The sequence below is a fragment of the Linepithema humile genome, chromosome 6 (genome assembly GCF_040581485.1).
Source record: "Linepithema humile isolate Giens D197 chromosome 6, Lhum_UNIL_v1.0, whole genome shotgun sequence".
In the NCBI taxonomy this organism is placed as follows: Eukaryota; Metazoa; Arthropoda; class Insecta; order Hymenoptera; family Formicidae; genus Linepithema; species Linepithema humile.
In genome coordinates this window covers 15,080,836-15,225,014 of record NC_090133.1, presented here as the reverse complement: position 1 = coordinate 15,225,014, position 144,179 = coordinate 15,080,836, and the positions used below count along the sequence as shown (strand labels likewise).

The following is a 144,179-nucleotide window of genomic DNA, read 5'->3' as shown; positions in this document are numbered from 1 at the left end:
CATTCAAAATATAGACACTTCCAAGATAGAACGATTGGGGAAGAAGGCTATATATGATTTAATCAATCAGAATATTTTATTATCCGCAAACACCTTATCTAAAGATATCATAGAAACTATTTTAAGAAATTACAGTACTGATATAAATAATTTTGAATATGACGCGTTGGTAAAATATATAGAGGACAACACTCCTTATGTCTTGAAACAACAGATACTAAAAACACATCCATATTTTTCTCTTTCGAATCTTAACAAAATTGTTTTGGATAAACAAATGGAACTCTTGGAAGTGATATATAAATTACATTCGTATCAAACATGTAATTTTAACAGCAGAATAGTCTCAAAACAGTATAAAAATCTATCTAGTTTAGATAGTGGATTTATAAGAGATGTAGTTTCGTTCGGAAATAATAACGATTTTATAGAGCCTGTTATATTTTGTTTATTTGCAAATAAATTAACATTTTTGGACGATTTAATAAACAACGTTGATCCTCTTACTGTACTGACAGACATGATAGTTAACAAGAAAATAACTGAAGAGAATAAATTTATAATGTTTTTGAAAGCGTCTGATCCTACAGATTTTATAACAGGAGATACTAAGATAATTAACGGAGAAGTAAGATTAAAACACGAATTATATAGATTAATATATCACAATATGTTAAAGATGATTGTTTTAAACTTGAGACAAGGTAAGTGGTACAGTCAACTGTCAGAAGAGTTATCAAAGATAACAAACAAAATAGGATTCAGATCTTACAAAACCGAAGAAGAAAAAATATAATCAACAGTCCTATCGTGTGTTCCATTTAAGCCTATACTTGTAACAAAAACAACAGACCCTATATCGTCTGTACCTGAATCCGTTGAATTTGTAGAGTTTGATATCATGAGAAATAGATTAGGTAGTATTAAAGAATCTTTGAAGTTAGATAGTTCTGTATTTAATAATATAAGTTACGACTCTCTTACTAAACGATTGTGTATAGTTAGAAAATCTATTGTAAAGGAGGAAAAAAATTGTGCGTATCTTGGAGAAATTGGTAATTTAGGTCCATTTTTAGGTAATAAACTGTCATTTGATATGTTTAGAAATATAAATAATAATTCTGTTCTATTTGCAAATGGTGTCTTTTTTATTAGTATTCCTAGAATTCACAAGAAATCTTTATCAAGATTTTATAATTCTGGTGCAAAAAACATTGTACTAGACGATCCTATAGATATACCTGATGATCTAACAATCGGAGGCGAAGTATTCTCTCTAATAGGAGCTGTATGTTGTAAAACACTAGAAAATTCAGGAATATACGAAATGTGTTCATCGAAAGAATATATCGGACGATATTCATATAACAAAATTGATGACGATACGTGGATAAAGTATGACCCGTTTGCAATGTCAGTTCCGTATATGAAAAATAAGATCATAGAAGATTCTTTGAGAAAATTGTTTAGAGAACAAAATGTAGAAATAGAAAATTTCGTAATAGATAATGATACTCCTTATGCTATAAAAGAGAAAATTAAAATTATTTCTAATGACAAATTTGCAATAAAAGATTTTCTATATAATGGTGGTCATGTTAAAGACGATATTTCTAGATACGCAACATTATTGGTATACAACAATGCTGGATTTGAGAATATTATTTGTGACGTATATTAGGTTACATATTTAATTTTTGTTTAATTTCATTCATTATCTTCTTTGTAACTTTTGTTTTCCAAAAATTATTTTAAAAACAGAAATAATACATTTAAATTGAAAGATGGATTCGTCAAATAATAAATTAAAAATCTTATACTGCGAACTTTATTTCGACGAAACATACGTGTATAATTTGAAGGAAAAATATGATAAGTTAAGTAAAAATGACAAAGAAATTATACAAAAATGTTTGAAAAAAAATTGAAATATAAAGTAAATGAATTATTAAATTGTAAAAATCTTTATGTTGTAGACTATATATCTAATATAAAATATGAAAGTATAGTAAAAAACATAAACAGTTTTAAAACTATTATAGATTTATATAATAAATACTACAATGATAAAGAATATGTTAAATGTATTATACTATATATGAAATTTAAAAATAATAGATTGTTCTATACATTAAAACTGGAAGAATCATATTACCATTCATTTTGTATTTCATGTAATAGTATATGTGAAAAAATAAAGGTAAATTCAGATTTGAAAGTTGTTATATGTAATATATTTTGTATACATCTCTCAAAATATAAATACTATTGTAAGTGCAACTATTAACACAATGAATTATCACAGATATATATATGATAGAATAAATTTTGATAAGGATTTAATACTTAAAATTAAATTAAATTATGATAATCTAGATACATCAAAGAAAAAAAAATTACAGAAATACATATTTACAAACAATAAATCAAAATTATCAAATATCATTAATTGTAATAATATATATATAATTCAATATATATTATTATATAATTTGGAATATATAAAAAAAAATTTAGATGATTACGAATATAGTATAAATCGCTACAATACACTATTATCTTTTAATAATTACAGAGAGTGTTTTAAATACAAGGAAATTGTTAATAATAGATTATTTTATTTGGCTGATATTTATAAGACTAAAAGGATTAAGATATGCTTATATATAGTGTGTAATGAAAAAATTAATAAAATACAAATAAATACATTATGTGATATTATTATGTTCAAACTTATGTGTATTGGTATAGATAGATATACTTATTCTTGCAAATGTTCTAATTTACATTTTTATATTATATATAACTATATTTTTATAATATATAACTATTATATATGACTATTTTTATAATATATAACTATATTTTTATAATATATGACTATTATTATATGACTATTTTTTATAATATATAACCATTATTTATATACTATTTTTATAACATATAACTATATTTAACTACATTTTTATAATATATAACTTTTTTTTGAAAAAATATAAAGAAAATTATATAAACACTACAATTAGACATGAACAAGATTACGAAAAAAAATTTTGATAAAATTAAGGAAATAAGCATACATGAAATAGAGAAATATGTTGATAAGTTGAACGAGTTATATCATAAAAAGGGAAAAAGTCCAATAGATGATGAGTTATACGATATGATAGTTGAATATTTAAATAATTGTAAAAGTCATAGTTCTGTATTGAAAAATATTGGAGAAAAAAGAGGAAAGGAATTCAAAAAACTTCCAATATATCTTGGGAGTGAAGATAAAACATATGAACACGACAATAAACTAAGTAAATGGCTAAAAAACAATAACATTTCAGAAGAAGATAATGTTGTACTGTCTGCAAAAGCAGTTGGGATATGTATATTAATATACAATTCTAATATATATACAAGAGGAGATGGCAATTATGGCAGATTAAAGAACGAAATAAAAAGATTTTTTGAATTTCGAAGTTACGAAGGAAATAAAAGTTAGAGGAGAACTTATTATCAAAAAATCAGATCTTGATGAAATTAATAAAAAAATACAACTTTAAAAATGTTAGAAATTTGGTTTGTGGACAAATAAATCGGAAGACTATAGACGAAGATATAGGAAAAAATCTATTTTTCTTGGGTTATGATGTAATAGATGATAATATTACACAACTAGAAAAGTTCGATATATTAAAAAATGTATATAAAATTGGTACCGTAAAATATGTGGTTGTGAAGGCTAAACATCTTAATTACGATTATTTAAAAAAAATATTAAGTGATTGGAAATATAATCTTGACTATTATATTGATGGTATAGTTATAAGAGACAATAAAGTACATAATATTTCATCGTCAAACAAATATTCGTGGTCTATTTCATTTAAACATAATTTTAATACGTACAAAGCTAATGTAGATCATATATCGTGGCAAATATCTAAAAGTGGTAGATTGATACCTGTTGCCATATTATATCCTCACGTTGAAATAGATAATACTATTGTGAAAAGAGTAACATGTAACAACGCTAAATATGTGATTGACAACAAAATTGGTAATGGATCTATTATAAAAATAACAAAATCTGGAAATATAATTCCAAATATAAAAAGTATAATCAAAGAAGGAGATTTGAAATTACCTGAATATGATTATTACTCGAAAGGAGTTCACATATACATAAAGGATTCTGACGATACTATAAATGTCAAAAAAATACTATATTTCTTAAAATATTTTAAGTACGAAGATATAGGAATGAAAACTTTGGAAAAAATAAATTCTGAACATAAATTGACAGATGTTTTTAGTTTTTTAAGATTGAAAGAAAAAGATTTATCTTTCTTAGGAAAGAAAACGTCATTGAATATATATAATATTATTGATGACTTGAAAGACAAGAAGTTGTTTATAGTCGACTTACTATCGGCTATCAGTATATTTGATAATATATCGCGCAGAAGGTTATTTGAGATTTATAAAAATTTTCCTGATATACATACATATAACAAACATACTATATACGATAAACTAATATCTTTAAAAGGATTTAAGGGGGGAGCCTCGTATGAATCGCTAAAACAAAGGTGATTTTTAAGAATTTTTTTTTAAGAAACAATGCAACGGATCTTTTTAAAACTTTTTAGTGTTTTATAACATATATTAACAAGTAAAAAAAAATTTTTTTTGTTTAAAAATAATTGATTATAGAGCCACTATAAACAAATGTTGACGCAGCCTCGTCACTGGAGTTGTGAATTGGCGGGAGTTGTAGCGTCTTTTGCACTCGTTTAAAACCAAAAAAAAAAAAAGTTTTTCTTTTCTATGAAATTATCTAGTCGATGAACCCAAAAAATAAGTAAAAAGTTGAAAATTTAAAAAATGGCAACACTTCAAAAAAAAATTGCGATTTTGACCCACAAAATGTCACCTTATTTATGCAATAAAAATTGTTTAAATTAATTATTTTACTAATTTTATAGGTTCATCGACAATTTATATTAAACTACATGTATACACAGGGACAACTCGATTGATCGAATAGTTTTTGAGTAATCTTTCCCGCCAATTGCCAAAAACTGGTTTCGAGAAAAACGCGTTTAAAGTTTTTGGTATTGAAAAGTAAAAAAAAAAGTGTAACAACAAGTTTAAAACTGAGGCTCCGATTTCCTGCTTCTTCGAATTTCACACTTTGCTTGCACTCTCCAAATTGCACTCTCAAATAAGTACTTCCGAAAACGCGCCAAAAACAGTTACAAATTCTATAATCTTATATCTTATGGTACCGTTAACCAAGCGCCCCGCCGCGCGCTTGTATATCTGCGCGCAAGAAATAGGCTGTGGACTCCTTAAAACTTCGAATTTTGTTTTGTAACTTTGGGAATATATTTTCTACATGGATTGCTATTGATTAAAGCAAAAAAAATTTTTCAATTTTTTTAACCGGTTACACGAGGCTCCCCCCTTAAGGAGAAAATAACAAATGAGTTTATTGTCGGAATAGGAAAGTTCATCAACGATAGAGACAAATATAATAAGAACTTTAACATCTATTATAAAATCAGTGATAATGATAATATAGTATTGTATGTGTCTCTATCTGGTTTTAGAGATATGACATATATACAAGATAAAATAAAAAACTATAATATTATAATAACGACAGTCAATAAATCTGATGTCTTAATTATTAAAGAAAGAACTCCTAAGAAATCATCAAAAATAATAGAAGCTGAAAAAAAATAAACGTATTCTTACAATAGAGGAATTTATTACAGAATTTTCTACATAAATTAGTTTTATATTAAAAAATATCGGTTTATTTTTATTACTTATAAATGGCAGATTTTGATACACTACTAAATGGACAAACTAGTATATACGATACTTTATATTTATTCACTATTTTTATACTTCCATTTTTAGGATACATATCTTCTATCATATACAGCCCAGAGTCTGGGAGAAAATGGTACAAAAGTAATAAGTTTGTTCTTTTGGGTTTATCCAATAGTAGTTATGGATTATTTTTTACATTATTCATATATTTATTCGCTGGAATGGGAATCATATATATAGCCAATCATTACCTAGGAAACGATAACTTAAAACTTCCTCAAGAAAAACATTTTACAAGAATTAACGATCCTCTTTTCAATATTAGTAAATTTTGGGACAGTATAATATAAAGCTTACTTCCAGTAGGATTTTTATTGATATGGATATCCCAACCTCTAATGTTACAATTTAATTCATTAACAATACCAGGATCTCTTTCTATAATATCAACAATTCTATTCCTATTATTTTCAATATATATGATTAAAATACATTGGATTATAATGATTTTATTCCTTCCGTTGTGTATATGGTGTATATATATGTCTGCATTCTACTTTCTCACTCAAGACGAAACATGTAAAGCTAATCAAGATTCTAAAAATGAAGATGAAAAAAAAAAATAAAGATGATAATAAGACAAAAGACGAATCTAACGACGAGTTAAGACAACCATAATTATTCTTTTTCTATAGGAGTTCCATCTATTGTTGCTTTCGAAACTGGGGTATAAAAGTTTACTGTTATATTTTTATCTAATTGATTTTTATCTAACTCATACAATTCTAATAAAGGAGTGATTCCAGTACCTATACTTTTTAAAGCATCTATTAAATTCAATGTATATAATATATCTATGTCTTTCTCAGTAAAATTAAATGAATTCTCGAAATTTTGATTATTATTTGAGTTGTTTTTTACAGGCGATGAATTATTTATATTATCTTTATAATTTTCAAGATTGTTAACAATATCGTTAGCAGACATATTATATTTATCATTAAATATCTTCTGTATATTTTCAGACGCTTTGTTTCCAAATACCACGTTTAGAATATCGTTTCCACTTTTAGTTACAAATTTTTCTTTATCAACATTATAAGGTTCTAATTTAGGAATTTTTATCTCTCCTAAAGAAACATTGATAGCACCGCATAATTCTGGGTCTTGAAGTAATTCTTCTTTTGAAATTGTTTTATTCTTTATCTTATTAATAATATCGTGAATACTTTTACTTCCTCCTTGAAATTCGTCAGTTATACTATTTGATATGCGTATGAAGATATTTTTGAAATCGTTTCTGTATCTTACATCATTTCTTGATATAAGCTCGTATAACTTATTTAAATTATCTACAGTCGTTCTCTCAACTATCATTCTACTTCCTCCTTTTTCAAGTGTTTTAGACATAAAATACAAACTTAATAATTTTGTTAATACTTCTGTAATTATAAGATATTCTATCCCGTAATACATATCTATGTAACATCCTAAAGAGTCATTTATCTTTCTTGAATCAAATTTTACAAATAATTTATTAATTTCAATTTCTCCTTCTATAGTTTTTATTATGAAAAATCTTAATATATTTTGAATAATATTAGATAGTAAAACCTTAACACAATCCAATTTAATATCTGATATATCACTAAAACTTAAAATTTTTTCAGATAATAATACATCTCTTATGTTTTTATTTTTTATTTCTTGTGGAATAATATTATGATACAATAGTATTTTTATTCTTTTAGATATTTCGATAAGATTAAACTTTCGATTATAATTTATTTCATTAACTATAAAGTTACTTAATTTCTTGTTGTCATCTGATTTTTTATGATATTTTTTTGAAAAGCTTCCAAGTATACTTTTTAACGAGCTATTTTTTATATCTTTTTTGTTATTAATAATATCACTATATATTTCTAATATTTCCTTGTTTATATTATTTTAAAAAATACCCTCCATTTATTTATAATATTTGTTTAAAATTAGAATTGATTAATAAATGGAAACATATAAGTGCCATAAATGTTTATCATACTCGTGTATTAATGTCAATAATGGTTATCTCTGTAAAGAATGTAATGTTCTGTTTTCAAGTACAACTAAAAAATCTAGCAAAAGTAAAACTTTCAACAATAAAAAAATCCATTTTAACAATGTTATGAAAGATATTTCAAAACAATATAATATTGAAGATATTATGGAGATAATATATAATTCTATAGAAGAAAACAATATAGAAAAAAAATTTATAAATCAATCATTGATATGTAGTATATTAAAGAAAAATTCCAACAAGTTAAAAGATTACAAGATGGTATATAATATTTTAAATAAGTTAGAAAATAACGAGAAGAAAATATACATACCAACTGATATGAAAAACAATATAGAGATATTATTTTTGTCTTTTATTAATTTCCTATATTCAAAAAATAAGCTTGATTCGATAAGCTATAACCTAATATTAAGTAATATATTTAAGCTTTATGGGTTAAATAATACTTTAAAGCCAACTGTAAAAGACGAAAAAGAAGATTTGTGGAATATGTTTATTTATACTATAACTAATAATTATTTTAATAACGTAATTGAGGTAGACAAAATAAAATATACCAATTATAAACCAAAAATGATAACCAACTCTTTATATAAAATTGAAAATAGCACAGACTATCAGTAATTTTTACCTTTTTGTCAATATTGTTATTTTTATTTTATTATCTGACGTTATACAATCCAACCCTCCATATATATACGTGTCAGAAACATTTTTTATTATGTTGATAATTTCACTGCTGTCTTCAAAAAGTATTATTGGTGGTATGTAAATATTAATTTGTTCATCTATATATATATATCGTTCTAACAATTTTAAATACGAGCCTTTACAAATCACCGAACAAAAACTTATAAATAGATTATCACATTTTAGAATATTATGATTGTTTTCTATTTCACTATTGCATGATAAACACCTTTTATTATTATATATCAATACTATTTTAATTAATTTATCATATAAAATATTAAAATCTTTAAATGCTTTTAAGTGAAAATAATAATTATTATTATTTTTATAGAAATATCCTTTGAATTTAGAAAAATCTTTTGTGTCATCTATAAGTCTGAAGATATCATCTTTATTTTCTATAATATTTATGGGAACCAAATTTATATCTACTTTATCTACATAATTAAACATAGTCCATATATTTCCAAAAAACACTTCACTGCACATTATAGAGCAGAAAAATCCATACCTTTTTCTATCCCAAATATATTTCTCTATTTTCCTGTTACAGTACCAGCATATATCTTTATTGTAGTTAAAATTTAACTGAGAATTATATACTTCATCAAATTCACTTTTTTTTTTAATATTAATATAACTAAACACAGCTTCTTTTATTTCGTTTGTAGTAAAGTCTGTTCTGAATATATTTTTATTCATCTTAAATAAGTTTGTTTTATTTTCCGGGAATTTTTAATATCAGTTTTCCTAATTTAAATAATATTATAAAAAAAAAGAGTGAATTAGATACTTATAACCTTAAAAATATTATTTTTATTAATAATGTAAAACATTTAATTTTAAATGCTTTAGATGAAGAAGATAATAGTATATATAAAGAAATATATATACAATACTTAGAGTTTTATAAAAAAATAAATAATATTATACAAGATATATTTACAAAAAAAGAAATGCAAGATATATCAAAACTGGAAAATGAATATTATAATTTTATAACAGAAATAAGGAAAAAAGGTATTGATAAAAAATTAGAAGACATATCTAATTTTTTAGAAGATGTTTATTTTAAAAAACATTTTAAGTATATTAAAAAATATATTAATAACGAAATAACACTGGATGATTTTACGAAAGAATTGCAAAAGCCTATTATTTCAAGTAATGTAATATTAAATAGTATAAGGAATATAGACAATACCAATATTATGAATAAATTGTTAAAATACGAGAAAAAAATCTATTATTTTGAAACGATAAGTACTATTAGTTATTTCTTTGTACTCGGTGATTATTGCAGAAAGAATAATATGACAATAAACAATTCATTTAAGTCAGTATATAACAGTTTTATATTAGATAATTTTGATAACTTTAATTTACGATATTATTATATTTTAAAAATCTATTTTAGTTTGAATGAAAATTCCAACCATATAGATAATATTGAAAAAGATATAAAAGAATATGAGAAATTAATTGATAACAGTATAATATCGAACTTGAAGGATAAAAATTACGAGTACTCTTCGATATATAAAGATAATATGCTTGTAGATTTATATGAAACAAATGAAAAACTAAAGGAAATGATTACCAAATATGATTTATATCCAGAAGAAATAAAGAAACTCAAGAATGACATCGAAATATATTTCGAATCAGAAAAGTCAAAATACAATAGTTTCTTATCATCAATTAGTTCGATAGAAGATATAAAACATATATCTGATCATATTAAAAAGATTAATGAAGATGAAAAAAAATTATCAGATAAAGTTGATATTCAATTTACAAACATAGAGAAAAACTTAAATGAATTAGAAAGTAAATATGATAGTGAGAAACCAAGATTGGAACAATACATCATTGATATTGTAAGTAAAATAAATACAAGAAATAATTCTTATTTTGATAAAATATACAAAATTATAGAAGAGTTAAAAGACAGAGTAAATAAATCTGAAAACGAGTTATCTATTATGAAAAATAACATTTCAAACGTTAGTGAGAAAAATTTTAATTTATTAAAGGATATAAATACAGGTGCAAAGGAAATACAACGGATAATTATAAGATTAAACGAACTTACCTGTAAGTGAAGTTCTATCTTAATTGTATGAAGCGCCTCTTCCGAAGAGATCAAACTGTAGTACCCCCTGCTTTACACCGATGTCGCCACAATTTTTTTAAAGTCTAGAGTTTTTTATGCTTTTATCATCCTGGCGTGCTAGCGCATCTCTCATTCGTATTCAAAGTGCTCCTGCCGTAAAATCTTTTTGGGGAAATCTCGAATTTGGTAGTCGAGAATTAGGGAGTGTTTACACACTGGGAGGGATTGATCTCTTCGGAAGAGGCGCTTCATACAATTAAGATAGAACTTCACTTACAGGTAAGTTCGTTTAATCTTATAATTGTATTTCGCGCCTCTTTCTCGAGATCAAACTGTAGCTGTTCAAAGTCTTTTTACGGCAAATATAACACGTAATAATTATCAGCACTGGAAAGACAAACACTATAAGTTATTTATGACCTTATAAACTATACTATACATAAGTATCAAAGCATGAAGACATAATGTCTTACACTTGGTTTTTTTTTTTTTTTTTTTAAGATTGCCAATGCATATATATCTTTACTGTTAATATTGTAATAGGCCGATTATAAAATCTTGCAAAAGTCTGACAATGAAAGTTCTCTGTCTATCCAGCAGCCTTGAGGATAGAATTGATAGTTACATCTTTTCGTTAAGCAGCCGATGTTGATGCATGCCTTGTGCTGTAAGCGCTGAACACAGAGGTATTTACACCACTATTGGTTAGCATTGATTTTATCCATCAACTCAAGTCTGAGTCCCCACATGATTGTGGGTTTTTTTTTTTTTTTAAGAAATAAATAGTTTCTGTTCACAGTTACGAACACTAAAAAAAAAATAATCTTGCAATAATAGCTAAAATTTTTTAGGTGTAAAAAATTAACTAAAACAGATAAATGATTAGCAACTGTTGTAATATTGCATATGTAATTACTTAATCAGTTTAGATGATAGAAACAGAATATATATCTGTATTGTTTGTGAACTTTAAAAAGAAAGTTTCTCTAAAGCGCCTATCTATATAAGATCAATCACGTGTTAGATCATGCAATGAATAACATTTAGCAATGGTACCTAAATTTTTCAGAAGCCATTGCTAGAACATTACTGCTATAAATTCTATATGTGACAAACAATGTTTTCACAGATACGAAAAACAGCGATACATTCTTGTTGCGATATCTAGAAATCTAACTACATCAGCAAAATATTTTTTTTTTTTTTGAGTGAAGATTTTTAGTTCTTTTCAAGTAAACCCTCAGGGTGGGAAGCTGGATAAATTGCCTTGTCTTGATCGAAAAAAGGGATTACTAAATTAGGTTGTACTTTTCTTAGACCTGAAGTTTTTAGCTGATCAGAAATCTTTATCTCATAACTGTTATTGCAAATCTTAATGTTGCGAATATCTATTGCCGCAAGAGTGTGAATACGGTGACCCGTGACAAGAGCTAACAAGATAGCTAACTTTTTTGATAAAATATTCAATGAAATTACATTATTTAAGCTCAATTCTCCAAGGTGTGTTAAAATTATTTTTGGATCTCAAGTGCAATTGTATTTTGCGTTTGGTGGCCTCAACTTAGAAATACCTCTAAAAATCTTCTAATATTATCATTATTCTCAAGGCCAGGACCATGTATTAATGTGATGGTTGATCGAAAAACAAGTGAGAGTGCCATACAAGGCACCATTTTTATATTCCGCAGTTAAAAACTTTAAAACCAGGGGAGCTGTAATTTCATAGGGATCTAACTGTTTGGCAGTGCAAAATTTTCACCATTTTTCCAAACCACCGTTGTATTGTTTTACAGATGAGACGGTGAGTGAAGATATCATGATATCTATTGATTCTGAAAGGATCATTTTTAGTTTAAATGCTGACCTGATATAACCAAGATTCCTCTGGTCCATTCGTATCAAAAAAAATTTTTTTTTTTTTAACCAGTAAAGGCGTCAACTCCTATTGCACCAAGATCTTTTTTCTATTACCAGTATTCTTTACATTTCGTGTTTGTTCTGGTGGCAAACCAATCTATTTCTGGCTTTTCAAAAAGTGAAACTATTTCCCTAAAAGCTGACTCTGATAATGAATATTCTGTCTCAGGCTCTAGCCGTCATGATTCGAAATCTGCTTCAAAATTTTCTTGTGATGATATATATAGCTAGCGAATATTCAGAGATTTCTCTCTTCGCACCACTGTCATATGTCTTTAGTAATTTTGCTAATTTAGGTAAAACGAATACCTCCTTTCTTGTTAATATAAGATATGGCAGTGGTATTGTTTATTTGTAATAAAATGTCACAATTTCTCAGGTTTTTTGCAAAGCATTTTCTCTTAAATCATAAATGTTACCAAGAAATTTTCATCTAGTTGATGGAATTTTGTGACTTTTTTTTTTTTTTTTTTTATATATATATATATAGTCAATATATCATCTAGATATATAATTGATATATATCCTAAGTTTCATAAGTGAGAGACAACCGTTTTCATTATCTCTGTAAATGTATATGGAGCAGTACTCAAGCCAAAAGGTAAACAAGTAAGTTCATAAAAGTTTCCTTGAAACCTAAACCTTAAAAATTTTCGATCTGGGTCTCTAATTGGGATTAAATAATAGGCATCCTGGAGATTGATTGAAGCCATGAGACAATTAGGGGTTAATAATCTTTTCATCTTCAAACTTAAAATGTTCTGTATGAAAGAGCTCATTTAGCTTTTCTTTTTTTTTTTTTTTTTTAATTCAAAATCAATCGATAAGAACCATCAGGCTTAAGAACCAGAAAAATGTTTGAAACAATTTGTTTTTTAGTAGGAGTGACTTCAATAGCACTTTTTTGAATTAATTTAGATAATTGTTCGCGTATTGCAACAGACTCTTGTGCAGACCAGTGAGATTCCACGGGTGGAATATCTTGTGTGATTATTGATACAAAAGGAATTTTGTATCCACTGATCCAGCTCAGAATAAGTTTGTCAGAAGAAATCTCTGACCAGTTTGCGCGAAACTGCTTGAGCCTACTTGAGTGTAAGGTTGTAAAATTTTACTTGATGTTTTGAGAGTCTTGGTTGTTTTAACCGTATCGTCTAATTTCTCTCCAAACAACCTTCGTCAACTACTGTCGCAGTGAGAGCCTCTTTTAATGATGTATTAATATTTGTTAATACGAGACTACGATGAATGTTAGACTCTTCACATTGGAGGTCTGTTATTCTATTCCGTTTTTCAATGATTCGGCTGTCACTTTTAATTATCGACTCATGGAGAGTCGCTTTCAACTCTGGATTCAATTTAGGAGGATCCAACCTGAGGCAATTCTGAGGGGACAAGAATTTTTCAAGTAAATTTTTTTTTTTTTTTTTTTTTCGTCAACCCCCGTTGCAACCTGCGTATGAACTACAGGTGCAAATTTTTTGTTTGGATGAATCCTAGCTCCTATGACCTAAAGAATATTAGGATTTAATTCCTTTCTTTTTACTGCTGTTGCTGTTGGCGGAATATGAACCGCAGCTGATGACTGTGAAGTTGATGTTGGAGTTGCAGTGGGTGATGGAAGTCCAACTGATGTTTTTTTTTTTTTTTTATATAAAATGGTTCATTAAAAACCTTTTATGCAGTCCTGATTTAATGCAGACAACTATTAGAGTCGATTTATAGTCATAACGATCACTTGTGTGACGCTTGTCATAGTGATGTCTCTTATATTGATTATCATCTTGATTTCAATTTTGTGAAGTTCTTCTGGATCACTTCTGCTCTTACTTGTGTATGTCAAGAAACCTAAGTTATTTTTTAAACTTAAATTTCTTATATCAACGTCAGTTAGACCGACTTAATAACGTATATACCCATTGCACCGTCAATGTCAGTTGGACCGACACAACTGCACGCTTACCCAATCTCGGTTGAACCAAGGTGTGAGTTGGACCGGCCTGATGGGATTATGTGTATGCTTATTGCACCGTCAATGTCAGTCGACACGACTGCACGCTTACCCAACCCCGGTTGAACCAAGGTGTCAGAGTCAGTTGGACCGACCTGACGAGGTTATGTGTGTGTCTGTTACATTGTCAGTGTTGGTTGGACTAACCTGACTGCATATTTGCCAATATGTGACCGATCTGATAGGGTTATGTGTATGCCAATTGCACCGTCAATGTCAGTCGACACGACTGCACGCTTACCCAACCTCGGTTGAACCAAGATGTCAGAGTCAGTTGGACCGACCTGACGAGGTTATGTGTGTGTCTGTTACATTGTCAGTGTTGGTTGGACCAACCTGACTGCATATTTGTCAATATGTGACCGATCTGATGGGGTTATGTGTATGCCAATTGCACCGTCAATGTCAGTCGACACGACTGCACGCTTACCCAACCCCGGTTGAACCAAGGTGTCAGAGTCAGTTGGACCGATCTGACGGGGTTATGTGTGTCTTTTGCATTGTCAGTGTTGGTTGGACCAACCTGACTGCATATTTTCCTTATTTACACATCTCAGTTAGACCGAGATATAAGATTAACGCCAGTTGAACTGGCTTGCTAGGATTATGTATGTATTTCAGATAGCTAGTGTCGGTTAGACCGACCTAACTTTTAGTGACACACAAAGATCGCGGCAACCTTCTTTGTTTGTAACCTGTAAACGAACTTACCACGATAATGTCTTTGATTTTCTTTTTCTTGGCGTTTAACTTTTTTCCTCAATCGTTCGACTTCTCTTCTCAAGTCGTCTTTTTTATTTCTTGATGAATGTCTTTTTCGTTTATGAGACATTTTTTGCTGATAATATTTCGGCATGTGACGTATTCGGCACAAAGAAGAAGAATGAGACATGCGCTAGCACGCCAGGATGATAAAGGCATAAAAAACTCTAGACTTTAAAAAAATTGTGGCGACATCGGTGTAAAGCAGGGGGTACTACAGTTTGATCTCGAGGAAGAGGCGCGAAATACAATTGATAAAGACAAAGATAATAGTAAAAAAATAAAAATATTGGAAAAAAATATTGAAGAATGTTGTAAAACTAACAAATCTCTAGAAAAATTTATAGAAGAGACTTCAGATCATCATAAAAGAATAGATGAAAGACTGAAACTAATAGAAAATTTTATCAGAGTCAGATTTAGAGAGTGCAGTGATGAAAGTGATTGTAAAGGAGGAACGAAACATATTGATTATAAGAAGAAGTATGAAAAGTTTTATGATAAAGATAAACTAATAACTGATGTAATAGATAAATATTATTTTACCAATGAATACAACAATAGAAAGAATTTATTTAACACCAAGTATTTTAATAACTGTAACTTTGAAAATTATCTGAACGTAAAGAAGTATTCATATATTAAAAATATAAATAACGAAATAGAAGAGGATAAGAGGAAAAGATTTTTTGACAAAATATCAGATTGTGAAATTCTCGACCATTATGATGAAATAGTAGATAATGATGGTATAAAGAAAATGTCAATTTACGGAATAAAAATAAATACTATAAAATATGGAAATTATAGTTTTTATAAATATTGTTTAGAATTACCATTCGATGATGAAGAGTTTGATATCGTGAATATAGTACACTCAGAAAATATAAAACCTTTAGATATAGAATTATCTTACAAATATATTGATACAATAACTAGGAAGAGAATTTTCATCAGAGAAACTTTGCTGGTCAAAATATATAATGAATTTTTGATAAGATTGAATGAACATATTGAATATATTAAACAATTGAAGTGTAAATTACTTATTTTATATAAATCTGATGATATCGATGAAATAATAGTTTGTTCAAATGATAGAAAAAAAAAATCGTACATTATATAAGATGTATAAAGAAATCATTAATTTATCCAGTAAAATAATATCTTCAAGTAATCTTAAGGACAAGAGTTTTTTTTTTCAATGTATACAACTATTGCCTAAAATTTATTAAAGTAGACAATGACTGTGTAATCACTGACAAGAATAAGTATTTTAACTTTATATTCCTAAAGAGTAAAGAGAAAACAATAAGAAATAATATTTCTAATATAATAGGAGGATCATACTCCATTTATGTTTTTAACGAAGAACTTCCATCAAACGAAAATGAGATAGATTTTGTAAATATGACAACTTTAGATATTCCTGAATATTCTGATTATATAGAAAAAATTAAAGATATTAACTTCTACTTTCCTTATAGAAAGGATTTCAAACTTTTAAAAAATTACTTTTTGTACAAAAATGAATATTATTTATATAAAAATAGTATGTACAATATAAAAAAGGAAATGATAGAATTACATAATAAAATTTATAAAATACTACTAGATACTAAAACGAGCAATATAAGTGACTTTATTTCATTAAAGAATAAGTGTATTGAACTTTCAAAAAAAAGGAAATTAATAAATAATAAATTTTATCAATTAAAGGACAAAAAGAATAAAAAAGATAGATATATATTTTTAAAATACATAAATAAAGAATATAATAGCAAAAATTATTACATAGAACTTTCAGGACAATTTAATGAACTTATTGAGAAGTTATATCTGTAATATATTCCAAATATTTTGATTTGTCTCTAAAATATTCGTTAAAATTAACCTCATACATATTTATATAGTATCTATACCTATATATAAAATCTTTATCTATTCTATAGTATAACGAAACATACTTCCAAGGAATTATGTCCTTAAAATTATATATGAACGAGTTTGATATGTTTTGGTATTTTAATACTATTCTCCCGTCTACATAATCTATATTATCTACAATAAAGTCTTCAGGCATTTTATGATATTGTAAAATATCATTAAGTATAAATACATTGGAATGTTTCCTTAAAAAATTAACAGAAAGTTTTTGATTACGTATAATTTCGTAAATATACAACTTATCAATATTATTTTCTATAAAGTCTTCGCTTAAAGAGTATTCTCTACTGAGGAACATATAATCTATAGCATAATCACTGTTTTCTATATCACATAATTCTAATTTCTTATTTAGGAACAATAACTTAAATATAGTGTGATGATACTTACGCACAGAATTGTCGTTTAAAATTTCTTTAGTTATGTTATTTCTTTTGATAAGCATATCTATATCTAGATAGTCAATACTTTTTATAATATTCTCATATGGCACTGTATAATCTAATTGACTAGTAAAATTATTATATATATGACAATCTAAATTAAAATATAAGTAGTCAAAATATATATATTTATTAAATCTTAATAGGAACGATTTATCAATATTTTTATAACATTTTGACAGGTTTTTCCAGTTTATTTTATGTCTAAATTCGTATATAAAATCGTGACTTAAATTATTATCAGACGAAGATATATAATTCCAATTAACTTTTCTTTTAAATTTTCTTATAAAGTTTTCTGATAAATTTTGATATTTTGATATATATTTCCAATTAACTTTATCTTTAAAACTTTCTATAAAATCTTCTGATAAAACTTGATATTTAGATATATAATTCCATTCAACTATATCGTAAAACCGTCGTATAAAATTTTCTGACAGATTTTGAAATTTACACACATCTTTAATACTTACTCTATCTATTTCGTCAATTATAATACTTTCAGGTAGTTTTTTTATTCTAGATAGTAAAGTCATATCAAATTTACTTGAATACTTTCTTAAAATACATTCGCTTATATCGAAAATTGACAATAAGTTAAAATCAATATAATCGATATAAAACTCTATGAAATCACATAAATATTTATAGTTTGTTTTAATCATAATTCTCGTTAGAGTCGTGTGTATATTATTAACATCTACTAAGTCTCTTAAATACTCATATTTATATGCGTATACATAGAGCGACACATGAGCATTTTTTATATTTTTGGAATGTGAAAATAGTTTTTGTAAGAACACTTTATTATTATCATTGCAATCATAATATTTTATGTATGAATTTATAATTGCACTCAAACATATATGACTAAGCTCCATTATTCTTATTTGATAGTTAATTATATTATTTCAAAATTTTATCTCTTAATAAAAAAGATAAAATGAAAGATATACTTATTAAAAACATTGTAGTTGATAATAAGAATAATGATATATACAGAATTCCTATAAAAGATTTACTAATTAATTGTCCTCAAATAGTAAATCTATCACAATCTTATACAAGAGGATGTAGATACCATTTCAATATAATAGATTCGAGATTGGATGGTATAGACTTTCCTTGTGTAGGTATAAAGATACCAGAGATAAAAGGCAAGGGATCAATAAGATATACGGATTATCCTGGGTTAAAACTTATAAAGTCTTTTGAAATCAATATCAATGGAAAATCTATATTAAAATTGAGTGGATTCGATATATTTAGTTCTTATTTTTCTCCAAATGTATATAAGGACGATACTATAGTAGGACACAGAGAGGATTACTGCAATTACAAAAAAGGTAAACATTTAGATTATACAATATTTAACCAATTAGACTTATTTATACCTATATTCACGCAATTCGATAAATCTCCTCCTCATTCGATACTAAGAATTCCAAAGAACAACAGAGTAGAGTTTGTAGTTGAAATTGGTCAATTGACAGATATAATAAGTTATGATAGAGAATTTGCTAGCGAGTCACTTTCTCTGATTGAAAAAATTATTCCAGAAGTTAAACTGTTAGTCAGAGTCTACAATATTCAATCTTCATATCAAATTGAAGATAAGTATATAGAGGAAAACAACTTTTCCCATATAAGAGACGAATATTATTCTGTGAATCCTAAAAAAGAATTCTTTACAAATACATTCAAAAAAATTACTAAAATAGGATGGTTTTGTAAGACATCACAATTCAATAATATGTATTTTATATCTCATCCAGGCTATAATGCTACAGAAAAGGATTATATAATTTCTTTTAGGAATAGAATTTTTCCGGACTTAATTAGAATATCTGAGAGTTTTGAAAATTTCAAAGATGAATATCCGGGAGGTTCCGTTTTTGTTAATATTGAAAACAACACTAGTTATAAATTTGATAACCTAAATTACTGTAAAATAATTATAAGAAATGTCCCAAAAAATAATAAAATATGGTTTCATACTAATGTACTTGAATTTAATAGAGGAGGAAGATCGGACAATTATAACATTTCAAAGAAATTTAAATATATATTAGGTGATTATATTAAGGAAGAAAATAGAATAATTCCTCTAGAGATAATCGATGAATTAAATATAGAAGATGTTAGTATTTCAGTAGATTTATGGGATCACACGTATAATACAGCAGGTAAAGATCTAAGAAGTTACAAATCAAAAAAATACGATGTTTTAATATACGAGCCATATATATTTGGATTAGATTTTGTATCGAAGAACATAGGTTTTGAAAAAGATACAACAGTAAAGGCTGGACCTTCAGAAAGAATAATAGAAAACAATAAATATAATTTCTATTTACCTTATTTTGGTTATAATCATTTCAGAAACTATTACTTTTTAGAAAAATATAAGTATCCGTGTATTGGAAACGCTAACTTTAATATAGCAAATATTCTTCTGAATCAACCTTTGTCGTTAGACTTTAATAAGGAAAAAAATATACTCAATTGTTCTGTTGAGGTAAAATGGAAAGATTTCGACGAAAATCATCCATTGAAATTGGTTAAAAAATCTCTTAATGTTTTTATTAAGAAAGTGAAAAAACTAAGATATACTAAAGATTGTATCGAAGTGATTGAATAAATGAAAATATATAACGAAAATAAAAATCTATAATGGAGTATAACAAAGATCAACAAAAAGTTGTTGATTATATTAAATATAAACTAGATAAAGATGAAACTTTGCTTTTATTTATACACGGAATGGCTGGTACTGGCAAGTCTTTTTTAATAGAAAGAATAGAAGAATTATTCTCTAACAATCTTAAAATTATAAAGACATCTTATACTGGAGTATCTGCAAATAATATTGGAGGAAACACATTACACAAGACATTTCACATTAATGTTAAGTCAAATACTGATGAAAAAGAAAATTATTATAACTTTGTATGTAATTTAGAAAGTAAGAGTGTAGTGATAAATGAAAATACGATTAGGTACATATATACTTTACGTATCATCATTGGTACATTAGGTATGACGTTTAGATATAAGGTTCCAATCCACTCTGTCCTCGAACTCTCTGATAAAATCTTCTGATAATTTAAACATAGATATTGATTCTCAATTAACTTTGTCCTTAGGTTCATTGTATAATTGGTACATTAAAGTCCATACACGTCCTTGTGTATTATATCGATATCAAGCAAATCAGATTATTTATATTCGTAAGAATCTCTGCTTACTTTTAATTCGTTATTATCTTTTGTACTTGAAATTTTATAGCTATTATCTGTTATCAACTCTTTAAATAATAGTAACGATTTCTGTCTATTCCTCATAATTTTATTATTAATAGAGTGTATGTAAAACGGGTATATCACCTTTTTGTTTTCTACTTTTACATATTCTCCGACACCAACTAATTTTATGTCTTTGTTAATGTTAGTCTTCAATGTATATATTATATTATTTAGTATCATGTAACATATACCGTTTTTAACTTTAAATTCTACTTTCTCTCCGTCTATTTTCGTTGTTATCAAAATATTAGTTTCATTTTTCTGAAGCAGATCTTTAAACGTAATGAAATTAGTCTTCAAAATATTAGGCATTCTATTTTTTAAAATTGAAATGTTAAAAATATTAGAAACCCCATAAATTAGAGAAAAACAATCTATTAGATTTTTCCTAAATAAGTCTTTATCAAAATGTTTTACATTTCCAATATACTCTAATTCTAGGTACCATGAAGTATTATTAGGAATTCTAGTATAATTTGTTACAGACGAAATTATAATTATGGACAAGGACAACAACAACGAACCTGTAGATGAGAAATTCAAACTCGACAATACAATAGATGTATTAGCATGCATAAAACCAAACTTAATACTTATGTCAGATGGTATATATATAGAAATAGACTTGATAAAGTTTTCGTCTACAGGAGATGAAGTATTTAAGAGGATAAATATAAAAAACAACGAAAGTTTCTATTTTGATGAAATATTATCATTCGTTGTAATACAAAATACAAAATCGTTAAATCCTAAATTTTATGTAACTCCTTACTATTTAATTTATAAATATTCACTTGCGTACAACAAACTTGTAATACCTAGATGCATAAAAACCAATAACTTCTTTTATCACAGTTATTATGGAAATAGTTATGAAGTTATAACTAAATGTGAAGACATCCATACTTTAAATAAAGTACCTCCAATAGAAACATTTAAAGAACTCGGAAAGAATTTCGATTTAAATAAAATTTATAACTTGGCTGTTACCTCAAATGAATATTTAAATATAGATAAAACTAAATATTTTATAGAAAATAATAGCAAAAGAATATCATTAAATTTTATAACAAATTTTATTAAAACACAAGCTATTTTAAATTCGTTTTCCCCTCAAGTTAAAAGTGTCAAGTATGATAGGAAAAATAATAATTATTTATCCATAGATATAGGAAGAGGAGGAGATATGCAAAGGTATTTTTACATAAACGCTAACTCTGTGACTGGAACAGATCCAAGTGAATTATCGCTTGACGAATGTAGATCGAGATACAATAAACACGTCAAGAAGTCAAAATCATCATTATTTAGATTATATTTGTTTAAAACATACTTCAATGACAAAGATTATATATTTACAGTTAACTCTTCGGGGATTGGAAAATATATAGGTATAGATTGGAACATGGCAATACATTACAAAAAAAAAAAAAACAAAAAAAATGAAATAGTAAAAAAAATTAGAGAATTATTGCACGACAACGGGAAAATTGTAATCACAACAATAGACGGAGAAAAAGTTAAAGACGAGATGAAGAAAAGATCAACGGAAGAATTAAATTTTATGATAGACGATGTAAATATAAAAATTGTACTATCTCAGGATTATGAAGGAAATAGTATATTTAAAGTATACATACCAACAATGACATCGGAATCACAAGACGAATACGCAATAGATATAAATGAAATGATAGATGTATTCGAATCGAACAAGTTTGTTCTTCTAGACTGCTATCATTTTGATTTAATAACTTCTTATCAGGATATATTCGATACGCTAACAGTAGTAAGAAACGAAAGAGAAGATTCTAGACATTACTTCTTTAAGAATTTATCCAATTCAAATATAAAAAAGTGTTCTGATTTGGAAGTTTTGTGTTCAATGTATGTATCACTTATATTCGAAAAGATTTAACTTCATTAATATTTTTATTTTAAATGCAATGGTCATATGACAATTTTGGAACTATTGTATTATTGAATAAAGAAGCATCTAATTTTTTAGATTTTTGTGTGAATCACGAAACATGCTCTCTTTTGTATAGAAATTACGATGAGAAAACTTTCGGGTCTGTATATTACATAGATTTTAATAAAATGATAATGTATAATGAAAGATATAGATCTAAATTTTATCTAATTAGAGATTACGTTTCTAAAAATAATCAAAACGAATTATTTTTAAAAAATAGTAACAAATTAATAAATACAGTGTTAAACAGTAATCAATTTATACCTTACTGTAATTATACACCATATTATACTGACGATTATTTTAACATACAGTATCCTGATATTGCCAGCATTGTGATATTAAAAACTTGTAATCATAAAGAATGTCATCTAAGGACTTGTAAAACACATAATGGAGAGTTGAATGACTGGAATAACGAATGTCACGATTATTTAAATATTTCATTGATTAACAAGGAAAATTGTAAGTATATATATAATATATAATAAAACTGAAATTTAATACAGTCTATGTATTCTAATGTAACAATATTTACTTACATTATAAATCGTAAAAATGAAAATCTTTGATATTTTATCAAGTTCATTATTTAATATAATTATACTATACATTATTGATATTTCGTTTATTTGCGTGTTAATTATAGATAAATATAAACATAATGATGTGTGTATTGCGAATATGAACGAATCTGAAGAAAATAATAATACTATAGAATTACAACAAAATTATACTGAAAATTTTAACAAATATATTACTTTAGAAAATATTACATATTTACACAAAACTATATATCTACTGCATGATTATAATATACAACACAATATAAAACTTTTACACGACGAGATTTATCATTTTATTAATAACAACGGAAGCTTTGGAGAAAATGTAGATCAAGACGTGTTATATGAAAAAATGAATACACTTTTATACATGTTAAAATATATAGGAGGAGATTTCGAACTGAAATCCCAAGACGTTAAACATCTTTGTGTTGTACTCAGAAGATATGTTCTACATGAATATCCGCGACCAAATAAATCAAGTATAGAAACTATTAATAAACTATTAGAAATGACAAAAAGTAGAAAGGTATATCAGTTATTATAGATGTAGTATTTTTTATATTTTACTATAGTATATCAAGTTGTTGTAGTTGTAGTATTTTTATATTGTACTATTAATATTTTTAATAAATGAATTTAAAAAAAATTTGTTTGAATAACGATACAAAAATTATTGTAGATAATTTTAGTCCATATGATATTTTTATAGGAATAACAGATAAAGGATTCGATTATGATTATAAAAGCAATACAACAGGACTATCACATTTATTCGAACATTCCATTTTCAGACACAGAGGAGAGAACGATAATATAATATATAACGGTTCAACATGTTTCAACTTTATGACATTCTTTAGTAAGAGAAGAAACAATAGTATTACATATAATGATGTATGTAAGAATCTAATTTATAAATTCTATGACAAATTTAGTAATATCCCTTTTATATACAATTTTGATTTCGATGATAAATTAAGTAAAATAGTAGATGAATTAGAAAATGAATATTATTTTAGAAAAAGTTACGATATTGACGGAATTTCTCTATTTTTTATAAACTATGGAAAGAAATATTTAGGAGGCACGTCTATAGATCTGTCAAACGAAGAAGTTATAAAAAAAAAATTAATAAAATTATGGGAAAATATAGATCCGTCTGATATCTTAATAATATTAAAGTATAATAATGATGAAATAATAGATATTATTAATCATACATTTAGTTCAAAAAAAAAATAAAAAAAAAATCTACGTACAAAAATTCTACAAACGAAATTCAAAAAACGTTAAAGGGATATTCGTGTATACTAACTAAGTGTGAAAATGATTTTAATATAAACATTAGGGTGGACAACGATAAAAAATTGTTCAAAGGACTATTCCTGTTAACTACATTTGGTATAAAAGTAAATTGCATAAATGATTATTTTTATATATCAATTAGTTTTGATAGAAATCCATTGAATATAGTTAATTATATTCTAAATGAAAATATAGAGTCAATTGTTAATAATATATTAAGTAACAACGATAGAAGAATATATATAGAGGACGTTTTTCATTTTTACAAATATTTTGATATAACTTCTCTACTAGAAGACTACTTGTACAGTGACGATTATGTAGATAAATATTCTGAATATATTTATCCGGTCATTGAAAATATTAAAGAGAATGTTTTAACATACGGGAATTTAATATAATTAATACTCCTCCTGACAATATATTAGTAAATATGATTGACTTGAATAACGACAAGGTTTTCGTCACAGAAGTTTTATTAGATATAGATTACAAAAAAGAAGAAAAGATTAATATAAAAAGAAAAAAATTTAATAATAAGGAAGAAAGAAAAACAAAAAATTACGTAGAATTTCCACAAATAATTAAAAATGTTGAAAATTACGAATTGGATTTCAACAAGACTTTAAACAACTATTGCTACTTAATATTGTTTTATGTTCACAATTCGGTTTATAATATAAAAATAAGTAATAATGTAAAGATAATAGGAGATAAGTACAAAATAAAATATATACTAAAAAGAATCAAAGGAGAAAATATTAATAACGAATACTTGTATAGAGATTTTTGTCCTTATTTTTACGAAGCTCTGTTTCAATTTTATTTGTTCGACAGGGAATGTCCAGATATCAATAGTATAGTAAAGTTATTCAAAAGAGAAAATGAATTAAGATATATTATAAAGAAAATTCAAAACGAAGAGAGAAAACGTGAGCTTATCTTGAACAGTAAGATATATAGTATAAAAACAGAATATAACTTTCTTATAACATTGACATGGACAGAAAACAAAATATTATATGGATATATGTTGAACTACTTAAAAGATAAAAGATTGATATATTCAATGAACATATACGAATCAGATGATTATGCAATGTTCTTTAATTTAACTACTGATCCAGATAGATGCGTATATGAATTAGACAGATATATATCGTCGTACAAAGATATAGACGTGCTTTATATAGTTTCTTACAAATCTAAAAATTTAGATTTTAGTAGTATTTTTTTTATTTGAGAGATATTAGTGGAAGAAAAATATTCGGAGATATCATATAATAATTTTTATACGTTTTAGAAGTCATGGTTTGCCCATAAATAATATCACATCCATCTACTAATTGATTTAAAACTTCAACTGATATGCTAATCAATTTATCATTTTTATTTGGTTGTTTAATTTTTTTTAATTTACATACAAAATTAATACTTGTAAGATTTTTATATAATACATTATTACTCATAACATATTCTATTTTTTTTTCATTACTATCTATATTTTCAAAATTTTCTAGCATTTTGTTAATACTATTTTTTAGATAAATAGATATATACTCTATCATATCACAAGGATATGTGTTATATATTCTATATATATGCTTCATAAATTTTCTGTTGTCTACAAATATATCATTTTGCCTTAAATACTCAATAGTCCTTTCGAATCTTGTAGCATCGTCTGGAATTATAAATATATCATCAAATTTTATTTTATACATTTTAAGAAATATTACATACGGATATAAAAATTCATAGTTAATTTTCTTAAAATCTTTTTTTAATTTATTTTTATCATATAATACTATGTAATTACCCGGAAGTTTTCTACCAACTCTACCTTTTCTCTGTTCAGCCATTCCATAAGTGATATTATCAACTTCTCCTCCAAAAAATCTTTTAGAAAAAAATGTTCCTGTATCGTAAACATATTGAGCATTGCACAAAGTAAGCGACGATTCCAATATATTAGTTGATAATGCTATAACGCTTTTATTATGACTTGATTCTATTTTCTTAATTATATTAGATGCAGATGGGTACACTTTACTATGAATAGGTATAAATACCAAATTTTTATCATTTTCAAATACAGATGATAAATGTTTAAACGCACTTGAAATATCAGATATCCTAGAAAAAAAAAATATTCCAGCTTTTCCTTTATCGGGTCTATGTTTAGTTATTACATCCTCGATCACATATCTATCTCCTATTATTATCTCTTTTACAGGATGTAATTTATCTCCCTCTATATAAATAAATTCAATATTTTTATTAAAATATTTATATATTCTGTCTTTATCTTCGTCTATAGTAGCACTCATAAGTATTATATTATTATATCTTTTTCTTTGATTCCTGAGGATTGTTATACATATATCAGAAAAAGTTTCGTGTTCGTGTATCTCGTCAACGAACACTGATGCCAATCTATCGTCATTCAATTTAATTGACGCAGCTATTCTATTGATACAGAAATTTAATTCGACGCTTTGAGGGTTTTTATTATAATATATAGTGTTTGAAACATTCTTAAAGTTCATAGTGACAGGACTATTTTCTATTATTATGTTACTCTCGGTTCTATAACCTAAACTTCTTAAGAAATTTTCTCCATTTGACACAATTAAAGCCTTTCTGGGAAATATTATCATAGTTTTGTCTTTTTTGTTAAAATTATCAAGATCGACACTTGATAGATTAAAATCGTAACCTCCGAATAAAAAATTGTACCAAAAAAATACTTTTGGAACTTGAGACGTTTTTCCAACTCCTGTACTTCCGGTAATTACACAATCTTTTCTATTAACCCATATATCAAAAAATCTAATCTGGTTTATAGGTTCCAAAGATTTAAGACTTATTTTTTGGAAATACTTAATATCGGAATCAAGAGGATTTACTAACTTTTGTCTAAATGTTATATCACCTTTTTTCTCTATTCCAGTTGATAGAAAACCAAATCTTATTGCAGCTTTAACTGTTCCAAAAACTTGATAAAAAGTAAGATCATCGAATACTACTTTTCTTTTTATTGATAAGTAAGAATATGCTTCGTATGAAAATATATATCTATCATCTCCTATTCTAATCGAAAGTTGATTATCTGCAATGTTATGGTATATTATATTGATATCATTCTGAGGAATACTAAAGAACGTTCCTTCTGTTATTTCATAATTTAGATAAATATAATTTCTTTGAGACACTATCACTTTTTTTTAAGTAAGAATATTTCCAAAAATGTTTATATACAGGTACTATACATAATTTGAAATACTCTTTATTTCTAAATATAAAATCTTCATCAATATAACCTACTTGATGAATAGTTTCTAAATTTGGAAATAAAAAAAATTGTATACATTTCAAGTTTTCTATAATTTCTCTGTACATAGAATATTCATTTTTATCTACGTTAAATAAGCTAAAGAAATCTGTATCCATTATTTAATAAATTATTTTTTATCAATAATTTAATAATATAAATGGATATATCACCAGTATATTGGGGAAGAGGAGCTTGGGCTATTATATTCACGACAATTTATCATTATTATAAAGATTTTGATCAGTTAATGTATTATTTGGAACATTTCTATATTCCTTGTAGAGTATGTAGGGAAAACTTATCGAAAAAGAAAAATGATATTGGATTCAAATCATTTTCAGGAGCTAATAGTTTAAGAAAATTTTATATAGACATATATAATGATCATCATTCTGATAAGATAAACGAAAAAAATTTATCAAATTTAGAAGTATAGTATATTAATAAAATATGAAAATGTTTATATTGAATTTTATACAATAATAAATGGAATCTATACAATCAATAGATCCTAAGAAAATTTATATTGAGACTCCAGGTAAATGTATGAAAAGTTTGATACAATTTTGTGTTGAATTTGATAAACAATTGGCAAAAAAAAATGAAAAGGCAGGTAAAAAATTGAAAACTACAAAGGCAAAAACAAAGGAAATAGGTTCAAAGAATTATAGTGAAAAAATTATGTGTTTATCATGTAAGAAAGAAACAATGAACAAACAACCTGTCAAGTATTATCAAAGTTTTACAGATACAGGAGCTTCTAAGTATTCAATTAAAGCAATGTGCGTAGAATGCGGAAAATGTAAGAGTAAATTTATTAAATTATCAGATCTTCCAAAAGATATGAAAAAAACAACGAAAAGTAGTAAATTATAAGAAAATATATATTGAAAAAATACGAATATTACATTAAAAATCAACATGAACGCATCTATTGAAGTATTGTCATCTAAAGAACATATAGAGAGAAATATATCTATGTATGCAGGAGATATAAGTAATAAAACAGAAATATATTACGACTTTGAAGAAGAAAATTTTAAAAGTTTTAATTTCAACGGAGCGTTAGTAAAGATATACTCTGAAATTGTTGATAATTCACTAGATCACGTATTATCATCAAATATAGATTCTAAAAAAATATATGTAAATATAAGTGACGATTTAATAACTGTTGCAAATTTTTCTGTATTAAAAGTATTTGGAGATGTAAAGTGTAAAGGGAAAATAATAGAAAATTGTTGTAGACCAAAATATATTATAGAGAAAACCTTTTCGTCTACTAAATTTAAAATAAACTCAAAAACTATAGGTATTCATGGTTTAGGAATCAAAATACTTCCAGTTTTATGTAAATATCTAGAAATAACAGTGTCAGATGGATTAGATTATTATAAGTATATAAAAGATGACGAAACATGTTTATTACAGGATATTCAATCAGCAGTGTAGAAGGAATTATTAATTATTTTTATAAGTTCGAAAAACTCATAGGATTGGATAAAATAGTTCTCTTCCATGTTAATGATTCTAAATATAAAATTTTTTCAAAGAATATTTCTCACGCCGGTATAGGGTATAATATTTTTAAAGATTTTCAGTTCTTGTATGATAAAAGTCTTACAGAAAACGAGATATTATCGAAATTAAAATTACAGAAAAAAACAAATCTTAATATTATAAAAGCGATTTCAAACTATATGAATATTCCTATAATAATAGAAGATGGTGTTGTTGTTAAAAATTCAGAAAAGGAAAATTATGTGTTTTCACAATTGTACGTATACAGGGTGTCTGGCAATAATCGCTCCACCGGTCATATACAGGTAGAGGAGGTCAAATCAAGTAGAAAAGTCCTTTACCATTTTTTAATTTTCATAATAAGTACTGAGTAATTAACGAAAAAAGATCGGCGAATCCGCGCGAGTAAAGCGCGCGCGGTGAGAAGGACGTCCCACTGCTACGCGATCACTAGGACACAAGGATCTAGCGTTACGCGCCGCTCGTATGTTACCATTGTCATTTGTAGAGCGCTCCTCCCAACGCTTCATCGCGCGCCTAGTGATCGCATAGCAGTGGGATGTCCTTCTCGCTGCGCGCGCTTTACTTGCACGGATTCACCAATCCTTTTTCGTTAATTACTTAGTACTTATTACAAAAATCAAAAAATGGTAAAGGACTTTTCTACTCGATTTGACCTCCTCTACCTGTATATGACCGGTGGGGCGATTATTGCCAGACACCTTGTATATATTTTAAAAGAACAGCGAAAGTTATTACGCAATAAAGACCCTTAAAAAACAAATGGGGCTAATTTAAAAATTTACTGGTTAATAAAAATTCTTTAATATATATTTATAAAAATGGAGAACGTGTGGAATATGGAAACGCGCATAAGCATAGCAATACATATGTTACCGTCTGCGACAAAGCAACAAATATAGGCCGTTTGAGAATCGCGCTATCGCAATCGAGACGCATCCTGGCAGATGGATTGGACACTAATAGCGAATTATTATATAACAATTAAAAATGAAATGCAAACAGGCGCACGCTTTCGATTGATTGCGCGATTGTGCGGCCGACAATAACCATAAGCGAACAACGGAAACTTCGAGCCGCTTGACATAAAATAATTCAGTGCTTAACAAGCCGAAAAAAAGAAACACTAATTATATCTTCACAAATATCCACTTAAATATCCTATAATATATTCAAAACCAAAGCATTGTAACCTTCTAGAGGCAAAGAAGAAATAGAAAAGTACCTAATCTTGTATGGTTTAGTTCGACCACTGATTTGTCCGTGTGTGTTCGTTACTAAAATATGTTTCTTTAGTAAAAAAATTTTGAAAAATTTTTACCAACGTGTTTTAGATTTTCCAGTTTAATGTTCCTCAATCCTTTCTTTGTTATGCAAATTTATATAAAAACAGATGGCAAATTGTTAATAAAGATTGAAGTTTATCTAACAAATAAAACTAAAATTGTAATTAATGAACGACAATTATTAAAATTAAATATTAGCAAAGAAATATAAGATATTTATATGTACCAGTTCTGGCCATTATATTTATAACTATTTAAAAAATTGTTTTTTTTTATAGTTGGAGATTGAAATATGTCTAGCCATTGAGACATTTATCTTATTACATTTTCTTTTAACAACAATTTAACAAATAAAATTTGAAAAACATCTTTTAAGATGATGTTTCTTATATGCAAGAAACTTCTTCCACTCTCACAAAAGAGAATCTTGCTGAGAATCTTTACCTACCCACAGTCATTATCTTTGTCAATAAACTGCAATCTAACTGCCAAAGCAGAAGTTCCAAAGTTTATCGACAGCAAAAAATAAAAAAAAATATAGAAATAATAAAAAGTTTTTAAATTCTTATATGCAAGGAACATCCGCTCTCGCGGAAAAAATCTTGCTGTTTGCCCACCCAAAGTTATGTCATTATCTTTGTTATCAATAAACTGCAAACTAACTGCCAAAGCAGAAGTTCCAAACTTTATCGACAGCAAAGAATTAAAAAAAAGAAGTGATAAAAATTTTTTAAATCCAAACTATCTGAAAATTTTAATGGAAAATCCTACCTAATAGAAATTCTACCTAACACAAAAACTTATCTATAAAAAAATTCTATACCTAGGAGTTCGTAAGAAACTATAAACCGACAAAGTTTAATAAGATTGAATTCTTCGCGGAATCGTTTGGGAGTTTATCGCAGAATCATTTAGGAATTTTTCGCAAGATGCTTAGCGCAGAGCTCAGCTCAGTTACCGCTATTTGCATCTAAAATTCGAGAGGGAGTTTTTCGCAGGACGCTAGCGCAGAGCTCAGCTCAGTTTCCGCTAGTTGCGTTCGAAATTTATGTTGATAGTCGACCATTGTTCAATGATCGATCGTATCAACGTTGTTTCGAGATCTGTGCTCGACCATCATCGATGGGACCACGAATTTCGAAAGTCCATGCTCAACTATGGGATCAACAACACTAGAACTACCGACGATTAACATATACCAATTTCTATTTCTTTTTTCTTTTTTTAATAAAAAGTGATAAAGAGAAAAAGTAAATTAATCAATTTGATCATTTAACACAATGCAACAAGTCACAGAAAAAATCTCAGGAAATACAGCATTATAAATTTAAGTAATTGTTCTAAAAAAATAAACCGGTTATTTTAACCGCTTTGATAGTTCTAGTTCTGTTAAGCCATAGGACCACGGATGCATGGGTAGGCTAGGAAAGATTACGAAGAAATTGGCGTATAGCAAGAATACAAGAATAAATATATTTCAAAATTCTTAATAAAAAATGTGCTCCTTTTTTTAATTGATAAATTGTTTCAAATATACCATAATTTATCAGTATATTTACGTTTGTGTAAAAGAATTCTTTTTTTCATTTTTAATTTATATTTGTGATACGTACATATGTATGTATTTAAAAATTTTCTCATTTTTGCTTTTCAACGCCAATTTATATATTTAACCCTGGAAATATATAAAAAGATAAACCACTTACCGTAAGGAAGGAAGAAAAAAAGTACACATTTACACAGAAAAAAAGAATTTTGCTATTGCAATAAAATAATCGTTGCTATTGCATGTTAAATATGTTAGCAATAAAATTTCGCTATTGTAACTACTTTTACAGATTATTCGATATGCAACAAATCTGTTTCGTTCGAAAAAATCGACAAATTTTAAAATGAGAAACAAGTTAAAATTTGCTGTTACAACAAAATAAGTTATTTTTAATAAATTTATTTTACTGTTGCAATGAAATTGTCGTCACTAATACAAATTTTGACAATAAGATAAAAATAAATTTTTTATTATACATATATTAGCAATATAATTTGCAGATTTAACAAAACTAATTTCGGTAAATAAAATTATTATCTATAACAAATCTCTTTGCTGTTCAAATAATAATTAACTGTAAGAAATTTTGCTACGATAGCTTATATAAAATTTACTGCGGCATCAAATACTTTTTTTCCATGTTTAACAAGTTTTTTTCTTTAATTTTATGTATAATCTTTTTTTTAAATATTTTTTTTTCCTATTTTCTCTCATATAAAAAAAATATAAATAAATATATAAACAAACATAAGTACATTATTCAGAATAAAAATATATTGGGTTATTTAGAAAATTTGATATAATTTTTATAAAAAAATTGAAAACAATTTTTATATGTTTAGAGTCATCTTTGTCTGTAACATATGCACCATTATATTCGACAACTTTTGGCCATCTTAAACAACTTGTGCATACATTATTAAATAAAGATATATAAACATATAAAAATTGTTTTCAATTCTGTCATAAAAAAATTCTACAAACTCTCTGAATAATTCAATATATTATGTTCTGATCTGTCAATCATGAAATACATTTAGGAAATATTCCAGGATTAAATATTCATTAACGCATCTAAGTCCTAGCTTATCCATTTTAAGATAATGAATCGAAGAAATAGTGTACTTTTCATAATTTTATTCAAAGTATTCTGGTGTATGATTATATTTTTAATATTATATGATTAATATTTAATATATATGGATTCAAAGGGTTATTAGGCTGATGAAAGTTGTTTCAACTTTGGGCTTAATCATAATCAAAATTAGAAACACTTTGTTTCTTTTTAATGTACAACGCATTTTGCAGGTTACATATTTTTTAATAATTTTTATAATTATAATCTAATATAACATGTATCTTTTCTAGATATATATAATAATATTGGTAACACATAATTAAATTTAATATAAATTAACTAAAAAAATAAGTACTTCGTTCTTTTAAAAACAAACGCACGCACAACTCCAAATACTTTTAAAAAATACGAGAGAATAAAATTTTGATATAATTACTATAAGACAATAAAAATTATACGACCTGCAAAGTGTCTCGCGTCTATATATCTTCACACTATTATTCGATCCATTATCTTAATAATAGAAGACAAATTAAATTAACTCACCGATCGATGCGCAGCAGCGGAGTTGTCGTTCTGTTGATCTGCATAGTTGATCTGTAAAACACGAAATAAATCAAAATTATAGCAGCATTCACAATATAAAATATTTGTAAAATCATAAAAAATATTGAGTACATTGAACTTTTAATTCGTTTTCTAAGCAAATATGTAATAAAAGAATTATTAAAAAAGTTTAATTATTTAAATAAAAAGTAAAAAAATATGCGAATAAATTCTAATAATGATAAAAATTAACTAATGTAAATATTTTGTCTTTCAAATATTTTAATGTGTGTGTGTGTACAATATTTTCAACAAATAAATGAATTATTGCTTACCGTAAAGTTGCTCCGCCGGCGCCCGATGCTCCTCCTGAGCCTCCTCCTCCTCTCAGTGATCCATCGAAGCACTCACATTGAATCTCACGCGTTCGCGGCGCATGCATTGCTCGCATGCGTACCTGAATACGAAAATCACGCGATACTTAAAACGGCACTCTCGACATCACAGGCGAATCGAATCGAATTGTCCAAGCTGTGACGTTACGCGCGAATTCCGTCCGCGTTTCAGACGACCACATTTACCAATTGGGGCACGATTCTCTCAAAACAGAAGGCAAAGATAAGCTCGAAGAAGATGAGGTGATTAGTCATCCAATCAACCGACTAGATACAAGACATCTGAAAAGCAATCGGTAGCGTTTGACTAACTCCGGTAGCCGTCCTCGACTACCTTCGACAGTCCGGCTATCTGTACAACTAGCGCGCTGCACGTAGAACCGAAGATTGCCCTGCCGTAGTGGAGATTTTATGATTGAAACCGACCTTTCCCTCCCCCGAGCCAAGCCTAAAGTCAAAAAAAATCGTGTCCCAATATTTGTCATACAGTAAAAATGCGTTCATCTATAGATTCGCTATAACTCTCGGTAAAAGTCTATAACTCCTCCTCCTCTCAGTGGTCTATAAAGTATTTACACGCGATCGCGACGCGAATATGAAAAGCGCACGTCACTTTAAACGGCACTCCGCGTTTTATATTACTGCGAAATTACAGCGAAACAATGTTACAATAATCATACGATATTTTAGCCGACACTCCCGACGCGTATTTTGTCATATTAGAATGAAATTTAAACTCGAATATCGCTCATTGCACGGAATACGCGTTCGACACGCTGCCATGTACGCAACAGGTAATGGTAGAAAGGGGGAGGAAGGTGAAAGACTGTGAAAAGTAATAAGAATTGGTGGTAGTTGAGGGGGGGGGGGAATAACGCGCCGATACGCGAACGGTCTGCCTCGCTCAAGTCCCGCCGTGCGAATAGTAACAATTCATAGGCAAGGATTCATTCGTATAAGGTCGTGTCCAGTGATGCCAATTCGAGCTCGCTGGTACCATGGGTACCGTAGTGGAGGGGATACGCACCGTGTGCTCGCCGAGCAACACGGACATGTGACGTCAGCGATTTCGCTTGTGTGGGTATCCCCTCTTCTACGGTACCCATGGTACCAGCGAGCTCGAATTGGCATCACTGGTCGTGTCGAAGGATTCAAGTGTGATTTAGGAGTAGGGGAAAGAAATGTGCGTGCCGATACGCGTGCGAGAGAGTGAAAGCGTGGAAGTGAGGGAGAGAGGACATAGAGCACATAGGCTACAGAGCGTATGTAAACAACCCCACCAAACCTTCCCTTGCCGTGAGTGAAAGAAATTCCTAATATGATATATAATATTTTGCACATTACAAGATATTCTTTTTGCATTCAGAATTTTAATTTCGTTAAATAATTTACTATTTTATTTTTCGCCTTCTATCGTATTTCGTGTCGTATTTTTTAAATTTTGTTTGTGGATTTGTCAGCGTGATCTAATATAAAAATTAATTTTACTTGATAAAAATTCTGTGTTTTAAAGCTTTTTGAGCGCTTTTCAATTCCATATTGTAGTACAAATAAATAAATATACGAGTAAAAATTAAAGATAAATACTCACGTAAAATAAATAAATGTTACAAAATACAAAATATCGTTTTACGTGAACACTGCTGCTCGCGCAATGAATTTCGATCGAAATAAACCTTTCAAAATACGCGATGTAATCGATGTACATTCCCGATGCGTCCCGACTTACATAAGAACAAAGACTATATAGTTTTTGGTATCACACGAATACACTCGGCATTCTGTAGAAAACAACAAAGGGTAGTTGTAAGAAATAATTGTATCTCATCAAGATAGAAGGAGTAATTTCGGAGGTTAACTGTAATGAGAAAGATACAAGGATGACCAGAATTATTACTGTCGTCAGCATTATTGCCCGCCGGAAAACTACTCAATCTAAGAATAATTGTCGAGAGCTTCTTGATATGTGTGGCATAAGATTTAAGAAAAAATGAAATTGCAAACACGCATAAATCAATTTGAAATCATTTACAATTTGTTAAGCGTCAATCCTAGAGCCCGTTGAACAAGCGATGTTACGTTTTATTTTACGTAATAAATTTATTTTTTATTATAAAACACAAATTTATAAAAAAATACGTATCATTATCGACATAAAAAATAAATTCTATCAATTACATTATTATGATGGCAGAAGGAAAACAAATTAATAGTTATAAATTGACATATTTATAAAAAAGAATATAATTTTAAATAAGTGTTCCGAATTAATTCAGCATCTGTATCTATATTCGTCATTAGTACCTGTGTTTTATTCCTCATCAAGTGCGCCGTTACAGCTACGGTTAATGCAACCAAGCGCATTAGAAATTGTGCTACCGAAGTAATAAGTAAGTTCCTCTGTCATAAGAATATCGATTACTTAATGTTCAAACCTCATGAATTTTATAACAAACTATTAAAATATATATATATATATATTACTTATACAAAATATTGGTTTCTCTATATTTATAGATATTGTATTGAATTACGTATCACATGATTGGATATTTCTCAAATAATTTATTGCAAATAAAAATTATTGCTTTTATTGCACTTATGAGTGTGTCACATCGCCTGATTTGCATTATGTTAGAATGATGTTACAAGTGATTGATTTCGATATATTTGGAAACTCGATATTACTACTCAATAAATATTTTTTATCTCTTAATATTTTTTACCAACAAATTTTATTAGACAGAATAAATGTATAAAAATATTCATTTTTAATAATCTCTATCGCAATATATATAATTTTATTTAATTGTTTCTTTTCTTCGTTTAATTTCTATTAATCCCAAATTTTAACGTAACTTACAAGACATTACGAATATGCATAAACGGCAATTTTATATACCAACAATAATTATCCACATTTTGAAATTAAATTATTGAAAATTAAACTTTTACGTTTCCGATCAATGTTACATATTATACATATTAGTGATAAATTACATTTTATAAACCTAGATTTTATACCGTTATCGTAAATACTACATCTAAACTTTTAAAACATAAATATGGATTTTAAAACATAAATATTTATACATATACATGTAGCAAAGAGAGAATGTGTTATAAATGTCACATGACACAAAGGATATTCCTCATACGCCAGTTCGTGTTTCATACGCGATCATATCAGATATAACGAACTCGACAGTGCAAATGCGTGTGTGTAAATTATTTAATTAATTGCTTGAAACTGAAAAACTTATAAAATAACATGTTCTTTATATCGAAATTTGTGATAATAATCTTATTAAATAAAACTTACGCACATCTCACGCGAGATATGGAAACAATATTACTGCCAACATTAAGTCCGACAGGAGTAAAGGAGGTACGTACGTTTTGCAGTTATTATTCCATTTATTACTCGATCGTCGTTATTTAAGAATTTTAAAATTTTTTTCTTAATTGTTATCTATTTTACAGATATCTATAACACTAAAAGTTTTTGGACGATTGATTCAACTGAATCTGCATGGAAGTGATAGAGTTGTACCGCCTGCGTTCGAAGGATGGAAATATAATGTTAAAAACGTTACAGAAAAATTGTTGGAATTAAACGTATCAAGTCATTGCTATTATTATCATGAAGATCATATCAGCTCTGCGGCCATCGACTTTTGTCATAAACATGAATTGGTCAGTAATATTACAAAAAAAACAAACTGTTTTAAAATTTTTATGTTTTTACTTGTATACTGCATTACTTTTCGTTTTAAATACAAATATAACATGTAAAAAAAATATATCTTCTTAAAATTAGGAAGGACTTGTTTTTATGGAAAACAACACAATAGAGATTCGGCCCTTGCGGAACGAGTTTACGCCTATGTGCTTAATCGACGATTTTAGAGGACAATCAAATCTTTCATTTGGCAAACCTTATGTTATCAAAAGATCACTGCAATATTTTGCTGATTCAAAACTTTACCACCGGGACATGTTTAAACTGAAGCGACGTCACGTACGCAATGCTCGACAAAATTTAACTATAAAACTGGCCGTTTTTTTCGACGAAGCAGCATATCATATGTACATGCCTATTCTGGACAATGATGAGGATAAGTTACGCAATATGATATTAGCATACGTGAACCAAATTCAAGCCTTGTTGCATCATTCAAGTTTCGGTGCTCCTGTTGATATTTCATTGGTAAAGTTGGTAATAATGGATAAACAGCTGTCAAATTTGTCTGCTTTCGACGGTGACCATAAAAAGATGATCAATTTATTTTGCGATTACGTGAATTTTTTGTATTCTGAATACGGGATTGATTCGCTTCAGTGGGACATTGGCCTTTACCTGACCGGAATAAATCTATATGAGTCAGAAAAGGAACAAAAGCATTATGGTGTTGTAGGAAGTTCTTTCTTTAATTCTTCGTGTACACAGAATTCATCGTGCGCCTTAGTAGAAATCGGTTCTACCGGTCCTTACGCAGTCTCGGGTTTTGCGACGTCTCGTATTGCTGCTCATGAGATCGGTCATCTGTAAGTGTATGTATACTTTTTTTATACAATTAGGTATATGATATTTATTAGAAGAATTTTTATATTTGTGCAATTGAAAGATAAAACTGCTCAGAGTTTTTAAGAGATTTAGTTTTTTAAAGTGTAAAACTTTTGAGTAACAACAAAGTATTAAAAATATTGCAGATAAGGCATATTTTCAAACGTAATAATTTAATTGTTCAAAAGATTAGGAATGGAACACGATAATGGCTCTATCGATTCGACGTGTCCGAATGGCAAATACATAATGTCAGATTGGCAATATCTACGGGGACAAGTAACATCACTGCAAATCCAAGTGTGTAATAAGTACACACATATATGTGTAAAATAACACATTTATGTGTGTAATTTAGTTTGGCGTGTAAAAATAACACACTATACTGTGTAAAAAAATTAATTTATACATTTAAACGTATAGTTTAACACGTTTTGCTGTGTATAATATGATATATAATATTAAATGTGGAAACGTGTACTTCTAAATAATTCAAATGTGTAAAAAGCACACACATAAAATAACTGTACACATTTAGATCTTCTTACACACGAGTTTCATGTGCAATTATGAGAAAATGTTTATTAGGTTAGGAAGAAAATTCTTAGCGTTTTTTAAATAGTTGAGCAAAAACACTACGGATTTTCTACTTAAATCTATAATATCTCGTTTATAATGTTCTCTATAATTAAAGAACACTGAATCTTCTAAATATTAATTACACAAATAACATGAATTTATAATACAATAAGTTTATTATTGCATACATTTATTATTTGGATAATTACATTTAGAAAAAGATATTTTATCCATAAAATTCAATACGTTCATGATTTATCAACGGTACATATTTTCTATTTTTTGTTTGAAAAGATGAAAGTGGATAAGGAAACATTAAATCTTTGACATTTTTCACGAAATTTTGTACATTGCAAATTTGCGTAACTTTATATGAATTTATTGTAAAGTCAAAATATTCAGTTTGCAATGTTGAAATAACTAATAAGATTTCTTTGTTAAAAATAAATATTTCATCCACTTCTCCAAATACTGGTAAATCATCTTCATAAAGCAAAATTATACTTTTACAATGATATGTGCTGCCATGCACTATTACTTTTGGTGATCGCATTATTTGGCAAGTCAGCCATTCAGATTCATTAATAATTCTATGAAATATTTTTGCATAAGGCAAATTACACAGAAGGACAGATACTCCAAGTGCTATATAATCCCCTTCATAGAGAAATTTTTTTGAATCGGTACCAGGATATGAAGCTAACATGGAACATAGGCGTGACTGATGTCTGTATGACATTGTAAGAGCCATATTTTTGAAATTACGCACAATCGGCACAAGTGATTTAAAATATGCATGACATGCTTCAAATCTAAAGCACCACTGTTGTCTTGGTGGTCCAAACAATTTGATGTATCTTGGAACATGAATTAAAAAGTGAAACTTTGGTACAATGGAATCTGGATATAAATTAATAAATCGTGTAATGTATACTTCAATCATTCGACTCAATAATTCAATTGATTCTTCGTGTATCTCATAAGCAAGACAAACATTCATGATTTGCAATAGCATAATATAACAATTTATGTGCTCAATGAGATGTGGATTTTCACATTGTATCCAATTTGCAATTAACAAAGGCAACATGTGTGCTAGAGTGAATATTTGTGCTGCACTTTGTCGTAAGCTACCATCAACAAGATGATCACGAAGAATTAGAGCAGGTTTATCTTTCTTAAAATGACCATAATCAAAATGAATAATACGTTTATTGAATTGTTCAAGTGTAAACAACTGCAGTTCAAAAATGCAATACTTTAATAAACGACGAATGGCAATTTCTACAGGGTCTTCGATGAGAATATGCATACAATCTTGAGGCAGACATAGTGTCACATCTACATTAGGACTTTGCAACAGAGGACTCTTATTCATCACTCCATATGTTTTTTGCCAAAATTTTTTCGCTGCCTTTGTTAATGTACAGTCAGTTACAATTTCGATATGATTGTTGTGAATTGTCTTATTACGAATCATAAAACTATCATCACGAAAATGATTTTTATACTCTTCAGATGTCGTCAAACAGGAACGACAAAACCGATAAGCTGAAACCGATTCTTTAAAGCCACCTAGTAATGCAGCAGCAGGAGTATCTCCTGCGCAAAATAATAATGAGCCTTTAAAATTCTTTGTTTCTGTTCCAACGTTTATAGTAATACCCTCATTTTCTAATTTTACAATGTCTTTTATAAATGGCTCTAAAACCTTCTTCAAAACTTTTGGTTTTTTCAAATATTCTGTTTTTAAAATCGCATATAATTGAATGGCATTCTTTGACGATCTAAATTCAGGATATATGTTCCCTAATGTCCAGTAAAATACTGACAATTTTTGACTCTTTGAGGCTGCACCCAAAGGATTGGCAATACCGAGATCATCATAATAAAGAATTACAGCTAACGTATTATTATGATTGCAAAAAAAGTCAGTCTCTCGATAGTAACTTCCATCCAATACTGTCCGATAGATTCCCGATTTATGTGACTTTGGTTTCTCGATATTTGATCTGATTTCATCGTTTTCCAACAAATTTTTCAAATTTTTGAAAAAAGGCACGATGTAAGCATCACAAGTAGTTTCACAAATCTCTGTTACTTTTCCAATGGAACGTTTCTTCTTTTTCCAAACAAGCTTTTTATCATGTATATATTTTTCTGCTGATACCATATTAAATTTTTGTATTAATATTTTATCTAGGGCTTTTTTCGATTGGACAGATGAAAATAGTGAGGATGGTGGATGTTTCTCAGTATATATCTTCTTAATATCTTGAAAATTCACTAAATTTGTATTAGAATCCATTGTGTTTTGAATTTCTTGCTGAAAAAATGATATAAATATTGAGTTTTATCTAGAAATATATAAAAGAAATAGATCATTCAAGATAATAATTATAACCAACTACTATAATCGCTGAATACATGTCCAATAAATGAGTTATTGTATCCATGATGTGCTCAATAGCCGTATGAGACATTTTACATTTTTCTCGAATGTTTACAAGAAAATGTGCGACGTGCCATTGTAAACGTTCTGTAGCTGTTTCTAATGTTGGTTCTTGACTTTCATCTAAGTGACAAAAATTAAAAACATATAGAATGATACTAAAATATTTAAATCTCTAATAATTCTCAAAGCTAAAGATATAATAATAGTAATCACAATAACAATCATTGAAATAAAAGTAAGCATTTTCAATATCTTGTATATAATTTATTAATTTAATGTGAAGAAGCTATTCTTGATATTATGTTAATATAAAAACAATGATAAATAATAATTAATCAAATTATGGAGATTTCAAAGTTACATTTCTTACCTTCAAATGATTCATCATGTATTATACTGGCATGACTTCCCGTACGAAAAAAAACTACAGGAAACTATTTAAAAAAACTATTAAAAAACTATTGAGAAAACTATTAAAAAGTATTGAAAAACCATAGGAACACTATTGAAAAACTATTGGATCACTATTAAAAATCTATTGGAAAACTATATGAAAACTGCAGTTTTCAACTCAGCAGTATTTTCGTCTCTAATAGTGCTGAATATTATTAGCAAAACTATTAAGGATAATATTGAATAAACTTTTAGAAAATTCTAGTTTTAATACAAACAAAATGATATTGAGAATAACTAAAAAATAAATTATTGAATTATCAGTAGTTTTGCAGAAGATTCAATAGTTTTTTTACTTCTTTTAATTAACTATGAGTTTATAATAGATATTTAATAATAGGTAACTATATAAGTAAATTTTATAATAAATAATTATTTTTTGTAATAAGTTTATTTACTAAAAGAACAGATGCAATCACTCATAATTAATATAGATACAACTACATTATTATTTGTGTCAAATGTGTATGTAATACACACATAATATGATTTATAAATATTTGTTAGTTAATAAATATTATTATAAGACATGTGTATTAATGAAATATTATTTATTCTCTATAACTTTATATAATTTACATTTATATATAAAATTTGTATAATATAAAATATTATAAACTTTTATTTTTTAATAATATTTTATTATAATATTTGGCAAAACTTATATAAAATAATTTATCCGCAGAAATTAAATTGGCACATAGTTAAAAGTTAAAATATTATATATTTTATTATAAAAAAAAATGTCAAGGTGACACATCCGGAACTGATATACTTCCAGCTTTTATACTGGCAATTCCAAAAAACTAAAATAAAAATGTAGTTCAACGTTACATTAATGATTCTGATGAGTTTTTGATGCCCGAGGTACAGCATTATTGCACTTTTGCCGTATTGCAAGTTTGAACAGCTTTGTACTATCCTTCGTACACTCAAATTTTGAAAATACATGTGCTTTAACAAAATCAAGGCATGTTAGAAGCATGTCAAATCTTATTTTGATAATAATAAATAGTGAAGACTGGTTTTTACAAGAAATATTTTTATTGAATTTTATGTCAAATTGCATTTATAAAAATCTTTCTGCTGAGAAAAAGTATGCAGTATTCGAAGTAAAACACAAATTAACCAGACAGCAGTAAACTTTTAAAGTAAAAGATTATATAAGATCAAATTCAGACAGTACGAAAATGTTCCAGTCTTTATATTATTTAATAAACTGTTATATTTGTATCTTTACCTTCAATTGCTTCGATGCGATTTGGATCGAGACGCGGCTTAGCTTTAGTAGCTGTACCTTTCATAGTATTTGGGATTTTTCCCGTTAAGCTACAAGATGCTAATTCTTCTTTAGTAAACATAACTGATAGCAAATCGCACGTATATTGTGATACGCTACTTTTGTTGCAATTTTTTATTAAAGAGGCATTGAGAAAATATTTGCCTTTTCCGCCGAGATTTCAATCTGTTTTTCGTGCAAATAAATAATACAAATTAAATAATACAAATAGTTTTTATAAACATACTTTAAATTAAAATAAATAATCATTAGATAACTCACATCATTAGATGACTTTTTACTGGGCATATTGAATCTTCTGTCGCTGCATTCATCTATAGTATTCTACAAATATATTAGAAGAAAACATTAGATTATACCAATTAGTAGCGTAAAGAAACATTAAAAATTATAGCTTGAAATATATATTATGATGTTTGGAACAAAATTTGATATTAAGAACGAACCTCATTAGTAAAATAGGGAATAGGCTCTTCATCAACTCGCGATTCAGAACTTCGTTTATCTGTAAACTATAATAATTTCATAATTAGCTTTCAAATGTATTTCATTTTCCTAAACTAAAGTTTCGTTTAAATATATTTAAGGTATTTATTAAATGTGACAATTTCAATTAATAGAGAAGCATATATTATTATTATACTTTGCATTCAGAATAACATTAAATTAAAGCGATACAGATAAATATTAAAAGTACTATTTATACATAATTATTATTTCAATATTTTTACTATTCTGTAATATTACTAAAATCATGTCATATATTCTTGAAACATTTATGAAAAATATGTTACTTTGTGAGAAGGGAAACTAACCTTATAATTAGTAGTAGGATTGAGTTTTGAAGTTGAAGGTGCAGTCTCCAGAAGATTTTTACCCAAAAACTATAATTAAATAAACGTTATTATTAACGTATATATTTAACGTATATATTTAAGTATTAACGTATATTATTAATTGACTAAACAGAAAGTTATTAAAAATTTTAATATACAATTTTATAAGTGTTACCAAATGAACATTTTCATTAATCTTCTCCAAATTGCTCAGAACAGTTTCCGTCATGTCTTTCATCTTTGGCAGATCTAAAAATCTAATATAAAAAAGTTATAAATAAAGAAAAAATGGTACAAATTTAAATACGATACGATATTTAAATACTTAATGACATAGGAAAGTACTCTCTTAATGTACAAATGACAAAATACAAAATGTACTAAAATTTCTAAAATTAAAAAATTCAGTTTCTGATGGATTAATATAACAGTGTACGAGTTATAATATAACGAATAACAAACTTTCTAAGGAATGTAGAGTAACCCGTAGTGCAGCGTTTTCTTTTTTTAACGATTCATTTTCGAACTTCAATAAGTCATTCTTCACACTCAAATCATTTTTTGACATTTTGGAATAATTTTCTTTATCTGAAGATGTTCCATAGTCAATCTATTTACAAAAGAGGAAGAAATCGTATCATTACTTTTGAAAACTTTAGATTATTGTTTTTCCTATTTCAAAACATAAAAATAAATATTTACTTCAATTGGAGCTCTTTTAAATGTTTTTAATTCTTTAAGTAATTGTAATGATTTTGATTCATTAATTTCATTTTTTGTTACACCAACTTTGTTCTATATTCAAAAAAAGTTCAAAATTATTATACAATATAAACGTATTTATATTAGTATTTAAAGTTATATGTTATTTATAAAATTAACCATTTTTTTCTTTGAACGTATTTCACTATTTTCATCATCATCACTCCATTCTTTTCTTCGTATTATTTTTCGATCTTCTTTGGTTGGTTGTAATACGCCATATTCTGTTAAATTATCTCTATACTCGCACATTTTTACCCATTCTTAAAAATTAGAATCAGAAAAATTTTAATACAATTATTCAACAAATATTATCTTAAAGATACACATACAATCAGGGCTTAATTTTGACCGGAATGGCGTTTCAATTTTTTTTTAATCTGAAATTTAATATTTATTTAATAAATATCAGAAAAAGAAATATCTTTTTCATGCGTTCCGGTTCTTATTTTTTTAGAAATTAAGCCCTGCGTACAATTCAATTAAAATTATGGTTATAACTTTAATCAAAGTTAATTAAAAAAAAAATGGTGATCATATATAATAAAATACAACTATCTATCGAAACTCTCTTTATATATCTATATGTACATATGCCAGTCTATTAATCAAAAGTATAGATGTCTACAATAAATAATATTAAATTATTATACTTATTACTTACCTCCAAAAGCAAAGTAACTTAACCACAACCACCTGCCATTGACACGTTTTCAATCGTTTTTTCATATTTGATGTCGGTGCAATGTCGCAATTAGGCCATTTTATTTCAACTTCAATATTGTTTTCGATTAATCTGGCAAATTCTTCTTTTTCTGTGACTTTTTGCAGAAGCCAATCTTGATAACCAATTGCTATCTTTTTATCCTCGTTAACAAATTCAAGCAGAATACAGTCGTTATCATTCATTTTTACTATTGTTTTGCAAGCAGTTGCTATTATAATATTATAATAACTACTATAATCTGCTGAGATCTGTTGACAATTATACACATTTACCGCAATATTATAAATCTGACTTAGAGAATAAGAACACAACACACGAGTGACCAGAAACAATTGCAAGGTATAATCTTACTCAGTAGCGCTCGCGATTCTTGCCGCTGCGCTGATTGGTTGCTAGCGCTCTTTGATGACATAGCGTCCGCGTATTGGCTGTGTATGGTCACATGTCCTAAATAGAATTATAATTTTCAATGAGGACACTTATTCTCATTGGCCGCTCATAACCTGCTGACAACACCGCACATTGCTATCTGTTCTTTTGTCCATGTTGTTTACCGGCAATGGCGACAAATGTTGTAATTGTGAAATCTCGTGTCCACGTGCAGTGAATAAATAATAATATTGTTTGATATATTTTTTCAATTTATTATGTATATTAGTTAAGTTTTGAGATATAAAATAACATAAAAAATGACTAATACATCAAGAGGACCATATAAAAAGTATTTGGTCGACATTGTAGAAGAAATACCTGTGACAACCATTCGTTCTCGTCGAGCTCGCTTTTCAGCAGGAAGAGAAAAACAAAGAATAGTAGAAGTTGAGGTTAGATTATATATTTATATTATCTATTTAAATAAAAAAACATTGTATTGAAAATTTATTTGTATAAACTTGTATTCTCATGTTTTTGACATAAACTTAGTGACAACTTTCATTGAATGCAGTATACATTCAATGACTATTTATATGAATAATCTCTATTTAATTATTTAATTATTTTATAATAAAATAAAGCTTTATTGTTATTTTTTTCAATTATTTATTACAGGTTCCAATTTCCGATAAACTTTCTAACAATGAAAATACGAGGAATCATGATATCCAAGACAATGATGATTCTACTATTGATATTGAAGAATATAGTAATCAATTCCAAGATAATGCAATTAGAATTGACAGTGACAATGAGACAATTGTAAGCAGAAGAAGCTTAGGAGAATCAAACAGCAGTCAAGCTGATTCTGACTTCTCCAGTGAAAATGAAAATAATTTAGAAAAAAATTATCTTAATTATTCTGAAGATGAAAACAGTGATAATTATAATAATGATAATGTAGATATTCACAAAAATAAAAGCGATAGTGAAAGTAATGAAGACAACGAAGAATATGAGAATCAAATACAGGTAATTTCAAGAAATTTACTATTTAAAACTACTATTTTATTGAAATAAATGTTATATTGGCATTGAGAATATAACATTAAAGAAATAGAGAATTATAAAACTAAATAGTAATAAAAAAAAATTGATCACAATTAATAAATTCAAGGCAACATACAATGTAAGAAGTAATTCCTATTTCAGAAAATAAATAACCTACAATTATTTAAAATAATATAAATGCTTTGCTTTTACAAACTATTTTTTTGTTTTTCCAGAATATGCATTCAGTAAGAATAACGTTCATCATAACATGGATGTATATTTAATGTATATGTATAAAATTTTTTTTGCAGGATATAATACGGGTTCCCATATATGAAGGATGTAATTTGACCAAAGAAGAAAGCCAATTATTAATTATGGGAACAGCTATTCGAAACAAAATGACGGACGTAGGATTGGAAACTTTACTTAAAATTGTAGATTGCCATTTGCCACATACGCAATACAATTCGAAGTATCATTTTCTTAAAACGTTTCCAAAGGTACAAGCTAATATATATTACTTTTGTTCAAAATGTTTAATAATATTGAAGTTTGAAAACTGCAACAGAATGGAATGCAAAAATTGCGAAAAAATTTACAATCGTCGTCGATTGCAAAGACAATTTAATTATTTTTATCATCTTCCATTGAAGGAACAATTAATAGAACTAGTAAACACAAAGTTATTTACATATTTTAGAAAAATGTCATATGAAAGCGATGTTATAAATGGAAACATATATTATCAGTTGAGAGAAAAAAATATTATTTCTGATCAAGACATTAGTATTCAATGGAATACAGATGGCGTAGAAATATTTAATTCGTCAAAATATTCTATATGGCCTATCCAAGTATCTATTAACGAATTACCTTATAGAATTAGACGTGATAATATTTTACTTTGTGTGTGGATTATGGTTCAATTCTGAGAAACCACCTATGGAACTTTTTCTTAGACCATTTATAGACGAACTTCTTGAGTTACATATTAATGGAATTGAATGTAATACATTCAACCATCAAGAACCTATATTGATTAAAGTTCATACGCTTTTCTCACCAGTTGATTCAGTTGCTCGACCTTTGATTCAAAATATTAAACAATTTAATGGAAAATATGGATGCTCTTATTGTCTTAATAAAGGAGAACACATTGCTATTGGAAGGGGGTACACACGAGTATATCCAGGTGGTAAGGGAGTAATGCGTACGATAACAAAACATAACATATATGTTGAAAGGGCAGTTGAAAAACGGAAAGCAGTAAAAGGTGTTAAGGGGCCTTCTATTACAATGCTTCTGCCTACTTTTGATGTGATTCATTCATTTCCACCAGAATACACGCATTCGTGTTTATTGGGTGTCACAAAATTGTTCAGTACGTCTTGGTTTGATTCCAAAAATAACAATAAAGATTGGTATTTAGGTTCTAAAATCACTGAATTCAACGAAAAATTACTTGCTATTCAACCTCCTTGTGAAATTACGAGAACTCCACAATCAATGAAAGATAGTAAATTTAAAGCAAATGATTGGAAATATTTTTTATTGTATTATTCGCTGATTTGTCTAAAAGATTTAATGCCACAGAAATATATTAAACATTGGTTGTTGTTTGTATACAGTATAAATATTTTTTCAAAAACAAAAATTGAAGAAGACGAGTTATTTAAAGCAAAAACGGCACTTCGCGAATTCGTTTTAAATGTGGAGTCGTTGTACGGAAAGGAGTATATGAAATACAATGTACACCTATTGCTTCACATACCAGAGTATGTAAGAAATTACGGTGCTATTTGGGCTTGGTCAGCGTTTCCTTTTGAACATTTTAATGGCATTATAGCAAGTTTATTTCATGGAACTCAATGTATACCTTTGCAAATCTGTAAATTATATTCCAGATTAAGATATATTAAACAACAATGTGAAATTTTCAATAGACCAAACTGTAGTGTTCAGGGAAAAGCTATATTTCGATATATAACGAAGAAAACTAAAATTATGAAATGTATTGAATTTGGAGATGAATTAAGAATATTTGGAAAATCGACAGAAATGCAGCTATCCTTAAGACAAAAATTATTGATTGAACAGTTTTTAAAAGAAACAATTGAAAACAATGTCCAGTCATTTCAAAGGTTTACATATAATAATACTTTATATCACAGTTTTAAATATTCTCGCCTCATCAAAAGAAATAACAGTACAGTATTATTAGAAAATCGGTCATTGATGATTATTTCAGATTTAATTTTACTTAAGACGTCAGACTTGCAAACTAAGAAGTATATAGTTCTTGGTAAAGAGTTACAAATCATTGATGAAGAAGTTTGTAAATATAAAACTATATCTTCGAAAATGTTTTCATTTATTGCCCGACACACAAATAATGATGTTTGTAATTTTTTTTCTGCTATACGTAAAAAATGCGTTTATATTCCTTACAAAGATGATAAATTATGCATTATTCCTCTGGTCAATACTTTGGAAACGGATTAAGAATAAAATACTTGTAATAATATATATGGATAGGTATACATATATGTATACACACACATTTGACATAAATAATAATGTAGTTGTATCTATATTAATTACGATTGCATCTGTTTTTTTAATTAATAAATTATCACAAAGAAATAATTATTTATTATGAAATTCACTTATATCCGTAAATCTAAAAATATCTATAATAAACTCATTGTTAATTAAATAAAAGAAGTATGTACAAAAATTATTGGATCTTCTGCAAAACTACTGATAATTCAATAATTTATTTTTCAGTTATTCTCAATATCAATTTGTTTGTATTAAAACTAGAATTTTCTAAAAGTTTATTCAATATTATCCTTAATAGTTTTGCTAATAATATTCAGCACTATTAGAGACGAAAATACTGCTGAGTTGAAAACTGTAGTTTTCATATAGTTTTCCAACAGATTTTTAATAGTGATCCTATAGTTTTTTAATAGTGTTCCTATGGTTTTTCAATACTTTTTAATAGTTTTCTCAATAGTTTTTTAATAGTTTTTTTAAATAGTTTTCTGTAGTTTTTTTTTGTACGGGTTAACTGATTTTCATCTTCAATTTGCTGGGTTACCTCATTTAAAGTGGGAGACGCAGTAGGATGTTTTCTAAATAAATGCTGGCGAAAAGATTTCCATTTCTTAAATGTAGCACCGCAACTAGGTTGAACACATGTAATCCTGAAGTATGGGTCTTGTTTACGATTGCGAATGTAATGTTGCATTAATCGATAATACGAAATACATTTGAACAAACACATGTCACACTGAAATGTATTTCCATTCTCATAATTTTCCATCTTTATATAGCATTGGTATTGTATACGAGAATTTTCGCTAAATTTTAATAATTATGTACGATTTCCAAGCGCGTGCGCGAAAAAACCATTCCGTTTAGCAACAGTTGATTGCGGCATCGGACTTCGATTGTTTCATCAATTGTTTCGACTGGGCGTAAATCGTGTGTGGATCGTACGTTGTACAAAATATCACAGATTTCAATATCACAGAAATATCACAGAGGAAATTCATTATTCGCAAATTTTAAGAAAAAATCGATTAGATTGATAATGGAAAAAAAGTATATTGTTTAATTGAAGGCCGTTGCAAATGCATTAAGTTTATGCCTGAAGAAAACACATCAGAAATTGAGATTATCCGACGCAAACTGAAGGAAGCCAGTAAAACTGACAATGTCCTTAATATGATGCTGCAACAAAAAATGATAATTTTACAAAAACCTGATCCAGATCGAGATAACAAGTTGTGTGATTTGGAAGACAACAACGAAGTTGCTGACAAAAGTGAGATTACAGTGCTACTGATACCAGTGCGTGCAAACACTACAACAGAATTAATAGACTCTTTTTCTTCCGTTCATAAAGATAATGAGTCTATCGTAAAAATATTATATACAGAGCCTATTGATGATGGTAATAGTTCGTCTAATCTAGTAGATATTCAACAATCAGCCTGCTACTCGGTAAGTTGTAATAAAATCTTATCATAAAAATCAGATTATATATATTTACTTTTTGCTTATAAATTCAAATTTGGTATAAAATTTAATTAGGATATAAAAGAAGAAAATGAAAAGAAAAAAGTAGATAAGCTTCTAATCGATTGTCCAAGCAGTTCAAAACGATCTAAAACTGAAGACAACATAATACATTCAGTAAAGCCACAAGTGACAGGACCTGATTCCATTCGTCATCCAATAATTTTACCATCTATTACATCAGATTTGCAAAAAAAATTGAACGATATTGGATTATTAAAGGCTCAGAAGAACTTTATAGCATTCTGGGCTGCACATTTGTCTTATGTGACAAATCAGTGGCCGACAAAGTCGGATTATCAAAATTTTGCTCAAAGTATTGTTGCAGCTTATCCTGCACTTGCAGATATCGGTGGTGGCTGTGTAATATATATACTTATTTTTTCCATCATGACTTTTGCAATCTTCTTTTTGTTATATTTTTAAAATATTTTGTTTCTGTATTTTAAATATATCCATCTTTTCTTTTATATAGACCCTAGTCAAAAGTCAATTAAGTGTTTGGATTAGGAATCATCGAGTGCTAGAAAAACGACAATCTCAAAAGAGAAAGAAAGATGAGGAGGGAGAAATTCCATTTGTAATTGTTCAAGCTAGTATTGCTAAAAATGTTGATCGGTTAGAAAATAATTACATCTTTTACATTAATAAATTTGAGACAAAAAATAATACATAATATAATTAAAAAAATTTTTTTTATAGAGCGACCGATTATGTTACCAACACAGATATACAAAATGCTTTAAAAGAACTAGAGAAAAAATGTGTTGGAAACAAAAACATTTCTCACATGAAGCATCTCCTCAAGATAACAATATCTCATCGAAGGCCATGGATTGATGAAGCGAAACGAATAGTTGACATTGTGCATAAGTATCCTCAATTAAACAATTATGAGCTGGTATGTTTTGTATAACATATATTTATTTATCAAATTCTTAATTGAATATTATTTATTTATATACTTTTTTCTATTATTGTGTACAGATACTTTCTGAATTTTTAGAGTTAAAAAATATTACAGAAAAAGCGCTGTTTGACGAAATTGAAAAAATGATTGAGAAATTGACGAAATATTACTTAATAAAAAAACCAAACCAAACTAATAATAATAAAGTCTTTATCATGCAAAATTTATGTGCTGATCTCACAAAGAGAAACAAAAACTTTCCTGCTTTATTTACTGTAAAAGACGTTAGTATTGATTATATATAGTATTGATTACTGTTATGCTTTTTTTTATGAAAAATAATTATTTAATAAAATATTTAACTTTAAACAAATTTGTTCTCAGGTATTGGGAGATATAAATAATTTAACTACAAATGAAGGCGATGCACCTCGTGTAGTTATGTACACAGATGGTCAAGATATTATAATTGCCTACTTGATAGCAGATGCTGAAATAAAAACACAAATTCCTCAACCTACAATAGAAAAAATCATCGCTGGATTGTTTGCTTCTTATTATGTGTGGAACAGGAAATTTCCGGCAGCTTATGTAAATGTTTTAAATTTTATAAGTTATGAGCTTTTGAAGTCTCCGCTGCCAACTACTACTACTACTATTCAAAAGTTTATTCGTTCTCGCGATAATATTTTAAAAGATTTAGGCACTATAGATAACTCACAGAATACCTCTTAACTTATGAGTTACCATATTATATATATTATTACTTATTCTTCATTTACCATTAATTTTTTTACCAAAGACTACAATAAAAAATCTAAGTCATTCTTGTGTGTACGATAAGATCATAACAAACAGTATTGTTTTTTTTTGTTTTCTTTTTTTCTATATTATGTGAAAGAATTTGTTTTCAGATGTTCTTTATATATTGTAATTTCACATACATATAACATATAAAGGACATTATATATATATATAATCCAAAGATATTAAATAAATAATTTATAAAAATTAATAACTGTTATTAATTTACAAAATTAATAATAAATAATTAATCAATTAACACATTAAGTTATATATTTAAAATGTGTAATTTTTTGATATTAGGAATACACTTATTGTCGTTATAATTTATAAAAAATTATTATGTTTTTATAAATTATAACGACAATAAGTGACCTATTTCTAATATCAAAAAATTACACATTTTAAATATATAATTTAATGTGTAAGCGTGTGAAAAATACGCATTTAACTGTGCAAAATTACACAGATAAAACGTGTAAAAAAATAACACGCGTACAAATGCGTAATAAGTGACTACATGATTTTACACACTTTAAGTGTGTATTTTTTACACACTTGGATTTGCAGTGATGGTCCGCATGTAGTCGTAACATTACGAAAAATCTGTGGAAAGAAAAACCGTGTCTTTTTGATCACACGAGACGAGAAGAGACCGATGATCCATATGTACTGGGCCATTCACGTTATCACGATTTACCTGGAAGGGAATGGACTGCCAAAGCACAATGTGAATTATTTTTACGCGACAAAGATGCAAACGTAGTCACGTTGCATGATGTATGTCAAGTCTTACAATGCGAAACGCCTGACAGAAATAGGAATTTCTTCGCGGGACCTGCGTTGGATGGTATGTCTTTTTTGTAATTAGAAACTTTAATTAAAATTTTGAACTAAATTTTTTTCAGGAACTAATTGTGCACTCGGAAAGGAATGTCGCGGCGGAGAATGCATGGCCGTTATCACACCACCATACATTTTTTCGTATTGTGAAGACGATAATTGGAGTGAATGGAAAGAAGACTCTTGTAAAAGCAATTGCTTGACGAAATCCAAAGGCGTGGTAATCAAACGACGTTTTTGCAAACATGGTATTTACAAAACGGCTAGTTGTGATGGGCCATATTACGACGTGGTTCTGTGTAATGACTCCAGCCTTTGCACTGAAGAACGCTTTACGATTGCCGAATATACTGCTCTAAAATGTACTGAACTTAGCCTAAAAATAAAAAGACAGGGCAAAGAATATTTCAAGTACGAACCGTTAAATGAGCCAGGAAAGCAGGCCTCCCATATCGTCGAGGAACCGTGGAGAGCCTGTACCATACACTGCCTACGTGAAGAAGAAATATCTGCTAATTACAGTCTGTTTTTTTCCTATGCACCACGCCAGGAAATGCTCGACTTAAAAATCGAACCATACTTTCCAGATGGAACGTGGTGTCACGAGAGTAGTATATGGCAGGTATGGGGCGTCACAACAAACCCCCACCACCTACCCCATATTTGACCCACTGACCTACATTTGGTCTGGCGTCAAAACAAATGACGTCACAGGGAGGGGAGAGGGAAAAGATGGCGGCAGTGGGTCCAACATGGTGGACGTCTACAAGATGGCGGCTGTTGACAAGATGGCGGCTGTTGACAAGTGATTTTTATTTTTCGGAATTGAGAAAAATCCAAGCTGGGTTCGAACCTGGATCGCTGGATTTCTAGTCCTGGTCTTATTCTGCTGGGCTACCTATACATCTAATGATAGTAAAATGGTGTGTCGTATTTATGGCTATGGGACCTGGCAGGGAAGGGATGTATATATGCTGAGACCGCGTCTATATGATGTACCCTGGACTCTGTGGCAGGTATGGAACATGTAAACAAACGACGTCACACAGTCGCCTCTAGTCTGCGAAGGGAAGGGATGTACACAAGGTGATTCAAAATAACCTGATGTCCTTGCAATGCCATATTCTTGAGCGAATTCTGAGACGATTTTTCCTTTTACAAAATTTTGTCCGAAGCTTAGTTTTCGAGTTATAATTGAAAATAGTTTGCTACTTACGAGTCCGATACAACGGACAGGCAGGGACGGTGCAATGCGTCATGAGACGACAGTAAACACTTGACAGTCTCATTATACATTGCGCGTCCCTGCCTGCCCGTTGTATCGAACTCGTAAGTTGCTACCTATTTTCAATTATAACTCGAAAACTAAGCTTCGGACAAAATTTTGTAAAAGGAAAAATCGTCTCAGAATTCGCTCAAGAATATGGCATTGCTAGGACATCAGATTATTTTAAATCACCCTGTATATGTTGGGGCCGCGTCTATACGAGGTACCCCGGACTCTCTGGCAGATATGGAGCATGTAAACAAACGACGTCACACAGTCGTTTCTAGTCTGCGAAGGGAAGGGATGTATATGTGCTGGGGCCGCGTCTATATGAGGTACCCCGGACTCGCTGGCACGTATAACGAACAAAAGAATGACGTCGCAGCGACGAATGATCATGCGACTTTTAGTTTGATATTTGGTGTGATGGTTAAGGGGTCGAGCGCGCGATATTGCGTGAACGGGGTGAGCGTCAGCCACCCGTTTTCGCAGATTGAGCGTGCTGTAAAAATTGACGATGGCGAGTGGAGCGTGCAGGAACATGTGAAAAGGGGAAGGAAACGAATGCAAGAAATGAAATACAAAATCGTTTATTTGGAATTTTTTTTTAAAAATACATAATTGAACATTACAGTCAAAATATAAAAATATTTTATTCGACTTACTGAATACATTCTAAAAATATTATTTCAAAGCGCGCATCGAAAAATGTTAAATATATGAAAAAAATGTTTTATTTTAAATTTTTAAAAATACATCGTTGAATATTACAACAAGTACTAGTAGGTAGTTTCGTTTGCTCATTCTTTTTGCAAAGAAAAATTTTGCGATATAAGCATACTATCAGTCTGTCGTTTTGGTTATAATCATCGGTGAAAAGACGAAGAAATTGCTGAAGGCTGTAACCAAGAGACAAATAGTAAAGAAACACGCAGCAATATTGACCGCATGTTTGCGAAAAAAATCCTTGTAGCTGCTCGGTGTTCCATCGATACGTGATGGAATTTCGTCGAAGTCGCAGATGAAATCGTTGATCCGAGTGTGGCGGGATTCCGTAACTATCGAAATATGTGCCGGTACCATGCTCGTCGATGTAAAAGGCGACCCAGTGTCTTCCGGGGCGGTCATGTTCGTCTGTATTAGCGACAATGGCTGTCGACCTCGTCCACACCCTCGGTAGTCTGTCGGCAGGATAGACTCCCGCATATCTGACATTGAGACGATGCAACGCGTGTAAGATTTCCAACGAATTCATTTGTCGCGTAACAAGACGGTGCTCGCGTGTGAGGAATTATTTGTATAGTAGAGTCGCAGGGGTTTACCTCCTTACGCAAAGAGTAGACGTTCTCGAATGATTGTGTGTTAACGGGGATGGTTTGTTGAGCGTAGCTATCGGTAGGATATTCTTCTTCTTTCTTTACGTACGGTGTATCTTTTGCAATGTAATAAAGTGATTGATTCTTCTCTTCTTCTTCTTCTTCCGTAGCGTTACGCCACGCTTTGATATTGCGAATTATATCAAGATTTTTATTCTTTTTCATAAAAACAGCACTGTCGGTTTTTTCGCTTACGCTCCAATTCTCATGAGAAAGATCATCGCAGCTCGAAACGATGCTACACTCGCTGCTAGTGTTTTGAGTGACTATCCAGCGTTTCAATTTGCAAGCGTTGCGTAACGCGCAAAGAAATTTGTCTGTAGAGCAAAATCGAAAGCCGTGGTGAGAGCACCGATGTCCGCTCTCTTTGACTTCTGGTAAATTTTTAAATGCCGGAGAAATTCCTTCTAGATTATATACGTTTCTGGAAAGTAGACGCCTCAGATAGTGTGCCTTTTCCTGCCCCCTGCTATAGATGTAGCGCGCTCGACGTGTTATTTCACGTAGTTGTATTACGAAACATTTAAAATCAGTTTCACCATCGAACCACTCGATACCGTGATAATTTCGCGAAAGCCAGTTGTTTTCTCGTCTCGATTTATCGGGTAAATCGTCGAAGGGATAGGGAGGCGTCATAATCCAGTGTCCGATGATTGGTGAGTTAATCGCAACGACAGCTACTTCTTTCGGAATAAACTTCTCGGCGGCATCGCGGAAACCCTGTATATCAATGACTATATCCATAGTTATGTCCAAGTACTCACTCTTTATTTTCAAACGAAGCGACGACGTTCGTGTCTCGAACAGGACTGAATCTGTTTCCGCTGCTTCACACGCCATTTAAGAAAACAGACGTGAGGGAAAAATGTGTGTAGTAGTAGTGGTGGGAGGCGGGGGTTTGGCGTTATAAAAGTCTAACCGGCAAAATCGACGATAACTTGTCGAGAGGAGTCTATTTCTAGAATGTTATCGAACTCTGCGTAAACGATACAATTAACGGTCGCGGTAAGCGCCTTTTCAAATTTCACTTCTAATCGCAAACTACCATGTTTCACGAGATTCCAATGTCCGGCGCAATGAGCGGACAAGTCGGGGGTAAGATCAAAAGCGAAAAGAGTGTAGCCCTGGCCATAATCCTCTCTACTTATAGAATTTCCCTCGTTCAAGAAGTGAATGCCGGTTCCCGAGAAGAGCGTGTGGTAGGCTTCGACGTAAAGGCCTTCGTCTTTCGAGAAGTTCGGTTGTAACGGTCTACTGGGAATTTGCATACCATCGGCATACAGAGAAAAGAAATTTATACCGTAGTTTTTGAAATTAAACGGATTCAGTTTTCTATCACCATTAAACGCTCTGTTATCGACAAAACCGACTATTACACGTTTTGGCAGTTGTCCGAGTATTACATTATCTATCGATTCCCCTATGAGTCCAGCGTGAATCGTAAATGTTTTAACCTCGACTTTTGTGAGAGGATATTTGGCGGTGGTTTTACTCAACATTCTCGCATGCGAGAGTAACACACCAGGGCTTATCTTTGCTCTTCTAACGAGCAGACTAGCGTCTAGAAGGCGTATTTTTGACAGTGAATTAGATTCCATAAGGCAAAACGAATCTTTCGAGCGAACGAGCCTCATTCTAACTTCCACCCCGTTGATTAAGAATTTATCCTGATTGAAAACGTCGCAGTGAAGATGGCCTATGAGATCTAGCGCCTATTCGTCTCGAATGTAACGCGAGCGTCTCACGAGAGCCTGATTTGGGGTTTGCGACTCTAGGAGGGCGTCCATTAAACCTGGGGTATCCATATCCCACAGACAGCAGGTCAGATGGGAGTTTTTTGCGGGTGAAGAATAATTTAATAACGCCTCGATGTAAGCCCGATACGCGTAAGCGTTGTTTGGGGGCGACACGAGTTTTTGATTGAAATATATGTCGATTTGGTTGAACATAGAATGCAGTAAATGATTTACAGGGCCTACTTTGAATTCGGGAGTGCCAACGGCGGTACCACCTCCTGCTAGGGGGGAAGATTCTACGCGTACGCGAAGGCTCAGCATGGTGTGCGTGAGATCTAGATAATCTTCTCCATGACCGGGTATGGCGAATTCTATAGGCGCGTCGTCCGCGAGCGACGTTACGGGTTTGTAATAAATCCATTGCGAACTCTCGATGCTGGTTTGTGTGAGTGGTAAAGAAAAGAGATCGAGTTCACTTTTTAAACACTCGTTTGAATGTGTATGAAGAAAGGACATGCTCCGTAAATTCCTAATTCACGCACTGATTAAGAGAATATGTCGGCTACACTACGTTTCTTGACTCGACGACGCCTCGTGGTGCCGGATGGCTTTTTGCTGTTGGTCTTTCTAGCCGCTGTGCGAATTTTCTTTTTTTTCTTCGTGATTTTCTTTCGCACGCTGCTATTTTTCGACGATTTCTTTTTGCTCGTCTGACGATGAGGACGACGACACTTGGGAACCGCGATGCGTCTTTCGTGACTGAAAAAAGGAAACTGAAGCGCGGCTGTTTTCGCTGATACTTTATAACCTGTACCCTTCATCAAGCTAGTTATTTTTTCTTGGGCTTTTCTTTTGAGATTTCCACTCGATTCCTTGAAACGAGATTTGACCGCCTCCTTGAACGGTGTATTATTTTCAACATCCTCCATCACGCTAATGCCGGCGCGTAAAGCTTCTTTACCAACCGCTCGTACACCTTTACTCAGATAAGGAAGCGCTCTCCTGAATAATCCTCCGAGAAAACTACCGATTCCGTGTCCTCGTTGATAGGGTGCTCCGACGAAAACTCGTGTGATTCCTTCACTCCGACCTCCGTTTTGTATATCGTAATATTCATGGTCCTCCGGTCTAGTCATAGCGTGCGGCTTTTCTGACTGATTTTTTCTTACTGGAAACGTCTAAAGTGCAACGTCACCGTCAGCGTTCCCGATTGGAATGGTATTCTTTTTCCGAATTGATCTTTTATATCTATTTCAATCCTACGAAAATACGTTTGTCGTAATGGTATATAATGCGGGACGGAGAAATGTTTCACTTGATTCGCTCCGTACGTGTAATAATGACCGTAATGCTGCAGCTCGACCGGTACTATTCGAAGAAGTGGAGTTTGCACATCGCCGGTTATATAAGGTTCACAAATATCACAATAAACAAAGAGTTTATCGGGAATACCGCGCAGCAATCCGTGCGGTTCGAGAGTATAGAAATTTCCAGCGCGTCCTCTTTGTTCTCTTTTAAACCCGAGTTTGATAAAAGGTGCTGTAAAAATATCTTTGGAATTAGGATTAGTTGCAGTAAGTGTTGTATAGAATTCGATTTCACTAGTCGTTAGGGCCCCACCGCAACCGAGTATTCGTAGAAGATTATCGGAAACGTTCATATGATGAACCAGATTGCATTTATTTTCATCGCATGTAATCTCGAACAAGATTTTACCACCACTAGCGTCTTCTAGTGTCAAATTAATATGCGAATTCGCATTTTTGCACGCCGAATTAATAGCGGAGATAAGTTCCTCGATATTTTTGTAAATACCATTCGGTATTACTCCTTGCGTCGACGTTAACGTCGTCCCGCCTTTCCTCGTCTCGCGACCATTTTCAATATCGACGAATCTAATGACATTTTCACCGTGATTTATGTGTAAAAAAGTAGTGGGAAATTGGATCTCGTTAAACGCGACTTCCCATTCGCCGTGTAAGTGTATAGGATGGGGTAATTCTGTAATGAAGGAAGTGGTTGCATTGTCCGGAAAATAGCGCATACTACTATTGCTGGGAAGAATCAAGAGAAATTGATCCGTCCTCATTTCGAACAAGCGGGGTTAAACTCGAAGCAGGAATCCAAGAATCAAACTTGCTGAGATAACCACGCCAACTAACCAGCACCTGTTTATTATTACCGCGACCCCGACTTCTTATCACACGATCGACGATAAACTCCTCCTCCTGCAAGTTTTTCTCAACCCGAGCCAATTCTTGTTCGTAAAAAATACCGTCTATGACTTCTCCCGCTAAATCGCTCAGCTCGTACACACGTGGTTTTCGCCAATCGAGTATACGGTGAATTCGAAATATCTCCTTGCTCCACCGTGCCTCGTATCCTTTCTCGAAGACGACTTTTGCTCTACTGATACGAACGAGATCACCGACGTGGTATTTAGCCTTTCGACGTTTCTCGTTCGCTTCGTCGTCGTTGCTCCTCCATTGGCGCGTTATATTTTCACGTGCGATACGTGCATTTTCTCTCGTAACGACATACGGTTGCATTCTGGTGCTCGAATGACGGGTGTGATTATAGGCGTTTACGATATTTTGCAAAACATCGATGTAGCGTCGCGTATTTTTATGCGTAAAATAACGCCACATTCGTTCTTTCAACGTTCTGTTGAAGCGCTCGACGATGGCGGCTTTGACATCCGGATTGCGGGCTACACGAAAACAAATGTCATTTTCTTCCAAAAGCTTTTGTAGCGGTCGCCCGACAAATTCTTTACCCTTGTCCGTTTGTAGGTATACGGGTACGCGTCCGTTACTTCTCGAGAGCACACACTGGAAAGCTCCCATTACGGAATTACTCGTCTTGTCGCGCAATGGTTCTACCCAGACGTATTTACTAAGTACATCGATAATCACGAGTAAATACGCATATCCGTCGTTGTAACTTTTGAGATTTCGGAGTTCGATCAAATCAGCCTCCCACAGATCGTCGATATTCGTTACGTTGTAATGCATTCGTGGAAATTTCCGTCGCAATGGACGATGCAGTGTGTACGCATCTTGCGCTTCGAGCCATCGCGCGACATTGTTACGGGATAAATTCGCCGCGCGAAACAGATTATGAACAGCCGAATAACCGGCATAATGCGCGGGATCATAGTACAATTTTTCAAGACCCGTCATTCCAATTTATTCCAATCGAGCAGGCGTCTCGCTACCGGAGAATCCGTGTTTTTCTTAGGAGTGGAACTCGCCGTAGGACCGCTAAGTTTCGCAATATTTTGCGAAGAACCGACTGCTAATAATTTTTTATTTCTCACTAGTGTGGAGGGAATGTTCAAGTCGTGAAGTAACCGCGCGAACTGAACTCTTCCCACGGCTTTCACGGTTTTTCTATCGCGCATCGCCTCGTTTATCAGGTCTGAGATATTTGAATCTTTTACGACGTTACCGTCTATAGTCACGACTCCTTGCTCATCCCAGCTAATTCTACTTGACGATGTTTTATCGAGTAGGTGTTTCGTTAGTAAGCGAGCTTCGGCACGGTAAGATTTCGGTACGCTTTCCACTATTCTTCCGACGCTTTTCATCACCTCGAGACTTGTGTCGTGTTCTTTCGGGAAGCTTCTCGTACGACTAGAGTCCGGAACGAATGAGCCCGTGAGATCGTGCGCCGGTACTCCTTCACGTGTGTCCAACGCATTTTCGTCTTTTTCTTCTTCTTCTTCTTCCTCGGCGTTACGCGTGTCGTCCTCTTGATTTCGTCGTCCTCGTGCTACTCGTACAAAGTGAAGATATCGCCAAAGAACCTCTTTGTACATCTTCCATCTCTCGGCTTCATCCTTCGGATAGGGTGAATTAAGAATTCGACTCAACTCCGCATCGAGTCTGGATAAAGGGGTCCCGGGAGTTCGCACGGAATTATTATTATTAGCGCTTTCGTTGTTCCCCGATGTGTTTTCCACCAGAGGTACACCGTCGGTAGTCGGCTGCGGATGATGTAATTGACGCTGCATTCTCTCGAGATTTTCCGTAGAAATTAAAACCATTTTTTTCGCTCTTTCCATAACGCTCAATATTATTTTCTCTCTTGTGTTTTAATCCGTCGCCCTGTCTATAATTCGCGAAAATAAGGCTTCTAATAAAGGAACGATGATATAGGATAAGAATCCACCTCGTTGTACCAATAGCTTTCTTTTATTCTTCCAATTCCCACGCTTTGACGCGATACGACGCAGCGCCGTTTTGTATTTGCTCAGACGATTTTTTTCGCGTCGTTTGAGCGCAACGTTACCATTGAGTGTGTTGAAAACGCATTCGCAAATACAGCGAATAAATTTTTCATTCGCGGTTCGCAGGAAGGAGGTGCGTTGATTTTTGTTCAGATGACACAATGCCTCTAGAAGACAAACGTTTCTCTTTCCGATCGAACGTTTAGCGGTTTTCGTTGCACTGTCTGACGCTGCTACCGCTTCTTTCATCGTGTGAAAGTCTCTCGCAACTGACGTCACGCGAACGCAAGTACATACTTTTTATACGCTTGAGAATGATCTGCGCGGTACGTAGACGTAATGCAACGCATCGTCGGGAAAGATGTTTGTCCGAAATCGATATTTGTCCGGAGTCGATTGTTTCAGATCGAGTAATAAATATCCGTGAGGGCGTGAGGTTGCGTCAAAGTATGCTTCTTCTAGAAACTTTGGGTCATGGGGGTACACTTGTCGCGCGAGATGGCGAATTTGAGCGCGATCGCGCGGGTTCTTGAAGACGGTTATGTAGTTAGAATTAAGAGATATGTCGCGCTGTCCGCGTCCCTGGTGAAATAGATTTTGCGTGATGAGTATAACACTGAGATTCTTATGATGACTACCCTTTGTAAAAAGATCCACGATTACGTCGCACGAGGATGATTCTCTCATAAGATCGTCGATTATCACCAATTTTGGTGCGAGAGGATCGCAAGAATAATCGTCCGTTTGCGGTAGCCCTTCGCGAAACTCGATTATATTTCTCTTTATTTTACCCTCCCCTCTTCCATGTCCTCCCACTTTCTCTTTTGTTTTCGCAAACATGTATTGTAGTTGACGATATGCGTCTTGCCATTCGGCGTAATAAAATAAGACTCTTTCAAAAGAAACATCGGCCATTTCGGGTAAATATTTGAGAAAGGATTTTACAAAGACCGTTTTACCACAGCCGGTGGGACCGCTGACAATAGCCGTCCAGGGATGTTTCCAGCGTACGTCCATCTTGTGAAATGAACACCGCTCGTGTCTTCACTAACATAAAAAAAGCCGTGTAACGGTACGATGAAGTAAGCTTACCATCGCGGAAGAGGGCACTCCGCGGCGGAGGTGCGCGCGCGCCAGCGTACTTCGCGGCGGTCTTTTACGAGCTGATTCAGACCGGAGAAGCTGGACAAACGTAAATGCTGAACAAGCGGAATTGCTCGCGTCAGCGCCTGCGCGCGCGGGGGAGTGAGTTCATGAGCTTATGATACTCCCCCACGATGAAAAGCTGCTTTCCACGGAAAGAATTGGGCAAAAATAGTCGTTTTACGTGAATGTATGTGGGGAGAGAGAGAGAGAGAAAAGGGAAAATAAACTTGGAGAAAAATCATTGGAGAATTATTTTTTCAGAATATAAATACAAAGCAAAAACGATATAAAATATAAACAATTTTATTATTTCTTAAATCTTTACATGACTTTTTTCTATAATTTTATCATTTTCTTAGCCTATTCTTATTCTATTTTTACAACACAATTTTTATTTACTTTTTACAAAAAAATTTATAAACTTTACATATATGGGGAAAACATGCGTGTAATTATTTAAATAATAAAATAGAGCGAAGGAACAGCATCGTGAAATAACAATTAGCGTTCGGATAAATATCCATAAGGGACGGAACAACGACTGTCGAGAAATCTACGTTTTAGCAACACGGGTGTGCAAGCTTTCACTTCGTCGCGTGTTATTATTTCGTGAAAGGCTGTACGTCGAATTGCTCTGAAACGTAGATTTATCGAACGCGATTCTACCGTTGCCGACTCCGTCCCTTCCTCCTCCTCCTCTTGACCTTCTCGCTCTTTACGTAATAATAATTCCCTAATACTATTAAAATTAACTAAGCGTGAGTTTTCGAAATTTAGAGTTATGCCCTTTACTTTGCAAACTTCTCGCGTTTGCCCTTCCGCTGTGCGAACCACGTATGCGTAAAATTTCGGACCACCCGATACAAACGCCTCGATATAGCTACCGCGACCATAGCTCTCGAGTTCGTCCGTCATATCGCCTAGGAAATTACCTTTACGCACTTCGTATTCATCGGAGACACCGCTGCTCGCGTAAATACACGAGTCGGTATCGTAATATAAAACGCGACGTTTCAATTTATCTAAATATTCGTATAATACAAGACGCGCCTGTGCCGTCGTGAAAGCCGCTATAACCACGTTAGTAAGAGGCGAGGGTACGTCCAGCTCTTCTCGCAGTCGCCACGAAACATACATCACTTCTTCGTTTACGGGTAATATTTCGATTATCTCATGCTGAGGACTCGTGAGTAAACTCGCTAAACGCTGTTGAGTTTTTACGATCTCGGTATTCGGCAGGTTGGATCGTTGACCAAATTTCCCCCAAAAAGAATTTAAACATAGCTTCGTGACCGAGCGCAAACCAGGATTTTTCGCGATGTTTTGCTTATCGAGAACGACACCCTCGGTTTTCTCGTAGTCGCGAAGATAGTTCTTTAGACACGTCATCCTCACACTCGCTCGGCCATCCGCTGGCTTCTTGTTTCAATTTTAAAAATGTGTTTATATATTCCGTGAATAATCCACCCTGCTGTGTATCGGGATCGTAGCGAGCTGTGGTGTATTGCCAAATCTCACAAACCCTCGTTACGAGATAACCTTTGTCGATGGCTTTGCGCAATTTAAGCGATACCCACGTACCCTCGAATTCTCGCTCGGACGGCTCGTGGGTACATTCTTCGTGTGAAAATGTTTCGCAACAACTGCGACACAACGCGAATAGTAGCTTTCCACGCACGCGATAGGGTAATACGGGGTGAAAGAGATCGCTCGGAGGGAGTACCCTGCAACGCACGAGACCTTCGACGGAATCAAAATTGTAACACGGTCCTATGCCAATTAGAGTCGAGCATTCCTCCGCGACGTACACCGTGGGATGTCCGATCGGGAAAACCCCGGTCTTCAGTACGTACGGGTACAGAGAACACACGTCCACGTAACGTATCTTCTCCGTATCCGTAATCTCGTACCGCGTCACGATGTTCCCCGTACGTCCACCGTAGAACGCATCGCGCGGGTTGAGCGGCTCAATTTCTATCATCGGGTGATTTTGTAAAAATTCACGCATTTCCCTATTTTCCATCATTTCGCGATCAAAGACGCATTCCCACTTCTCTATCACCGAGTACCCCCGTCTTCGAAGACGATACGTTGTTGCGATGGTGCGCTCATAACGCAAATCAATCGTATCGCCGCGTTCGTTGTTTACCGTTAGTTCCCTATCGCGATTAATCTTAAAACATGACGGACATCCGTGCCAAAAACAACCGTGGAATTGCAACACGTGATAGTGTGTTATACCGTTTTCCACCGACTCGTAATAACCATCGACTAGCGTGCCGTCTTGCAGACGATATTCCCGAGTGCGTCCTGCGTGGGTGATGTTATGTCCGAGCTCGCGCTCCTTCCACACCAGCCACTGAAGCGCTTTCCGCGATTGGGTATTCGCGCGTCTGTACCCGCCCGGTAGAATTATTCCAATTTCTCTTTCACGTAAAAAGTTTTTTCTAAAAACCCTCATACACGTGGAAGCGATTGTTGTGCATTCCTCAAACGGACACACGCGACCGCACTTCAAGAAAATCTTTCTGAAAGACATACACGCGCGTCTCAGAATATTCACGTCGTTGCGACAGTAACGCAATATCTCGCATTCAAAATCAAACATAATTCGTACGAATCATTTCCGCGTGCCACGCTAAAAACTTTTCTTGCTCGTTCGTATTCATACTATCGGGTAAATAATATCGAATATCCGGCAACGGACCGACATATGACTGATTATCGTTGGTATTAAATAAATGCGGAAAAATGCCTTTGTCCGAAGTATTTGTCAGGCCAAAAGCCTTCGGTAACTCCGATAAACGCATTGGCATATAATTAATACTATCGATAAATTTCGTATGTCCCACTGTTAGTACTACAATTTTCGTCCCGTTTAAGATTACCCGCGGTTCTAAGGCGGTTCCGCTCTCAACAATATAGCGTAAGATAAATTGCGCATCGAATGCTTTCGCGTTATGAGCTATACAAATTATGTGTTTAAAATATTTAGTCGGACGTGTCGCGAAATCTACAAACTCCTTTACAGGATCACGACGAATTATGTATTCACGAATACCGCACCACCGACAGCGCACCGAAGTATCCTCAATCTCGGCACACGTTTCGCAAATCTGCTGCGCGACGCAAAGTGTAGGTACGTGAATATTTACACTCGCGGTACCTTGAAGCGTGTCATCCTGTCGCGTCTCGAAATCGTAAAACACGAATGCGACGCGACTTTCTGTTTTAAGTACGCACTCACCCGCGTTTTGTTGTTGCTCTCCTCCCTCTCCCAAAATGTGCTCCGTGTCGTTAGTACGGAAATTAGCTTTGTGAGGGAGAGGAAGCATGTGACAAAGATGATTCAACGGCTGGGCAGAACGACACGTTGAACAGTAAGTCACGCCGCATTCGTGTTGTCTATTACGCTCGATTAAACGACCGCATTCTTCGCAAAAACATACGGTGTTGCAAACGCTACGAGACGATTGCCCATCGTATGATTTTTGCGCACGATGATGCTCAAGACACGCGTGATTGAAAAATTCGCGATTACAATTTTCGCAATGAATACGCTCCGCGTCGAATCGCTCGCACGAAGGTACCGCGTAACACCGAGGGCATTTATTTGAGCATCGGTGTCCCCTTACATCGCTGCGGTAACCGACGTTACATGGTACACAATAACCTCGGCTACCCGCGGCGGCTCTTAAATTTAAAATAACGCTGTAATGTCGTAATTCAGCGTGATGTAATATGTTTAAACTCGCGACCGGTTCGCGATGTAGTGAGGCTAGTATCGCATTTCCATCAAATAAGACTTTACCCCCGTGACCAAAAGTTTCCGCGCTATAAACCATTATCGCGATGTTTTCCGCGGCTAAATATTGCTGAAAATGCTCGATTTCGCGAATACCGCAACCCTCTTCTGGAATTGTAATACCGACTTTCCTCGTTAAATCACGTGCCAACTCACGTTGTAACGAGGAATGACGGTATCTCACGGCGTTCCATCTTTCTTGTAGGCTACCCGTACGTAAATTACCACGTTCATTGTAAATTTGCGCCGTTACGAGTGCGCGAGGAAAACATAAGTTATCCGAGTTGGATATCGTTAAAATCGAGCGTTTACCAGCGATATCAAGCGCATTACCCGCACGATCCGTAGGAGGAGTGACACGGTAAACGTGGATATTGAATTCTTGCGCTACGTTCAAGCCCCCGGAGCTTTGAGCTAACGAACTCACGAGGTTCCAGATATTCTCGTGAGTCAAATCACGAGATGGTCGGAACGAAATACCCACGGGCCCGTGTGAAAGATTCGGGGAATCGAAACTAAGTCCGATGTAATCACCGGGAACACAGGAAAGTACCGCGTACGCGTGAAGCTCGCGAAACGCGTTTTCTAACCACGCGTAAACCTCCTCCGCCTCTGGTAATGATTGAAGGCGAAAACCAGCCTCTCTCCCTACTACACCGAAATTTCTAAACTCACGCACGTTTTCCCTTATTAAATCTAAATAATTAAAATTATCCCCGTTATGATTCGCGATCTGTTCCGGCGCACCAACCTGATTCTCCGGAAACAACGCTTCCTTATCCTCTTCTCTCTCCAGTCTCCCCTCCCCACGAACTCCTATCTCGTTGTCGTCGGTTTCTTCGGCTTGATTTTCCGCCGACTGCTGCTGCTGCTGCGTGTTTTCTTCCATTCCTCCCCCTCCTCCACCAAACTGAACTGAAAAAATCGAAAACAAACGAATTAGTTTATCTTTAAAATTATTGTTTTTACACTTCCATACTCGAATTTTACGTGTTGTTAAAATTAAAAATAGTAATACATTTCATATTAAATTCTCTCACCTTTATACAGGATTATTCCCTTTCTTGTTCACCGTTGATCGTGTTGATCATTGATCACTAATATTCCGGCGAGTAAGAAATTTCCGGGAAAACAATTCCTAAAAATTTCGTCCGGTTAGAATAAAGGTATTCGAGTATGAAAAAGCGTTATCTATGCAAAAATGTATAATTGTATTTACCTCTTTCCCTCAAAAGTTCCTCTAGAGTCCGTTCTTCCGTTCCACTCAGCTCCTCCCCCATATCTTCCTCTTGTACCTCATTATCATCATCATCCTCATCCTCCTCCTCCTCCGAATCTTCTATTATTATTGTATTTTCACCTTCTTGGTTAAACTCTAAAAAATTCACCATTGTTTTTTAGCGGATAAAAAATTTTTATCCATTTTTTTACTGCGATAAATTTCTCATTACTCACCTGGTGAAAAAATCTCTTCCTCGTCAAATGAACTCACTTCGTGAGTTCCAACTTCTTCTTCCTCGCTCTCGCTATCCAAGTTAACGAGAGGTGGCTCAGGTGTGAGCTCGATACGTGCACACCCTAAAAACATTTAATATTTCATTATTTTAAAAAAATTTACCAATATGAAATGCTTATTTTTCATAAAAGAATGTGTGATAAGACTCACGTGAGGGTCCGGCTTCGGGTGAAGTATCAGCCCGTCGCCTTATTCCGTGAGGAGGAGTATACTCTTCAGGACGTGCAATACGTTGCACTCCTCTCACCCCCGCGATCCTGCGAGGCGATACGTTCCGATGTTGTACTCCTAAAAGATTTTACTCTTTTAATTTTTGAAAATTATATATACATATATATATAATAAAAATTGGAATATAAACTCACCGTTTTCACTCGCTTCCGAAATCGATCGATGAAAATAAAATAATAGAAAAGCTATATGCCTACCCGCATCCTCCACTTCTTCATCACCGAAAATACTTCTCATTTCGATAATTTCACCCGCGTAGATTACAAGTCTCTGATAGGAGGCAAAATGCCCCAAGCGAAATAGCACCGCTAGTACTGCACTAGGACACACCCCCGCAAATTTCGCAAACACTTCAAAATTTTTTTCATCGTTGTCTGATAACAGCGATAAATATCTGCTCACATCGAGTCCGCACAAAGCGCGTGACAGTAGTAAGCATGTCTCGACGGTTTTTCTTAAATTCTCAACCATTTTCGCGTACTCAAGATAATCTCGCCCGAATTCACGATACGAAGAAACACGACGCGTGTTGTCCACTACACTGAGAATTTTGAAATGCGATTTTTCTCCGTCTCAAACCTCCTATTTATACCTTCAGTCGGATCAAAAAAATCAATCGGTTTCAAGTTGTACATCTTTCACAAAGATTTCCGCACATTGGCGGCAACTTTACAAGGTGTATATTACTTTAGTGTTCGAAGGGTTTATCAGACAAAAAATACCCTTCGGACGATGTCGATATTCTTTTCCTATAACTTTTTACAATTTAATTGAGAGTTAGTACGTGAGCAAAACTTAATTTCGAAAACTCACAGTAATAAACTTTCACGTGTAATATAAAAAGGTTTACATTTGCTTACCCTATTGTAAATTGCTTCTTTTTTTAACGGTACGGATATTTCCGATCTTTTTTTTGTCTAACCCTTTAGATTCTATATGTTTAAAATGTAATTTTTCCAGGGTCCAAGTGTAAATAAATAGTTTTATCGGATTGGAGATTTATAGTTTTAGAGCTTTTTAGGATGAAAGCTCGTAAAAATTCCGTTGACTGCAATATTTTAATTTTTTCTCATTCCTCAGTCCTCAGTTTCTCTTCCTTTTGTACCCTTTGATTTTTTTCCGAATAATTGTAATGCGAGACTGTGCAGGATGTAACAGCGCACGAAACGATGTCCTTACTCCTTCTTTTATCAACGGTCGTTTTTAAGAGAGTTCGAGAAAATGTAGAAGCAATAAACATCGTATCCAATCAGATGACTCAAAATTTTTATGCGCACGCATTTTCCCACTACTTTTCCGATTTTCTACTCCATGCGATTGGGAAAATTTTAATCATTCGTTTTCTGACATTCGAACGTGCGGGTTCAGCAGCAGCAGCAACAGCAGTAACAACAGCAGCAACAATAAAGAAGATACAGCATTTTTGTATTTCATTTTGTGTCTACGTGAAAACTAGTATCATGAGTAAACGCAAAGAAATTTTAAATTCTGAACATCACGAAGTGCGCGGTGACGTTTCCGGAGCAAGATACTTCAATGGAGAAAAATTTGAGCAAAATTATATGATGTTAGCCAACACCACTTACGGACTCAATTCCTCATATACGAAAAAAATTCATGTTGGGTTGCAAACTTCAATCAACGATGACGAGTTTGATTTCCAACCCGCTGTTAAATTTACTTCCAAGGAAGAGGGTATTTGCTTCAACATGGTGGAGTGGCAGCAATTTCAAGAAAACATGGCACTTATGACTGATTATTTAAATAGAAATAGTGTTAAGTCTAACTCTATTATTATCAAGAAGATAATTATAAATTTCACCACCACCTATGGAGCAAAAGCCCTGCTATTGAAATATCAGGAGCAAGAAGAGCCTTCTTCGGGAAGTAACTTGGCTGCAGAAGAAATCATCCATACTCCGAAGAAACCACGAACATATTCCTACGCAATAGCAATGCAAAAGACTACTTTTCTCGGACTGGAAAACTTACTCGATTGCGTAAACGCTAATTTAAATCAGTTAAATATAATCGCAAACAGTGTTAATGATTGCTCTAAATATCTTATTAATGAAATACAGGTAAATTTACCCAACAAGAACTTCATCGAAAGTAACATTGTAAAACACACTATAAACACTAATTGTCACAATATTCAACATAATGTACGTTTGCAACTAAAAGATTTAACATTTCTCGATACGTACTTTGAAATAATATTTTTAGAATTAATTGCACTTTACTTCAATCAAATTGTACGGATAATCAAGTTGCAGCGAAAATTGTAATCTATACGAACGTACATTTTTCTTGCATATATGGATTTGTTTATGACTCTCTGAATACTCTCCAAATAAATAAAATATTTTTGTCTATAACGTTCGACCATGTACTTTTAAGAAAAATTGTTGCAAATAAACATATTTTTGTATTCCATTTCTTGCATTTGTTTCCTTTCCTTTTCGCATGTTCCTGCACGCTCCACTTGCCATCGTCAATTCTTACAGCACGTTCAATCTGCGAAAACGGGTGGCTGACGCTCACCCCGTTCACGCAATATCGCGCGCTCGACCCCTTAACCATCACACCAAATATCAAACTAAAAGTCGCATGATCATTTGTCGCTGCGACGTCATTCTTTTGTTCGCTATACGTGCCAGAGAGTCCGGGGTACCTCATATAGACGCGGTCCCAGTATAAATGCGCCCCTTCCCTTCGCAGACTAGAGGCGACTGTGTGACGTCGTTTGTTTACATGTCCCATACCTGCCAGAGAGTCCGGGGTACCTCATATAGACGCGGCCCCAGCACATATACATCCCTTTCCTTCGCAGACTAGAGGCGACTGTGTGATGTCGTTTGTTTACATGCTCCATACCTGCCAGAGAGTCCGGGGTACCTCGTATAGACGCGGCCCCAACATATATACATCCCTTCCCTTCGCAGACTAGAGGCGACTGTGTGACGTCGTTTGTTTACATGCTCCATACCTGCCAGAGAGTCCGGGGTACATCATATAGACGCGGTCCCAGCATATATACATCCCTTCCCTGCCAGGTCCCATAGCCATAAATACGACACACCATTTTACTATCATTAGATGTATAGGTAGCCCAGCAGACTAGGACCAGGACTAGAAATCCAGCGATCCAGGTTCGAACCCAGCTTGAATTTTCTCAATTCCGAAAAATAAAAATCACTTGTCAACAGCCGCCATCTTGTCAACAGCCGCCATCTTGTAGACGTCCACCATGTTGGACCCACTGCCGCCATCTTTTCCCCCTCCCCTCCCTGTGACGTCATTTGTTTTGACGCCAGACCAAATGTAGGTCAGTGGGTCAAATATGGGGTAGGTGGTGGGGGTTTGTTGTGACGCCCCATACCTGCCATATACTACTGACAATTTAGAAACTAAAATAGACACCGATGGTAATTCTCGCGTTATTCTCGGAACGACTAAGCAATCGAGATTTAGCTTGTATTCTGAGACTCGCGATTTTAACTGTACTTGACAACCGTGTTTAATTGTACAATTCATATCGCCCAAACCGTTAATGGATTCGTGAACATTGTTTAATTTTAAGCCAAGTTTTTTACATGCGGCCAAAGTTATGAAATTAGTTTCGCTCGCGCTATCCAATAGAACTCTTAATTGACAATTGTAATTATTACTTCCCTTAGCGTTTACTATTGCTGTTGACATCAGGACGTGCTTCCGCCTCGTTTCTCCCCGCGCATGATGCACCGACAGTCCGCTCGATGCTTGGGCAGAAGATGCCGCTGCCTCTCGCATTGACTCCGTCGATGAATTCGCATTCCTTGTTGTTTCCACAGGAGCATTGATTGACCCTTTCCTCAAATTTTTTATTGAGTTGGCTGCTTCCCTTGATTGATGACACAAGGTATTGTGTCGTCCTCCGCATTCTCGACACGAGCCTGACTTGCAATTCGCCACGAAATGATCATTGCGAAGACAATTGATGCACAGCTTTAGGCGCATAATTGTCTGAATTCTATCTTCAACCGATGAATTCAAAAATTGGTCGCAGCAATAAATAAGATGCTGGCCTTGGCACAAGTAACATCGTCCTCCTTGAACGTTAGTCGATAACAATGTTTTTATTTGCGATTTCGAAGAAAACGACTGCTTCTGTTTACCGTCATGTCTTTCGTAATTGAATTTTATCTTATTCGTGCTATCTCCCGAATTTTCACTCAGAGATACGCGTTCCAAAACTTAACATCGGCGTTGCAGAAATTCTAATATTGCGTTTGTCGATAAATTTTCTAGATTTTCGGCGTGTTCCTCCCAACGTCTCCTCGTGACGCTATCCAAATTTTTCTCGATCAAATAAATAATCAATTCTCCCCAAGATTCCGTGGGACTCTTCATCGAGTTTAAGACTCGTAAATGTCTTTGAACGTGATCCACAAGTTCCCGAATCGCTCCCGCTGACTCTCGATGCACTCGCGGTAGCTCGAACAGACATTGAACGTGTCGCTTGCGAATAGCCTTCTCGTCTTCGTAACGTTTTTTCACCAATTCCCACGCGATCGCGTAATTCTGATCCGATATCTCGATCGACTCGATCACCCGTGCAGCTGGACCGCTTAATGAGCCTACCAGATATTGATGCTTTTGCACATTCGACAAATCGCTGTCGTGGATTAGTGTTTTAAATGTGTCGGCATACCTTTTCCATTCCTCGATGTTTCCGTTGAATGTCGGTAGTTTGATAATCGGCAGCTTTACTTGCGATTCTCGCGGCGTTCCGGATTGTGAGCTCAACCGGTCGAGCATCTGACCCTGCTGCTCTATTATCCGCTGCAACATATCGTTGCCGTTGCAGTCGTTTGAACGCTCAGATAGACGTTGCATGAGCATTACTTGCTGCTCCAAAACTTGAGCCAGCGTAACATTGCCCATTTGACCTTCGTCATTATTAATTGTTACTGGGGATGATGGTTTTAATTTTTCGAGGCATTGCAATAACGATGCTCTTATCGCAAAGTATCGATCGTCGAACTCTGTCTCTTCCGACGCATCTCGATGTTCGTATTCTTCGTCGGATACCACATTCAGTAATTGTTGCGAGATGGCCTGAAATTTAACGCATGCCTCTTCCAAGGCTTGAATACGTGACTCAATTTCTTCCTTCGTGGTAGTATTCAAATCTTCGCTTACTCTATTCACGAAATTTCTTGTCGCTGTTAGCTTTGCCTTAATTGCTCCTCTTTGCCTTCTCAATTGTTCGACACTCATTCTGCTTGCTAATTATTGTACCTTTTTTCACGCTAATAGCCTGCCTATAGCCGTTGAACTTGAATCTTTAAATTGTCTTTGTAACGATAAACACAAACAACGTTGCCGTTAACCGATACAGCTAATTGAACGTACTGACCGATTGCATGCACGACTCAGTTTCGAATTGATTAAAATGCTGATTTAGTTCTCGAACCCGCCCGGACCGAACCAGAAATTGTTTCACCGACTCTTGTACGCGCGGATCCGGCTCGAAGGACCATAAATGTTGGATTTCAGACGAATAGTTTGAGAAATATGTTGGTCGTGGTAAATAAGTAGAACGATGTGATTGATTTTGATCTTACTTTACTTTAACACTTATTACAACTACGTGAATTCCACTATCTGTCTGAATAACTATGTGAATCTGTAAGACTCAAATTGACGCTAATAGAGATCTGATTGACTGTAAGTCTTACAAAAATGACTGCAGTTTTCGATAATCTCTCGCTTTTTATAATGAGACCATCGTTCCCCTCTTGAGGATTTTTCTCAAATTTTAATACGCTTGCGCGACGGCTCAGGCGCTCGCTTCGCAGCTGTATCTGGACCTATGCCCATACGGTTCTATACATATTCTATATAAAAAATAATTATTTATATTGCTTTATATTTTTTTCTTACATATAGTTTAAAAAAAATTAAAGTATTAAGAATTTCCATAAAATTAATATAATAGAAATACAATAGTATAAAAATATAGCTCTTTTTCTTATTAAAATAATATTCTTGAAAACAACAAGCTGATAGAGCAGGAGCTAGTTATAATTGCTCAAATTTTCCTTTTATTATAAAATTACAAAGTTACAGACGTTTCGGCCTAAAGGACGTGGCCATCTTTAGTGTAACAAATTAATATGTCGTCGTTAGTCGGAAAACGTTGACAAGATAGTCAGAATAATTTAGGTAACGCATCCTGTTAATGTGAAAACGAACAAAACGAGTTAAGAACGTTCTCCAAACACGAAAATAACGAACAACAGATTTTTAATAGTAAAAGTAAGATCTCGCATTCTGTTTTTGAAGAAATGTATTCGTTATATCATACCGCATCTTAAATGGTCTATTACAAAACATTTACATCTTTACCATGTAAACTCGCTCAAAAGATTAACGAACATAAACAAAGATGTAACTAACAAAATTATACGATTAGAGTTGAGCGACGCCTCTCTGCTTACGGTACTTAAGAAATGTAGTTTACGACAAATTTAAACAAATCTCTAATACGTTACCGATGAATCTAACTTGCGAATTTTTCACTAGTCAAGAGAGACGAATGTCGAGACTATTATACAAGAATATTAGAGTTCAAGATTGAAAGATCGAGTGGCTTGTTGCTTTGCAGAACAAGGAAAAGAAGTCTAAAAGTCTGTCAATTATTCCTTTTATAAGACAAAAACGGATGATCCTCTTGCTGAAGCATGGGTTTTGTCAAAATCGGATAATTGCATAAAGAAAATGTTACCATAAACATCACACCAGAGAGATTCGAGTTCAGTAATGAGTTTGAAAGAATACACGAAAACTGGTTTCTCAATATTTCAAGTGTTACTATCCCAAAAGAAGTAATTCTGTTATAGCAATTGGGTGATAGATTTAATTTACCTATAACTAACAAAAGACTGATTTCTTTTGAATTTATCAAAAACATAGAAAGGAGCATAGAAAAGTTTGATAAAGAGACTCAGTGTTCTGTGAGGAATAAAGCCGCTTCGATTATTAATAACTTCATTGTCTCTTGTAATAACAATGACTTTCTGGTGGGATCTTGGTTCAAAAGAACAAAAAAATTTGTCAACGAAAACCCAGATATGATCTTTACAAAAGCTGATAAGAGAAACGTCACAGTTGCATTAAATAAAAACGACTATGTAAACAAAATGGAAGATATTCTTTCCGACACAAACCCTTATCAGATAATTGAGAGGGATCCAACCAGAAAGTTAACTGAAAGCGTACGTTCTCTACTTTCAAGATGGAAAGGTAGAGGCTATATTGAAAAACATACATATTTCCATTTATTAAAAACAGACGGGATTTTGCCCAGAGCTTATGGTTTACCAAAGATTCACAAAACGGGTTATCCACTCAGATTGATAGTTTCTTCCATTAACAGTCCTCTATACAATTTAGCTAAATACATACACAAATTACTTTACAATAGTATAAACAAACCAGACAGCCATATAAAAAACAGTTTCAGTTTGGTTAAAAAATTAAACGGAAAACTTATTAATCCAGATATTTGCATCGCCTTTTTAGATGTGGTATCTTTATTTACTAACGTACCTATTGAAAATACAGGTAATAGCATTGAGAAACGGTGGAATCAGATAAGGGGTCATACTTCCACTTAATGAATTGGTTATGGGTATCACTCTAGTCTTAAATTCTACGTTCTTTAGTTTTAACAATAAAATTTACAAACAGATTTTTGGTACACCAATGGGCTCTCCCTTATCCCCCATCATAGCGGACATTATTTTACAAGATCTGGAATGTCAAGCCATGGAACGTTTATCATGCACACTTTCGTTTTATTATAGATATGTTGACGACATCCTTATTGCAGTCCCATATAATTTACTAAATGAAACCACTACGATCTTCAATTCCATACATCCCAGGTTGCAATTCACACTGGAAGTTAGCAGTAATAATCGGATAAATTTTCTCAATGTGTTAATTATAAATGACAACTCAAAGATTATACTGGACATTTTTCACAAAAAAACATACTCGGGAAAATACTTAAATTTTCACTCACACCATCCTTTATCTCATAAAAAAGGTGTCATCTTTGGCATGGTCGATAGTGTCCTATGGCTCTCACATCCACGTTTTCATCAAAAAAATTTTGAAAACATAATAACAATTCTGTTAAACAATAGTTATCCACTAGATTTTATTTTCTCAAATATTAGAAACAGAATTAATTTTCACATACACAAAAATTTTAACAAAAATGACGATAAGAACAACGATAATAATAATAAAAAAAGGAAAATTTTTACGATCCCGTATGTTTAAAATTTATCTAAACAATTTTTTCAATTTTCAAAAATAAATGACTGTATGTTGGCCTTTTCATACAACAACAAATTAAACAAAATCATAAAAACTGGAAAGGACTCTTTAGACAGGATGAACCAGTGTGATATTGTTTATAAGATTTCTTGTCAAGACTGTGACGCCACGTACGTAGGACAGACAAAAAGACAATTACGGACTAGAATAAAAGAACACAGAACGGATATCAATAAAAAATCAGGTTTCCCCTCAGTAATTTCTTGCCACAGAAAGGATTTCAATCATGACTTCAAATGGGACAAAGTTGACATACTAGACAGAGAGTGTTATAGTAAAAGATTAACTTCCGAAATGCTACATATAAAAAGACAGAGTACAGGACTGAATAAACAGGAGGACACGGAATTATTACCTGACACATATCTTCCAATCCTTAAGAAATTCCCCACCCTTTAAAATTTTTCTATAATCTATCCCCTCTCCTTTTTCTTTCCTACATTTTGCCAGTCAAGCCTGGCTCACTGCCGACGCATGTCTTATTTTATTTATTTGATACATATTTCTAACGGATCTCCTAAGGTATATATCTTTTTTGAAACTAATTTATTTTTCGGTTTAGTTTTGTTTTTTCTTTTAATTTTTAACCTTAATTTTAATCTAATTTGTTTTTATTTATTATGTTTTTTTACATTTTCTTAACTGAGTCAATTTCCTTTCCTAAAAAAATTTTTTAGTAATCTCTGACCTATTTCTTTTTCTATTTGCAAGTTAGATGATCTATGGCTTCACAAAAGTTTAATATGAAAAAATGTACTATCCATGTCAAAAAAAAGGTATTTATACATAATTAATTTTCTAAAATCTGTTGTTCGTTATTTTCGTGTTTGGAGAACGTTCTTAACTTTTGTTCGTTTTCACATTAACAGGATGCGTTACCTAAATTATTCTGACTATCTTGTCTACGTTTTCCGACTAACGACGACATATTAATTTGTTACACTGAAGATGGCCACGTCCTTTAGGCCGAAACGTCTGTGACTTTGTAATTTTATAATAAAAGGAAAATTTGAGCAATTATAACTAGCTCCTGCTCTATCAGCTTGTTGTTTTCAAGAATATTATTTTAATATAATAGGTTATAATAATATGACATCTGTTTAAAATATCCATACTAGAACGTAGAAGTTAATATGCAATTTTAAATACAATATTTATACACAATATATACACTATATATACACAAAATCTATACATTTAGTTTTATAGGATTTTATCAAACACAACGTTAATATATAATTGTTTCTTTAAACTATGTATATGTTAGAAATAATATAAGCAGAAATTATTTATTTCAAGTCACAAATAAAAATATAATCTTTTTTCCTAAAATTAACACAATTTTTTTTTTTAATATATCGGTTTCATATAGTCTGCAGTATTTAATTTGTATATAACTATTGAATAAATAGTTTAATTAATGTAGTAAAAATTATTGCAAATATCAGCTTGATTGAATCAAATCAACGGTTTCACATTACAAAAATTATTAAAAGAAAAAATTATAAAATTAAATTAAGTAAAAATTATAAAAAGGATTTAAATCTAAAAAATTTATAAATTTGAACAATTCAAAGTAGTTGTACAAATTTTTTATGTTACGCAAATTTGTACAAATATTTGTACAAATATAGAGCTTAAAGTTTGATGTTTAAAATTGTTTATTCAAATTTAATATTGCTTTATTGAGCAAAGACATCTTTGAGAAAAATCCAATTATAGAGTTGAGATTATTTTTTAAGAGTGAAAGTTAAGATTATGTTTTAAAACAATCTAAACAGAATTGTTGTACAACTTTCTTCATTAACTTATAACTATTCAAAGATTGACAATTCATAAGCATAACATTGAAAATTTATACACAAATACACGAAGATGAATGCTTCTTTTTAATTATTTTTTTAAAGAATGAATTGTGTTAAGAATAATGTCATTCTATTGCTATGTTTTATGTTTTCTGTTACTCTAAATCCGTTTTTGTTTTTCTCTCTAGTTATGCTGTTAGATATAGAGAAAGAAAACCGCGTGCAAGTATGTAAAAGTATTTTATAAGTTTGATTCAAATATACTTATTTTGCTCAAGCACTACACGTACACTTTGTTTAACTGCATCATAAAGGAATAATCATCATATATATTTAAGAGGTTATGGGCCCAGGATTGCAATAATTAAGTGAGACAATTGGCTTTAAAATAAGGTTATATTTTTCCTTTGTATTACTTCTGGCTCGTTTTAAAAATGGCAAAATAAGAATAACAGTTATAACATTGATCCATTAAGTGGCAATAATTATGAAATTACCTGGAAATTTCGAGTTAAAACAATATTGACAGAACTCAATGTAGAAGATATGATACTCGTTAAATACAGTGATGAAAATTATGATACATTGAAGCAGAAAGAAGAAGCCAAAAAGAAGGAAAATAAATGCAAATCTATACTTGTACAATGTATTGATGATACGCAAATAGATATTATTAGAGATAAAGAAACAGCATATGATATGTGGATAAGTTTACAAGAGGTATATGAAAAAAAGGGTTTGTCTGAAAAATATTTCTTAGAAGGAAATTAATGTCGATGAAAATGAGTGAAGAAGAAAAGTTAGAAAACTTTTTATTAAAATTTGACCGTGTTTTATGTCAGCTAAAATTGTCAGGTGCTGATATAAAAGAAGAGGATGCTTTTTACACTGATTTGCTTCTCGCATTACCAAAATCATATGAGACAGTGGTAACTGTCCTTGAAAACGCGACAGTCGAGACGTTGGACTTAAATTATGTAAAGACAAAATTAAGAATAGAGTCTGAGAAGAGAAAGGAAAATGATGGAGATCAAAATAAATCAATAAAGGAAGCTACATTTATATCTAATATAAAAAAATGTCACAATTGTGGTGAGAGTGGACATATTAAGAAATACTGTAAAAAGACATTTCAAATTCAACCAAGTTATAATAATACTCAAGAAAATACATTCCGGGGAACTAGAGGTAAGAGAGAGGTGTGAATTAAAGCAGTACGAACCGTGGGAATGCTACTAACAAAAGAGGTCATCGAGGTTGAAATAATCAATCACATCTTAGACGAATCAACTACAACCAACAAATGAGAAAAGGAGATTATGTCGAAACGGATAAGACTCGCGAAGATAGTATATGTTTTATAAGTAGCTTTATAAGTAAAAATTTTCTTGGATTAGAAATAGAGTATGATAAAGTAAACGGTATATTGAAAATTAACCAAAAACGATATTTGCTAGGAATTTTAAGAAAATTTGATTTTGAAAACTGCAAACAGTGTGTAACACTTATTGAATCTAAATTAGGTTTAACTGGATTTGAAAGTGATAAAACTACAGATAAACCAGTAAAAAAATTAATAGGCTGCTTAATGTATTTAATGTTACCCATACAGCACAGAACATTGCAATTACATTGCAGCAATGTTACAATCTTGCAAATTGCAATGTAATATTGTTGAGACATTATTGCAACCTGTAATTGTAATATTTCATGAGAATGTGACAGCAACATTCCAATAACATTGCAATAGCAATATTCGGTAATCGCTAGTTTGTTCGTTTACCGCTATGCGACGCGCGTTGCAAAATCTATCTCGTATTTAAGTTTTAGTCATGATAATTATATGAAACTTGCAAAGAGTGGCTAGTAAGATTAAAGACATAGTAATTATTTTTATCAGTTTAATTTTTCTGATACGACCTCAACACTGGGAATTCAGATATTGAACTAATTGTTCAAAAATCGGACAGATAAATGTCCGAATAAATAAAAATATATGCAACATTATTCTAAGATTGCAATAACAATGCATTATTGCAAATTCATTACATTGCAATATTACTGTAATATTTTGTTACAATCTTCCTAAAAGCGGACATTTTAACGTTGCTGCAATCCCACAGCAATGATGCAACAACATTTTGCAGTGAATTTGCAATATTGCAACATTGCGATAAAAGATTGATGCAATGTGTATGCAATCTTTGTGTGCTGTATGGGTAGGTTCACGTCCAGATTTAAGTTTTGCCGTAAACTACTTTAATAGATATCAAGATAAATATCCGGATGCCGTGTGGCAACATCTCAAAAGAATTGTTGTAATAATATTTAGTTATCATTTCAGCAATTATATCTTATCTGTTGTTTATTCAGTCAATGGTATAGATGGCTCTGTTGAGTCTTTCCTTTTGTTCATTTGTTTGTTCTGATATATTTTATAGTTTTTAGTATAATATCTTTAAGTTTCGACAATGCATCGTATGCATTAATTAAACAGTGGGAGTTTTATTCTTTCCTTTCCTTGTATACCAGAGTATTGCACATAAAATAAAAGACTTTAATTTCTTTGTTTAATAATCACAAGAGGAGTTGTGTTTATTTGCGACTTTCCGCACGCAGTGGAAAACAAATCTAATTGCTGTTTGCAATAAGAATATTAAGATATCTCAAAGGGACAAAGGATCTAAGTTTAGCTTATATTAGAGAAGAAGAGAAGCATCCACTAGTGTGTTATATAGATGCAGATTAGGGAGGAAATGTACATGATTGAAAATCAGTGTCTGGATACTTAATTAAAGTGTTTGGTAGTATAGTATCTTGGACCGCTAAGAAACAAAATTGTATTGCATTATTAACGACTGAAGCTAAACTTATAGCGTTATGTAATTCAGTTGTGGATGGACTTTAGTTTAAAAAGTTGTTATTAGATTTTAGTATAAAGACTGATAATATTATAATATTTGAGGACAATCAAGCATGTATCTTCTTAGTTAAGAATTCGGAAAATAATCGAAGAGTTAAACATATACAGGGTGATTCAAAATAACCGTATGTCCTTAAAGAGACATATTCCTGAGCGTATTCTGAGACAACTTTTCCTTTGGCAAAAGTTTGTGCGGAGCTTAATTTTTAAATTATAAAAGAAAATAGTTAGCGTATCGTGAGTTGAGTACAAGAAACAAGCAGGGGCGCCGCAACTCACCGTTACACACGGGTGTTTACGTGAGGCGCCTGCTACAATCAGCTGACACTCACGATACACAATTATTCAGATAGAAAAACACGTGTTTCTTTTTTCGAGTAATTTTCACGCATCAAGTGATTAGTAGTGATCATTAAATAAATTCCTCGTTTTATCGATGAAGTGAGTGAACAAAGTATGTGAATGTGTTGTGTTTTAAAACGTGAGACGTGAACCATAAGAAAGTGGAAAAACTTTTACTCGATATGGATCTGTCTCATCGCGGGAGAAAGAGAGAGAGAAAGAGAGATGCGTATACGTATTTGTGTATCGTGAGTGTCAGCTAATTGTAGCAGGCGCCTCACGTAAACACTCACGTGTAACGGTGAGTTGCGACGCCCCTGCTTGTTTCTTGTACTCGACTCACGATACGCTAATTATTTTCTTTTATAACTTGAAAATTAAGCTCTGCACAAACTTTTGCCAAAGGAAAAGTTGTCTCAGAATACGCTCAGGAATATGCCCCTTTAAGGACATACGGTTATTTTGAATCACCCTGTAGATCTGAAATATAAGTTTGTTTGTGAAAATTTTAAAAATAGAACTATTCAATTGGAGTATATTAATGGTAAAGATCAACAAATAGATATTAACTAAAAGCTTAACAAGTGTTTTATTTTGTAAGAATCGTAAATGTTTAAGTTTAGATAGTTAGAGAAGGCATAGTATGAAGCACTATAAATTATCAGTAGATTAGAAATCATTATTTTAAGTTGAACAATGCTATTTTAAGTAAGTTGTGTTATTTTGTGAAATGTTACTTTAAATCTTAAGTTGATTTTAGAGAATGACATTAAGAGAGGGTGTAAAGAATAATGTTATTCCATTGCTATGTTTTACGTTTTCTATGACTCTAGATCCGTTCTTGTTTTTCTTTCTAGTTATGTTAGATATAGAGAAAGAAAACTGCGTGCAAGTATGTAAAAGTATTTTATAAGTTTGATTCGAATATACTTATTTTGCTCAAGCACTACACGTACAGTTTGTTCAACTGCATCATAAAGGAATAATCCTCATATATATTTAAGAACTTTAATGCTACTTAAATTTATATAACGGCCACAATTTTTCAATTAAAAAACTTTTTATTTACTAGGGGCATACTAAATAATTTTATATAAAAAAATTAAATAAGGCATCTTTTTTTCATGCATATGTATTTTAAGTATAACAATTATTATCACATGTATCCGCACTCAGTCTCCAATTACACTAATAATTATACTATTAATTATATTAAATTATTATATGCAACTCTATAAATGTGTTACTTCCATATCCAAAATTATGTATCGCAAACTGAACAACATGCAAGCATTGATAGTAATAAGTGAGTAATACAAAAATTTTTACATAAGCGTAATATTAAAATAATAAAATGGCACAATTTCATAGATATTTGTAATACTTTAGAGAATTAATACATTATTTATACATTTGTTTACATGATACTCTGAATGTGTTCAAGTTTTAGTTTTATATAGTGTCATTACTGCAATTTATACTTTTAATCAAAAATAATTATAAATTTAGAATAAAATAAATTTTTAATTCGTTCAAACATTTTAACTTTACAATTATATTTTGACTCTACAATTATATTTCGACTTATTGATTAAAAGATATGTCGATATAATATTTAGTTTTTACAGATTTTCGATAGCTGCAAACATTGAAGAAATCTTGTATGATTATTGAATTCAACTCACAGGCGTTAGTTTCTGATTGTTTGGAACATGCTCCTAACATCATGCTAGAATTTAAGGCGTCTAATCGTGACGTTGATGTTCCCAACAAGTGGTGCCATCGCGAGCATCGATTCCAAATTAATTCTGTGAGCGATATCTCATTTCTAGGAAGTGGGAAGCGATTTCTCAGATCGCTCTGAGACTTCAACGTTAACGGTTGAATGCTTCTCGTACAAATTATTTATATAGAGTATGATCTGTACGTTCTCACACAGTTAATTTGTTATAATAAAATAATACTACATTAAACAAAGTAAACTAACTAATATAAATTATTACACGGTACAACAATTTGCGGTTAACGACTTAACGTCAGCAATACTGGTAAAAGGAGGAAGGAATATTTTACCATAGACGAGCCTCTAAGAAATTCAACAGAATCTTTATTCTACTCCAAAACATTTTGGTCCTTCGAGCCGGATATCACCGGATAAAAATTGGAGAGAAAAGGTATTCAAACTTTCAATTAATTCACAAGAGACTTCGTCGTGAGCCTCAAAACCGTTGCGACTAGCTACATCGTTGACCGCTGGCTTGGACAAGAAACATAACATTACGATTTGTTTTCTTTCATTGCCTCACTTAAAATTCTAACGTTGACCGTTGTAATAATATATTAAAGGAAAATTAAATCCTTGCCTCTACCGATAAAATTCAATACCATTAATAATGGATCGATTGATTGCCGAACAAGAAGACGTGATCAATTCAATTAGACGCGCGGTCATTAATTTCAAGAAAATTGGGCAAAAGAATTACACACCGGCTTCAACACGAAATCGCTTGGCAATTTTGCAAGAACAATGGTCGCGGTGTCAACAGCTTCACGCAGAAATTAAAATCACGGCATCTACACAGGACCGCGCCACTTTGTCATACTTTTTGGATGAAAGCTTCTCGGTCGCGGAACAAGAGTACTACGAGGCCTCGGATCTCTTCAGCGAAGTCTTGGAAAAACTAGTAAAACCTGTGGCCATCTCTACTCTGCTGCTATTAATAATTCCGGGCAAAGCGAGTGTAATACCCTTTCGATACCTCTCCCACGAATAGAATTGCCCAAATTTTCCGGAGTATACACCGAATGGTCAAACTTTCGCGATCTATTCGAGTCTCTGGTCGCGAGTAATGAAAGCTTATCTAATGTACAACGCTTACATTATTTAAAATCGAGTCTCACTGGACAGGCACAATTAGTTATAAAAAATATCACAATTACTGATGCAAATTACGAGGTCGCGTGGACAGCATTGAAAAGACGGTATGAAAATTTGCGTGCAATTGTCGCATTCTACGTCAATATCATTCTTGATGTCGCACCAATGAAATCCGATTCAGTAACAGAACTTAGACGCGTTCATGATACGATTAATGATTCATTCGCGGTATTATGTAACATGGAGCGATCGACTATCAATGACTTTATGGTAACCATAACGGCACGTAAGCTTGATTTACGTACACGAAGAGATTGGGAGATTAATTTAGGTAGTACATTTGAACCTCCAACATTTGCTAACTTAAGCGACTTCTTAATTTCGAGAATCGTTGCCTTAGATGCTGCCAATGATATGCAAGACATATCACTAAACAAGCAAAGCCGTTCTGGTACCACAAAGGCACTAACCTCGGCTGTAACTACTGCTAAATGCCCATCATGTCACGAGTCTCACGCCTTGTACCAGTGCACTAATTTCAAATCGTTATCCACAGATAAACGAAAGACGCTTGCTAAACAATATCAAGTATGCTTTAATTGTTTACATAAAGGACATTTCCCTGCTAAGTGTCCATCGCACAATCGCTGTAAACGTTGCCAACAAAAACATCACACGCTGTTACATGATGACGCAGGTTACAATACCAACAAAGTAGATGAGTCGACAAATAAAGCCAATAACTCTACAGCTGAGAGTTCGGTGAGTGAATCCATTTCTAAATCTAGTGTGTCTCTCAAGGTATCGGTTGATCAAACGGTCAGTCTACGGAAAAGGTCAGTCCTAATGGCTACTGCACGAATCTTAGTCTGTACGGATGCCGGTCGCAAATTATGCTTAAGAGCCTTAATAGACACCGGCTCGTTCGAAGCAACGTTTATTACGGAGAGAGCTGCTCAGGCATTAAAAGTCAAACGACAAAAAACTCATATTCAAGTATCTGGTTTAGATGGACAGCCTAGCGGTGTAGTCCAATACAATACAAAATTAACCTTGAAATCATGCAGTAGTCAGGAAGGAAGTGTCGTCGTCACTGCTCTTATCCTACCCAATCTAACCTCGTACCATCCAACTAATTTTGTTAATAAAAACGATTATGCTCACTTGCAAGATTTGCATTTAGCGGATTCAAATCCATCTAGTCGCGAACGTATCGACGTATTAATCGGTGCTGATATTTACGGCTTGATTCTATTGAACGGATTACGCAAGGGAACAAAGGACGCGCCTGTCGCTCAACGCACCATTTTTGGATGGATCCTATTCGGCTCATGTATCAAAGATGATAATATGAATTACAAAGTAACTACCAGTTTACAATGTAGCATCACCCCTTCTGTAGATAGTTTGCTACGAAGCTTTTGGGAAGTTGAAGAGTTAGTACTCCCCTCAGCTTTATCAAGTGACGATAAGATATGTGAACAGCACTTTGTTTCCACATATACACGCTTAGCCAGTGGACGTTATGTTGTTCGTCTACCTTTTAAGCCATCTTGTAAAAAGGATCTTGGTGAATCATACTACTTAGCGTCCAAATCATTGGACCGCTTGGAGCATCGCTTATCGCGTAATGTCAAATTATCCGAAGCATATCAAAAATTTCTACACGAGTATGAATCGCTCGGTCATATGGCTCCGCTAACCCTATCAGAGATAGCAATGAAGCCAAATTACTATTTGCCTCATCATTCTGTTGTAAAGGAGAGCTCTACATCTCCTGTACGCGTTGTCTTCAACGCTTCAAGCGCAAGCTCCAATGGCGTATCATTAAACGACTGTCTCTTGACAGGCCCTAAGCTTCAAACGGACTTACCGTCCATTATCTTACGGTGGAGAATGCATCGGTTGGTCTTGGTTGCCGATATAGCAAAAATGTACAGACAAATCATGATCCATCCAGATGACACTAACTATCAGCGTATTATATGGCGACCTAATCCTGATCAACCAGTTGAGCACTATCGATTATTGACCATCACCTACGGCATGGCCTCAGCTCCATTTCTCGCTATGCGAGTATTACAGCAGCTATGCGCAGACGAAGGAGCACAATATCCGTTAGCTACTCCCATCTTGCACGATTCCACATACGTAGACGACATTCTACTCGGTGGCGACGATGTATCCACTATTCAAGAAACACGCAAACAGTTAAACTCATTGCTGCAAAGTGGAGGTTTTCACCTACGAAAATGGACCTCAAACTATGAGGAACTATTACGAGACATACCCACGGTTGATCGACTGGACTTAAATAACGTTACATTTTCAGAAAGTTTCATTACCAAAGTTTTAGGCGTTGCATGGAATCCTACATCCGACAGCTTTAATTTCAACAATTCATTGCCAACTTCACCTGGAAGCACTAAGCGTTGCGTATTGTCTACTATTGCACGCTTTTTCGATCCACTCGGCTGGATTACCCCGATTGTGATATCTGCAAAAATCTTTATGCAAGAATTGTGGATCCGACGAGTAGATTCGAATAGCACACTTCCAGGCGATTTACGAGACTGGTGGAACTCCTATTATCACAGTCTTTTTGAGCTCAGACACATCACTATTCCACGCTGGACAAGGCAGTCAAGTTCAGACTTAGGAGTCGAATTGCACGGATTCGCTGACGCATCCACCAGAGCTTACGCAGCGGTCGTATATATTCGCATTTTATCTTCGCTTGATTATTTTCACACTACACTAATAATAAGTAAATCAAAGGTAGCTCCTATAAAGACTATAAGTATTCCGAGATTAGAATTATGTGCCGCCGTGCTATTAACACGAATCATTGCCTTTGTGCAACGTATTTTAAAAAGTCCAGAGACACCGGTATACTGTTGGTCGGACTCCATGATTACACTCGCATGGATTAAGCAACATCCTTCAAGCTGGAAAACGTTTATCGCTAACCGAGTTTCTGAAATCCAAACAAGCCTACCACAAGCAAAATGGAGGTACATTAACTCCGCTAATAATCCAGCAGACTGTGCATCAAGAGGTATATCTGTAGCTCAGTTAAAAGAGCATTCTCTTTAGTGGGCAGGACCGTCCTGGCTCCGTTCACATACAACATCGTGGCCTGAACAGCCAACCTGCTTAATAGCAGATACAAGCAAATGCAACAAAAAACAACCACAACACTTATAGCTCAACCAAAGCAAATAGAATGGGAATTAATCCATAACATATCTTCATGGCCGAAACTACTCAGAGTCACAGCGTACTCTCTCTCTCTGCATAATCTTTGCAAATAAATCACGTATTAAAGGAAATAACTGTAGAAAAAATGAGTTACCAATCTCATTAGCTGTTGTCATAGATCAAGCTCATAACTTTTGGATATCACACATTTAAGGGCGATACTTTGATCCAGAAATACGAGCTATTAAACACAATAATTGTCTATCCAAAAGCAGTAAATTAAAAAATTTGAATCCATTTATCGACAATAAAGGTATCTTACGGGTAGGCGGTCGATTAAATCACGCATCCTTAACATACGATGAAAAACACCCAATAATACTACCACGTCATCGATTGTCAGAACTTATTGTGGATCAAATTCATAAACAAACTCTGCATGGAGGACCGCAACTAACCTTACGTGTTCTCAGACAAAAGTTTTGGATATTAAATGCACGCAACCTAGTCAAGGGTCACATACATCGATGCATTCCATGCACACGTCAACGCGCGGTAGTTACTTCGCAAATAATGAGCGATTTGCCAAGCAATCGAGTCAATCCGAGTAGATCATTTCAACATTCTGGGGTCGACTACGCAGGACCAATTCAAATATTAACAAAAGTCGGGCGAGGTCAGAAACCATTCAAAGCATACATCGCGGTATTTATATGTTTAGCAACGCGAGCCATACACTTAGAACTGGTTCATAATTACTCCTCGGAAGGCTTCATAGCAGCCTTCCGCCGCTTTACAGCACGCCGCGGTATCCCCTCAACACTATTGAGTGATAACGGAACAAACTTTTATGGCGCTGAGCGCGAACTATCTCACACATTTAAAAGTCTATCTCGCAACCCTGACCTAATTGCATATTTCGCCAACGATCGAATCGAATGGAAATTTATACCACCTTCCGCTCCTCACTTTGGAGGAATATGGGAAGCTGGTGTCAAATCAGTAAAACATCATTTAAGAAGAGTCGTTGGGACACATACGCTCTCAATTGAAGAATTTGTCACATTATTAACGCAAATCGAGGCATGCTTAAATTCACGTCCTATCGCACCACTTTCTGATGATCCTAGTGACCTTACGTCCTTAACTCCTGGACATTTTCTAGTCGGCGGACCGTTGGTAACCATACCGGAGGAATCGCTACTAGATCTGAAGGAAACGCGATTAAATCGGTGGCAACGTGTACAGCGCATGTACGAACAATTTTGGCGCATCTGGTCCAAGGACTATTTACACTCACTGCAACAACGCCATAAATGGCAATACACTCAGGTTAATTTAAAGCCTAATGAAATTGTATTAGTACGTAATGATTTATTGCCACCCTCAAAATGGGAACTCGGAAGAGTAATGTCCACGTACCCAGATGACAGCGGACAAGTACGCGTTGTCAAAGTTAAAACTGTAAACGGAATTTACAAGCGTCCGATAATAAAGCTGTGCCGTCTCCCAGTGGATACAATTTCACTTGAAAAAAAAAACAAATTGACACTACCACGGCGGGCGGTAATCATTCCCATGATTGATTGTATAACATTTATTCGACGCCATTTAGTTAACATGCTATTAAGTTACCATAATTATTGTTAGATATATTTCCATTGTTTTTATTCTCTTTATCAAGTTAGTAATCTTTTTCATATTTCTTTTCATTTCTTGTGCCTGCATATAGCACTCGTCATTCATCTCATTAATTAATTGCGTCATATTACAAGCACTTACTATTTCCTTTAGTATTAAGCTTACAGTCAACAATCGTCGTACATTCATGTACGAGGCGAGCGGTATGTTTGGAACATGCTCCTAACATCATGCTAGAATTTAAAGCGTCTAATCGTGACGTTGATGTTCCCAACAAGTGGTGCCATCGCGAGCATCGATTCCAAATTAATTCTGCGAGCGATATCTCACTTCTAGGAAGTGGGAAGCGATTTCTCAGATCGCTCTGAGACTTCAACGGAAACGGTTGAATGCTTCTCGTACAAATTATTTATATAGAGTATGATCTGTACGTTCTCACACAGTTAATTTGTTATAATAAAATAATACTACATTCAACAAAGTTAACTAACTAATATAAATTATTACACGGTACAACAATTTGCGGTTAACGACTTAACGTCAGCAATACTGGTAAAAGGAGGAAGGAATATTTTACCATAGACGAGCCTCTAAGAAATTCAACAGAATCTTTATTCTACTCCAAAACACTGATTATGTTATTAAAAAAAGGAATAAAAAATTATTAATAGAATAGTCAAGTGATATAATTAGCATTTGTCTTAAATATTTTTCAATTGTATAATACTATTGTTGAAGAACGCGTCAATAATAGTACCTCACAGGTGATGTGGAAATCTATTGTCCCATATTTATTATCTTGTTGCATTTGTGATATGGACATTTCTGAGGTTGAGTATCGCGCATCTTTTGTTAGTTACGCGCGTTGTTAACGCGTTTGGCGACTCGCTACTAGCATGCGAGCGGCAAGGAGGGAACAGTATGCGTCAATCAGAAATTCGAGCCAAAAGTTGCAACTAATTACCATCTCTGCTATAAATAATACTGCTATTAATAAAAAATTAATTAAAAATTCACAACTTTTACAGTGTATTGTATATTTTTTACTTTTCATGTTAGAATTTAATACGATTGCAACTCAATAATATTGTTAAAGTTTTAGATGGGTGAACAACAGAAAACACGACTATACACGTTGCGTGGTACAACTAGACTAACTTATTATTTGCTTCTTACAAAAAGAAAAAGTATCCGCGAGAGGGATAACAATACGAGACGCCTAACGGCTTAAAAACAAAACAATAATACAAGGAGCGCTGTAGGACAGAGATATCCTATTCATATAAAAGAAAGCAAAGTAGCGCGAATTATAAAAATAAAAAACACAAAATGTGAGAGCTTTAAATTAGTTTTAACAAATATGATTCTTAACTTTTCGACCTCCTTTTAAGCAATTTTCTGGAATAAAATATTATAATGACTATCTTTTTTACTTCACATTGAAAAACCATTGAATATCTTTTTCTTACAAAGCAAAAATGTCTTCGCTTATTTTTATTTTTGGTCTCAAAAAAATGTTTGATAGCAATATTACGCACGATTGTGAGGAATGCACTACAATTAAAAAACCAATTCTTGATAAAACCTTAACATAAAATATTTTTGGACAAAATAATTTTCTCTCCTTGATACAGCATTATCAAATATTATTTTGTACTAACTTTGATATGATAAGAAATACATAAGAAATACAATAATGAAACACGGATCGCGCTACTAAACTCGTTAAATTGTGTTTCGCGACAAAGTTGTGTAGAGCGATATAGCTCTGCGTCCTATTTAGCCTTAGCCCAAGGTTAATGCAATATTATTGACTGTACTTAAATATTTAATTTTATTTTGCATATCAAGAGACACGGTAGTGTCTCGCGCCAAGTTCACGCGCAGCGCGCAACGCAAGCGCAAAACCGACCGTGTCTCTTTACGCGAGCCCGAAAGTTGAGACGAGCCGAGATTATCGGGTCTCAATAATGGCTGGGCCGATTGAGTTGATAATAGGCTCAATCGATAGCGCATACCCAAATTACATAAGAAAAGTATGCTTGTTTTTACTGTAGGTGCTGTAGAAAAAAAGTTATAATAATCCAAAGTCGAAATGTTGACATATTTGTCATTTTTCTAGGATGTCCAGCTAAAATGTCTAGTTTCAGATTTCTGACGTTAGGTGCGCTGATGACGCTGAGAAGCCGCGCGGCGCGCGCTTACGATTTGACATTTTTACATATAACCAGATCAGAAAGTGTTATAAAAAAGTAATAATAATGAATTCGGTCTAACAAATTTCACTCGCACTACATTGCTCTGTTACGTTGGTGCACACTCAAGATTGCTTATTAATCCAGAGCAGTGTAGTGCAAGTGACCAAATTTGTTAGAAATTCGTATTAAGTGAAATATTTCTGGAAATGATAAATATTGTTAGAACTAATTTAGTATACATAGAACAGAAATATTAAACTTTGATATTTAATTTTATTTATTTTAGACAAATCATACATTAAAGTCTCGAATCATGTGCTTTTTTGACAGAATGTATGGTAAAATTAAAATTTATACAATTATACCAATTATCACTATACCTTATGTGACAATTGTTTAGAGACTTTAGTGTATAATTTGTCTAAAATAAATAAAATTAAATAGTTAAAAAAATACTTTAAACTATTTTGTATTATTTTTGTGTTAAAAAAATTGCTCGAAAAGATGTCTAACAATACGCAATCTATTTAATATTTAATATTTATTCTTATTCCTAATATTTTTGGCGCGCAGGGCCTAATCGTAAGGCGAGAAATTTTTAAGCATTAATTTGTCTCTATTTTATTCCAACTTTCTCCCCTCTTTTTCTCCTCCTTTCTCCCTATCACAACCCTCCCCGTCCCGCCCTTTGTCCTATCAGAACCCTCTCTCCCCCCCCCTTTTTTTACTTTACAACATTTGATTTGATATTGTTCTTCCTAATTTGCTATTGGTTTTTCCTCCCGACGCGTAACTCACAATAACGAGTATATAAATAACTTCGATAGAGCTAAAGAGCATTATTTCTATTCCACCGGCAATGGCAGACTTAAGAACACTTTTGGAACTCATCAAGTTGAAACTTAATGAACCAACAGTGGATTTTATCGCTCAATTACCGCTTGAAATTTCAAGTATGATACTAGACATGCTTGATGATCAATCACTTCTCTTTGCAAGTGGTGTTTCTCACAGCTGGAGAGAGATATGTAAATCGGAAACAAAATTAAATAGAAAATTATATGACTATTTATTAGGTAGACCAAATCGTCGAATCCCATTTCTTTCAACTTTACGATTATTATAGAATTAATAGTGAATATAATTATTTTTATAGATAGATAGAAATCAAAATGTATATATCAAAATAAAGTTAGATTTAACATTAAGCTAATTCAATTGTATCAGTTGCTTTGACTATGAAAATACGGACTGCTAGTTACTCCCACTTTTCCTATCTAACCCGTGTATAAGGATATGTATTATACAACATCATTCGATATTTTTCGAGATTTTGGCCGCACCCCGTGTGGCAATTGCGGGAAATTCAAAGTACGTAAGAAGAATGCAAGGATTAAATCCGTAAAACGGCAAGCTGGAGTCATTTATTTCCCCTTTTTTATATTTCCTCGATTCGCAGCCTTCCACAAAACAATATAACATCATTTTTATATATTTAAATTATTGTCAAAGATTCAAGTCGATATCATGCACTAAACACCACGCACCTTTGACACGCACACTATTGTATGGATTTGTTATTCCCGGCCCCGTTGCCACACGGTGTTGCCACAGATCTTGGCTACCAACGTGAAGTTGGCTCTAGCGGTCCATATTTTCATAATCAAAAAATAGAAAGAATGAGACAGAAGAATATCCCCTTTTTTGTCTTTTAGATTGGTTCTACAATTTGAGCCGCGCAAGGCGTCTCTAGATATATTATATATAAACTTTATGATGATGGCGATTACAGCGAGCAGCGCGACGTGCGGCGCGTTTGCTCGCCTGTGTTTGCCAGCCGGGCACGAAGAGCGCGAAAGCGGAGCGGCGAAAGCGCGTGATGCGTGATTTTGCCCTTGTTGTTTTTTTTTTTTTTTTTTTTTTTTTTGCTATCGTCGTCTTCTTCTTCTTTCAGATAAGTTGTCATCACGGTTATGTTGTCTGTCTCTTTACGCGAGTCCGAGAGTTGAAACGAGCTGAGATTATCGGATCTCAATAATGGCTGGGCCGATTGAGTTGATAATAGGCTCAATCGATAGCGCATACCCAAATTATATGAGAGAAAAAGTATGCTTATTTTTACTGTAGGTGCTGTAGAAAAAGTTATAATAGTCCAAAGTCGAAATGTTGAATAATATAGGATCCGCTAAAATGTCCAGCTAAAATGTCCAGTTTCCGATGTCTGACGTTAGGTGCGCTGATGACGCTGAGAAGCCGCGCGGCGCGCGCTTACGATTTGACATTTTTACATAAACTTTCAGATCAGAAAGTGTCAAAATAAAAAAGTAATAATAGTGAATTCGATTACTCGCACTACATTGCTCTGTTACTTTAGTGCACACTCAAGACTGCTTATTAATCCAGAGCAGTGTAGTGCGAGTGACCAAATTTGTTAGAAATTCGTATTAAATGAAATAAGTGATATGTTGGTGAATGTGAATGTCTTAGTAAGTATCTACTACACCTTTGAAAATTTTTTATTTTGCAAGTTATTATTCATACATGATTCGAGACTTTAGTGGATGATTTGTCTAAAATAAATAAAATTGAATAGCTCAAAGTTTAATATTTCTGTTCTGAGTATCCTAGATTAGTTTCAACAATATTTATAATTCTCAGACAATTTTATATTTTAAAAAATATAGCATAAGTCGCCTTCTGTAATTAACGCTATGGTTGACAACAAAATTATCCACATCACAATATGGGCAGAGAATTAAGTGTAAGAAAATGTTCATATCATATTTTAGGTATATTATTGAATTTTATTTATCCATAGAAAAAAGATTATAAACACAAACTAAACAACAAATCTTGTAAAACACAAAATGAAATTGACTGGAAATGATAAATATTGTTAGAACTAATTTAGTATACATAGAACAGAAATATTAAACCTTGATATTTAATTTTATTTATTTTAGACAAATCATACACTAAAGTCTCGAATCATGTGCTTTTTTGACAGAATGTATGATAAAATTAAAATTTATACAATCATACCAATTATTACTATGCTTTATGTGACAATTGTTTAGAGACTTTAGTGTATGATTTGTCTAAAATAAATAAAATTAAATAGCTTAAAGTTTAATATTTCTGTTTTATGTATACTAAATTAGTTCTAACAATATTTATCATTTCCAATCAATTTCATTTTGTGTATTACAAGATTTCTTGTCGAGTTTGTGTTTATTTTTCTATGGATAAATAAAATTTAATAATATCTAAAATTTGATCTGAACATTCTCTTACACTTAATTCTCTATCTACACTATGATGTGGATAATTGTTGTCAACCATAGCGTTAACTACAGAAGGCGACTTATGCTATATTTTTATAAATATAAAATTGACTAAAAATTATAAATATTGTTGAAACTAATTTAGGATACTCAGAACAGAAATATTAAACTTTGAGCTATTTAATTTTATTTATTTTAGATTAGACAAATCATACACTAAAGTCTCGAAACATGTACCTTTTTGACAGAATGTATGGTAAAATTTAAATTTATACAATCACACCATTTATCACTATGCCTTATGTGACAATTGTTTAGAGACTTTAGTGTATAATTTGTCTAAAATAAATAAAATTAAATAGTTTAAAGTTTAATATTTCTGTTCTATGTATACTAAATTAGTTAAAACAATATTTATAATTTTCAGTCAATTTTATTACAATTAAAATAAAACAATGTTTTACCTTTCAAAAAAATTGTATATATTAAATTTAAAAAAACTGTCCTATATACATATATTATTAAAAAAAAAGAAATAATATCTATCAAAAAATTATCTTTTTTAAAAAAAGGTAAAAAAAAGGCGCCAAGTACACGCTTTTGTCATAACTAATATTGTTTTACTTTTCAAAAAAATTGTCGTATATATTAAATCTTTCAAAAAAACCTGTCGTATATATTAAAATTTTCAAAAAAAGCTATCCTATATATTTCTTACAAAAAAATATGATATTAGAAAATGGCACCAAGTAGGACTAAAGAACTATAAAAAAACTTGTACACTATTTCTATAAAACTCTTCCATAAAAAAATATTTAAAAAATTTAAATAAAAAAAATATTTAAAAAATAAAAATATTTATTAAAAAACGCAAAAAAACTTGGCGTTGCTACACCTCAAAGTGATGAAATTAACATGTAGTTTACTGTAGCAGCTCCTACTTGGTGCCATTTTCTAATATCATATTTTTTTGTAAGAAATATATAGGATAGCTTTTTTTGAAAATTTTAATATATACGACAGGTTTTTTTGAAAGATTTAATATATACGACAATTTTTTTGAAAAGTAAAACAATATTAGTTATGACAAAAGCGTGTACTTGGCGTCTTTTTTTTACCTTTTTTTAAAAATATATATACAGGGTGAGGAAAAAGTACCGGGACACCTAAATAACTTCTGAACGGTTTGAGATATCGGATTGAAATTTACAAGGTTACAATGGTATCACACAATCTATCACATAACACCAAAAACGCCCATTTTGACACCCCCGGGTGGCGGGGGAGAGGGAGGGCGAGAAAATTTTAAATGGAATGTGGGGTCGAGTGAAGGTTCGTTTGAAAGAGCTTTTCGAGATGAGAACAACGCGATGTCGCCGAAGTCTCTACGATTTTTTTTCGCAGAGTTATGATCATTTAAACATTGAGATTTCGCAGTAGCGGAGGGCCCACGACGATAGCCTGTTGTCAAACAGTTGACGGTGCACATTTTGAACAATTGATATAAACCTTCCTATACAGCCTTAGTTAATTACATCCTCGGTCTTGCACACGCACACACACATACACACCCCCCCACACACACACGCGCACACACACACATACACACACAGCAGAGGTGGTTTGGAGTCGTTAATTACTGCGCAAGCACGCACACCCCATATGCCTTCCTACATGTAATTTTATCCACACGTGTCCGCGGAAAGTCTTTCTCACGTCCTCGTCGTGGGCCCTCCGTTACTGCGAAATCTCAATGTTTAAATGATCATAACTCTGCGAAAAAAAATCGTAGAGACTTCGGCGACATCGCGTTGTTCTCATCTCGAAAAGCTCTTTCAAACGAATCCTCACTCGACCCCACATTCCATTTAAAATTTTCTTGCCTTCTCTCCCCCTCGCCACCCGGGGGTGTCAAAATGGGCGTTTTTGGCGTTATGTGATAGATTGTGTGATACCATTGTAACTTGGTAAATTTTAATCCGATATCTCAAACCGTTCAGAAGTTATTTAGGTGTCCCGGTACTTTTTCCTCACCCTGTATATATATATATATATATATATATATATCCATCGGCCACATTGTTTGCGCCAAAAATTATTATGCGTCCGACGGCTAAATCAATTGTTTTCGCGGAATATATACAAACTTACTACAAAAGGTTACTTGAAAAGGTTAAACGCGTTAAATTGCGTTTATATTACTTAAATGTTTATTTAATGAGATGTATTGTTTCTTACGGAAAAAAATTTACTTATCATACAACCAGTGTAGCTCTTTATTTAGAATTATGTAATTTATTATGTGACTAGTTCATATAACTAAAAATTATAATAATTTTCTACTAAATATACACAACTGGTCCCAAAATTCTTATTTTCATATAATATTTTCGCGTCTCTCAATGCAACAGATAGTAAAATAAATAAGAGTCTTTACTTTTAGAAGCAAATAATTGCAAGTAATTGTATTTAAAATACGTGGCATTGATGTTTCACGATTACGAACCATTAATTATTATTCAGACCAATCAATTGTTTTTTAAATAATAAATTTATAATGTTCTTTAACAAGTAGTGAAAAAATAATTAACATATGTGTTTTATATAAAAACAGGTAAAGTTTAAAAATGAGCTATTAAGTAACTAGTGTCCCGCCAGTCGCACAGGCAATCGCGTAAGTTGGGTTTCAGAATCTCACTTAAATATTATCATTAAAAATTAAGAAAAAAGAGTGTGTAAATGTAAAAACGTAAAATAAAGATTATTTAAAATATCTGCAAATTTTCTGATATTGGGACTTTGTTAACCAGTAAAATTTACTGTCGTTGGGGTTGACATGAACTCTAATAAAAAAGCCACGGTCATTGATGTGGAATCTGAAGATGACATCGTTATTTCTGGCATCGCTGGTAGATTTCTTAAATCGGACAATATTAAGCAGTTTCAAGAGAATCTATTTAACAAAGTGGATCTTGGATCAGATGAGGAACGACGATGGAATCATGGTAAAATCTTCTTCGTTCTATGAATAAAAAATTATATTAAAAATATTCTATAGAAACGTATTGTAGGAGAACTAATCTCGGTTAGTCATTGCGATATTTTATTTATTTATTTATTTTTTGTATTGCGGGCCTTGAATCGCGTTGGGAACCGTCCTTGTCTTCCCACTCCAATACCTCCGGGACCCTGCGAGGTGGCGAATGAATTAATAGTAGTCATAGTTAGTAGTAGTGAGTAGTCAGTAGTCAGTGAGTTGATAGTCCTACGCTGTGATAGACACAGTCGACACGCGTAAGAACGCGCATAAACGAGTGAATCTATTGTAACCACACAATATACAATATATACATTAAAATATATATTGTGTCTGCTTGTTATTAATTCCTACATAAATTGGGGGCTCGTCCGCGATGTAGCCAGACCTCCTGCAGAAAGCCACAAGAGCCTGAAGACGGTTACGACGACTTACGACGGTTACGACGACTTACGACGAATACGACGATTAACGACGCTATGGATCAAAAAACGAAAAGAAGCTGGTTGTGTCTAAGATAACGAGATACGCCAGGAACGACGAGGTACGCCAAAAACGACGAAAACGCCAGTTGATCTACGTCACAAGAGTGACGTCAAGATTCCGAAAGACCTACAACTGCCATTTTTGCGAAAAGACGTGTGCGCGACTGCAAACACCAGTCATTGTTTAGTGATAACAAGACAGGACGACGATCGCTTACATACGATATAAACTATAATCAAGAAGTAATGGAAACGCTTGGACAAATCAAGCCGGTGGCTGATAAAATACGAACATCGTCACGCCTAGCTATATACACGCTTTATTGGCTCGTGTTCGAAAAGGATGGTGATCGCACCAGTCGTAAACAGTTGCGTAATTTCCACGGCTTTGACTTTGACGACGCATCGGATAGAATCCCAACAAAACTTAAGTATTCCGCTGCTTTTTCGATAGGTGACATGTGCAATATTCTGGGCTTAGACTACACCGGCATCAAGAAGGAGTTGCGACAGAAAATTATACGGGCGCTAATGAACATCCAATCGCTAGCGTTACGCGAAGACGACGATGATGCTGAAGCCGAGGATGAATTTGACGAATCAGAAGTGCCAGAAGAGCCGCAACAACGAAAACAAGAAAGAGTCGAGCGATTTGGTGATGTAGGCAGTCGATGAACAAATGACGATATTTCTTCACTTACAAGGGAACGTTCACAAGTGTCCCCCCCCGATTTGATTTTCCTTGAAATATGTTGTAAAACATACAATTTGAGGAGACACGTATTTTTTTATAGCTGCCCTATCTCAAATTTAAGGGGTGAAACATCCCTTTGAAAAAAAACGGTTTTTTTCTTTGAGTATAACTATCGCCAAAACCGTAGGAGATATAAAAAAATGTTTCAAATAGAAGTTGTAGGGCTTGTAATGGGCTATATAACTGTGTAGTCGGATTTTCAAAAAATGTTATTTTTTTTAATTTACCCCCACTCCTTGTTATTATTTTTTCGAATTTCAAAATTTTTGTAATGACAAAAGTTGTAGCATTTTTTACGCTGAATTCAACCATATATGATTTTATTATGTTCCGAAATTGCATCTTTCAAAAATGAGTCATCAAGTATCACATTATATGTGTCGCGCTGCATGACGCATCGTTTATATCGCACTTGTGTTGTGCAATAGTCGCAAAATGAATATAAAAATGACATACAATATGTTATCACATATTTGAGGAAGAAAAATTTACTAAAATTGTTGCTAAAACATCCCTTCCACATTACATTCTTATAGATAATCACTGCATTTCGTGCGCAGCGCGTTGTTATATGCAAGTTAGCTATACATGTGTATATAAAATGTGAATATTATTTAATCATAAATTAAGAAAAACAAGTATAAATATATTATTAATTTGAAAACATCACGTTTGAGAGACGTGATTTTACACGAAAGATTAGATTATGTAATCATAAGTTAATAATAAACAAGTGTGAATGGAAGCTATAAATGCGTACAAGAGGCCTACATTCATAGTCTGTGAAACGAACTTGGTGAAATCGTATCTGCAACTGTTTTTCTTTTCTTAAATTTAATTTTCGGGAAAAGAATTATCAATTAAAATGATTATCAATCCACTCAACGTTGCTAGACTTTTACTAACATCAATAACTACTATGTATCTTATGGAAACGCCAGTAAATAAAGCCGAAATAGAATTAAAAGAAAATATTCAGAAGTTAATATTGGAGAATATTCATCAATTTAACGGATTAGAAGTGACAGAAGAAACATCGCTTGATTATGAAGAACCTGATAAATTGCATACTTTTGAAATTATTGAAGAAAATGAGGAAGCATGGAATGAAAATAATTCAAATTCTCACAATTGGCAATGCCATGATGACGACAATTTTGTTTCTTACAAAAGGCGAGCTGTTGAATATTGGCGGCAGTCGGACAAAGAAAATCGTCCTTTCAAGTCAGTACAACACACATTTAGAAGAATTTCATCTGTACGTCAATTGAGGCGATGGGAAGAACAGTTAGAGCACGGTGGAAATCGTCTTGAAAGATTATCTCATATTTCCAAAGCTACTCATGATAAATTTAATGTAGCTGTGCAGACAGGACTAATAATTCATGATGTTGATATAAAAAGATGGGCCTTGGAAGCTCAAAGAGAAATAGGAGATTTAGATCCTGTATTTCAAGCATCTCCTAGTTGGCTATTACGATTTAAAAAGTCTCATCGAATTGTGTCCAGAAAAATAACAAAATTCATTACAAGAAAAACGTTAGAAGATTCTCATAATATACAAAGAGAAGCCGAAAATTTTGTAACCGTAGTAAAACCTCTCATTGAACGATTTGGATTGGAAAATGTATATAATACAGATCAAAGTGGATTTCAATTAGAAATCCACTCTGGAAGATTACTATCTGATCAAGGAATGAAGACAATAGACCGTGTGGTGCAGTCAGTATCATCAACTACACATTCGTACACTATTCAACCAACAATTTCTTGTGATGGAAAATTACTGTCACCTTTGTTTATCGTATTACAAGAACATAGTGGTACTTTTGGGCCTAGAGTACAAGAAAATTTATTCAGAGCATCAAATGTTATTGTAACTGCTTCGAAATCCGGTAAAATGACATCAGGTATGAGATAAATTTTAGCTTTTTATATCTTATAATATATTTTAATCTTATATAAAAATATTATTATAATTATAATTATTATTCACACTTTTCTTTCTATTTTATAGATCATTTTAAAAAATGGTTGGAAGAAGCTTATTTTCCAAATGTAGGCCGCGATAGTGTTCTTCTTATGGATTCATGGAGCGGGCAATGTCCAGCAATTGTTACTGATTTAACACCAATGGAAAAACAAGTTACTACTATGGTAATACCGAAAGGAACTACAGGAAAAATACAGCCGTTGGATGTTTACGGGTTTAGAATCTGGAAAAACTTTGCAAGAAGATTTTCGGATACTGTTCTATTATTAAATTATGATATAAATTTACATCAGCGAAATAATATTATAAAATTGCAATCTTTAATACACAATCAGTTATCATCTCCTCGATATCAAAATTTATTTAAATATTCATGGTTTAAAAGTGGATATACGAATGAAAGACCAGAAACATTTAAAAATCCAGTAGAATTTAGTTTTGAACAAACATCAAGCACATGTGACATTGAAGATTGCAATGATATAGCTGTAATACAATGTTCTTGGTGCGGAAAATCATTATGTTTAAAACATTTTTTTATAGAGTATCATTATTGTAACATCTATAACGGGTGTGACTAAATTTAATATATATAGCTTTAATAACAATTTTAGTAAACTTTTCTTCCTCAAATATGTGATAACATATTGTATTTTATTTTTATATTTATTTTGCGACTATTGCACAACACAAGTGCGATATAAACGATGCGTCATGCAGCGCGACACATATAATGTGATACTTGATGACTCATTTTTGAAAGATGCGATTTCGGAACATAGTAAAATCATATATGGTTGAATTCAGCGTAAAAAATGCTACAACTTTTGTCATTACAAAAATTTTGAAATTCGAAAAAATAATAACAAGGGGTGAGGGTAAATTAAAAAAAATAACATTTTTTGAAAATCCAACTACACAGTTATATAGCCCATTACAAGCCCTACAACTTCTATTTGAAACATTTTTTTATATCTCCTACGGTTTTGGCGATAGTTATACACAAAGAAAAAAACCGTTTTTTTCAAAGGGGTGTTTCACCCCTTAAATTTCAGATAGGGCAGCTATAAAAAAATACGTGTCTCCTCAAATTGTATGTTTTACAACATATTTTAAGGAGAATCAAATCGGGGGGGGACACTTGTGAACGTTCCCTTGTTAGCGGCAATGATTCCGAGGACAGCGACCAAAACATACCGAGACATAGAAGGCGAAATTGCCCAAGAATCACCTTTAACTTTAAAGATGCAGAGGACTCTATTCGCGTATTCGATAGGAGCGACCACTATCCTATCGAAAAGTGGATTTTAGATTTCGAGAAGTTGGCAGCTTTGTTTGAGTGGAATAATATGCAACAGTTAGTGTTCGTCCGCAAGTCTCTCAAGGGTGTTGCCAAAGTATTTGTGCGTGGGCTGAGTGTCACGCAGTCCTGGGAAAAATTGAAAGATGCCCTCAAAAGAGAATTCCAGTCGTATTTCGAGCAGGATCGTAACCAACTGAGACTTGAAGCTAAGAATCAGATTCTAAAAGTAGAAATTAAAATCGTAACACCTACAATTTTGAAGGCGCAAAGCGACTAAGTACAAAATTAATGATTTAGTTGTGATTAAGACAGTACAGATGGGACCTGGCAAAAAGCTTTGTGCCAAATATCTTGGTCCTTATAAGGATGTAAAGATTAAATCAAACAACTCTTATAATGTTAAAATTATATTAAAAATATTCCATAGAAACAAGCTAGTAGCATGTGTCAAATTGTTAAGGTAATAATAATTATTATATGCATTATAATAATAGCCGTCAACATTTATGATCGTAAATTTGTGAAATTTTTATACTTTACAAACAAAAATTTGTATAACATTTCTTTCGCTGCTAAATCATTAATAGTATCATAATGAAAAAATAAAAACATTTATGAATTAATAAATAATTTAATAAAAAAATAAGAAGCTACAAGTTAGCATATAATTAACTTTTCGTAAGGTGATAATTGCAATGGAAACTGGCTTAATCCCGCCAAATATAAACTTTACACAAGTACAGAAAGGTGTTAAGGCTTTTGAAGATGGAAGTATACGCGTGGTGACCAACACAACACCGTGGACTTTTGGATTTATGGGTATCAATTCGTTCGGTTTTGGTGCAGCCAACTGCCACATCTTGACGCGAAGTAACACAATGAAGAAGATCAATAAAGGAGCGCCGAATGATAATCTGCCCAGACTCGTTGTCCTGTCTGGACGTACCGAACAAGCAGTTGAATCATTTCTAAACGAGGTATATAAAAATTTTGCGGTTACACAGTCTATAAAAGCACACTTACACCGCGAAAATTTGTATGTTAGATCGAGAACCGGCCGATAGACGTCGAATATGTACGACTATTGCATGATCTTTACGCTGACGAGATAAAAAATCATCCTTACAGAGGATACGTGATTGTCGAATCTAAAACGCCGATCAAAGCGGCAAAAGAAATACAATATTATTCAGGTGAGAGAAGACCGATTTGTTTTGTGTTCTCCGGAATTGGTTCGCAATAGGTTAGCATGGGTACGCATTTTTTTTTGCATATGTTAGAAAAGTGATTGCATGCAATTAAACTCGAATTTAGATGTTAACAGGTCAAGCGCTACTGCAATTCCTAGTATTTTTGAAAACCATAGAAAAATGCGATACGATTTTAAAAATGCATGGAATGTATATCATTGACATATTAACGAGTAAACGTAAAAATATTTTTAACGATGTATTGTTTCTTGAAAATTATAGAAAGAAATATGTTATTCTTTTTTAGGTGGGATTAATCGATCTCTTAAGATCCGTAAGTATCGTGCCAGATTATGTCGTCGGTCACTCAATTGGTGAACTCTGCTGCGCATATGCGGCCGGTAATTTCACTCTTGAACAAGTGATTTTATCTTCGTATTACATAGGATTGGGATTGAAGGAAACGAAAAAAATTAACTGCGCGATGGTGAATATCGGTCTCAGTTATGAGAATGTGAAGAACATATGCCTACCGGACATTGAAGTAATCTACAGCAACAGTCAAAATACTTGCTCCATAAGCGGTCTAAAAAAATCAGTAAAGGCGTTTACAAAACAATTAAAGGTACTTCAATTTGTCATTTAATAATTTTGTTGAATATACGTGTAAGTAACTTAAACAAATTATACATTTTATATAATTTTACAGACAAGTAATGTATTTACTAAGGAAGTCAACTACTGCGATATTCCTCTGCATACTCGTTATCTTCTCTCCGCAAGAGCAACGATTCTGGCTTACCTAAATCAAATAATATCGAAAACAATGACTTCTAATCAGATATGGCAAGGTTTATTTTGCAGCACGAAATTGTCCAGCACTGAATATTTTATGAATAATCTATCGAGTCCTGTATTTTTCGATAAAACCGCGCAATTAATTCCCAGAAACGCAGTGACTCTTGAAATTGCGCCGGATGCTATTCTTCAGAGTGTTACGAAAGAACTGTTCGACACAACCAGCATCACGTAGTAACGTGATGCTGGTATCAGCGTAATCACGAGAATAACATCAATGTACTTTTGCAAGGTCTGAGAAAAATGTACAACAATGGTTTGCAACCGCAATTAGCAAATCTATATCCGACCAAAAATTTCCTGTTAGTCATTCCACGCCGATGATCTCGCCGTCAATCAAGTATGTCGAACACATTATTCATTTGTTAAATATAATATAATAAAAAATTATTTTCACGGTAAAAATTTTTATTTTTTATTTCCAGATGGGACCATTCCACTGGTACGTAACATGTACGTATCATAAATTGCAAACGAGACTCGTTAACGGAGAAAGAATGGTTAAAGTTGCGCTGAATGACGAAGATTACGAATATATGAGCGGTCATGTGATTGACGGAAGACAGTTATTGCCGGCTACTGGATATCTCATGCTAGTTTGGGAAACAATGAGTATGCTGAAAAGTCTATCGTATACCGATATGCCGATTGTATTTGAGAATGTCAAGTTCATTCAGGCAACGCACTTTCCGAAACAAGGACCCGTGTATCTAACAATAATGGTGCAAAGGTAGATCTTATTTAAAAAATTTATTTTTTAATAAGTTACTTTACTTGCTGTATTGAGAATGACAATACTCAATTTATGCGATAAAAACAAAAACATTCAAAATTATTTATTGCAGCAACTGGAAAGTTTCAAGTCATCGAAGGAGATAATGCCGTCGTCACTGGCACTGTGCGTGAACCGACAGATATTGCCGAAGAAAAGTTACCGAGACAATTTTTAAATCAAGAGAACGACAACGAGGAGGAAGTAATGAACACAAAAGATATCTATAAGGAACTCAGATTACGCGGATATCAATACGCCGGCATGTTTCGGGGTTTGAAGAGTTCGTCGACTACGGGAAAACAAGGGCACATGGCTTGGATGTACAATTGGGTAACATTTATGGATAATATGCTACAAATGAAAATCTTCGGAATAGACACGAGGAGTCTTTACGTTCCCACGGGAATACAAAAGTTGGTGATCGATACAAAACTTCACATACCTACAGCAAATACGGAACGCAGCAACTAACGATTATCGTAAGTTTGTCGACTTATTTTCTTTCTAACAGCTTTTTAATATGAATTTTTTAATTTAACTTTAAATGTTGTAATTAATTCTCAAATAAAGAAATTTATTTAACGTAAAGAAAGTTTGAGTATAAAAAAATACAATATTTATAAATATCTTTCTAGAGCTTCCTGTGCGTGTGTACAAAATCTTCGACGCGGTTAGTATCCGGCGGTGTGGAAATTCGCGGAATCAAGGCTACTTCCATATTTCGTCGAAAACTAGCGGAGGAGTCCGTTCTCAAAGAGTATAGATTCATAGCTCATCGCGACAGAGCCGAAGTTTCTTTGCAGGAAGCCGTGATGCTGTCGACGCATCTCTCTCTGGAATATCATCAAGTGATAAAAGTAAATATTATCGAATTGATCAAAGATGATGACAATGTAGAAACAGATGAAATAGCATCACCACTGTTTATCGATATCTTGGGTGATCTACGGTTGCTTCAACCAAACGTTACTCTGGTGACCAGAACCGATCGCTTCAATTGCGTTACTCTTCATTCGAAAATCACAGTCTCGCAATCGAAGAAGTTGTCGAATGACGATAATGCGATATTAATCACAGGATACAATTTGTTCACGAAGAACAAGAGCAAGACCTTAAAAGAAATTTAAGGTCGGCGTTACAAAACAATGGATTCTTATTAACACGAGAACAGTCCTTCACGAAAGACGACATTGCGACTGTCGAAAAGTACAATTTAGCAGTAGTACTTGAGAAACGCACGCACAAAAAGCACAATATACTGTTAAAGAAGAGAGAACAGTCGACGAGGAAAACTCAAGTTATTCACGTAAACAATTATGAGTTCTCTTGGTTAGAGCAGCTTAAATCGACCTTGAACGCGGAGAACGAATCAAGAAACGTTGCAAAAATAATTTTAGTCAGCGAGAAAGATTCGGAATGCTTGTTGGACCTCGTTAATTGCTTGAGGAGAGAATCAAGTGGCGAATCGATCAGAGGAGTGTTTATTCAAGACGAAACTGCACCGGAGTTTTCTTTCCACGAATTATTTTACGCGGAGCAACTCCAGATCGATCTTATCATAAATGTCTTGCGTCCGAGTAAAACATGGGGTTCATACAGACATCTTCCGTTAGCGCCGCTGACACCGAAGCTCGTGTACCACGCATTAGCCAATCAATTGGTATAAATTTCATAAATCGATAAAAAAAAGTTATTCTTACAGTTCTGTCATAACAAAAGGTATTTCTCAATTAGGTGAGCGGTGATTTGAGTTTATTTCGCTGGATCGAGGGCCCGATTACACCGGATTATAAGGAGAATAATCTCGTTCACATAGCTTACTCGACTATCAATTTCAGAGATGTAATGATAGCGGCCGGCAAACTTGTAATTCACGAGATTTGCGGTCATTATCTTGTTGAAATGTGCTTTTATTTTCTCCGGAGCTATGGATAAAGTTTCTAACATAATGTTAAAAAATTGAATCCCTTTCGAAAGGAACGATAAATTCAACAAATTATCAGCCATAAAATCGAATTTTCCGATTTTCAGAAAACGTCCATGATTCCATCTTATCGTGTGGACGAACCGAAGATTGTAAGGTGGGTATAGAATATGTCGGCGTGGATAATACTGAACAGAGAGTGATGGGACTTTGCGATAGAAGGTACGTTACTGTCACGCAATCATTTAAAAGTATACTGTTTTTAAAAAAATTAACGCACTTTAAAGCAAGTCTTTCCATTGGATAAATTGATATATTGTGTGTGTATATATTGTATGTGCATGTGTGATAGGAAGATAAAAAATAATTAAATAATCATTTATTTAATAAAATTATCATCACAAATGTTGCAGACTTTGTAATACAACTTGCAATATTTTGTGAAGCCAAAGCACAAACGCAAAATTATTTTACTGGAGTGCATAAATTTTTAATAAACAGTATTCTGTATTTACTATATTTACTGTAAAATTCACAAGTTATCCTTATCCTAGACAATCCTGTTTTTTTCTTTAGATATAAAAAAATTTTTAATTCTTTAATTCACAGATCCATATCAAATATGTGCACATCAAATATGTCCAAATACTCTTGCTGGAAAATTCCCGACGAGTGGAGCATGGAGGACGCTGCCACGGTTCCGTGCGCTTACGGCACGTGCTGTTACGCATTAATCGTCAAGGCGAATATGAAAAAGAGCGATACGGTACTTATCCACTCCGGTACCGGTGCCGTGGGCCAAGTTGCGATTCATCTTGCGTATCACAAAGGTTACGAGATATTCATCACCGTGAACTGGTACTCTGGAAAAGCGAAAGTTTATCAGAGATACGTTCCCGTTCATCCTAGAGAATCACATTGGAAATTTGCGCGACAACAGTTTTGAGCAAATGATATTTAGTCAAACTAACGGCCGTGGCGTGGACATTGTATTGAACTCGCTCGCCGAAAAGAAACTCCACACGTCCATCCGTTGCCTCGCGAAAGGCGGGCGTTTTCTGGAAATCGGCAAATTCGATTTTATGGCTGATAATTTGTTGAATTTATCGTTCCTTTCGAAAGGGATTCAATTTTTCAGCGTTATGTTGGAAACTTTATCCATAGCTCCGGAGAAAATAAAAGCACATTTCAACAAGATAATGACCGCAAATCTCGTGAATAAAGCTATTCAATCGATTGCCAGGAAGATTTTCGAAAAGGATGAAGTGGAAGCTGCATTCAGATACATGGCAACTGGAAAGTATATAGGAAAGGTAGGTCAATTTAGCTGGAATTAATTGTGGCTTAATACATGAGATCAATTAAGAATAAAACATAATACATGAAATAAAAACTGAGTTAACTGAGTTAACGTACTTTTAGATAATCATAAAAATACACGAAGAAAATGAATCTATGAGCGCATCCATTCTTGCAATTCCACGTTATTACTGTCTATCGAACAAATCGTACATCATCTTAGGCGGCTTGGGTGGCTTCGGCTTAGAATTAGCCGACTGGCTGGTTGCTCGTGGCGCTCAGAATCTGGTGTTCATCTCGCGCGCCGGAGTAAAAAACGGATATCAGCAAATGAAGATCGATCTGAGGAAATCTTACGGAGTGAAAAGTGTTAATCATATCGAACGTCGATGTGTCGGACGTCGAAGATTGCGAATAGATGCTGAAGTTGGCGGAAAAACTGGCATCGGTGGACGCTATATTCAACCTGGCTGTGGTATTGAATCATAAAATTTGCCGGAATCAAACTGTAGAGACGTTCCAAGAGCCCTTCAAAGCGAAAGCTTGGGCCACGAAAAACTTGGATTATTTGACCAGAAAAATATGTCCTCAGCTTCGTCACTTTGTTGTGTTCTCTTCGGTATCTTGCGGCAGAAGAAATGCTGGACAGACCAATTACGGCATGGCAAATTCCATCATGGAGAGAATTTGCGAGAGAAAAGTGCAAGAGGGTCTGCACGGATTAGCGGTTCAATGGGGTACGGTCGGCGATGTGGCTGATATGCAAGAAAACGACAAAGAAATGGTTATCGGCGGCACCTTGCAGCAAAAGATAACTTCCTGCATCGCGAAACTCGAGGACTTTTTGTTACAAAAACAGCTTATAGTGGCGAGCATGGTTGTAGCCGAGAAGCGGTTGAACACTTTTGGCGCGCCCTTTATTGCTAATATTAACCTTACGGATATTGAAGAAAGGGCTCTTGAAAACTTAGTTTCGAAACCGCTTTTCTTCTATAGATATGTGGATGACATAGTTTTGGCGGCTCATAATAGTGTTATCAATAAAATAATAGAAGTTTTTAATTCGTTTCATGATAGAATTAAATTCACGTGTGAACGAACCAAGAATGGACATTTGAGTTTTTTGGATGTCGAATTGATTGTTGAAGGGGACAATATTATTATTAAATGGTTTCACAAACAATTTTAGTTATTTATTTTGTTAGGTATATAAATAAAAAAAATTTTATTAACTTGACCTCAATTACGGAAAAAATTTCTAACATATATAATTATTATATTTAGATTTGTAAAGGTAGCACTGAAGATGGCTGAATGATTAGCCGAAACGTTTGCTACTTACGAAATACATTGGTTACAATAAAAGATTTCAAGAACTACAATCTTCTTTGGCTTGAGATCCTCCTGCTATTCCATCGATTAAAATAATATACACTGCCAGTCAAAAATTTTTGGACAAAAGATATAATTGAATTTTTAGCTTGATACTTTGTAATTTTCTTTAACCCACGTAACCACATTTAAAATAAAAAATAAACATTTTCAAAAATGTATTGACATATTGACAAGAATGTATTGACATATTGACATATTGAGGACGTATATCCTCATTGAAAGATTTACGGAAATAAAATTTTAAAAAATAGTTACGAAAAAAATACTTATTGTCCAAAAACTCTTAATTAGCAGTGTACATTTTTATGTATTAAATTGTTGTCTCACTTATATTCTATGGATTTGTTAATATGCACAGAACTATTCAAAATTATTTTGATGTACTGTGGATCTCCTAAAAAAGCGAATACTCTTGGACCTAAATATGCACTTGCTATCGGTCCATATTCATCTCATATTTTAATCCTTCAGTAACAACAGTGTTAGGAGACATTCCTAAGGGCATTAATGCATGACCAACGAAGGCACGGATGGTGAGTCTAGAAAAAAAGAGATAAAATTTAATTAAATATGTGTGGTAGGGTTTACCACAGGCGTGCCGGTACGGGATGTGTGAGGATTGAAAGATTCTCAATGTTCTCTTTTGTGTGAATTAATGTTTATTGCAAGAGAGATGAGACCTGAGAAGTCCCGATCCTGAGCTCGGTCGTCTGCGTGTTCTTCGTCTCTTCGTAGAGTGTACTTTCAAGCAATAGCTTATCGCTCTCTAATTCTCAGCATTTTTATACATGATCGTTATTGCATCTCTACCTCCGAAACAAGAGCCTATCAGATCTCGATATTCTTTCGAATTCGACTTGTTATGGCCCGACGGCAGGGATCACCGTTTTACATTATGATACAGGCCGTTTGATTACATTATATCTCCGCGTGACAATCTTTTTCAAGACAAACATAACAAATACAATATCGCTGCGGATCGTCGAGACTGTAGTGATTTTAATGAATATATTATATAACTGCCTACATATGATTGTATAAATTTATTTTAATAAAGATTGTATCATGATAAAGTATAGTATACATTATACATCAATAAAGCCTTCCCACTAAACAAAATTACGTTTCAGAAATGTTACAACAATGTCACATTGTGGCAGTGTAATGTTTGCCGGTATATCTCAGAAACATCTACCAAACATGTCGGTAACCCAAAATGTCCTACATCATTTACGTTACATATGGGATGTTACATTTGCGACGTTCCTGAAACGTTTAAGGAACCTAGATGCGGTGTCCGAGAAACGTTTCAAATGTAACATTGTTGCCGTAACGTTCATGTGGCAAATCTGGAACGTTACATTTTATATAATTAAAACATCGCAATAATGTTATTTTAAAAACATTACAAAAGTCAATATTTGTAACGTCCATTAAATACAATTATAATTGTGTCTAATCAATATTTTTTAATAAATACACGTTTGAATAAATACACATTCTGTTGATCTTCCATGGACGTTGCAAATATTAAATTCCGTTCTGCTGATTTAGAATAAAGAAATTTTAGTTCAAGTTTATAATTTTTATTTATTTATTATTTATATATATGTGCAATATTGTACAAGAAACAATATATATAAAATATAAAAGTATCTTTATATGCTAAATCACATATTTTTTAAAGAAATAACCGTTTCAAAATAAAAATATTAATTTTTCTTCAGTAAAAATAAAAACTACATAATCTTAATAAAGATATTAATTTGTCTTTGGTAACAATAAAAAGAAAATCTTAACGTAAAAATAAAATATTTGTGTAATAATATAGTAGATAAACAAGTCTTATTGCTGTGGTTGCTGCTTTGCCTGTACAAAATAAATGAAAGTGCTGAGAAATATGTTTGTTATGTCAAAAACAATAAAAGACACATAAAATATAAAAATTAATTACTAGCTCCCTATCATAGCGAGTTTTTGAGTATCTAAACCAATTTGATACATAGTCCTGAAACTGTTTTTCGGTCAATGATGAAAATTGTTTTCTAGTCGATCCTACAAACGAAAAAAGTTAATATATAATACCAGTGTTATATACATATATATATAATGAAGCTGATATATTTAAAAATATTTATATACGTTTTAAAATGTCCATGATTATACGAGTGTGTTTACTTTATAATTGCCTTTGCGACCCATCCAAGAACATTTTGTACCTAATTTATTAGTGAATACTTTTTGTAACCCAGTTTTTATTTGGTCCTGGGGAAAAGTGCCTCCTAATAAATAGAAAAAGGTTTCCTACGAAGAAAAATGTATATAGATAAATATACAATTATTCGCGGACCCTCCCTGGTAAAGAATTGATCCTGTGTTTATTTTAATATTTTAATTTCAATTAATGTTGGTTAGAAAAAAAGGATTAATATATATTTATATATATATGTAATATTAATATACAATATATTATATATATAATATTAATATATATTATATATATATATATATATATATATATATATATATATATTTTTTTTTTTTTTAGTAATATAGATTTTAGTAGCATTGTCATATTCAACGCAGTACATACAATGAAATTAATGAATGTTATAAAATAGTCCTAGGTCAATCCAGCTTGAGTAATAAAATTGTTTTTGAAAGTTTTTCTTTCTAATTATTTACATTATTTTATCAGTTCATATACCTTGAACTTCATGTCTCGGATATTAAAAAAAAAAAAAAACAAGAAATAAGAAATATGGACTATTTTTACCATTTGTTTTTTTCCTTCTTCATTAGTCTTTAATGCCACATCGTAATCAAGTAATTTTTTAAATTTCTTGAAAGGTTTTTTCAAAATAATAGACGAAGTAGAGCTTGAACCATCAGATGCTAAGAGCGGTGGAATCAAATTACTTGTATTATTTAATTGCGCTAAAAATTTATTTTGTTGTTGCAATAATTGTTTAATTGCAATCGTATTTTGCAGGATTGAAACAATATTCTGACTATTTAAAATAAAAATTTACAAACTATTATATATGTTACTATAAACGAAAAATATAAATATGAATACTATAAACGAAAGATATAAATATGATAATAAATATGAATGATTACCTAATGGCAAATCTTCAAGAATAATATTGGTTGCCATTATATGATTTACTGGATCAGCAGATTTCGGATCTAAGGGAATAAGAGAAGGGACTAATAAGGGAAATTTTATTAATATCATTATTGTATTTATTTAATATCTGCGAGTATAATAAAACAGTTTATTGGACTAACAATAAAAGATATGTTAATGTAAGTATAATATTAATTTCAATTGATATAATTTTGAATATATATCATTTTTTATAAGATTTGAGATCAACTTAGAAAGATTTTTAAGTACCACTTACAAGAGACACATGACAAAACATTTTTTATGCTTTTTTAACTTTGAAATTATAGGACTTATATCAAAAATTAATATTGTAGCCATATTATAAACAATTAATAAATTAATAGACGCTGTTAAGTGGAGTTACTTAAAATCGATTTGTATTGTTTAATACTTTAATTCTACCAAAGATTATTTAATCATACCTTCAACAATTGCATGCTCTTCCGAGGTATTATCCGCTTTGTTTTGATTCACATTTATTGCTGTTTCATCTATATTTTCGAAACCATTGTTTAAATTTTGGTTTTTATCATTAATCAAATTTAAATGTATAAAAAATTGCATTATTAAAGCAGAAGTAAAAAAATGATGTTAACAATTTATAAAAATAACATATTCATTTATTATTACACCATTTATTAACGACAGCCCAGTTTCTAAAGGTAAATCTGTAACATCAGTTATTGACGGAGGTGGTGTCATTCGTGAATCTGAATCGTCATCACTTAAGTTGTTTACTGTAACTAATGGTTGAAATTTAGTTTTCTTTTTTCTTTTCCCTCGGCCTAATTGCGAACATGATGTTCCTGATGTATCGGTTCGAGTTTTCTTTTGTACAACATGTACAGCTTCTTTGTATGAATCTGTAATTACAAATTATTTTATTAGTTGTCTATAGAAACATTTTTATTACATAGTTTTATAAGTTTTTTTCCATAGCCATAATCATAAATATTGAGAAGTTATGATTTGATATATGAAATACGAAAGTCATTCCCATATAAAACATATATAGTTTAGATGTTATTTTCTTATTATATTATTAACATTTATGACAATATACTTACCGCTTTACAATATTAGTTGTATTGTAAATTTTTGCCAATTGTCTTTTGGTGGTTCTTCCCGTAATATATACTTCCTAGCATTTTTTTCCGGCCATTTACACATTGTCTTATTATTTGTAAATATGAGCCATGAAGTTGGTACAACTTCTACAGCATTTGAATCATTATCTGTATCAACAAATTCAATCACTGACCAGATCTGCAAAGCATATAAATTAATTAATTTTTAATAAAAATATTACTATAATGTTATAATATGATGTATTATACTTGTATTAACAGAAAAATAAACCATTATTTACAGATATATTATGATATTTTAAACATCATTCTTGCATATGAATCAATGGCATAATGATAAAACCATCGTTATAAGCTGGTTGAAGTTTGGAACGTTCCTGGAACGATTTTTTAAAAATGATTTGTCGCTCTTGTCCTTTTGCAGGGAGAAAGTTTTGAGACCCACAAACAAAGTACAAAAGAGACCGATCCGATACAAGCGTCGGAAGACACCCTTACACCCGAAAAACAACCCCCAAAATCACTTAAACAAATCTAGCCAAGCTAAAAATGACTTGTCGCTCTTTTCCTTCTGCACAGAGAAAGTTCCGAGGCCCTCACACGACATGCAAAAAAGACCGATTTGATACATGCGTCGGAAGACACCCTTATACCCGAAAAACCACCCCCAAAATCACTTAAATCATTCTAGCCAAGCTAAAAATGACTTGTCGCTCTTTTCCTTCTGTATGGAGAAAGTTCCGAAGCCCTCACACGACATGCAAAAGAAACCGATTCGATACATGCGTCGGAAGACACCCTTATACTCAAAAAACCACCCCAGAGCGTCTAAAAAATCCTCGCCTAACAAAAAATAACTTGTCGCTCTTCTCCTTTAGCATAGAGAAAGTTCTGAGGCCCTCACATAACATATAAAACAGACCAATCCGATACATGCGTCGGAAGACACCCTTATACCCGAAAAACCACCCCCAAAATTACTTAAACAATTCTAGCCAAGCTAAAAATGACTTGTCGCTCTTTTCCTTCTGCACAGAGAAAGTTCCGAGGCCCTCACACGACATACAAAAAAGACCGATTCGATACATGCGTCGGAAGACACCCTTATACCCAAAAAACCACCCCCAAAATCACTTAAACAATTCTAGCCAAGCTAAAAATGACTTGTCGCTCTTTTCCTTCTGCATGGAGAAAGTTCCGAAGCCCTCACACAACATGCAAAAGAGACCGATTCGATACATGCGTTGGAAGACACCCTTATACTCAAAAAACCACCCCAGAGCGTCTAAAAAATCCTCGCATAACAAAAAATAACTTGTCGCTCTTCTCCTTTAGCATAGAGAAAGTTCTAAGGCCCTCACATAACATACATAATAGACCGATCCGATACATGCGTCGGAAGACACCCTTATACCCAAAAAACCACCCCCAAAATCACTTAAACAATTCTAGCCAAGCTAAAAATGACTTGTCGCTCTTTTCCTTCTGCACAGAGAAAGTTCCGAGGCCCTCACACGACATGCAAAAAAGACCAATTCGATACATGCGTCGGAAGACACCCTTATACCCGAAAAACCACCCCCAAAGTCACTTAAACAATTCTAGCCAAGCTAAAAATAACTTGTCGCTCTTTTCCTTCTGCACGGAGAAAGTTCCGAAGCCCTCACACAACATGCAAAAAAGACCGATTCGATACATGCTTTGGAAGACACCCTTGTACCCGAAAAACCACCCCCAAAATCACTTAAACCATTCTAGCCAAACTAAAAATGACTTGTCGCTCTTCTCCTTTTGCATAGAGGAAGTTCTAAGGCTCTCACATGACATGCAAAAGTGACTGAACCCATACATGCGTCGGAAGACATTCTTTTATCCGAAAAACCACCCCCAAAATCACTTAAACCATTCTAGCCAAGCTAAAAATGATTTGTCGCTCTTCTACTTTCGCATAGAGAAAGTTCTGAGGCCCTCACACGACATGCAAAAAAGACCGAACCGATACATGCGTCGGAAGAAACCCTTATACCCGAAAAACCACCCCCAAAATCACTTAAACAATTCTAGACAAGCTAAAAATGATTTGTCGCTTTTTTCCTTTTGCACGGAGAAAGTTCCAAGACCCTCACACGACATGCAAAAAAAACCAAACCAATACATGCGTCGGAAGACACTCTTATACTCAAAAAACCACCCCAGAGCGTCTAAAAAATCCTCGCTTAACAAAAAATAACTTGTCGCTCTTCTCCTTTAGCATAGAAAAAGTTCTGAGGCCCTCACATAACATACATAACAGACCGATCCGATACATGCGTCGAAAGACACCCTTATACTCGAAAAACCACCCCAGAGCGTCTAAAAAATTCTCGCCTTACAAAAAATAACTTGTCGCTCTTCTCCTTTAGCATAGAGAAAGTTTTGAGGCCCTCACATAACATACAAAGGAGACCGATCCGATACATGCGTCGGAAGACATCCTTATAGCCGAAAAACCACCCCCAAAATCACTTAAACAATTCTAGACAAGCTAAAAATGATTTGTCGCTCTTTTCCTTTTTCACAGAGAAAGTTCCGAGGCCCTCACACGACATGCAAAAGAGACCGAACCGATACATGCGTCGGAAGACACCCTTATACTCGAAAAACCACCCCCAAAATCAATTAAACAATTCTCCTCGAACTAAAAATGATTTGTCGCTCTTCTACTTTTGCATAGAGAAAGTTCTGAGGCCCTCACACGACATGCAAAAAAGACCGAACCGATACATGCGTCGGAAGATACCCTTATACCCGAAAAACCACCCCCAAAATCACTTAAACAATTCTAGACAAGCTAAAAATGATTTGTCGTTTTTTTGCTTTTGCACGGTGAAAGTTCCAAGTCCCTCACACGACATGCAAAAGAGACCGATCTGATACATGCGTCGGAAACACTCTTATATTTGAAAAACCACCCCCAAAATTAATTAAACGATTCTCCTCAAACTAAAAACGATTTGTCGCTCTTCTACTTTTGCATAAAGGAAGTTCTGAGGCCCTCACACAACATGCAAAAGAGACCGAACCGATACATGCGTCGGAAAACACTTTTTTACCCGAAAAACCACCCCCAAAAGGGTGTCTACCGACGCATGTATCGGATCGGTCTTTTTTGCATGTCGTGTGAGGGCCTCGGAACTTTCTCCGTGCAGAAGGAAAAGAGCGACAAGTCATTTTTAGCTTGGCTAGAATTGTTTAAGTGATTTTGGGGGTGGTTTTTCGGGTATAAGGGTGTCTTCCGAAGCACGTATCGGATCGGTCTGTTATGTATGTTATGTGAAGGCCTCAGAACTTTTTCTATGCTAAAGGAGAAGAGCGACAAGTTATTTTTTGTTAAGCGAGGATTTTTTAGACGCTCTGGGGTGGTTTTGTGAGTATAAGGGTGTCTTCCGACGCATGTATCAAATCGGTCTCTTTTGCATGTCGTGTGAGGGCTTTGGAACTTTCTCCATGCAGAAGGAAAAGAGCGACAAGTCATTTTTAGCTTGGCTAGAATGGTTTAAGTGATTTTAGGGGTGGTTTTTTGGGTATAAGGGTATCTTCCGACGCATGTATCGAATCGGTCTTTTTTGCATGTCGTGTAAGGGCCTCGGAACTTTCTCCGTGCAGAAGGAAAAGAGCGACAAGTCATTTTTAGCTTGGCTACAATTGTTTAAGTGATTTTTGGGGTGGTTTTTCGGGTATAAGGGTGTCTTCCGACGCATGTATCGAATCGGTCTTTTTTGCATGTCGTGTGAGGGCCTCGGAACTTTCTCTGTGCAGAAGAAAAAAAGCGACAAGTCATTTTTAGCTTGGCTAGAATTGTTTAAGTGATTTTTGGGGTGGTTTTTCGGGTATAAGGGTGTCTTCCGACGCATGTATCGAATCGGTCTTTTTTGCATGTCGTGTGAGGGCCTCGGAACTTTCTCTGTGCAGAAGAAAAAAAGCGACAAGTCATTTTTAGCTTGGCTAGAATTGTTTAAGTGATTTTGGGGGTGGTTTTTCGGGTATAAGGGTGTCTTCCGACGCATGTATCGGATCGGTCTCTTTTGTACTTTGTTTGTGGGTCTCAAAACTTCCTCCCTGCAAAAGGACAAGAGCGACAAATTATTTTTAAAAAATCGTTCCAGGAACGTTCCAAACTTCAACCAGCTCTAATAAAGGCAATTCATTTCACGATTGTTGCAATCATGGCGCAGTATATTTGCAACCATTGCCTGAATTTCCTCAATTTATTCATAATTTATTTGATGGTAGTCATGTAAAATCTAATGATTTTTTTCAACATATTCGCAGTTATAATAGTTCATTTTCATTTGCATCATTTAATGCCAATTTAATTAATTTTCAAAATAGACGACCTGGTCCGTACTGTTTTAAAATACAAGGACAGATTTATTATCAAATTACTACAGCGTTATATGCTGCGCAAAATGAAAGTCCTTCTTACGGTCAACTTTTTATTGTGGATTTAAATGAAGCGATCGATCATCGTCTTAATCAAAATTCGTGTTTAGATTTTGAAATTGTTCAAAACCTTGAACATATAATGCGGAGATCTAATGTATTTGCTCAATCTTATCAAATGATGGGTGAAGAATTAGAAAATCAACGACGTTTGGAAATGGAATCTGGTGATTTGTTACCAGGATTACAATTATCATTTACTTTAAGATCAGGTATGGATCGACGTCGATATAATGCTCAAAGAACTAATGAAGTTGCAGCTGTTTTTCGTACTACTGCTGATGGAGAAATTCCAGAATCATATGTTACAATACGTAATAAAAATACTAAAATTTTGCAAAAAGTAAGTACTATGGATCCAAATGTTGAACCATGGATATATCCATTATTTTATCCATATGGCACTCAAGGTTGGCATCGTGATTTAACAAAATTAAATAGCAATAAACGAATAACAAGAGGACAATATATTAAATATCGTATGGCTATTCGTGATGAATTTAATGTTTTTATATTAGGTCGTCGCTTATTTCAACAATGGCTTGTGGATAATTATGTAAAAATGGAAAAGGATAGAATTGATTATTGCAAAACTCATCAAAAAGAACTACGTTCTGAAACATATCAAGGTTTAAGAGATTATATACAAACTATGGCAAATAATTTAAATGGACGTATTGGCAAAATGGTAATACTTCCTTCCACATTTATTGGATCACCACGTAATATGATGCAAAATTATCAAGATGCAATGGCAATTGTTAGTAAATTTGGAAAACCAGATCTTTTCATTACAATGACTTGTAATCCAAAATGGCGTGAAATTGAAGAAAATCTTTTGCCTGGTCAGCAAGCTTCTGATAGACCTGACATTTGTGCTCGCGTTTTTAACATTAAAAAAAATTATTTAATTGACTTGATTGTTAAGCAAAAATTTTTTGGTGAAGTAGCAGCGTTTGTGTATGTTATTGAATTTCAAAAACGTGGTTTGCCTCATGTTCATATGTTGATTACTTTAAAATATAATTTTAAAATAACAACTCCACAGATTGTTGACAAATATATTTCTGCTGAAATTCCTGATCCATCTGACAATCGTATTTTACATGATATAGTTATGAAGCATATGATTCATGGACCTTGTGGTGATTGGTGTTTGGTAGATGGTAAATGTTCGAAACATTATCCGAAATCTTATTTTGAAGAGACTAAAATGGATGAAGATGCTTATCCCTATTATTGTCGACGAAATAATGGTAAAAATTTTAAACGTCCTGGTGGTTATATAGTTGATAATCGTTATGTTGTTCCATATTGTCCTACTTTATCGATTATATTTAATTGTCATATTAATGTCGAAGTAGTTTCAAGTATCAAATCAGTTAAATATCTATATAAATATATTTATAAAAGGCACGATGTTGCTGCTATAACCATTGAACCAATAACAGAAAATGTAATTATTGATCATGATGAGATACACAATTATATCGAAACTCGTTATGTTGGACCTGTAGAAACCTGTTGGCGTATCCTTGGTAAGAAGTTACAAGATAAAAGCCATACTATAATGCGTTTACCAGTCCATCTTCCTAACGAACAAAATATTATAATTGAAAATGAATCTAATGAAGACACAATAACTTCTGCATTAAGCCAGGTTACTATGTTAATCGATTATTTTTCATTAAATTTGCGTGATGAAGAAGCAAGACAATATTTATATATTGAAATTCCACGCTATTATACATTTAAAAAAGAGAAAATTAATGATAGAAATGTGTCACACTGGGTTAAACGCAAAAGTTACTATAATTGCATAGGACGAATGTATTCTGTTAGTCCATCTCAAACAGAATTATTTCATTTACGATTATTATTACTTACAATAAAGGGGGCTACAAGTTTTAATAATTTAAGAACTGTAAATGGAGAATTATGTCAATCATTTACGGCAGCATGTTTGGCTTTAGGTTTAATCGAAGATGATGATAAATGGAATCGAGCTATGAATGAAGCTGTTGGATGGATGATGCCACGACAACTTCGTAAATTATTTGTACGAATATTATTACATTGTCAGCCATTACATCCTGAAGAATTATGGGATAACTTTAAAACAGCTTTGTCGGAGGATTATGTTCGACATTTTGGTATGTTACAAGGACAGAAGAAAGCATATATACAAATCAATAATATGCTTTGTACTGAAGGCAAAAGTTTTGCTGATTTTCCACAAATGGAGCAATTATTAGAAACTGAGTTGTTAAACGAAGAGAATGATTATGTGATATTTGAACAAGCTATGGAAATAGGTACCAAACAATATAAACAATTAAATGATAAAAAAAAAGAAATAGTTGATCTTGTAGTGAATAAATTAGATAACAATATTTATAATAATAATTATTGTTTTTATATTGATGGTCCAGGTGGATCAGGTAAAACATTTATATATACAACTATTTATCATTTAGCAAAAATTAGAAAGAAACACGTGTGTGCAATGGCTTTTACGGGTATTGCAGCGACATTATTACCTGCTGGAAAAACAGTTCATAAGACATTTGGATTGCCGGTTCCATTATTTGCTGATTTAACATCTGCTATTAAAATCCAATCAAAGGAAGCTCAATATTTGAAAAATACAGATATTTTTATCTGGGATGAAGCACCAATGTCACCACGATATGCTTTAGAAATTATGGATCGAACATTGCGTGATATTATGAACAATAATTTACCTTTCGGTGGAAAAATTGTTTTATTAGGTGGTGATTTTAGACAACTTCTGCCTATAAAAGTACATGGTACTCGAAATGAAATTGTGAATCTTTCTATTAAATTTAGTGCTATTTGGAAACATTTTGTAAATTATTCTTTAACACAAAATATGAGAGTTCTTCCAGAAGAAATTGAATTTGCAAAATTTCTTTTAGATATGGGAGATGGCATATTGAATGATTCTAATGATAACATACAAATTCCTAAATGTTGTATAGCACCTATTAATGCTGATATTGTAGAAGATATATATGGCGATTTAATACGGAAAAAGGAATTTACCAAAATGGCTAAATGTGCTATACTTTCTGCAAGAAATACTGACGTAGATGAAATTAATAAAAAAGTTGTTGAATTATTAGATATAACTAATGAACAAATTTATACAAGTGTTGATAGTACTATGAATTGTGATGATAATGGCGATATTGGTGAAGCTTTGTTACCAGAATATTTAAACAGTTTATCTCCATCATGTCTTCCTTCTTATGAATTACGTTTAAAGCCAAATTGCATTATTATGTTGATTAGAAATCTTAGTATCAATGAAGGTCTTTGTAATGGTACTAGATTAATGATTATAGAACTTACAGATCATTTATTGAAATGTAAAATCTTAACGGGTGATAAGACAGGAGATATCGTTTTTTTAAATCGTATAACATTATATTGCGAAAATGTATATCCTTTTACCTTTTCAAGAAGACAGTTTCCAGTAAAATTAGCATTTGCTATGACAATTAATAAATCACAAGGGCAAACGTTTGATAGAGTAGGAATAGATTTTCGCAAAGATGTTTTTAATCATGGGCAATTATATGTTGCTTTCTCAAGAGTTCGTTCTTGACAAGAATTAAAAGTTTTTCTTGGTAATCAACGATGTAATAGACACGTTAAAAATTATGTATATAAAAAAATATATATGTGAAATAAAAATATATATTAAACTGAAAGCTGTATTTAAAGATGTATGTTATAGTTAATTATGTAATTAACAAATATCATCGAGCAATTGCAAATATTATACGTCGATTTTGATGACATTGGAACCATCGGTTATTTAGTTCCTCGAAGCAAACTAAAGTTTTACTTTTTTTTATATGTATAAATGGACATATATGACGCTAAATGTATTAATTATTGCTCTGGAGTTCGCTGGATATATTTATTAATTTCTTTATTTATTAATTTTTAAATAATGTAATTAAGTACTTGAAATTTTAAAGAAATGAATTTTAAGAAATATCGTCGAGCAATTGCAAATATCTCTCAAAGTTGATCTCTCAAATAATACATTGATGATTTAATTTCATACAAACAATAATCTCCATTTGAAAGATCGACTTTGAGAGATATTTGCAATTGCTAGATGATATTTGTTAAAATTCATTTCTTTAAAATTTTTAAATAATGTAAAAAAGTATTCATAAAAGTACTCATAAAAAAACACTCGGATTAATAAGAAGCATAAAGAACAGCGTGCACGGAGAGGAAAGCATGTACTGGAAGTGGTGCGCGCTATAGATATGAGAATTTTTAAAATTATTACTTACCTTTTTTTTACTTTTTTCTTTTATCCTTTTCTTCTCCTTTTTTCACTTTTTCACTCTTTTTTCACTCTTTTTAAAAAAATGCGTTTTTTGAACAGGGAATACGTCTGTACAATTTGACAGCTTGAAATAATGTAAACAAGAGTGGATATGCGAAGCTAAATAGCGCGCGCGAAGCGCGCGCCTGTGTTGTTCTAGTATTATATAAATAATTATTTAATAAAAATTTTTGATTATTTAATTATTCATATAATATATTATTAAATTTATATTAAAATATTTAAATCTATAAAAAAAAAAAAAAAAAAAATCAATAAAAGCAAAAAAATAAATAATATATATAATATTAAATAAAACTCAGCTTCCAATTATTCTGAAATAATACCCCAATAAATAATTTTTAAAAATGTCAGAATCAGTTTTAGCTCAAAAAAAAAAAGTAAAATACAATTAATTTTAATGAACAAAAAAATCCAATAAAAACTTTCATTAAAATTATAAATAAAAATATCTTTGATAATTCCTTTTTATTCAAACACATAAATATTTTTAGAATATGAATTTTAGGGTTAATATTTATGTATTTAAATAAAAAAAAACTATCAAAAATTTTTTTTATTTATAATTTTAATGAAAGTTTTTATTGGATTTTTTTGTTCATGAAAATTAATTGTATTTTTTTTATAAAAAGAATTTTTTTTTTGTATTTTTTTTTTTTTTTTTTTTTTTTGAGGTAAAACTGATTTTGACATTTTAAAAAATTATTTATTGGGGTATTATTCTAGAATAATTAGAAGCAGAGTTTTATTTAATATTATATATATTATTTATTTTTTTGCTTTTATTGATTTTTTTTTTTGATTATTTTATACATTTAAATCTTTTAATATAAATTCAATTATATATTATATAAATAATTATTTAATAAAAATTTTTGATTATTTAATTATTCATATAATATATTATAATATATTATAATATATTATAATATATTATTGTATATTATTAAATTTATATTAAAATATTTAAATCTATAAAAAAATTTAAAAAAAAATAAAAAAAAAAATCAATAAAAGCAAAAAAATTAATAATATATTTAATATTAAATAAAACTCTGCTTCCAATTATTCTGAAATAATACCCCAATAAATAATTTTAAAAAATGTCAGAATCAGTTTTACCTCAAAAAAAAAGTAAAATACAATTAATTTTAATGAACAAAAAAATCCAATAAAAACTTTCATTAAAATTATAAATAAAAATATCTTTGATAATTCCTTTTTATTCAAACACATAAATATTTTTGGAATATGAATTTTAGGGTTAATATTTATGTATTTAAATAAAAAAAATTATCAAAAATTTTTTTTATTTATAATTTTAATGAAAGTTTTTATTGGATTTTTTTGTTCATGAAAATTAATTGTATTTTTTTTATAAAAAAATTCTTTTTTTTTGTATTTTTTTTTTTTTTTTTTTGAGGTAAAACTGATTCTGACATTTTTAAAAATTATTTATTGGGGTATTATTCCAGAATAATTGGAAGCAGAGTTTTATTTAATATTATATATATTATTTATTTTTTTGCTTTTATTGATTTATTTTTTTGATTATTTTATAGATTTAAATCTTTTAATATAAATTCAATAATATATTATATAAATAATTATTTAATAAGAATTTTTGATTATTTAATTATTCATATAATATATTATTAAATTTATATTAAAATATTTGAATCTATAAAAAAATAAAAAAAAAAATAAAAAAAAAAATCAATAAAAGCAAAAAAATAAATAATATATATAATATTAAATAAAACTCAGCTTCCAATTATTCTGAAATAATACCCCAATAAATAATTTTTAAAATTAAATTTTACCATTAACGTATAAAAAAATAAATATCGATACCATAAAAAAATATTTGGAACCGGGATCCGTTTTACTAACAAGCAATCATTACAGCAAAACTTTTATTATTACTTCTTCTCCGATAAAACACGGAGCAATATATTTCGGACACGATATACATAAAGAAATTAATACATTATACAATAATATAAAATTATATTTAGAATATAAAGAAATTAACCATCTAAAGCCAAAAGACGAAATATATGTACCTGAACACATCAAATATTTAGATAACATATATAATATTATAGATATAAAAAAATTAATGGATAAATTAGAAACTTTGAAAGATAAATATAATAGTGACAACGACTATATAGTAGAAATTTCAGATAAAGGTCCTAGAATTTTAACATTTGACAAGTTTATAAAAAATAAAAATGAAATATTCATTTACCATTATTACAATAAAAAAATGATGAAATTAGAATCTATAAATTCTTTATATTTTTTAGGAACAAAATATTCGTTTAATAAAGATAAAGAAGGAAAATATTGTTTTGAAATGATAATTCAATCATACGAAATTATAGATAAGTACTTTAAATCTCTAAAAGTTTCAATAATTTTTGATTCATATTATACATCATCTTGTTTTACAAAAAGCAGATATTTCAATCTCGTGTACAGAATTATTAGAAATTATTATTAGAAATTAAATTTAATGAAAATTTATAATAATTTTAATAAAACATGAATAGAATATACCAACAATTTCTAGAACACGGAACTCTTCTTGGAATTAATAGCAATAATTCTGTAATTTATGAAATAAACGATTACGAATCTTATACAACATTATCTAGTGACAATATTGTACTTGAAAAAGTTACAAGAAAATTTAGAACCAATATTTTTAAACTATTTGTAGAATATTGTAAAGAACACAGTTTAATAATATCAACTTTTATAGATATTACAATGTATTCAAAAGATAATGAAGTATTACATTACAACACTATTTGCAATAACGTAAAAAATACAAAAAAATATAAATTTAAAATATCAGATTATATAAAATATAAGCATAAAATGTGTAAACTGTGTTACGATAGTGGTTACGTAATTATGGTATAATAGATAACATTTAGAAAATTATTTAATATTTATCTTTAGTTCGTTTGTGTTCATATTTGACTTTTGCTTGAAAGTATAATTAAGTACTTTTTTTTTTTTTATTATATGAAAATTTTAAATCTTTAAATCCCTCATTTATTTTTCTTAAAATCTTTACCTTATCGTCAATAATTAAAATATCTGCAATAAAATAATTATCAATATCTTTTATAATTTCAATAGTCTTGGAACACATATTATCTTCAAACTCAATTGGAATATCAAAATCTGATTTTTCTTTGCTATTACCTTCATTATTGCTGCTATCTATCAATTGATCTATTAAAGCCAATAAAGTCTCCTTTTTTATATTTGGATATAATCCAGTATTTAAACAAATTTTATCATCATCGAGTATTATATTTTTAGCTCTTATGCTTCCATCTACAGTAAGATTAGATCTTACGTTTAAATTATCTCCCGCCGTCTTAATTATATTTAAAGTAGTTTGAAGTCTGGTTTTATCTTCTTCTAACATTTATTAAAAAGAAAAAAACAAATTTTATTAAAATAAAAAAATTTAATTAATGAAAAAACTGAATTAATATCACTTCAAAATTAACAACATATCTTGATACTAATATAATTATATTAGTATTAATATAATTTATATTAATATTAATAAAAAACATATCTTCATTATAAAATAAATAATATGTATTAATATTAATACAATTGTATTAGTATTATAACAATTATTATCAAATATAACACATTTTAATGTAACTAACATTATTACTATCAAACAAATAATATATCTTAAAACAATATAACATTGCTACATGTTATTATCAAATAGACAATACACTTGTACATTAACATTATTAATAAATAATTTGACTAATAATTGATGACATACATCTTTACACTAACCAATTAAAAATATGGAACGTAATTTAGAATATATGCGTTCATGTGGAAATCCTTATATTAGAGAAAATAAGTACAATGAAAAAAATAAATCATTGGATATAATAAAGTTTCTATATACATCATTATATAGAAAAGACTACTCGATTTTAAATATTATTAAAAACAAACAAATTATAAAATATTGCAACAAATACTATAGATGCGAAAAATGTCAGGATATAAAATATGTTAAAAGATGTATATATTATCATCTTAATAATAATATTCATAAACATTATCAGCATTTTGAAAATTATTTAGACAATTATTTTAAAGGATTTTTAAAAGAGATATATCTATATTACAAAGAAGAAATTATATATACAAGTATCGATCATGTAGAATACAATTTAAGAGATAAATATGAAAAAATATTTAATGTCTACGGTGATTATGGTCACAAACAATTTAAAAAATTTATTATTGAATAATATAATTAAAAAATGTCATATAAAAAAAAATAGCAAATTGTATAAATCAAAATTTTTTAACATTTTAATGTACTGTATATTAATAGATAAATCTGATTTTAACATCATTGATTATGAAATAATTGTAAATAAATATTCTTTATTTAAAGATATCTATAAGATATCACATATACTAAATATAAAAAGAAATAGTTATAAAAACGAAAATATTAAAAAAATAACTTTTTCAAGCAATAGAATGTTAAATTATACATATAATTTTCATGGTAACGATTTAGATTATTACCATAAAAATATGATAAAATTAAACATAATGTATAGAACAAATATAGAAGATTACGCTTGTGAATATGATAATCACATAAGTGATTATTTAAATATAATAAATTCAAAATACGAGTTTAATTATTCCAATAAATTTATTAGTAACAGCCTACAAGATATAAACTTGTAATAACTTTTTATATTAACTTTTTCTAACTTATATTTTCTCTTCATACTGTTAATTATGAGAGGGGTTCAACTGCCTACATTCCCATTTGCCAACAGCTTCGTTTGCCCACAACATTTTGCCGACAGCTTCAATTGCCGACATTCCCGATTGCCTACAGAGCGATTGCCTACAAGCATTATTGCGCACATTTAAAAATTAAAAATACAAACGTACGTTTGCACACAAGATATTATTGCACACATACACATTGCACACATGACATTATTGCGCACATACACATTGCACACATGACATTATTGCGCACATACACATTGCACACATAATATTATTGCGCACATACACATTGCACACATTTAAAAATTAAAAATACAAACGTACGTTTGCACACAAGACATTATTGCACACATACAGATTGCACACATGACATTATTGCGCACATACACATTGCACACATAATATTATTGCGCACATTTGAAAATTAAAAATACAAACGTACGTTTGCACACAAGACATTATTGCACACATACAGATTGCACACATGACATTATTGCGCACATACACATTGCACACATAATATTATTGCACACATTTAAAAATAAAAAATACAAACGTACGTTTGCACACAAGACATTATTGCACACATATAGATTGCACACATGACATTATTGCGCACATACACATTGCACACATAATATTATTGCGCACATTTAATAATTAAAAATACAAACGTACGTTTGCACACAAAACATTATTGCACACATACAGATTGCACACATGACATTATTGCGCACATACACATTGCACACATAATATTATTGCGCACATACACATTGCACACATAATATTATTGCGCACATTTAATAATTAAAAATACAAACGTACGTTTGCACACAAGACATTATATTGCACACATGACTTTATTGCGCACATATACATAGCACACATGATCGTAAGGGACACACAAAATAAAGGAATCATATTAACATTTTGTACAGGATATTATTGAGCACATACACATTGCGCACATATACATTGCACACATAACCATATAGCACATATACACATTGCACACATGATTTTATTGCGCACATACACATTGCACACACGACCGTAAAGCATACACAAAATAAGAAAATCATATTAACACTTTACACACAGGATATTATTGCGCACATACACATTGCACACATGACCGTAAAAAATACGCAAAATAAGAAAATTATATTAATACTTTGTACACAGGATATTATTGCGCATATGCACATTGCACACATGACCGTATTGCGCACATACACATTGCACACATGACTTTATTGCACACATACACATTGCACACACGACTGTATTGCACGCATACACATCCCAAGGAGAACAGAAAGTCAATATGATGTCGAACTGATATTATTTTGACTTTCTGTTTTCCTTGGGATTGCACGCATGACTTTATTGCACACATACACATTGCACACAAGTATTACTCACATAAAATAGAAAAAATCACAACTTTGACATCAGGAGCGATTTAAATCTACAGAAAGAGAGAGAGAAAGAGAGAGAGGGAGGGAGGGAGGGAGGGAAAGATAGAGAGATCTATGCAACTGTTAATTCGATATCTTCTTTATTTGATTATACACATACACATTGCACAGAAAAAAAAGTAGTGTCAAATCAAATCATATTTTACATCTTAAAATGCTTGAATTTTACATGTAAATGCTTGAATTTTACATGTAAAATTATACAGTATTTATATCGTTATGGCGCGAATACGTTATATACGTTATATACGGCGCGAAAATGCTTGAATTTTACATGTAAATGCTTGAATTTTACATGTAAAATTATACAGTGTTTATATCGTTATGGCGCGAATACGTTATATACGTTATATACGGCGCGAAAATGCTTGAATTTTACATGTAAATGCTTGAATTTTACATGTAAAATTATACAGTGTTTATATCGTTATGGCGCGAATACGTTATATACGTTATATACGGCGCGAAAATGCTTAAATTTTACATTTAAATGCTTGAATTTTACATGTAAAATTATACAGTGTTTATATCGTTATGGCGCGAATACGTTATATACGTTATATACGGCGCGAAAATGCTTGAATTTTACATGTAAATGCTTGAATTTTACATGTAAAATTATACAGTATTTATATCGTTATGGCGCGAATACGTTATATACGTTATATACGGCGCGAAAATGCTTGAATTTTACATGTAAATGCTTGAATTTTACATGTAAAATTATACAGTATTTATATCGTTATGGCGCGAATACAGTAGGAATATTTTTTACGACATAGTGGACATTTATGATCTTGCAATCGTTTTTGGCACTCACTACAAATACACAAATGTCCACATGGAACAAATATGTACGCGGCAGTAGCATTCAAGCATGTGCAGCATGTACCATTGGAGCGATTGCGCTGGCTTGATGCTATTGTACTAACAGGATGAAAAGGTAAGTGATCCTCTTCTTTATCGCTTAGACCAATCGTTCCAAAATCATCTTCTGGTGTGCGAAAAATATCTTCAAAATCTATAAAATATAAATTAATTAATGATAATAACAGGCGCGTGTTTTTAAAATAAGATCCAGTCCATCGTAAAAAAGCTACAGTTAATTACCCAGCGAGAAATGACCTATCAATCGATGTCAAATCGACATCAAATCGACATCGAAATCATCGATATTACATCATATTGATGTCGATTCGACGTCAATTCGATGAGTCATTTCTCGCTGGGTATAATTATGAAAATCTTTTAATACAAATTAAGAATGCTTTAATATACACTTAATTTTTCTAATCACCGTTTCTAGTCGACCTCGATACACTTTGTACTGTAGCATCAACTTTTTTATAATCTTAAATAATTCTGCCGTCGATAAATTGAATCATTTCATTTTGTAAGTTGAACAAATGTGTGATTATGTGATTTTGAAAACACTGACAAGAAAGTCACTTTTAAGATGTAAAATATGATTATATTTATAGGCGAGATATTAATTGTAGGGAGAAAAGTGTAGGTTAAAAAGTTCACAGTCGAATCTATTCATCCAACTCTATAGAATTGACACTGATTTTCTTTGATTATTCTTCCATACTCTGGATAATCCCACAATGATTATCACATATTTTTACACTTTAAAAGTGTAGCTTTCTTGCTAACGTTTTCAAAATGATATGGTCACACATTTGTTCGACCTTCAAAGTGAAGTGATTCAATTCAGTGACAGCAGAATTGTTTGATACCTGTATAAAAAGGCTAATGCTACGATATACAATACAAAATGCACCGACGTCAATTACGTAGAAAAATTAAATATATGTTAAATTATTTTAGTTTGCAATAAAAGATTTTTATAGCCATTGTCGTATTCTTTATGGCCAATCGGATCTAACTTTAAAAATGTGTACCGTATTATGATCACAAATGGGAATATGTATACTAACCTTCATTATGCACCATCTCATTCTGATCGCTCGAAACTGCTTCTATTTCATTTTCTTCATTATGATCAGATTCGCTCGACAACACTTCTATTTGTTGACTTCCTTGTTCAGTGCTTGTGTGTCCTGAAATAATGACAATATTTATCAACATATTCATTAATAAATATAATTTTTTTAAAATGCTTTATTTTCCATTATGTCAAATTATTACATTTATAAAATCAATAATGTACAAATCTTTATGCTGTATTAATTGTTTAGATATTTATATCGGATAATAGTATATATCATAATAATCAATTCATATTTTTATTATTTCCAAAGTTAATCGTGTTTATTTTTAAAATTATATCGATTCAAATTCTTTACAATGTGATAAAATCCCGAAAAAGATAACATCAAATTGATAAAATACATATATTATTAATTAATATTATCACAGCAATGTAATTATTGTCAGTTTAAGGTAGTACTTTCCGCGACCATACCTGAGAAAATCATATTTCTTAGGAATATTTTTAAATTTTAACTGTATATTAATAAAAATAATACCTACACCTATGTAATGTGTTAGAAAAAAATTAACCGTACCGAAGCTGAGATATTTAAAGTTAAAGTTAGCACTTTTATGTAATACGTATAAAAAATGCTAACTTTAAATATCTCAACTTCGGTACGGTCAATCTTTTTCTAACTTTACAAATGCGTAGGTAGTATTTCTATTAATATGCAGTTAAAATTTAAAAATATTCCAAAGAAATATGATTTTCTCAGGTATGATCGCGGAAGTACTATACCTTAATATTTATTTCAGTTTACTATACTATATTATATAGCGAAAAATAATATGTTTTACCTGTGATTTCTTCAGTCCGTGAAAGCGTCGTAAATCTGCCGCGTCGTCCACGTCGTTTAGGAGGTCTGCCACGGTTCCTGCTTCTTGTTAGTTCGCCATCCAAAGTAAGTGTGTCCAAATGATGTGAAGTAGCTATGGAAATAATGTAAGTATATAGTCACACATAATACTCATCATATTCATTTCTAATAAAATAAATCATGTATCCATATCAATAATACATCCGATGTGGATACATTATTGATAATTCTCGATAGACATTTATTATATTGAAAAATTTCCAAATATGAATTTCCGATATGAATGCTTCATTGAAATATAAACAAATTAAGTATACTAAATCTATCAAAGTTCTTTAAAATATATAAATAAAAACAAATTAACATTGGAAGTAATAAAATTTTGTCTCGGGTACCTACCTTCAATAGAATGAGCTTCTTCGATTTGACTTATGGGTTCGAATGTTTCAGCGGCTGGAAAATAAAAATCATTTTGTATAATTTTCTTCTTTTATATGTTCTAAAATATAACTTATAAGATATATACAAATTACACATTTTTATAAGGTATACATCTATACTGTATAACAACGCTCGGAATTAGTTGCATATTTCGAGCCGATTCAGGAAACGACGCCTCCTGTTCCCCCACTACCGCCCGGCCGCTGGCGGCCGAGCCGTCGATAGCTCCTCTGGCTCAGGAGCGTTTTATATTGAAAACTAACCAATCAAAAAAAAGAAATTTTAATTCCTTTTATTCTGATTGATCAATTTTCAATCTTTAATCTTTAATCTCAATTTTCAATACATAGTCTGATCCGGGCTTTACAATCTATTGGCTAATCGTAAAAAAAGAGAGAGATAGAGTGACCATCTGAAATAAGATGCGGTTGAGTTGCCGTTACAAATGCTTCGAAACGTTCTTTCTCTCTTTCTTTCTAGTGAAAAAAAGAATGCTTCGAAGCATTTGTAGCGACCGCAGCCATGATGAGTCAATAAATGCGTTCTTTATTGCATGATTACCTTATAATCCTCGTTTTGTTATTTAGGAAAAATATTATACTAAGGACGGTATTCATAGTCATTTCTTATATTTAAGATCGTCTTAAGTCGTCGTCATCGTCATCTTAAGATACTAATATGGCTTTTTGATTGGTTCGTAGCATTTTAAGACAATATTTAAGACAATCTTAAATATAAGAACGGACTATGAATACCGGCCTAAGGCCTTGCGAGCTTACATCAGAGATCAGAGCCACTTCGATCAAATTCTCATTGAAGTAATCGACGATTAACTTACCAACAGCATTTCTGCCGAAATCCATTCGCGACAAGTTATATCAGCAGAAATGTTGTTGGTAACATTGAAAGTTAATCGTCAATTATTTTAATCAGATCTTGGTCAAAGTGGTCCTCGTGATTCCGATTGTTGTTCGCGAACGTTCTTATTGTAAAAGATCTGTTAAAAGTACTATTTTTTAAATTTTAGATTTCTTTTTTTAGGTTTCCTTTGACGGCAGTAGAAAATATTTTTCTATAACTGTATTTTAGTGATTCAATAATATACTTATATAATTGCTGTTTTAGCTTGTTATCTCTTATAAAAGACACGTGCTGCTATGGAGAAAATAACAGGTCAACGTAACAGTACGGCCATATTTCTATATGATGGGCATGTTTATCATATCGATAAACGATGCCATGGTATCTATCGCTGTGCATCGCGACGAAGTCTAAGTTGTTACGCGGTATTAGTGCGGAATCAGGATGAGACATATTTTTTGAGAACGTCACACAATCATCCAACAAACGAAACAATACTTCAAGAGATCGAAATGAAGCAAGAAATGCTGCGAATATGTCGAGAAACTATAATGAAACCAAAAGATATATTTGATATGGTATGCCGACAGTAAGTCAATGTGTTTTAAAATATTTTTGTTATTACAAAACAAATGTGTACGTAAAAATATAATATTCTAATAGCATAATAGTATTTAACCAAGAAAATTTAACCATGAGATTGATGTAAAAAGTAATTTTGATAACCTATTTTTTGTTACGAAATTTCAATTTTATATTATTTAATTACAATAAAATTAATATTAAATGATATAACGGTTCTATAGATATTTTCTAAAATAAATTTTGGTAAAGATAAAAAAACGATCTTAAATTTAGTCTCGGTAAAAAAAAGTCGTTGTGTGAGAATACGACATGTTTAATGTTTTCTGTGCCTATTTTCTTTGTTTGGATTTTATAAGGACTTAATTTTAATTATTTGTGCCCATTCGTGTATTATATGCATAAGACTACATTCCGGAATTATTATCATCATTTTTTGTTAATATTCGGCAAACAAGTAAATTTCGGATATTTTTCTACAATGGGTAAAAAACATGGTATTATTATTGTTGCTAATTTGTACAATTATTTGAAAGTAAACATAATTAAAATGCGAAAGTTTATGAAATTTTACGATGTGTTATTTTAAACAAATGGCGCCTTTATATACTATGTTTTGATTGGAATTTGGATCTTCCACTTGCACGTAAAGTATCGGAAACTTTTCGATTGCATCGAATATTATCCGGAATGATAAGATGTTTTAATAAAAATCGAAATAACATTAATCAGAAAATTTTTCGAATATTTATATAATAGCTTTTTTAATTAAGTTGTTTTTTCCGACATATATGTAATCATCTTGGCATGTATCCAACTTTATATTATGTTTATGTAAGTTTTGTGAAAAACTTTAAAAATTTCAAAACGTTTAAGCTGAAAAAAATAATGGAATAATCAAAATAAGAAAATTTTAAATTTTTTTTATTTTTAATTAAACAATCAAATAAAATAATTTGAAAAAATAAACAAATATTAGGCAATTTTATTAATACTTGCAGTATTAGATTTAATATCAAACTTTTCAACATAGATTATCTTTATTTGCGTTGCTTCTTTCTATTTTCTGCTTCTTTCTACCTTACAGGAACCCAGCAGTTGCGAAGAAGATATCTTATCGTACTATGAAAAGCTTTCTCTATAGAGAACTAATGCGTCACAGACCAGAAACACCGCAAACTATTGTTGGACTTGAGATAGCATTAATGAATTATCGGCCGATGGAACGCATTTATAAGGGCACAGTATTATCAAATAATGGCTATAGAGCAGTATTATTTACAACCAATGCCTTACTAGATGCTCTAGCAGCAGCCTCAGATATATTCATGGATGGTACATTTTCGGTAAGCAACATTCGAGATTAAAATAAAAGGTTTAAATGAAAGAACAAAGAATGAACAGAAAAGATGAAAATGTATTGAAATATATAATAGAATTCATCCTTTTGAACAGGTCGTTCCTAGAGTGCCATCCTTCATACAAGTATATAGCATTCATATCCGATTTATGGACACGGTACGTTATGCATATAAAACGTCATATATAAATTTAAATTAAATAGCTTTTGATATCCCCTTATAAATATTAATAAAACGTTTTTATATTATTTACTATTCTGCTTTCTTTCTATTAGGGTATACTTGTCCTTTTTGCATTGTGTGAAAAACGCACAATGGATGTGTATGATGCGATTTGGCAAAGAGTGAAGGAGCTCCATCCGAATGCATTGCAAGGAGTGCAGACAATCATGAGTGATTACGAACGTGCAGCGATGACAGTTGCAAGAAAGGTTTTTCCAGAAGCACGTATAACTGGTTGTTGGTTTCATTTTAATCAGGTACGTATATAGTATGTATAGTATATAGTATATATAGTATCTAAAAACAAAAACAAAATTTCATAATTTTGCGTTCTTTATATAGCTTTTTTATTGTTACACGATTTATCTGCTTGTTAAATATGATTCAATATTCTATTAAATATTACATATTACGCAGGCCATATTAAGACGCTGGAAAGCTTTAGGTTTAATGGCAGCCCCTAGAAAGATTCTTGGTTTTGCCATGACTTTGCCATTGGCACCGGTCGATGCATTTGAGGAAGGTTTAAAGATAATTCAAGATGAGGCTGATCTCATATCCACTGAGCATCCCGCTATATTAAAATTCACAGTCTATTTAAGACGTACATGGCTTCCTGCGAAAGAAAAAGTTTGCGTTTTTAATACGCCAATAAGAACGAACAATTTTGTGGAAGATTTTCATTACGTACTTTTCCACAGATTTGACGGAATACATCCTAATATTTGGCAGTTTCTTCGTATGTATTTCTTATTATCACAATAACTTTTCAACATACATTGTATAACTGTATTTCTGCAATATAATCTTTTCATCTTACAGAAAGTTTAGGTGAATTACTTATTGACCAAGAAATAAATATTGAGAGATTAGCGGAAGGGCGTAGCGTAAAGAGAGTACGCATCCGACATAACATAGTGCGCGACAAACAAATTGCGGAAGCACAAGTCAATTTGAGCTCTGGAAGGTAATTCAATATCTCTAAATGAAATTTTGCGACAGAAGAGACAAAAATATATATCAATTAAAGAAAGAAGAATAGCTTTTGCTATTAATTAATAAATATGTAATTAAAACGCTACAAAGAGCTTAAGCTGGATCTTGTTTGCTAATAATTTTAATTTATTGAACAGTACAAACGTTTCAGCCATGGGATTTGGAGATTTTCAGTGTATATATATTTAAAAAAGCAATCACAATTGATTTAAATAATGCTACGCATACATGTTCTCCGGAAGTATTATATTGTTTTGATGCTTTCTTTTGTATTCGATTTACATTTATAGTTCTATTGTTTATCCGCTGTTTTTGCAACTCGATAACGATTTGAACGTCATACTTAAAATTTTCCTTGAACTTAGTACTTGAAACAAGTTAATAAATTATTGGCATTGTCCTATGTTCCGTGTCTATCAAATTCTGTGTTTTTGTGGTCAAGTCTTGTAAAACAATGAATTTTCTTGCAAGATCATTGTTTTACAAACAAACAAACAAACGAACAAACAAAGAAAAAAAAAAACCGCACACACAGAATTTGATACACCCAAAACATAGGATGTAAATGACAATAATTTATTAAGTTATTATAAGGACTAAATTTAAGAGAAATTTTAAGTATAACGTTCAAATGGATCGTTATCGAGTTGCAAAAACAGAGAATAAACAATAAAACTAAACATGTAAATCACGAATACAGAATAAAGCATTAAAACAATATAATACTTTCGGAAAATGTATGCGTAACATTATTCAAATCAATTGTGATTCTTTATTTTAATATATATATACATTGAGAAAGGCCAAATTCCGTAGTTGAAACGTTTGTACTGTTCATTGAATTAAAATTATTAACAAACAAGATCCGACCTTAGCTGTTTGTAGCGTTTTATTACATATTTAGGAATACATATGTTCTTCAAAGTTGTATCACATTTTTATGTAATATGTTTAATGTTAAATTATTGTAATTTTCTATTTGCATAATATAATATGATATATAATAATATATTAATGTAATTTTTATTACTGTAGGCTTTCGCTGAGAGAATTTCTGCAAACACTCTGCAGGGTGTCGCAAATGCCTAAAGAGAACTTTGGTTTGTTTTAAAATTTCATGATATACACACATATATATATATATATATATATATATATATATATATATATATATATAATACTTCGTAGTATATACTTTGTAGAAGAGGGCAAAGAAAATAATATATTCTTATTGTAGCTCTACAAGACGATATTTTAGATGACACTCCAGGACATGAGGAAACAATAGATAACAATCTATTAGATGCGCATACAGGTATCGTACATATAAATATCTTATATTTTAACTTTGTCATTTTTATCGGTCATATTCCTTCTAAAGTGCGATTTTACTTTCGTTCTGTTTTTGACGTATATAATACGTCAAAATATATAAAGACAATTATATTGCTTCGTTGTTTTCGATTCATTTTAATACGTGAATAGTGTGTCTACAAGATATTGATATAGAAATTATTTTAATAGTTTATTATATTTACGTATACTTTTATGGCAGAGTAGAAAACAAACTTTTCTATATTTTTATACTCACAGTAAGATGAAAATAAAAGAAATAAATTTTTCTTCCTTACTTTTTTATTTATAATTTAGTTTTATAAATTTCTGCAAACATTTATATTCGTTGTTTACAGTGCAGAAACCTGTGTCCATATCACATACTGTTATTGAAAATCAAGAGGTTGATAGAACAGAGCCAATAATTGCAAACGTTGCATCTGACAGACATGGATTATCACGAGGTACGTTTGAAAGAATTTGAGTTAAAATTTTGCTTCTATCTTCAATTAAAATTTTCACACGTTTGTAAATTCTTAAAAGACTGCGCGCGCGCGATAGATTTAATTTAGATAGAAATTAAATCCCTTTGTATCTTGAATAGGCAATTCGAACAACAAACAATTTTTTACTTAGAGTTTAAAGAAAAGGAATTTTCGATAAAATTTAGCAAATTCTTCTAAGTATATTCAAATTATTATTTTGGAAATTCAAATTAAGCGTATTCAATATCGGATGTATCACTGACAATTTTCGATAAATATTTTCTTGAGTATTTTACTGTCTGAAAAATTTTTAAAAGATATATTATTCTATTTTATCTTATGTCATTATTTATTCGTAATAGTAAGCATGCATACAGGATGGATGATTTAAAACGAGTGTAAAGTTTCAATAAATTATTTGGAAGATTATTTCGTAAAAAAATGTCATATGAACATATAGGTTCTTTTTCTTTTTAAAATTGACATCCTTAATATTTACACAGTTGGTGCAATGCGTTCATTCAGCTCAAGGAGCACATTTTAAGTTTTTTTTCTTTTTTTTTCTTTAAATATAAAAATGTGAATTATAAATAAATGATGCATATCCTCTTGTTTTATTTTGAGTTTACAACGATTACTTTTATTAAGCATATGATTTTACTGTGACAACGCGGCAAAATTTTAAAACTTTTAATTACATAGATATTGATATATATGTATGTATAAGGTTTTGTTTATACTTTTTTTCAGAATAATCTCTCGAATAATCTGTCTAAATTTGTTACACTTGTTTTGAATCAACTTGCACACTCTGTTAACATAATTATGGAATCGAAATTGTAAAGCTTATCTATCTTATGATAAAGATCTTTTGTTTATTAATAACGAACTCTCAAATACGACTCAAATGCGCAATCTACTGTATCAGTGATTATATAAGAGAAAAAATATCACAGATTTTATATTATTAATTGACACTTATTTGCATGTGCGGTTAATTATTGACTTTATATAGAATATTTTGCAAAATAATATCTTTTCAATATTAAAAACTTATTACTATTTTCTTCCAATTGACAGCATCGGTTGTTGCTAATTCAGAGCCGGATTCAGAATTGGATATTACCAGAACCAATCTTCCACGGAGTCGTGGAAGACCTCCATGTAATCGTGGAAGACCTCCACGCAGTCGTGGCAGACCTCCACGCAGTCGTGGCAGACCTCCGAGACGCGGTCGTAATTTGCAAAGAGGTAAAATAATCTGTATTTTATAGAGCAGCGCTCGGAAATAGTTGCACATTTCGAGCCGATTCAGGAGACGACGCCTCCTGTTCCCCCACTACCACCCGGCCGCTGGCGGCCGAGCCGCCGATAGCTCTGGCGCAGGAGCGTTTTATATAAGAAATAGGCTGGGTTGTTGAGGCACCTCTCAGAAAATAGTAATATTTTCTTTGCTACATAAATAATGTTTATTTTCATTAATAATTAAATATATATATATATTATGTATTAATAAAAATAAACATTATTTATGTAGTGAAGAAAATGTTACGATTTCCTGAGAGATGCCTAAACAATTCAGCCTATTTCTAATATAAAACGCTCCTGAGCCAGAGGAGCTATCGACGGCTCGGCCGCCAGCGGCCGGGCGGTAGTGGGGGAACAGGAGGCGTCGTTTCCTGAATCGGCTCGAAATATGCAACTAATTCCGAGCGTTGTTATACAGTATAGATGTATACCTTATAAAAATGTGTAATTTGTATATATCTTATAAGTTATATTTTAGAACATATAAAAGAAGAAAATTATACAAAATGATTTTTATTTTCCAGCCGCTGAAACATTCGAACCCATAAGTCAAATCGAAGAAGCTCATTCTATTGAAGGTAGGTACCCGAGACAAAATTTTATTACTTCCAATGTTAATTTGTTTTTATTTATATATTTTAAAGAACTTTGATAGATTTAGTATACTTAATTTGTTTATATTTCAATGAAGCATTCATATCGGAAATTCATATTTGGAAATTTTTCAATATAATAAATGTCTATCGAGAATTATCAATAATGTATCCACATCGGATGTATTATTGATATGGATACATGATTTATTTTATTAGAAATGAATATGATGAGTATTATGTGTGACTATATACTTACATTATTTCCATAGCTACTTCACATCATTTGGACACACTTACTTTGGATGGCGAACTAACAAGAAGCAGGAACCGTGGCAGACCTCCTAAACGACGTGGACGACGCGGCAGATTTACGACGCTTTCACGGACTGAAGAAATCACAGGTAAAACATATTATTTTTCGCTATATAATATAGTATAGTAAACTGAAATAAATATTAAGGTATAGTACTTCCGCGATCATACCTGAGAAAATCATATTTCTTTGGAATATTTTTAAATTTTAACTGCATATTAATAGAAATACTACCTACGCATTTGTAAAGTTAGAAAAAGATTGACCGTACCGAAGTTGAGATATTTAAAGTTAGCATTTTTTATACGTATTACATAAAAGTGCTAACTTTAACTTTAAATATCTCAGCTTCGGTACGGTTAATTTTTTTCTAACATTACATAGGTGTAGGTATTATTTTTATTAATATACAGTTAAAATTTAAAAATATTCCTAAGAAATATGATTTTCTCAGGTATGGTCGCGGAAAGTACTACCTTAAACTGACAATAATTACATTGCTGTGATAATATTAATTAATAATATATGTATTTTATCAATTTGATGTTATCTTTTTCGGGATTTTATCACATTGTAAAGAATTTGAATCGATATAATTTTAAAAATAAACACGATTAACTTTGGAAATAATAAAAATATGAATTGATTATTATGATATATACTATTATCCGATATAAATATCTAAACAATTAATACAGCATAAAGATTTGTACATTATTGATTTTATAAATGTAATAATTTGACATAATGGAAAATAAAGCATTTTAAAAAAATTATATTTATTAATGAATATGTTGATAAATATTGTCATTATTTCAGGACACACAAGCACTGAACAAGGAAGTCAACAAATAGAAGTGTTGTCGAGCGAATCTGATCATAATGAAGAAAATGAAATAGAAGCAGTTTCGAGCGATCAGAATGAGATGGTGCATAATGAAGGTTAGTATACATATTCCCATTTGTGATCATAATACGGTACACATTTTTAAAGTTAGATCCGATTGGCCATAAAGAATACGACAATGGCTATAAAAATCTTTTATTGCAAACTAAAATAATTTAACATATATTTAATTTTTCTACGTAATTGACGTCGGTGCATTTTGTATTGTATATCGTAGCATTAGCCTTTTTATACAGGTATCAAACAATTCTGCTGTCACTGAATTGAATCACTTCACTTTGAAGGTCGAACAAATGTGTGACCATATCATTTTGAAAACGTTAGCAAGAAAGCTACACTTTTAAAGTGTAAAAATATGTGATAATCATTGTGGGATTATCCAGAGTATGGAAGAATAATCAAAGAAAATCAGTGTCAATTCTATAGAGTTGGATGAATAGATTCGACTGTGAACTTTTTAACCTACACTTTTCTCCCTACAATTAATATCTCGCCTATAAATATAATCATATTTTACATCTTAAAAGTGACTTTCTTGTCAGTGTTTTCAAAATCACATAATCACACATTTGTTCAACTTACAAAATGAAATGATTCAATTTATCGACGGCAGAATTATTTAAGATTATAAAAAAGTTGATGCTACAGTACAAAGTGTATCGAGGTCGACTAGAAACGGTGATTAGAAAAATTAAGTGTATATTAAAGCATTCTTAATTTGTATTAAAAGATTTTCATAATTATACCCAGCGAGAAATGACTCATCGAATTGACGTCGAATCGACATCAATATGATGTAATATCGATGATTTCGATGTCGATTTGATGTCGATTTGACATCGATTGATAGGTCATTTCTCGCTGGGTAATTAACTGTAGCTTTTTTACGATGGACTGGATCTTATTTTAAAAACACGCGCCTGTTATTATCATTAATTAATTTATATTTTATAGATTTTGAAGATATTTTTCGCACACCAGAAGATGATTTTGGAACGATTGGTCTAAGCGATAAAGAAGAGGATCACTTACCTTTTCATCCTGTTAGTACAATAGCATCAAGCCAGCGCAATCGCTCCAATGGTACATGC

At 31.8% G+C, this 144,179-nt stretch overlaps 11 protein-coding genes and 3 long non-coding RNA genes across 15 annotated transcripts; 7 read left to right on the top strand and 7 right to left on the bottom strand.

The window, feature by feature from the left end:
• Positions 1-37,347: 37,347 nt before the first annotated feature.
• Positions 37,348-39,496, top strand: LOC137000848 (uncharacterized). Its single transcript, XR_010891020.1, has 2 exons — positions 37,348-38,067; positions 38,163-39,496. It is a non-coding gene; the product is annotated as an uncharacterized lncRNA (long non-coding RNA).
• LOC137000847 (uncharacterized) lies at positions 39,103-45,983 on the bottom strand. Its single transcript, XM_067358374.1, has 7 exons — positions 45,752-45,983; positions 45,332-45,664; positions 45,045-45,118; positions 44,849-44,917; positions 44,480-44,545; positions 44,295-44,357; positions 39,103-39,225 (listed from the first exon to the last, which is right to left on the bottom strand). The coding sequence occupies exons 2-7, from the start codon at positions 45,435-45,437 to the stop codon at positions 39,145-39,147; spliced, it is 459 nt and encodes a 152-aa protein (XP_067214475.1). The 5' UTR covers positions 45,438-45,664; positions 45,752-45,983; the 3' UTR covers positions 39,103-39,144.
• Positions 42,565-44,271, bottom strand: LOC137000849 (uncharacterized). The gene is made up of 2 exons (XR_010891021.1): positions 43,974-44,271; positions 42,565-43,687 (listed from the first exon to the last, which is right to left on the bottom strand). It is a non-coding gene; the product is annotated as an uncharacterized lncRNA (long non-coding RNA).
• Positions 45,984-46,877: 894 nt separating the features above from the next.
• Positions 46,878-49,051, top strand: LOC137000846 (ABC transporter H family member 2-like). Its single transcript, XM_067358373.1, has 4 exons — positions 46,878-47,182; positions 47,409-47,765; positions 48,098-48,289; positions 48,490-49,051. Exons 1-4 carry the CDS (start codon positions 47,048-47,050, stop codon positions 48,502-48,504), a joined length of 699 nt encoding a protein of 232 aa, XP_067214474.1. The 5' UTR covers positions 46,878-47,047; the 3' UTR covers positions 48,505-49,051.
• Positions 49,052-57,989: 8,938 nt separating this feature from the next.
• Positions 57,990-58,709, bottom strand: LOC137000738 (uncharacterized protein F54H12.2-like). The gene has a single exon (XM_067358090.1). It carries the CDS (start codon positions 58,707-58,709, stop codon positions 57,990-57,992), a length of 720 nt encoding a protein of 239 aa, XP_067214191.1.
• A 78-nt stretch (positions 58,710-58,787) lies between these two features.
• On the bottom strand, positions 58,788-59,327 carry LOC137000737 (uncharacterized). Its single transcript, XM_067358089.1, has one exon. The coding sequence runs from the start codon at positions 59,325-59,327 to the stop codon at positions 58,788-58,790; it is 540 nt and encodes a 179-aa protein (XP_067214190.1).
• Positions 59,328-60,859: 1,532 nt separating this feature from the next.
• LOC137000736 (uncharacterized) lies at positions 60,860-61,993 on the bottom strand. The gene has a single exon (XM_067358088.1). The coding sequence runs from the start codon at positions 61,991-61,993 to the stop codon at positions 60,860-60,862; it is 1,134 nt and encodes a 377-aa protein (XP_067214189.1).
• Positions 61,994-73,976: 11,983 nt separating this feature from the next.
• On the bottom strand, positions 73,977-75,002 carry LOC137000735 (uncharacterized). Its single transcript, XM_067358087.1, has one exon. It carries the CDS (start codon positions 75,000-75,002, stop codon positions 73,977-73,979), a length of 1,026 nt encoding a protein of 341 aa, XP_067214188.1.
• Positions 75,003-85,597: 10,595 nt separating this feature from the next.
• Positions 85,598-91,150, top strand: LOC137000734 (uncharacterized). Its single transcript, XM_067358086.1, has 4 exons — positions 85,598-85,934; positions 85,979-89,140; positions 89,498-90,723; positions 91,016-91,150. The coding sequence occupies exons 1-4, from the start codon at positions 85,598-85,600 to the stop codon at positions 91,148-91,150; spliced, it is 4,860 nt and encodes a 1,619-aa protein (XP_067214187.1).
• Positions 91,151-99,529: 8,379 nt separating this feature from the next.
• On the top strand, positions 99,530-104,975 carry LOC137000388 (uncharacterized). The gene is made up of 2 exons (XM_067356723.1): positions 99,530-102,592; positions 102,700-104,975. The coding sequence occupies exons 1-2, from the start codon at positions 101,548-101,550 to the stop codon at positions 103,254-103,256; spliced, it is 1,602 nt and encodes a 533-aa protein (XP_067212824.1). The 5' UTR covers positions 99,530-101,547; the 3' UTR covers positions 103,257-104,975.
• A 1,548-nt stretch (positions 104,976-106,523) lies between these two features.
• On the top strand, positions 106,524-111,213 carry LOC105667850 (fatty acid synthase-like). The gene is made up of 10 exons (XM_067358085.1): positions 106,524-106,638; positions 106,872-107,218; positions 107,437-107,750; positions 107,879-108,461; positions 108,536-108,686; positions 108,833-108,947; positions 109,335-109,583; positions 109,666-110,038; positions 110,148-110,472; positions 110,537-111,213. Exons 1-10 carry the CDS (start codon positions 106,524-106,526, stop codon positions 111,211-111,213), a joined length of 3,249 nt encoding a protein of 1,082 aa, XP_067214186.1.
• Positions 111,214-120,285: 9,072 nt separating this feature from the next.
• On the top strand, positions 120,286-123,124 carry LOC137000733 (uncharacterized). The gene is made up of 6 exons (XM_067358083.1): positions 120,286-120,574; positions 120,683-120,852; positions 121,213-121,702; positions 122,138-122,479; positions 122,642-122,967; positions 123,104-123,124. The coding sequence occupies exons 1-6, from the start codon at positions 120,286-120,288 to the stop codon at positions 123,122-123,124; spliced, it is 1,638 nt and encodes a 545-aa protein (XP_067214184.1).
• An 8,022-nt stretch (positions 123,125-131,146) lies between these two features.
• Positions 131,147-134,321, bottom strand: LOC137000378 (uncharacterized). Its single transcript, XR_010890628.1, has 4 exons — positions 134,081-134,321; positions 133,662-133,793; positions 132,806-132,928; positions 131,147-131,886 (listed from the first exon to the last, which is right to left on the bottom strand). It is a non-coding gene; the product is annotated as an uncharacterized lncRNA (long non-coding RNA).
• A 271-nt stretch (positions 134,322-134,592) lies between these two features.
• Positions 134,593-138,570, top strand: LOC137000377 (uncharacterized). Of its 2 annotated transcripts, XM_067356682.1 has the most exons (5): positions 134,593-135,561; positions 136,653-136,911; positions 137,021-137,405; positions 137,566-137,887; positions 137,971-138,570. In XM_067356682.1, exons 3-5 carry the CDS (start codon positions 137,241-137,243, stop codon positions 138,117-138,119), a joined length of 636 nt encoding a protein of 211 aa, XP_067212783.1. In that variant the 5' UTR covers positions 134,593-135,561; positions 136,653-136,911; positions 137,021-137,240; the 3' UTR covers positions 138,120-138,570. The 2 variants fall into 2 exon arrangements, with proteins under 2 accessions (XP_067212783.1, XP_067212782.1); XM_067356681.1 differs by having other exon boundaries at positions 136,653-137,405.
• Positions 138,571-144,179: the final 5,609 nt, after the last annotated feature.

Excerpts from the sequence above, each read along its gene's own strand:
- LOC105667850 (XM_067358085.1), top strand. The coding sequence starts at position 106,524 with ATGGTTAAAGTTGCGCTGAATGACGAAGATTACGAATATATGAGCGGT. Across the intron at positions 107,751-107,878 it reads GATATCTTGGGTGATCTACG|GATACAATTTGTTCACGAAG; the intron begins GTTGCTTCAACC and ends TATTAATCACAG. Across the intron at positions 109,584-109,665 it reads ATATTCATCACCGTGAACTG|TTTTGAGCAAATGATATTTA; the intron begins GTACTCTGGAAA and ends GCGCGACAACAG.
- LOC137000734 (XM_067358086.1), top strand. The coding sequence starts at position 85,598 with ATGGATCGATTGATTGCCGAACAAGAAGACGTGATCAATTCAATTAGA. Across the intron at positions 85,935-85,978 it reads GCTGCTATTAATAATTCCGG|AATTGCCCAAATTTTCCGGA; the intron begins GCAAAGCGAGTG and ends TCCCACGAATAG. Across the intron at positions 89,141-89,497 it reads AGCAGACTGTGCATCAAGAG|GGCGATACTTTGATCCAGAA; the intron begins GTATATCTGTAG and ends CACACATTTAAG.
- LOC137000846 (XM_067358373.1), top strand. The coding sequence starts at position 47,048 with ATGACTAATACATCAAGAGGACCATATAAAAAGTATTTGGTCGACATT. Across the intron at positions 47,183-47,408 it reads AAAGAATAGTAGAAGTTGAG|GTTCCAATTTCCGATAAACT; the intron begins GTTAGATTATAT and ends TATTTATTACAG. Across the intron at positions 47,766-48,097 it reads AATATGAGAATCAAATACAG|GATATAATACGGGTTCCCAT; the intron begins GTAATTTCAAGA and ends TTTTTTTTGCAG.
- LOC137000377 (XM_067356682.1), top strand. The coding sequence starts at position 137,241 with ATGGATGTGTATGATGCGATTTGGCAAAGAGTGAAGGAGCTCCATCCG. Across the intron at positions 137,406-137,565 it reads GTTGGTTTCATTTTAATCAG|GCCATATTAAGACGCTGGAA; the intron begins GTACGTATATAG and ends CATATTACGCAG. Across the intron at positions 137,888-137,970 it reads TAATATTTGGCAGTTTCTTC|AAAGTTTAGGTGAATTACTT; the intron begins GTATGTATTTCT and ends TTCATCTTACAG.
- LOC137000847 (XM_067358374.1), bottom strand. The coding sequence starts at position 45,437 with ATGTCAAAAAATGATTTGAGTGTGAAGAATGACTTATTGAAGTTCGAA. Across the intron at positions 45,119-45,331 it reads TACTCTACATTCCTTAGAAA|ATCTGCCAAAGATGAAAGAC; the intron begins GTTTGTTATTCG and ends TTAGATTTTTAG. Across the intron at positions 44,546-44,848 it reads ATCCTACTACTAATTATAAG|TTTACAGATAAACGAAGTTC; the intron begins GTTAGTTTCCCT and ends AAATTATTATAG.
- LOC137000735 (XM_067358087.1), bottom strand. The coding sequence starts at position 75,002 with ATGAGTGTCGAACAATTGAGAAGGCAAAGAGGAGCAATTAAGGCAAAG.
- LOC137000388 (XM_067356723.1), top strand. The coding sequence starts at position 101,548 with ATGATTATCAATCCACTCAACGTTGCTAGACTTTTACTAACATCAATA. Across the intron at positions 102,593-102,699 it reads ATCCGGTAAAATGACATCAG|ATCATTTTAAAAAATGGTTG; the intron begins GTATGAGATAAA and ends TCTATTTTATAG.
- LOC137000738 (XM_067358090.1), bottom strand. The coding sequence starts at position 58,709 with ATGAGGCTCGTTCGCTCGAAAGATTCGTTTTGCCTTATGGAATCTAAT.
- LOC137000737 (XM_067358089.1), bottom strand. The coding sequence starts at position 59,327 with ATGTCCTTTCTTCATACACATTCAAACGAGTGTTTAAAAAGTGAACTC.
- LOC137000733 (XM_067358083.1), top strand. The coding sequence starts at position 120,286 with ATGGGTGAAGAATTAGAAAATCAACGACGTTTGGAAATGGAATCTGGT. Across the intron at positions 120,853-121,212 it reads ATGGACGTATTGGCAAAATG|ATTGTTGACAAATATATTTC; the intron begins GTAATACTTCCT and ends ACAACTCCACAG. Across the intron at positions 121,703-122,137 it reads AACCTGTTGGCGTATCCTTG|GTTTAATCGAAGATGATGAT; the intron begins GTAAGAAGTTAC and ends GTTTGGCTTTAG.
- LOC137000736 (XM_067358088.1), bottom strand. The coding sequence starts at position 61,993 with ATGACGGGTCTTGAAAAATTGTACTATGATCCCGCGCATTATGCCGGT.